General features: G+C 42.0%; 3 protein-coding genes across 4 annotated transcripts in view; all 3 read right to left on the bottom strand.

Moving 5' to 3' along the window:
• Positions 1 to 7,767, bottom strand: part of ZFX (zinc finger protein X-linked) — a 19,365-nt gene extending 11,598 nt beyond the window's left edge. The window contains exons 1-3 of one of the 2 annotated variants that reach the window (XM_063450087.1): positions 7,573 to 7,767; positions 3,982 to 4,032; positions 473 to 567 (exon numbers count right to left, since the gene is read on the bottom strand). In XM_063450087.1, coding sequence (XP_063306157.1) covers positions 473 to 539 — 67 coding nt within the window. In that variant the 5' untranslated portion in view covers positions 540 to 567; positions 3,982 to 4,032; positions 7,573 to 7,767. Of the gene's footprint in view, positions 1 to 472; positions 568 to 3,981; positions 4,449 to 7,572 lie in introns of those variants that run through there. The other variant, XM_063450088.1, reaches the window with a different exon arrangement.
• A 24,815-nt stretch (positions 7,768 to 32,582) lies between these two features.
• EIF2S3 (eukaryotic translation initiation factor 2 subunit gamma) lies at positions 32,583 to 53,548 on the bottom strand. Its single transcript, XM_063450072.1, has 12 exons — positions 53,432 to 53,548; positions 47,333 to 47,396; positions 45,180 to 45,307; positions 44,227 to 44,348; positions 41,974 to 42,068; positions 41,144 to 41,302; positions 40,174 to 40,308; positions 38,363 to 38,457; positions 37,767 to 37,911; positions 33,821 to 33,990; positions 33,449 to 33,621; positions 32,583 to 32,988 (listed from the first exon to the last, which is right to left on the bottom strand). Exons 1-12 carry the CDS (start codon positions 53,498 to 53,500, stop codon positions 32,925 to 32,927), a joined length of 1,419 nt encoding a protein of 472 aa, XP_063306142.1. The 5' UTR covers positions 53,501 to 53,548; the 3' UTR covers positions 32,583 to 32,924.
• A 2,222-nt stretch (positions 53,549 to 55,770) lies between these two features.
• Positions 55,771 to 93,529, bottom strand: ACOT9 (acyl-CoA thioesterase 9). Its single transcript, XM_063450073.1, has 16 exons — positions 93,444 to 93,529; positions 89,413 to 89,510; positions 84,807 to 84,827; positions 81,484 to 81,529; positions 74,064 to 74,234; positions 72,964 to 73,001; positions 70,111 to 70,191; positions 69,186 to 69,289; positions 67,960 to 68,033; positions 66,481 to 66,548; positions 65,008 to 65,119; positions 62,525 to 62,615; positions 60,482 to 60,567; positions 60,070 to 60,157; positions 59,766 to 59,916; positions 55,771 to 56,053 (listed from the first exon to the last, which is right to left on the bottom strand). Exons 1-16 carry the CDS (start codon positions 93,458 to 93,460, stop codon positions 55,983 to 55,985), a joined length of 1,317 nt encoding a protein of 438 aa, XP_063306143.1. The 5' UTR covers positions 93,461 to 93,529; the 3' UTR covers positions 55,771 to 55,982.
• Positions 93,530 to 144,179: the final 50,650 nt, after the last annotated feature.

Consider the following 144,179-nt stretch of genomic DNA (forward strand, 5'->3'; position numbering starts at 1 on the left):
GATTAAGAAGAGCTCATGATATAAAAGTTGCAATATTGGCATCATAACCACTGCATGTTCACATAGTGGTTATGGTGCCATTTTGCTGCAGGCACTGACCCCTGATTTTTTTATCAAACGGTTGAAGCAGTTAAACCAGAGTTCCCCAATACATCCAGGTCTGGTCCATGCACAGCTATTGCTAATGTGCAAGCTACAGTTAATAACAATTTCAGCCATATTTTAACGTAATTGATTGGCTAAGTGGGTCAGGTGACACAGCAGCCAGTGAATACAGTTACTATGTGTATAAAATGTATGTTGTAGCATGTAAGGGAAGAAATGAAGCAGGTCTGATAAAGAAGCAGTGTAAGTACCATAACCACTAAATACTGATGCAGCCTCCCCCCCAAAACAAACATTGCTGTTGAGCACAACCCCACCCCTTTACAAACATTAAAACTGGATTAATTTAGCATTAGTTTATCAATACCTGCAGCATGAAAAAATGCATGTGGTTCTGTTGTCTGTAGTTCGAGCTCTGCTACATCTTCTTCCATGGCTATGAAAAACCATTAGCTTCTCTTCCTAAGACAGTTAGCAAAAAAAAAAAAGTTAAAAAAAAAAAACAATCTGCTCAATGCACCTTACGTGCACAGGTTTCATACAACTTCACATATTTCCAAGTTTGATAAATAGTTGAAAAGATTCAGTAGTAAAAATGTTATGCATCAAGACATTCAATTGAATTTACATACGGATTACATACACAGTTGTTACAAATGTCTACAAAATTGTAAAATCACTACTTCAGAAATGTGGTTATTTCTACATCTACGCACAGTGTTATCAAAGTTCTTTATTGTGTTGTGTTGAGATACATACCATTCAAGAACACAGGTGGGATGATAGGACAAGCCCCTTGCTTATCTGCAGCATGGGAGGCTATTGCAGTGTTTACATTAAAAAGCATGCAGGGACACTCAAATGTGGCTGTACCAGAACTATTTATTCGCCCCATAATATCACCTGTTTACTTGGTTGTATCATCTTCCCTTTATGGTAATTATTACTTTAAACAAAACTGAAAATTCTAAGTAAAATAATAAAAATAAAAAACAACACAATTTTTTTTTTTTTATAAAATAAAATAGCATACAGGGACATGCTATAGACACCAGAACCACTACATTAAAGTGACACTCCAGGCACCCAGATCACTTCTGCCCATTGGAGTGGTCTGAGTGCCAACTCCCACTACCCTTAACCCTGCAAGTGTAAGTATTGCAGTTTTTTTTATAAACTGCAATAATTACCTTGCAGGGGTTAACTCCACTGTCTAGTAGACAGCCACTAGAGGGCACTTCCTGCTCTATAGCACACGCTGTGTGAGGACCTCCAGCGTCGCTCAATTCCCCATAGGAAAGCACTCAAAAGCATTTTCAATGCTTTCCTATTGGGAGCTTTAATGCGAATGCGCAGCATTGTCGCGCATTAGGTCTCCCCGGCAGGTGGGCGGGATCAGTCTCACCCACTGGCTGACGTAATGACTGGGAGGAGCGGCGGCGAGCAGAAACCAGCGCCGAGGGACATCGGCGGGGTCTCAGGTAAGTGACCTAAAGGGGTTTTCACCCCTTCAGCTACCGGGGGATGGGTGGTGGGAGGGAGAGGGGACCTGTAGTGCCAGGAAAATGGATAGTTTCCCTGGCACTGGAGTTTCCCTTTAAGCTGAGCTGCTCTGGTAACTATAGTGTCCCTTTACTTTGTTAAACAAACACAATACGCACATCAGCTTGCTCTTGTGTCTTCTTTTTTCATTTTATAAAAAGTGCACACTCAAATAATAATTGGCATAAATGAACCGTGACCACTATCTTATAGGTAAGCGAGTCACATTATCAAGAATACCACTCATAATGCTGTGAAGAGGGAGGTTAATATCATGCTAAGTCAATCTGAAACTGACCAACAGGTTTATTTACTATAAAGTGGAACTGTCAGGAATTCAAAAAGTGAATTTCAAATTTTAGACCAAAATTGCTGAGTTTTACAATTCTATTTTGACCTTAAATCAGAAATTCACTCTGAATTCCAGACAAATCTCACTTTAGCAGAAAAACAAACCTTAGAGGGACACTATAGTCACCATAACAAGTATTGCTTATTGTATTTGTTCTGCTAAGTGTAACCAGTCCCTTCAGGCTTTTTTGCAATAAACACTGTCTTTTACAGCCTAGGGAAACCTCCACTGGCCACTTCTCAGTTGGCTGCTAGAGGTACTTCCTGGGGCAGTGCAGCACTGCCATTCAGTGTCTCTACCCTCTGCATGGAGACACTGAACATTCCTCATAGAGATGCCTTGATTTTGGCGTTTGGCTTGTGCTGGCGCAGCCCCTGATCTGCCTCCTTAACAATCTCAGCCAATGGGAAAGCATTGTGATTGGCTCAGATCACCACTTCTGATGTCAACCAAGCAGGCAGATCAGGGGCACAGCCAGCAGCAGCAAACTGTAATAAAGGTAATATTTTACTATATTAAGGGGGACTAGATGGTGTTTTAACACTATAGTGTCAAGAACACGTTTGTGTTCCTGACCCTATAATTTTCCTTTAACCCCTTAAGGACCAAACTTCTGGAATAAAAGGGAATCAAGACATGTCACACATGTCGTGTCCTTAAGGGGTTAAAGGGCATGACTGCAGTGCTAAAAAAATTTGGCAACAGGGGTTATCCCCAGGTCTTTCAAACATTTTATTTGGTACCATTTGTAGGACTGTCACAAGGATTTTAAAGTGTCAATGTTTTAAGGGTAGGTTGGGAAGGAGGAGGGCACCATGAGGGATTTTTTTTTTTTTTTTTGTAGGAAAACAATAGCATTCACATAACATTAAGAAAGCATCGAAAAGTATGTGCGAAATCCCTCACACTTTTTTCTATAAGCAACCCCTAATAACCTTACGAATTGATAATACTGTTAGTGAGAGCTGCCACTGCTACAGAGGTAGGCAGATATGGCCTGTTCCCTTATAGCTTACTTATGTGGACAAGTAGGGAAACTAGTTTATTGGAGCGAAGAGTCACCGTGGCGACCTGACACCTTGACTTGTTGAGCCTAAATTATAAATATGAGATGTTATCACATATTTTATAACCGCAAGTTTGACATTGAGAATTTCCAAAGAAGGGGTTATAAAATTAGGTAACTAGCCATAGCCAAATTCTGACAATCAAATGAGTTGCTTGGATCAAACCATAAACTAAGATATTTTAGGCGCACACAGTTCTATAAAGTTGTGATTTTCTGTTAGTATACTATATTTTAATCTATAAACAAGTCCAAAGTTCTAACATTATTATAATTATTATTATTGGTATTTATATAGCGCCAACGTATTCCGCAGTGCTTTACAATATTATGAAACGGGGTAAATTTAACAATAAATAAAAGACACTTACAAAATGGTACTGGAACAATAGATGAGGACCCTGCTCAAACACGCTTACAGTCTAGAGGAGATGGGGTATAAAACACAATAGGGCTGCAAGGGGGGCAGCAACCAAACAAGGTGGCAAAAGTAGCAGAACTGAAGGTGAGAGTGTGACTCTTTTTAAGAGAGAGCAAGAGACAGATATGTGACATAGAAGTTACTCTGGTAGGCCATAGGCCTTTCTGAACAGATTGGTTTTGAGGTATATTAGAAGAATGTTTACAAAACAGAAGAGCTAGAATGTAACTTGGAGGACTTCATATAAGTGAGGGAGGAATCGCTGCTGCCAAGGAACATTTTATCATTTCTGTTCACAACCAATTTTGTAAATTATGACTTACATCTGTGACCTGACTATATTCATAGGAATTCTGCCCCAAACCTTACATGTACAGTATTCCAAAGCAGAATAAAGAAATCTTGGGACTGATATAGAACAGTAATCAGTAACCAACACATTATACATGTCATTCTGCAAAAAGATACAGTTCGAAACCACATGCTGACTCCTACCTTGTAGTATTGTGAATGGAATTCTGGACTTTAAAACCTCTTCCTGTGCTCCTGAAAATAAATAAATTATCAGGTTAAATCTAAATATATAAACATATATCTTGCTAGAGAAGCTAAGGCTGTGACAAAGTAAAATCTATGGGTACACACTATTCGAAATAATAATAACCAGTACTCCCTCAGGCTTTATTTAAAATAGAGGTCTTATGATACAAACATTTAAATATATTTCACTTAACCCCTTGACGCAGTTAGGGTATTCTATGTTGTCCTACATAAAGTGGACTTTAAACCCTATAGGGCAGCATAAATCGCCCTGCATATTTGGTACAACCAAGTTTAAATCCCTGTTCATATCAGAGAGTCCCAGATATCAATGGACACCTGGGGCTCACCTGTCAGTACGGACCGTTAGTGGTCCCAAACGTTTTGAGGAGTTGTTTGCAGTGCTGGCTGCCAGCACTGCAAACAGCTCCTTAAATATATATATATATATATATAAATGCCTATACATAGAGATGGGGTGTGTGCACACACCAGGAAACCCAGATATTAATAGATACCCAGGGCTCCCCTCTGTCAGCTGGGGCTATTTTTAGTGGCCCCAGACAGAGGTGAGCAGCATGCAGAGCTCAGAGTGAGATTGACACAAAGTGCTTTCAACAGTATCTATTTGAATTTTCTGACCATAGGATAATTGTAAATAGAATTAGATACTAGTAAATATAATAAATATGAATTGGTGCCATTTAAATGCACAGACACTCATTCATTGGATGCTCGGCTGATGCTGTCAGCCTATGAATGAGCATCAGGATCAACATCTAACTTCTGCAGCACAGCAGAAGTCAAATGTAAACCCTGCTTACCAGCAGTACCAGGTAAGAAGGAAAACCATTGGTTTGCCCCAATAACAGGGAAACTGTGGCAGGTTATGATTGTTAGAGTAACCCTTTCAGTGATTTTAAATTGTCACAGTGCCTCTAGTCTGCATTTGCAGCATTTAACTATGAAACACTGCATATACAGAGTTTAACCACTCTGCTGAACCACCAGGGCTTGATTAGCAGCTAATGTGAATTCCGTGCAAATTTGGCATCTGTCCTCAGCACACATAGAATGCTGGTGACAGACAGGCAATGGTGGCACAACGCCACCTCCATGCCATCCTTGTCCTCCCCTATATACCTTCCAGTGATATGAGCAGAGTAGGTTCGGACTCACTGATAACTTGGCCTCAGCCTAAAAGAACAGTTTTATTTGAAACATGAGTGAAACTTTTGAGCTCAACCCAAATTATACAAGCAGCACGAAGATGCTCCAGGCATAACTTAAATAAATTAGACATAGTGAGCCTGGAATTAATGTTTACAGCTGGCTGATTAATGGAACCTGGAGTTCGAACTTTCCCATAGGTGAAGACAAGCTCTCTCAAAACTGGTAGCATTCTATGCTGAAATGCAGCACAGACCAGGTTCTTGCATTTTAAAGCGGCACTGTCACACCCCCAACCACCCACAAAATTTGTATTGCACAAAACTAGAATATTTATGAAATACTCATTTTGACAGTGTTGGAAATTCACTGAAATTCTAACTCCATCAAGAGATATACTGAAACAAAGTAGAGACTTATGTCTCTGCATATTTTGTACGCCTTACACTTGTAGACACTGGGCAGAGCTACCACCTTCTAGAAGTGTCAGTGCCTCCCCCCACCAGTGACGGCTCCAGGGATTTGACTTTATCTTTGGAGGATCCCGTAGTCTTGCCGTAGTTTTGCGGGATGCTCTGTAGATCTCAATGCTGTACTCTCATTTATGCCCAAGAGTGCAGCAATGATGTCGGTGATGAAGAGGAACAATCGGAAAGATAGTGGTGTTCTAGGTACAGGTTTAGGTATGTAGAACTCAGCTTTGCCTGCAGATCCACAGTGGCGATGTCACCATCGAGGGTCTTTGCAAATTAGCTTAAAGGGTTACTCCAATCAAAAAAGTATTTTTTAGCCATGTCTGGCATTTCTATTCAACTACAAGTTTACAATACCAGCTAGGACTAGACATGTATGATTAGCTTGTTATTCAGCATGTATTTCCTGTTACTTCTCTTGTTCTTTATTTTAAAAAGAAAGAAAAAAAAAAGGACAGCTTTTCATGTTTATTCATGCATGTATCTTGCAAATGTACCCTCTGTTAGACGTCATTTTTAATGCATGTATTGCACGCTGCACTTCAAAAATAAAGAATGAAAATATATATATATTTTAGATTGTACAGTTTTGTCCTGCTGCGGCATCGAGACCCACTAATAAGAGTACCAAGGTAAACCATACAGGTAACCTTTTTTTTTTTTTTTTGCATTCTCATTAAACAAAGTAGTTTCTGCACCTATTGTAAACTAATGTACAGATAGAAAATAATCTTGCTCTTTATATAAATTTAGCCTTTTTGACTCTTGGTAATAGGTAAAGTTGAATGATATACTAGCTACAAGACTCAATTGCTTTAAAAGAAAGGTAATAAGTTATGTTTTACAGGGGGCACTAGGGCTATTAGGTAATCAAAGAATAAACTTCGTATTAACAAATGCCACATTAGAACTATAAAATGTATCAGAGTTTATGAGCATAAAGCCTAGTTTATCAATATATCCTGGAGAATATTAACCCATGCTACAATTGTAAAACAATGGATTTCTAGAGACCTCCCCCCCACACAAAAATGAGAGGAGTGCAAAAACGCCATGCTCCACCCTGCTACCCACAGGTACACCAACAATTAAAAAAAATATTTAGCACATTTACAATGACGTAACGTAAATTAAAAATGTCTGGATTTCTTTAATAGGGGATGAATGTATTTGGTATGAAATATGTGTGTATAGAGATATGTACACACACGTACGAATGTCCACTAGATAAGAGCACTCTCACGTGTTATTGAATATAGGATGGCTGTGCATTATGAGAGCTGTAGTCCATAAAAAGCTCTAATGACTAGCAGCCACCCCTCCCTCAGTAGTCTGGGTTTGTTTTGTTGCTTCAAAGCAATCCAAGATGGCGGCCATGTCCCCTCCTTCCCCTCTCCGGCAGCATGTGGGGCCGCCGCCATCTTGTCTGCCCTGCGTTCTACGTTCTAAGTTCTGGAATCCTCCATTCCTGGCCGCCATCTAACCCGGGGCTTTCCAGTGGCGGCCGTAAAGGCTCGCTTTACCGGGCCCCGAGCAGGCCGGCCGCCATGGCTCCTGTAATAAGCCTCCCCGCGGCCTAGCTGCGGCCTCCTGAGGCCTGGAAGGGCGAGCCGCCCCTGGCAGGCCTACATGCTGGGCCATGGAAGGCCGCGGCCCTCCCTCCAGCGCCCGGTCCGGCTCTCCTGTCCCAGGATCCGGCGGCTCGGTCGGGTCACAGACCGCGCAGGGACCGGGGGAGCCGCCCCGCCTCTGTCCCCCTGCAGCCGGGAGTCTAAATCAAAGCGGGGCGGTGCGAGCTGCAGCCCCCGGCCGGGCTCTCGGCCTCCCCCCCGCACCCCGGAGCCTGCGCGCCATCACCGGCCTGGGAGGCCCCCGGGGCCGCCCGCCATCGCCGCGGCCTTACCTTCAGAGGACGCTGGCGGGCTTTCCCGCGCACCCGGGGCTCGGCGTTCACCGTCCGATAGGCCCGAACCGCGATGGCTGCCTGGCAGGGAGGGAGGAGGGGGGAAGGTAATAGAGTGAGTGCGAGAGGCAGGGAGGGAGGGGCCGAGCTGGATGGCTGTGAGAGAGAGGGGGAAGGAGGGAGCGCAGCAAAAAAAGAGCGGGCAGCTCTCCTGGCCGGGGCCGCCGTCAGCAGTAAACGTCACTGCCGCAGAGCCTCAGGAAAATGCGGAAGGGGGAGGCCGCAATGCGAAGCAGACAGCTAGTAAACCCCGAGCCAAGGCCAGGCCCGGGCCTAGCACTCACTGCAGCCTGCTTACCCCGGGGGGTGGAGGGGGGAGCCGAGCCCTGCCACTACTACTACTGCCTGTCCCCGTCCCCCCCGCTGTGTGTCACATGAATACCACACACTGATACTCCATATACAGAGATTTCAAGGGGAAAATGTTTAATAAGTATTTTATATTTAGTTTGTAGGGAAGCTGCTGTGTTAGGTATCGATTTTTTACATGTTTAAAAAGAGCACATATTTTAAAATTTGGGGATTATATTTAGTTTTAAAGCAGGGGATTTATAAATAAAAAAAATTTTTTTTTTTTTTTTGGTAACAGAAAACGGTGGAATCGGTAATTATGGAATTCTAAGTAGTCTTACTGCAGTAAACACCAAGATATAAAAAAATGCAGATTAGTGAGCAGAGGAAACATGCAAAAATTAGTTTTACATTTTATAAGGCTACTTAAAAATCGCCTATTTTGGCAAACAAAATATGGGGATTTAGCTACACCATATGGCCATATTGTGATAAGACCACCAGTATGTCAGTACCCCAGTATCGGTGGATCCTACACTTATTTTAAAATGGAAATGTAAAGCTAACGGCAATATTTACTGCTTAACCCCTTAAGGACACATGACATGTCATGACTCCCTTTTATTCCAGAAGTTTGGTCCTTAAAGGACCACTCTAGGCACCCAGACCACTTCAGCTTAATGAAGTGGTCTGGGTGCCAGGTCCATCTAGGATTAACCCTTTTTTTTTTTTTATAAACATAGCAGTTTCAGAGAAACTGCTATGTTTATAATAGGGTTAATCCAGCCTCCAAATCCTCTAGTGGCTGTCTCCCTGACAGCCGCTAGAGGCGCTTGCGTGATTCTCACTGTGAAAATCATAGTGAGAGCACGCAAGCGTCCATAGGAAAGCATTGTAAATGCTTTCCTATGAGACCGGCTGAATGCGCGCGCAGCTCTTGCCGCACATGCGCATCCAGCTGAAAGGGAGGAGAGCTCCCTGCCCGGCGCTGGAATAAAGGTAAGTTTTAACCCTTTACTCTCCCCAGAGCCTGGCGGGAGGGGGACCCTGAGGGTGGGGGCACCACTATAGTGCCAGGAAAACAAGTATGTTTTCCTGGCACTATAGTGGTCCTTTAAGGGGTTAAACTGCTTCCAGAGACTCTCCTCAATTTCTGATATCCTGTGGTCACCTTTAAAGGGGCATATTATTCTCCCAAATTAAAATTAGTGCAGAACCCACCTATATTGGGGTACTGTGATGTAGTAGTGGGCTTAACACAATGTAGACATATGGTGTAACTGAATCCCCATATTTGTTTGCTAAGATAGGTAATTCTATGTTTAATGTACGCTGTTACCTAATCTGTATTTAAAAAAAATTAAAACCTTTCCCTTGCAAATCTCAAGATACAATGTTGTCATGGTAACCTGTAAATATTCTGTTGGTAATCTGTGGTATTGTGCATTTTTTGCATAAATCATCATTTGGTAGTATTTTCCTGTGATTTAGAGTAATTTATCAAACCGGTTCAGTAATCCAGTAACCTAATAAAATATTCCGCTTTTACACATCATGTATGTATAAATTTGTCATATACCAGAGTTTAATATGTAGGAAGCTGCGTATGGGTAATGTATTGTTCTGAGCACTGCCTTTTCACAAGTTTTCCATTCCGTTCTATAATTGTAGAGTTCTGCGGAATACAGCTACTCCTCACTTACCGACCGCAGCGGTGTATTTACCGCGAGGCTGACAAGGCATTTAGGCCTTGGGCGGAACTTTCGGGGGGGGGGGACAAAAAATGCCCCCCAATTGCCATGGCAAATGCCTTGCCAGCCTCTTGTCCTGGGGGGCCCAGGAGCTGGCCACCTCAGGGCCCCCGAGGCTGGCAGCGGCGGCACTTTCCGGGTGGGCGGCAAGGGAGCACTGTTCAGCTTCCTCTCATGCACCACAGTGATGCCGGAGCCGGAATACTATGTAACTCCGGCCCCAGCATCACTACACGGCGCGCGAGGGAGCTGAGCAGGAGGATCAATGCTCCCTCGCTGACTGCAGTGACCGGCTTCCCAGCAGCCCCACTGGACCCCAGGGAAAGCAAGAATCCACCCCAGCACTCCCAAAGGTAGGGAGACGGGGGGGAATTTTCATTTGAATGTGAACGTGGTAAGGTGTGTGTTTATTAGTGAGTGTATGTGTGTCAGTGTGTATGCGTATCTGTGAGTGTGTGTGTCTGTTAGCTAGTATGTGTGTGTCTGACACTGAGTGTATCTGTGTCTGTCGGTGAGTGTGTATTTAGAAGGCCTAGGGCAGCACAAAACCAGGATATACCACTGACCGACCGGGTTCCGTTCTTACGACCCGGTTGGTAAGTGAGGATGCGCTACAGAGCATGTGCACCGGTGCAGGTAGACAAGTGCAGCAGAGCAGGGAATCCCTCAAATCACACTTCCTTATCTGGTACTCTTGATAGAGAACAATACCTACTGGGATGCATATTGCCTACGATAATGTTTTGTGGAGAAGGGATAATGATCTGTGCTGACACAGTACAGGCAAGCACTGGAGCAATAGTGTTGAGGCTGGGCAGGAGAAAGCCCTACTAACAGTGTATGAACAGTTCAGCCATGCTGCAGAATGACAAGTAGGATGAAAAGGCTTAAAAAGTTATATTTATTAAACGTATTTACAAGGAAAAGATTCAGGAGTTATAGTATAAAAACACAATGGGAAATGGGAAGAGAGGCACAAGAAACTGGGGATGCAAAGAGAAGGGGGTTGGAAAATTAATACATATAACGTAAAGAACACCTTGCATTAAAAAAGAAAAGAAGGGGAGCGGTCAAGGACAGGGGTTTAGTATAACACCCTTGTCCCGTACCTAACCCACAAAAAAAGGTCACCTAGACTGGAAAAGTAGGGGATAACCCTAGGGAATACAGTAAATAGTAGAGAACCAAAGGTGTCACTTGAATAGAAAGTGACCACAAGGTTAAATTTCCAATCCACTCCAACAAGATCTTAAAGGAGAAAATAATAATAAATAACAAAATAACTTTATTAGCAATCTAAAATGTAGTAGGACAAATTAAACAGTGTAGCCTGATATGAGGGGGAACAGCCCTGAGTGAGATGCTCAATAATAGATAGTCAATAATAAAGCATACCACACTAGTTCCAAACGGGTATGGATTGGCAGTATGAATTCCTGGGATTCAGTGGTTACTACCTAGCAAAAGTGGTGCAAGGAAGGATAAGCAGTGAATCGGGGTCATGGGTGTTCAAGGCTCACTGATGCACGTAGGGAGCAAAGACTAGCCCGTCTTGTCTAATCACACAGAAGAGCTGCTGTAGCTCAAATTGCTGAAAGACAATGCTGGCCATGATACAAAAAACAAGTGTCAGAGAACATTGTGCATTGCAGTTTTCTGCGCTTGGATGTAAGTATTGGAGTAGGAAGAAAAAAAATCACAGAAACCAGAACAAAACAAAGGAGAGACTACCCGTGTACTGGTCCTTAGAGTGGCCTGGAGACAGATTCAGAGCAATAGCCACGCTCAAGGACAAGAGATAACAGGATAAACAGAATACAAGCCAATAAACTAACCAAGAGTCAGATACCAGAGAAACGGAATGTACAAGAACGTGCCATTGGGCTAACTAGGACCACAGCAGGGCACCAATGAGTGGGACAGGTGAGTGTAAAATAGGCAGGGCTTATTTCCCATTGGAAAAGTGTAATGATAGAGTTCCAGATGACTTGTAGGCTGTACAAAAAACATATCAGTCCGATGCGTGACATCATTGGAGTGTGTGTCATTTGTTCTGTGGAATGCATCATTTGGACGCGAATAAAGGAAGGCGCTTTGATAGCGTGCAGTGTCTGGGAAAACACTGGAGAAACCTGTTGAGATCACGGCAACCCTAATAATGGGGCTGTGTAGCCGCAGAGCGGTCATAGTGCTTATGATGGCCCCTGTCAATTGCCTTTGGCAATTCGGACCAATGGCATTTGATTCGGCAATTCGGACCCTAACCACTTTTCAGAGATCCGAAGCACTTCAACAATTCAGAACTTCGGACATTCATAAGCATCCGAATGTCCGAATTGCACGAAATTCACCCGGATGTACATTCAGAACAAAAACAAATTGCACATGTCTAATGAGGACATTCAATGGGGACATGAGCGGCAGAACTGGACCATGGAGCAATGGAAGAAGGTTGCCTGGTCTGATAAATCACATTTTCCTTTAGATTAGATGTATGACCGGCTACTTGTGCATCATTTACCTGGGGAAGAGATGGCAGGCTGTTTGAGGCAGTGTTCCCAGATAGCATTGGCCTCTTTCAGCAGCATAATGCACCCTGCCACAGTGCAAAAATTGCTTAGGAATGGTTTGAGGAACCTGACAAGCAGTGTAAAGGTGTTGCCTTGGCCTCCAAATTCCCAAGATCTCAATCCCTGCGACCCAGGTATGTACCCACAGGGCCAGCCTCTTCTGCTGGGGGGCCCAGGAGCCGGCCACCTCCGGGCCCCTCGAGGCTGACCCTGCTGTCACCCGGCTGGCTGGCGGGCGCGCGAGGGAGCACTGTCCCCTGGGTGCTCCCTCTTCAGCTCCCTCGCGCACCGCACTGAAACCGGAGCCAGAAGATTACGTCATCTTCCGGCTCCGGCATCAGTACGCGGCGCGCGAGGGAGCTGAAGAGGGAGCACCCAGGGGACAGTGCTCCCTCGCGCGCCCGCCAGCCAGCCGGGTGACAGCCTGGCCAGCAACACCACTGGACCCCAGGGAATCCCCCAGCTCTCCCACAGGTAAGGAGGCTGGGGGGATTAAATAAAAAAAACCGTTTGAGTGTGTTAGTGAGTGTGTGTGTTAGTGTTAGTGAGTGTGTGTGTTAGTGTTAGTGAGTGTGTTAGTGAGTGAGTGTGTTAGTGAGTGTGTTAGTGTTAGTGAGTGTGTGTGTTAGTGTTAGAGTGTGTGTGTTAGTGAGTGTGTGTGTTAGTGTTAGAGTGTGTGTGTTAGAGTGTGTTGGTGTTAGTGAGTGTGTGTGTTTGTGTGTGAGTGTGTGTGTTAGTGTGTGTGTCTCTTACTGAGTATGTTTGTGTGCGTCTGTCACTGAGTGTGTGTCTGTCAGTAAATGTGTGCGTCTGTTCATGAGAGTGTGTGTGTGTGTCTTAAGCACTTACCTTTCTCCAGCGCCGGACTCCCTTAACGCTGGGGATCTCTCCGTCCCCATCCGCCTCTCAGCTCCGAATGCACATGCGTGGCAAGAGCCACGCGCGCATTCAAACCGCCCATAAGAAAGCATTACTCAATGCTTTCCTATGGACGTTCAGCGTCTTCTCACTGTGATTTTCACAGTGAGAATCGCAGAAAATCCTCTAGCGGCTGTCAATGAGACAGCCACTAGAGGCTGGATTAACCCTCAGTGAAACATAGCAGTTTCTCTGAAACTGCTATGTTTTCAGCTGGAGGGTTAAAACTAGAGAGACCTGGCACCCAGACCACTTCATTGAGCTGATGTGATCTGGGTGTCTGTAGTGGTCCTTTAACCCCTTAAGGACACATGACATGTGTGACATGTCATGATTCCCTTTTATTCCAGAAGTTTGGTCCTTAAGGGGTTAAGTGTATGTGTTTATGCATGTACTGGCATACATACCGCGGTCACACGGGTCGCAGCCCTGCGACCAGGTGCCCGCCGCCATGTGTTGCGGCCCCAGCCTGCGCAGAGTAAGCGCTCGCGCAGGGGGAGGGGGGGTGCCCCGGATCAGTTTTCGCACCGGGGCCCCATGGGTTGTGTGTACGCCACTGCATTAAGCTATAAACATGCAATTTGTATGTTGCTTACCACTGTAGTGGGTGGAAGTTAATGTAATATTTATAAAATGATATTAGAGAAAAATAGGTTTTGGTTGGGGGCCTCCATCCTACAGGAGATACTAGAAAAATTTGAATATTGCGCAAAAGTTCATTTATTTCAGTAATGCAACATAAAAGGGGAAACTAATATATGAGATAGACGTATTACATGCAAAACCCCAAATCCACAATCTCAGTAAATTAGAATATTACATGCAATCAATAAAACAAGGAGTGTACATAGAACAATATCGGACCTCTGAAAAGTATAAGCATGCATATGGACTCAGTACTTGGTTTGGGCCCCTTTTACAGCAATTACTGCCTCAATGCGGCGTGGCATGGAAGTTATCAGCCTGTGGCACTGCTGAGGTGTTATGGAAGACCAGGATGCTTCAATAGCGGCCTTCAGCTCTTCTGCATTTTTTGGTCTCATGGCAATGCCCCATAGATTCTCTATGGGGTTCAAGTCAGGCGAGTTTGCTGGCCAATCAATCACAGTAATCCCACGGTCATTGAACCAGGCTTTGGTGCTTTTGGCAGTGTGGGTCCTGCTGGAAAATGAAGTCAGCCTCCCCATAAAGCTCGTCTGCGGAAGGAAGCATGAAGTGCTCCAAAATATCCTGGTAGACGGCTGCGTTTACCCTGAACTTAATGAAGCACAGTGGACCAACACCAGCAGATGACATGGCTCCCCAAATCAACACAGACTGTGGAAACTTCACATTGGACTTCAAGCATCTTGCAGTGTGTAAAAACCAAAGAAAAGAAAATGTTACTTGCGCTTTTTCCTTAATCCCTATGTATATTTAGACAAATGGAGGTCATTTAGTTGCTCCAATGGCCATTGGAGGGATGCCCGCCTGCCAACGTCAAGGCAGACCCCCCCTAAGCGGGTCCTAACACTGACCCTTCAGCCTGCTTCCTTGAGCTTCTGGCAAAGATATCTCTAATGAGACAGAAAGGGGTATTTTTTATATACACCCCTTTACTTATTAACCCTTAATAGGGAACACATGGGATGGGTAGCAGCATTGTAACCAGGCTGTGTGATACAAAGTAAATACAAATACAAAATGAGAAGTCCTGCGCTAAAGCAGCAAGGACTACAACACACATCAGCCCCAATATATAGTAAAAACCAAAGAAAAGAAAATGTTACTTGCGCTTTTTCCTTAATCCCTATGTATATTTAGACAAATGGAGGTCATTTAGTTGCTCCAATGGCCATTGGAGGGATGCCCGCCTGCCAACGTCAAGGCAGACCCCCCCTAAGCGGGTCCTAACACTGACCCTTCAGCCTGCTTCCTTGAGCTTCTGGCAAAGATATCTCTAATGAGACAGAAAGGGGTATTTTTTATATACACCCCTTTACTTATTAACCCTTAATAGGGAACACATGGGATGGGTAGCAGCATTGTAACCAGGCTGTGTGATACAAAGTAAATACAAATACAAAATGAGAAGTCCTGCGCTAAAGCAGCAAGGACTACAACACACATCAGCCCCAATATATAGTAAAAACCAAAGAAAAGAAAATGTTACTTGCGCTTTTTCCTTAATCCCTATGTATATTTAGACAAATGGAGGTCATTTAGTTGCTCCAATGGCCATTGGAGGGATGCCCGCCTGCCAACGTCAAGGCAGACCCCCCCTAAGCGGGTCCTAACACTGACCCTTCAGCCTGCTTCCTTGAGCTTCTGGCAAAGATATCTCTAATGAGACAGAAAGGGGTATTTTTTATATACACCCCTTTACTTATTAACCCTTAATAGGGAACACATGGGATGGGTAGCAGCATTGTAACCAGGCTGTGTGATACAAAGTAAATACAAATACAAAATGAGAAGTCCTGCGCTAAAGCAGCAAGGACTACAACACACATCAGCCCCAATATATAGTAAAAACCAAAGAAAAGAAAATGTTACTTGCGCCTTTTCCTTAATCCCTATGTATATTTAGACAAATGGAGGTCATTTAGTTGCTCCAATGGCCATTGGAGGGATGCCCGCCTGCCAACGTCAAGGCATCTTTGCCAGAAGCTCAAGGAAGCAGGCTGAAGGGTCAGTGTTAGGACCCGCTTAGGGGGGGTCTGCCTTGACGTTGGCAGGCGGGCATCCCTCCAATGGCCATTGGAGCAACTAAATGACCTCCATTTGTCTAAATATACATAGGGATTAAGGAAAAAGCGCAAGTAACATTTTCTTTTCTTTGGTTTTTACTATATATTGGGGCTGATGTGTGTTGTAGTCCTTGCTGCTTTAGCGCAGGACTTCTCATTTTGTATTTGTATTTACTTTGTATCACACAGCCTGGTTACAATGCTGCTACCCATCCCATGTGTTCCCTATTAAGGGTTAATAAGTAAAGGGGTGTATATAAAAAATACCCCTTTCTGTCTCATTAGAGATATCTTTGCCAGAAGCTCAAGGAAGCAGGCTGAAGGGTCAGTGTTAGGACCCGCTTAGGGGGGGTCTGCCTTGACGTTGGCAGGCGGGCATCCCTCCAATGGCCATTGGAGCAACTAAATGACCTCCATTTGTCTAAATATACATAGGGATTAAGGAAAAAGCGCAAGTAACATTTTCTTTTCTTTGGTTTTTACTATATATTGGGGCTGATGTGTGTTGTAGTCCTTGCTGCTTTAGCGCAGGACTTCTCATTTTGTATTTGTATTTACTTTGTATCACACAGCCTGGTTACAATGCTGCTACCCATCCCATGTGTTCCCTATTAAGGGTTAATAAGTAAAGGGGTGTATATAATAAATACCCCTTTCTGTCTCATTAGAGATATATTTGCCAGAAGCTCAAGGAAGCAGGCTGAAGGGTCAGTGTTAGGACCCGCTTAGGGGGGGTCTGCCTTGACGTTGGCAGGCGGGCATCCCTCCAATGGCCATTGGAGCAACTAAATGACCTCCATTTGTCTAAATATACATAGGGATTAAGGAAAAAGCGCAAGTAACATTTTCTTTTCTTTGGTTTTTACTATATATTGGGGCTGATGTGTGTTGTAGTCCTTGCTGCTTTAGCGCAGGACTTCTCATTTTGTATTTGTATTTACTTTGTATCACACAGCCTGGTTACAATGCTGCTACCCATCCCATGTGTTCCCTATTAAGGGTTAATAAGTAAAGGGGTGTATATAAAAAATACCCCTTTCTGTCTCATTAGAGATATCTTTGCCAGAAGCTCAAGGAAGCAGGCTGAAGGGTCAGTGTTAGGACCCGCTTAGGGGGGGTCTGCCTTGACGTTGGCAGGCGGGCATCCCTCCAATGGCCATTGGAGCAACTAAATGACCTCCATTTGTCTAAATATACATAGGGATTAAGGAAAAAGCGCAAGTAACATTTTCTTTTCTTTGGTTTTTACTATATATTGGGGCTGATGTGTGTTGTAGTCCTTGCTGCTTTAGCGCAGGACTTCTCATTTTGTATTTGTATTTACTTTGTATCACACAGCCTGGTTACAATGCTGCTACCCATCCCATGTGTTCCCTATTAAGGGTTAATAAGTAAAGGGGTGTATATAAAAAATACCCCTTTCTGTCTCATTAGAGATATCTTTGCCAGAAGCTCAAGGAAGCAGGCTGAAGGGTCAGTGTTAGGACCCGCTTAGGGGGGTCTGCCTTGACGTTGGCAGGCGGGCATCCCTCCAATGGCCATTGGAGCAACTAAATGACCTCCATTTGTCTAAATATACATAGGGATTAAGGAAAAAGCGCAAGTAACATTTTCTTTTCTTTGGTTTTTACTATATATTGGGGCTGATGTGTGTTGTAGTCCTTGCTGCTTTAGCGCAGGACTTCTCATTTTGTATTTGTATTTACTTTGTATCACACAGCCTGGTTACAATGCTGCTACCCATCCCATGTGTTCCCTATTAAGGGTTAATAAGTAAAGGGGTGTATATAAAAAATACCCCTTTCTGTCTCATTAGAGATATCTTTGCCAGAAGCTCAAGGAAGCAGGCTGAAGGGTCAGTGTTAGGACCCGCTTAGGGGGGGTCTGCCTTGACGTTGGCAGGCGGGCATCCCTCCAATGGCCATTGGAGCAACTAAATGACCTCCATTTGTCTAAATATACATAGGGATTAAGGAAAAAGCGCAAGTAACATTTTCTTTTCTTTGGTTTTTACTATATATTGGGGCTGATGTGTGTTGTAGTCCTTGCTGCTTTAGCGCAGGACTTCTCATTTTGTATTTGTATTTACTTTGTATCACACAGCCTGGTTACAATGCTGCTACCCATCCCATGTGTTCCCTATTAAGGGTTAATAAGTAAAGGGGTGTATATAAAAAATACCCCTTTCTGTCTCATTAGAGATATTTTTGCCAGAAGCTCAAGGAAGCAGGCTGAAGGGTCAGTGTTAGGACCCGCTTAGGGGGGGTCTGCCTTGACGTTGGCAGGCGGGCATCCCTCCAATGGCCATTGGAGCAACTAAATGACCTCCATTTGTCTAAATATACATAGGGATTAAGGAAAAAGCGCAAGTAACATTTTCTTTTCTTTGGTTTTTACTATATATTGGGGCTGATGTGTGTTGTAGTCCTTGCTGCTTTAGCGCAGGACTTCTCATTTTGTATTTGTATTTACTTTGTATCACACAGCCTGGTTACAATGCTGCTACCCATCCCATGTGTTCCCTATTAAGGGTTAATAAGTAAAGGGGTGTATATAAAAAATACCCCTTTCTGTCTCATTAGAGATATCTTTGCCAGAAGCTCAAGGAAGCAGGCTGAAGGGTCAGTGTTAGGACCCGCTTAGGGGGGTCTGCCTTGACGTTGGCAGGCGGGCATCCCTCCAATGGCCATTGGAGCAACTAAATGACCTCCATTTGTCTAAATATACATAGGGATTAAGGAAAAAGCGCAAGTAACATTTTCTTTTCTTTGGTTTTTACTATATATTGGGGCTGATGTGTGTTGTAGTCCTTGCTGCTTTAGCGCAGGATTTCTCATTTTGTATTTGTATTTACTTTGTATCACACAGCCTGGTTACAATGCTGCTACCCATCCCATGTGTTCCCTATTAAGGGTTAATAAGTAAAGGGGTGTATATAAAAAATACCCCTTTCTGTCTCATTAGAGATATCTTTGCCAGAAGCTCAAGGAAGCAGGCTGAAGGGTCAGTGTTAGGACCCGCTTAGGGGGGGTCTGCCTTGACGTTGGCAGGCGGGCATCCCTCCAATGGCCATTGGAGCAACTAAATGACCTCCATTTGTCTAAATATACATAGGGATTAAGGAAAAAGCGCAAGTAACATTTTCTTTTCTTTGGTTTTTACTATATATTGGGGCTGATGTGTGTTGTAGTCCTTGCTGCTTTAGCGCAGGACTTCTCATTTTGTATTTGTATTTATCTTGCAGTGTGTGCCTCTCCATTCTTCCTCTCTGGGTCCTTGGTTTCCAAATGAGATGCAAAAATTGCTCTCATCAGAAAAGAGGACTTTGGACCACTGAGCAACAGACCAGGTGTGTTTTTCTTTAGCCCAGGTAAGACGCTTCTGATGTTGTTTGTTGTTCAGGAGCAGTTTGTCAAGAGGAATACGACATCTGAAGCCCATGTCCAGGTTCCGTCTGTGTGTGGTGGCTCTTGATGCACTGACTCCAGCCTCAGTCCACTCCTTGTGAAAGTCCCCAACGCTTTTGAATGGCCTTTTCCTGACAATCCTCTCCAGACTGCGGTCATCCCTGCTGCTTGTGCACCTTTTTCTTCCACATAACTTTCTATTAATGTGCTTTGATACAGCACTTTGGGAACATCCAACTTCCTTCGCAATTACCTTTTGAGGCTTTCTCTTCTTATGGAGGGTGCCAATGATGGTTTTCTGCACAACTGTCAGGTCAGCAGTCTTCCCCATAATTGTGATTCCTACTGAACCAGACTGAGAGACCATTTAAAGGCTCAGAAACCCTTTGCAGGTGTTATGGCTTACTTAGCTGATTAGAGTGGGTTACTGTGAGCCTAGAATATTGCACCTTTTCACAATATTCTAATTTACTGAGATTGTGGATTTGGGGTTTTCATGAGCTGTAAGCCATAATCATCGCACTTATGACAAATCACGGCTTGAACTATCTTGCTTTGCATGTAATGCGTCTATCTCATATATTAGTTTCCCCTTTTACGTTGCATTACTGAAATAAATTAACTTTTGCACGATATTCTAATTTTTCGAGTATCACCTGTAATTCACAACAGATTCATATGTTAGCATGAATCAGGCAGGTCTTTACTGAGGAAAAAAATAAACAGAAGTATAACCCAAACAGGGCCTGCAATTTAATGAAATACAGAACAAAGCAATGGAAAGAGGAAGTGAAAAGTAACCATTCATTTAAGGATATATTAGTGCGCAGTCACGCTACAGTATTCAGGAGTGATGAGTATTATTTATGTAACAAGCATAGAACTCCCAGCCTGTAATCAAAATCAAATCATGCAGTCTTAATTAAAGAGGCACATGTCAGTTAAAATAAATGTTATTGCAAAAGAAATTGTAGTGCTTGTCTGGATAGGTATTTTAATATCTTACAGCATTACCTGATGAAACAATATAAGGTGATTCAAATACAGTTTGTTTAGAGAAAAGGAACACATGAACATTTCTGCTTTTACCGGTTATGTATATATTTTTATAACTTCTAAAACTTTTTACCTTTTATCTTCTACAGAAAGAAGTGTTTCTTTTATGAATTGTAAAAGTTCAATTAACAGTGTTTACAAGGTGTACAAAATGGTATTGGAATAGATATTCAGTGTAGAGATAGTAATAAGGTGATCAATGTTTGTGTGAGATGTAGAAGATGAAGGTAGACAGAATATAATACAAACAGGAAAATACATAAATCCCCCCCCACACTGGCTCATTTCGGTTTAGGGTGTACGTTCTGCTGATTATATAATAGAAATGTTAGATTTCCCAGATTTCTGAATTTCTGACAGGTCAGTTTCTGTTACAATTGAATGAGATGCTTAAAGTGTAATACATTGTCTTTGCAGGAAATAGACAGTGTATTGTAGATAATTAAAATGCTGTATTTGTAATAATAAATTTGAAAGTCATACAGTTTGTAAATTGTTGGATTTCAAATAACAAAGAAGGCAAATAAATTAAAGGGACACTGTAAGCACTAGAATAATTTCATCTCATAGAATTTATTATGGAGCCTGGAGTCCCCATGGCATTGTCCTTCCATTTAGTGTGTAAAGGACCACTATAGACACCCAGACCACTTCAGCTCAATGAAGTGGTCTGGGTGCCAGGTCCCCCTAGTTTTAACCCTGCAGCTAAAAACATAGCAGTTTCAGAGAAACTTCTATGTATCACTGAGGGTAAATCCAGCCTCTAGTGGCTGTCTCACTGACAGCCGCTAGAGGCGCTTCTGCGATTCTCACTGTGAAAATCACAGAGAGAAGACACTGGACGTCCATAGGAAAGCATTGAGTAATGCTTTCATATGGACGGATCGAATGCGCACACAGCTCTTGCCATGCATGTGCATTCGGCGCTGACGTCGGCAGGGGGTGGAGAGTTCCCCAGCACAGAGGGAGCCTGGCGCTGGAGAAAGGTAAGTGGCAGAAGTGGTTTTAACCCCTTCAGTCCAGCGGGAGGGAGGACCTGATGACCCTATAGTGCCAAAACGAGTTTGTATAGTGTATAGTTTTCTATAGTGCTCCTTTAACTAATTTTGGCATTATGGCTGTGTAAAAGCATTATGGGAGATGCTGAAGGTTGCCTACCCTTGGCCTAAAGTGTCTCTTTAATCTCATACATGCCAGTGCGTTTCAAACTACAGTGGCATGGAATTCGATATAAGGTTATTTCACACATTATGTCCTTGGGATCTAGTGCAGCTAAACATTTAAATACTGTTTTTGTTTTTACAGTGACAATAAATACAGCTTGTCTAAACTACAAAGCGCTGTGACTGGAGCTAGGGTTGCCATCAGAAATGTATTGTAAGTGTGTGAGTGTAGACTCATATTTATTCAATTTTTGGCCCTTACTTCTAGACAGTACTCATAGTAGCTTAACATGTCTTTGAAGACAAAATTATGTTTTTTTTTTGTCGTGCACAAGATAAACATACATCCTTGACACGCCACAACAGCAGTATCACGGTTCATAGCATTTTAGTATACAGTGTTAGTTGAGGCACTCATTTAAACCGGCACATTTTGTAATTATCATGCTTATTCTGACGTTTTGAGTCCTCTCATAATGTGAGTAATATGACTTAGCCTATATGCCTAGGGAAATAGGTTAGAGGAGTGACAGCAGAGGGCAGACAACTGGTATGCCCAGAACATTTGAGTTAAGTAGTGAGGTGTATGTATACTGTGCCAACATTTCGCGCGGTGGGCTAGGTGGTGTGCAAGTTGGTATAGTGGCACGTATGTTTGCACTCATTGCTGATTGTGCGATCGCTCTGCTTGTTACGTTAGGTGTCTTATGTTCTGCCATGTACCTACAGATTAGGCTAATGTTTAAACTAGACATTTCTAAGATGCACTTAAGTGTTGTACACGAGTCCAAACATTTGCATTATACATATCAAGTCATATCCTCGGGGAGGGTGTTAGGCTTAGTCGTCCGCTCAGACTTCTTCTGCGGGGGGATTAGTAGGATTCGTGTTGGGGATTGGCGTGACGGCATGGTGGTGGGGCCCCCCTCCAGCCCCGGGGTTGTGGGAGAGCTGGTACTGGTGTGCCACGAACCTGGGGTACTTTGTGGTCCAGGGTCTTCTCGTTAGGGATTGTGCGGTGAGCGGTGTTGGTTGACAGTGTGGGTCTCATGGAATGTCTCTTGTCCCTCCGCTTGTGTGGTCGGTACCTTCTGGCCGAAGCCATTCTTGCTCTCAGCCCAGGTGGGCAACGTGTTCAGGGTAGCTGGGGACATGCTGGCGCCCTTGAGAGGTTTCCCTTTCCTCCTGGTGTCGCCACTTTGCGCTCCCGTATACACCTGCGGTAGCGTTTTAGTTTGCCTTTCTCCTAGCATCTCCTAGAACAGTTCAAAGATTCTTTCTATGGTGTCTGGCGCTTTGGCTCTGGGGTCCGCTGTAGTCGATGTGAGCCGCGTGCGTGGTTGCCTCCCCCTCGCCGCCATCTTGGATCCCTCTGCTCCCGTTAAGCCTGGGAGTAGTCCAGGGTCCACTGGGGTGGTTTAGGCTGCAGCTGGTTGGACGACTAGGACCGGGATGACCCCCACCGGTCCACAGGGGGGGGGGGATAGGAGATATCTGCCCTGTTGAGTCGTTTCAGAGCAGGGGGAAAGCAGCCGTCCTTCCCCCACGCTCGGTAGTAGGCCGCCTCTCGATGTCTCGGGCGCTTTGGTCGGTGAGTTTAGTTTCAGGAAATGCGGGTGGGTTTATTCAGCTGTTGGGGCTCTATAAGTGCTGTTTCTTAGCACCTCGGCCCTGGATTTAGTCGAGTTTTTGTTGCGCTGCACCAGGAGCTCAAGCGAGGCACGTCTGGCTAGGTCGCTGGTCAGGCTCCGCCCCCCAAAATTATGTTTTTATGTGTCAAAAGCCAAATAATCAAAAATATTTGACATAAGCTCCCTCAGTGTTTTATTTGAAAGCTAATTGGAGAGACATTTCATTTCTTAATTTATCTTAAATTTTTGAAATTTCATGGCTCTGGATCCTCATTCCAGGCGCCTCCATCTTATAATTACTAGCAGTGACGCAACGTAATTCACGGTCTTCTCGTGTCCAGATTATGTGGCAGGAACGGATTCCTGTGTATGGTTGGTGGAGTCCACCTCAAAAGTGACGTGAGTTGATCTTGCGAGGCTACGGAAGAAGGACTGTATGGAAAGGTATTGTGGTAAACGTTTACGCGATAAAGAAAGTGGAGCTTGCTAAGTGCCACCCTTGTCAAAATTGTCAAGCGTAGGACAAATTCATGAGATAAAGTAGTCCCCTACTTTGTTTTATGTTTTGAAAGAGAAATAGATGAGAAATGAAGAAAAAATTCTGAAAGAGTAAGTGATGGCAAACAGGTAAGTTCAGGGTGACACTTTAACATTGAACGAGTATCTATAGCCACCCATAGTGGATTTATGGCTAAGGCAGAAATTACACTCTTCCTTCTAGCCATATCAATTCCCATGAGCAATGGTGGCTGTGATTGTATGAGAGCAATCAGCTGACACTCTGAGCCAATCACCTCCGTCCCTTGTCAAGCTTCCTCATTAGTCTGAGCAGCACAGACGGGCCAGGGAGCTAGCTTTTAGGAACTCTTGTTCAGTGTTAACCATTCAAAATCAATTTAACAATAATGTCTCTAGGCACTACAATCACTTCAATGAGATAGGTTTTTTTTTTTTTTTATAGTGATACTTTAAGTCAATATTGACTGTTTGGTGAACATATTTTAACAGCATAGGCTCCAGAAATTTGTAGCACTTGAATAGTCAATCTACCGTTAAGTAACTAAGTCATCGTTTCACCGATGCCACCAACATGAGACCAAACAACAAGTGATTTATGGATGCCTCTGGCACTATAAAATAGCATTATTTCCCTATATACACGATTCATGGGTTTGTGTGCCTATATTATAAGGATGGATCTAGGGACTGAATTCAGAAAGAGAACTGCTAATTTATTTGGCAATACAGCATAAAGAAACAATATTGGCTATAGCTGTGAGACTATGCAATGCATTCATTAACAATGGATAATACTGTGCATTTAACGGCATGGATCTCTGTGACACTTATATGCACTGCATGTTACTGTGAACCCAACAGGTCGTCTTTCACTCTGTAGCTCAATTTCTCTCCCTCTCCAGCTGGCAGGACTGGGAATAAAAAGCAGAATAGTCCACATAAATACAGACACATGTACTTACCAGCAGCTACCTGGATATTGAATTTTCCTATTGTTCTGACTGAGTTCAAGCTTGTCCCTCTTCATTCCACATACACTCTTCGTCTAGTGCACAGAGCTTAAGGACGCTGGAATGAATGTTTTTTTTTTTTTTTGGCTGTAGCCCCTTATATCTGCCTGCTTGCCTAGAAATAATCCATTGGGCCAGACAGGCCATACTTTCTTGCTCTCACTTTCCCCACCCCTTTCTCTCTCTCTCTCTGTTCTACTGTCCCATCTTTCTTGTAGTAATCTGTCTCAGACCCATGTCTTTGCTTCTGCTCCATTTAAAACATTGTCTCTCCCATGCAGACATTTCAAGGCAGACAAGAATTTCCATATGTTGTGTCCAAGATCTTCTGACGAAGCACAAAGAAACAGGCAACATTGAGGACCATAGATGCAAAGGGCATCCAAGTACATTAGTACAGCAGGTTAAGATACATTATTTTTCCTTACATATGGCGGCAGTACAACAAGTGGGTTGTGCCTCCTGTGTTGGGACGAGCAATCTTCAAAAGAAAATTAAAATTAATTAGCAAGACCCCTCCTACTCACTTAATATAGGATTCCTTTATGCCCTTTATCTCAGTTCTACATTGTCCCAGCATGGTACAGACATTTATCTCAGCATGGTGAGACACACTGGTTGTAGCCAGGATTACCTGTCCCAATTGCTCCCTGGGTGGAGAGCTGAGTGGCTTGGCTCAGGCACAAATGCTATTACAGAGCGCTTGGGGTAAGCCGCATATATGCAGAGGATTTTCCCGGCAGTCCAAAATGGTGCTTCCGGGTGTCGCACCAATGACATGGTAGGCCTTGTGCCTGTGTACTGTGGTGAAAGCATGCGCAGATGGGAATTGTAAAATTGGCTAAAAATTCCAATGGATTAAGCCTATTTAAACTGTGCAAGATCCTGTTATCAGTCTGGATGCTGTGTAGTGTGAATCTGCCGTGTCACCAGCTCCCTCCCCCCCCCCTGCATCTTCAGGCAGACCCGGACTGGCCATCGGACATATGCCCGGTGGGCCGCGATGGCCATGGGATCTTGCCTGCTGGCCCATGCAGAGCCAGTGCTATCTGAGCACCGGCCTTTCTGTGTGCCTTCATGGGACTGTGGCCCTCACCAGCCCCCAGTCAATGAAATGCAGCTGCCGGCGTGGGAGGGAGAGAGGACACAGGGAGCTCTAGTCTGCAGCAACCCCGGGTTCCTCTGGCGAGGTCGGAGCGTTGCCTTGGTTACCTTGGCAATGCTCCGATCTCGCACCCCACAGTCAAGAGTTCACACACCACTATGACCACCAGGAATTGCAACAAAGTCCCTCCTCCAAGGCAAAAGGTAAGAAGGGAGGGGGATACAACGCTTTTAAAAAAATTAAAATAAAAAAATATATTCTTACACTGCTTGAGCTCAATACCGAGAGCACCTCAGGCGGTCTCATTATAATGGCTAATTAAGGAGCTGCCTTACAAATTAGAAGGAAAGAAAAAGAAAACTATTAGAATTATAGAATTCCAGCTAATAAAGTCTAGGGAAAATAATTCTAATAATTTGTCTCATGAGAAGGAGACAGAAAGAAACAAAATTATACTAAGCAGTGGAATAGTTCGATTTTTGTTTTGAATGTTAATCGTCAAATGCTCTTTATCAGTTTGTAAGAAGCAGTCCTGCCATTTAACTGCCGTACTTTGTTGGCAAACAGCTATATATCTCAACTAAATTTTTATGGTGCAATCCTACAGCAATATTATTTAGTAGGATTTATAGAAGAGTATTACTCTAGAATGTAATGTCAACGTATTATTTTGTTTAAAATTGCATTTATTTTTGTTTGCTGCTTGAAGAGAAATACAATTACAGGTAGGGAAGAAAGAGAGGGAGAGAACGGAGGGAAAGAGAAAATAAAAAGATAAAAAGATAAAGAAGAAAAAGGAAGGAGTAGGAAGAAAGACGGAAGGGAGAGAAGAAGAAAATAATTAAAGAAAAATCTTTAAATCTAGAAACATCAAAAATATTGCCAACAAAGTTTGATAAAAAAAAAGAGAGAAAGGAAAGAGGAAGAAAGATAGTGGATTATTTTCTGGCATTCCAGCTCAATGTCTCATGGTAAGGTTTCAATAAGGGAGACCGAACATAGAGGTAGAAAACTCCCATAAAAATAGCTCTAAGTTGATTTTTGCAGTTTGCCAGAGGAAGCACGATTGTCCCTCTTCCAACTATAACTACATTTGTTGTAAATAGTGATTTTTTTTTTTTTTTAACAAACTGTAAGTGGATACGAGAACTTAGAAGAAAGTCACAAAGAATTCAGAATAATTAATTCTTTAACCCCCTTCCTTTCGAAATGAAAAAAAAAAAAAAAAAGTACAGTGGATAAAAAAAATAAATAAATAAAAATATCACAAAAAACTGAAAAGAGACTTTCAGGTTTCTTCACTCTCGCTCCCTCAAAAGACCCTCAAGAAACAGAAACACAAACTGAAGTAGAAAGCTCATTCTTTGCAGTGAGCGCAGAACCTGTGGCTGTACAGTCTTTTGATTATAATAGCTTACAAGAGCATCTAAAACAACAATTACTAGAAACACAACTACAAGGGTTTAGATGACATGCTAACTTCAAAGAGATCAAACATGATACAAAATAATATACAAGCAATTAATTTGATTGAACAGAAAATGCAAATATGTGTTGGAGAAAAACACATATTTTAACAACTAAATTAATGGGTTTTTTTTTATAATTTGTCAAGGATTATATAAAAATTTAATTGAGCCAACTACAATATGATTGATGATAATAAGATATAGTGAGGCTCAAAGAAATATCAGTTTAACAGCAGTAAATTATCGAAAGCCTAATTGGGCTTAAACCCACTTAGTGTCTGTAAAGACACAGTACAAGGCTGAATCCTCGGTATGATGAGGGAACCACCTTTGCAAAATTTAGGACCCAAATCCCTAATTGATTTTAGATTTATTTTTTTTGTCTATATGTACTATCTGCAATATTATTATTATTTATTTATTATTTTTTTTTTTTAAAGAAACAAATGTATGCCATAAAAGAGAGAGAGGAGATATATATATATGTAAATGATTAGAATGTTAACATTAAATGTCCAGGGTATTGACTCACCAACAAAAATGTCTATTATACAAATATTTAACTAAAGAACAAATTGATCTAGGTTTCCTTCAAGAAACTCACTGGAGACAATCCGAAAGACCAACTTGGGGTGGGAGGAGATTCCCAAATATTATTCATGCTTCAGATAAAACAAAAACATGTGGTTTAGCAATAATATTTGGAGAAAAATGAAATGTAAAATACTTTATAAACTGTGTGATCCAGAAGGTAGATTTTTAGTGGTTGTCTGTAGATATATATATATATATATATATATATATATATATATATATATATATATGAGACAAACTATATACTCTGTGCAATATTTACCTTCCAAATAAATCCCCCGCCCGGCTACTTATCTAAGAAAACTATTGGAAAAAGTAGAAGAAATCAAAGCAGGACAAATTATACTTGCAGGAGAATACATTTTTCTAATTCTAGATTGGATATGATTTGGACAGACCCTACCCCCTTGGACGGATCATAATAGAGTAATATGTGAAATTGGAGCAAGTAGAAAGATAAAACAAATTGAACTGAATATTAATAGATATTTTGCAGTACTGCTTAATTGCATAAATAATAGATGCCGCCCATTGTCATAGTTACAGATTTTTGTATGAAAAAAAACCAAGAAAACATCTAATAAAGATTAGAAAAAAAACAAAACTATTTGGAACACCTTTAGAAGACATCATCAGACAAATGTCTGAAACGAAAAAAAGCTCTTCAAGATAGGAAACCGGGTTACAAAAATTTTCTGTTTCATACCTGCAGAAGTTATGGGTATCAAGACCGATTCAAGAATTTCAAGAGACAAAAAAAGATACCAGATTTGATAAGCATAACACTCAACAGGATAAAAAGAGGAGATTCTGACATCAAAAGAGTTGCAGGCCGATACTCTGTACAATGTAAATTTTTGGCCACAATAAAAGAAAGAATTAAAAAAAAAAAAAAAAGTTGCAGGAAAGCTCCAATATTATGGGAAAAGACAACAAAGAAACCGGGGGTTATAAGGATTATTGCAGAGGGTTACAAAACCTCAAGTTTATAGAGAAACCAAATGCAAAGTTTCTGATTTCATAGTACCCATCAAAAATAAAGGTAGAATCTCTTCTGGCAGAAGCTATTCCATTCCTAAAAAACGATGTACTGGAAAAAGTTCCCAAGAATCAAGAATACAAAGGCTTATATACTCACCTATTTTTGGTACCAAAGCAAAAATCGGTCAGTACGTCCAGTAATGGATTTAAAAAAACAAATGAAATAAATAATTCCCTATGTGAAGTTTCGAATAGAAATTATTCTTGCAGCAACTCACATTTTGCAAAGAGGGGACATTATGGCCACATTAGACCTCAAGGACGCTTACCTTCATGTCCCAATGGCAGCAATATCCGGAAGACTTAAGATTTGCTGTAAAAGTGGGTACAAGTATTTACCATTTCCATTTCAAAGCTCTTCACAAAACTTCTCATCCCTCTTACGGCAGCTCTGAGAGAAGGAGAAATCTCGATGATCCCTTATCTGGATGACTGCTTGCTGAAAGCCAACTCAAAAAATCTCCTGTGACATGTTAAGATTTCAATACGAATTTTGGAAAAGCATGGTTGGATCATCAGTCGGGAAAAGTTGCAGCTACAACCTTCAACAAAGGTTCAGTTTCTGGGTTTCGTGATAGATTCAAACACACTCTCACTTCATCTGAAACCAGAAAGAAAAAGAGAAAAGAAAAATATCCTTCTTGCAAAAAGCTTCTATAAGAAGGGCGATGAGTGTCCTGGGAATTTTGACAGCATCCATTCCAGCAATCAAATGGTCAAAAGGAGCCATGAGACCCCTTTCAATGGGAAATCCTACTTAAGTGGTCCAAAATAAAGGAAGATTTAGATAAGGAAATTGTTCTCTCCACTCAACTCCAAAACCAACTATCATGGTGGAAAGAGCCAAACTTAATTTTCAAGAGGCCCTTTCTTCAAGCAAAACATCTTCCCTGATTCCCATAGTTATACAGAAACTCAGAACAGACAGCGCTCTTGTATTTGCTATAATTCCATACTGGCCCAACTTGAGTTGGTTTTCGGAATTGAAGACTATAGCAACCGAGTTTTGGGAACTTCCATCATTCTTTCCTCTTCTAGAAAACAAGCATTTTCCTCTAGAAGCAATTCAGTTCAGATTGACAGGTTGGCTGCTGAGAGGTTAATTCTCAAACATCATAGGATTCGGGTAAACAGAGTGAATTTACTTCTAGGCTCCACCAGATGATCAACATCCAATATATACCTAAGAATATGGGGGGGGGGGGAAATGTATTCGCTGATGTAAGGAACATGACTGCCTTCATTGGTCTCCTTTGACAGATACTATTTTACATTTCCTCCAGGATGGTTTTTCATCTTCAAAAGTGAAATTGTCAGCATCTGATTGATCAGGAGATTTTCCCTTCCTGGGATCTATCCCTGGTTCTCAACGCATTATGTTAAACTCAGTTTGACCAAATTGAAGAAATCCCAGAGAAATATATTTCACTAAAAACAGCGTTTCTAGTGACAGTTGCCTCTAGTAATAGAGCGGGAGAATTCCAAGCCCTTTCTTCTTCAGAGGACTTTATCATCTTCCATGATGACAAGGTCATTTTACATTTTAAACCTTTATTCCTGCCTATGGTTTAATCAAATAGAGTTATCAACCAGGATATTGTTCTACCTTCTTTCTGCAATTCCTCTGCATCTCCTCAGGAGCAAAGGTGGCATACCCTTGATGTCCGCAGAACATTACAGACATATCTGGATAGAAAATCTTATCTCTTTGTTTCCCAGGAAAAGCTCAAGATAATACGATCTCTAAGCATACACTGACCAGATGGCTTACAGAAACAGTCACATTATGTTATAATTCCAGAGGTCTTCAGTCTCTGGTTTCTGTTAAAGCACATTCAACAAGAGGTATGGCCATGTTCTGGGCAGAACGGGCAAACGCTTTTCCTGAAGATATCAGCAAGGCAGCCACATGGTCTAGAGATTAAACACTTTTTATCAAGCACTACAGGATAGACCTTTTCCTCCTCAGAGGTTTTTTGTGGGCACAAAGTTCTTCAACCGGTCTTGTCCTTATCTGTGTTACTGGGAACTTTCTATATCCCACTTCTATTGCCACCATATGTGAGGAAAAACAGACATTTTTTTACTTACCGTAGATTCTTTTTTTCTTCATATAGTGGCAGTACAAATTCCCTACCTACTTTTCACAATAAATCATTTTTGCATTTAATTGAAGTCTGCATTATTTCTTGGTATGAGCGGACATTTAGGTGAGAATGGAATCCTATATAAAGTGAGTAGGAGGGTCTTGCTAATTTTAAGATTGATTGTCCCAACAAAGGAGGCACAACCAACTTGTTGTACTGCCACCATATGACGGTAAATATTATTTATGGTAAGTAAAATGTTCTGTTATTTACATCATATTTCCTTTTGCAACCGGATGTCCATCCGCACCATCAGCTTGGAATTTGCAGAAACCAGCGGGATCTTGGTACCCCCATCTACTATACAGAGAAGTCTGCTCTAAAACCGTCATTATGGAAGACCTGCAGCCAGGAAGCCTTACCTCAAATGTGGAAACAAGGCATAGCAGCTTAACTATGCATGGAAAAGAAAACAAAAAAAAAACCCTACAGTCCAGAAACATTTATTCAGATGCGCTGGCCTAAGGAATAAAAATTACATATATGGCTGTAACAGAAGGCAGTTTGTCAAAGTGCTGGAGAGCAGTATAAGAAAAAGTGCCTGCAGGCAACAGTGAAGCATGGCAGACATTCCTTGCAAGTTTGGGGCTTTATTTCTGCAAATGGATTGTAGAATTTGGTCAGAATTACTGGTGGTCTCAATGCTGAGAAGGACAGGCAGATGCTGATCCATTATACAATACCATCAGGAAGGCATATTACTTATTCAGCAGCATGACAATGACCCCAAACAACCAAAGTCATAAAAAAAACCCATCTTCAGTGTAAAGGAGAACAAGGAGGCATGAAATGATGGTATGGCCCCACAGAGCACTGGTCTCAACATGGCATTTGTCTAGGATTACATAAAAAGAGAAGTAATAAAATTACAGAAAAACTGGTTAGTTCCCTAAAAGGGTTTTGGAACAACCTGCCTGCTGAGTTCCTTATAAAACTATGTGCAGATGAACCTTGACAAATTCACGCTGTTTTCAAGATAAAGCGTGGTCACACAAAATATTGATTTATATTTTAGTGCTGTTCAGACTCTCGCCTAGTCTTCAATCATTTAAGAAGTGCCTTAAAACCCATCTCTTCAGGAAAGCTTATGAACTCCCAGACTAACCTCTACCTCACATACCTGTCTCTTGCTCTCTCCTGAATGGCAGCACTCTACTCTCTCCTCGAGCTCTGCTTCACTCCCACCTTATTGGATTGCCATTTCCTGTCCTATTGTGTTTTATACCCCACCTCCTATAGACTGTAAGCTCTTAAATCCACCCTCTCATAATATTGTAAAGCGCTACGGAATCTGTTGGCTCTATATAAATGGCAATAATAATAATAATAATGACAGGTCTTCCCTATTAAAGGCATCAGACTTACCAAGTCCACCATTTGATTAAATGTGATTATTTTGCATTAGAGACAAGGACAAGTCAAGTCATAAGGCCACATTTAGTCTAACATAGCCTATCACTCCACCATATTAGTAGAACTGAAATTCAGTTTTCAAGTGAAAGCAAATGATAACTGCAAGCATAACAGAAGAAAAAACAAAGCAAACAGATTTGGTCTTTTAAAACTTTATTTTTTGACATTCATTCACTGGTGGAAGTTGTCCCAAAGGCCATGGCTACTTCAGGAAGAGTGAAGAAAATGTTTGTTTACTTTGTAAGAAAAGCATATAATTTGATGTGTAATACGCCAGAAGGTCTTTGAAGACCTAGTTGAGCAAACCTCCAGTGTTGAGGATATTGCTCAAATATAAATTAGAATTAGGCAAATGCTAAATGTCTGGTGCACACTGAATATATCCAAATTGATAGAAATTCCTTACTGGGCATGTGGCAGGTGTTTCTGTCTGGTATATCAAAAACATTGCTAGCAGCCTTCGAGTCTTTTCCTCTGTTTAGTCCTCATCCACAGTTGGCTTGATTGTCACACCTCGTCTGATTTGACCCCAGCCAATCAATCTAGAAGAATTATAAAATACAGAATTAGAACAAAATCAAATACTTAATCAAGTATTATTCACTGGAATTCTAAAAGCTGCAAACTCCCAAAAATTAAAATATTGATTAAAATACAGTTGAATCATTTCTACAACTCTATTCACCAAATATATTACTATGAAAACACATTCTGGCCATTTGTTAGTGCTAAAACCAATATCCATTCACAGACATAGGTTTAAATGCTTTTTGAGTATGTGATTACAATTAAATAAGGTTCTCAGAGGAGGAGATTATTCAACTTCTGTCTCTAAAATTACATTTACTTATGAAGCCTTTACTATCCCATTTTGTTAGCTATTGTTGCTACTGTAATTAGCTGTTCAGAGCAGGCAAACAGATGACATAGGAAATCAGCTGGTTTATTCTTTAACAAAGACTTATCCAAAGCCCTCTAATGTAACAATTACACAAATCTTACCTCCAATGTTTTTCAACTCTTCTGCTAAGAGCAATTTTCTCCCCCACTTCTGTGCATACTGGATTTGTAAGCACAATTTTTCCTAAATCAGCTTTCACTGCACTGACGCGGCCTCCGGTAGACAGGGAGCCAATGTTCACCATCAGCACCTCGTTCTTAGACAGCTTTTGTACCTAAAATGCAACAATACACAGTATGTTCGTAAGTTTCTGTAATTTAAGTCAATGAAATGGGACTAGCTTAGTATCTGTATGCATTCAAGTCTATGTATATATTCAGGAGAATACATTACCTAAAAATAGGTTACAAATCTGACACACAAAAGGTTTTAGAACTATAATAATAATAAAACACACGCATTAAAGTACACACCTTTGCTGCCTTCTTGTCTCCTTCTGTACGGACACCCAACAGCCGTCGCAGAAGGAAATAGGAGATTTCAAGCTCTGTGAAGATTTCAGGAAGAGCACCTACAGCCCCTAGAACTTGTCCAACCATACGATCAGCTCGACACAAGGTTGGGTCAATCTTGGTTCCTACACCTGATCGATAAAAGCAGACGTACAAGTGAGAGTTTTTTTTATCAGTAAAAGGCGAACTATTCTAATAGGACACACAATATTTGTATTTATACGTGGAAATATATTAGGTTGAAATGCATCTTATTTTGCCAACCGTGCATTAATTTAAGGAGACGCAAGGGGTCTTTAAATGAAGTTGTACTTGCACCTTTTAAACCCCTTAAGAACGGAAGCCATTGTCCACATTCTGAGCCAAAGCAAAGCCTTTTGACCTATACGTTTGTTCCACCATAATGTAATCTTTTCAAGTGCCCCCATACATAAAAAAAATAAATATATATATATACACACACACACACACACACGTCTTGTTCAAAGTGATGATTTATTCAATGATATTCAATGTGGTGTCCCCCATATAATCCTGACGCTGGTAGCACCGAGGCTTTAAGAAACAGAAGGGGTGAGTGCTGAGGAAAAATTATTGAGATATATATATATATATATATATCACTTTTTAAAGTGCAGAAAGGAAAGAGCTTTTACGATAAAATGTTCAATTGGGGGTGTAATTGTATAATTTTGACACATTCAGCACAACTAAATAAATGAACAATATATAGAGATTCATATATCAGTCCTGATTGTTAAATGCACAATACGTTTAGGATATAACTTAATTTTTTATAGTTACTGCCGACTCTACACCAATCCCCACACTAATGCTATACCAACCATACCTCTTACCCAATGCTTACACCAACTAGTTGTATGCCTATCCTGTTATCCTTAACTTCAACCCTAAAATAACAAAAAAAGGATTTATCTATACCCAACATTACACCTTAACCTAAGCTCAACCCCAAGGTAACACACTGCTAATATCAATTCTGATAAATACTGTAAAGCTGATTTTCTATTAACACATTAGATGTGGTAAATTACCACCATCTACTGGCAGTTTTTAGAATTACAATTACTGTAGTTATGAATGAGCCTGGTTTGTAGCCTAATATACAGAGATCGGTGCTTCGAACCTGTCGAAGCTCAGAACCATATTGGTTGGGGACAGAATGGGTGATCCTGCCAGAGTTCATTCAGACGCTAAATGGTCCCGGCAATGCTGCCAGCACCCCAGAAAAAGCGTGATTGCACTCAGCCGAGCTTTTATGAAGGAGTTAAAGGGCTGCACAGGGCCTCTAACAGATGGGCCTTACTGACTAATAGGAGTCCCAGGTAACCATGCTCACACCGCAATCATTTTAATAGTTATTTAAATGTCTTGTTAAAGAGCTGTTTGCAGATGCAAACAGCTCATGTAAAATTCTGAGACCACTAAAAATGGTTGCAGAAGATAGAGGGGAGCACCAAATATCCATCGATACCTGGGACTCCCTGGTGTGAGCAGGGAGTTAACCTGGCATACACCAAAAATGGAAAAAAGACGCGTCATTACAACCTAAAAGCATTAAGGCCCATTTTAGTTAGGACATAACAAGCCACAACATCCTTAAGAGGGTTAAAGAATGATATTTAATATTTTAATCCTGGTCCCATGTTTGCACAATTCCCCAAATGTAGCACCTCTGGCCACACAATTAAATGTGAATCCATGTAGAGTATGGAAATATTGGACTTTGCACTTCATAAAATAGTATAGATTCTATACCTCCGCAGTATATCTCTAATGCAATGCAAATGTACAATACTGCATCTAGTTTTAGTGGAAACTGTACTTAAATTTGTCATTTTAATTTTCTGGTTTTACTATTTTTATTCCACAGATTATAAACATAAGTACCCAGTGGCTACCAAACTCAAGAGTTAATCATAGTTAAGCATGTTATTTAACGCTCTCCTCTTAGACAAAGTTAATGTCAGCCTACACGAATTTCAATCACGCTTAATGCCTTACCATTCTCTGACACAACTTGTATTAACCTGTTAGTTACTTAAAAATGTGCAGTTGTCTTATATGCCACAGTATACCTTGTGAAATGCCTGTACTTGCTGTCGTGGCAAAATAAGCATGTCTGTCAAACTTTTGCACAAAAAAAAATTAAAAAAATAGTATAGATTCTTCCCTGCCACAACAAAAGGAAACTGAAATCTGGACTAACAGACTAGACTACTGCAGACTTTAGAAACAACATTAACTGTACAATGAACACCCAAAATCTAATTACAACAGCACCCCTCCCCCCGCCTCCCATGTGTTCCCTAAAAACACCAAACAAAAATTATATGTAAGCAATGCTGAGAATTGGAGGTAACACTACACCAACACAATATATATATATTTAAGCACTTACTTTAAGTCACACAATAAAAACAAAAATGCCCATGAGGGATGCATAGAAACATAGAATGTGATGGCAGATAAGAACCATTTGGTCCATCTAGTCTACCCAATTTCCTCATACTTTCATTAGTTCCTGGCCTTATCTTATAGCTAGGACAGCCTTATGCCCATTTCATGCATGCTTAAACTCCTTTACTGTGTTAACCTCTACCACTTCAGCTGGAAGGCTATCCCATGCATCCACTACCCTCTCAGTAAAGTAACACTTACTGAGATTTTTAAACCTTTGCCCCTCTAATTTAAGACTATGTCCTCTTGTTCTGGTAGTTTCTCTTCGTTTAAATATAGTTTCCCCCTTTACTGTGTTGATTCCCTTTATGTATTTAAATGTTTCTATCATATCCTCCCTGCCTAGTCTTTCCTCCAAGCTATACATGTTAAGTTCCTTTAACCTTTCCTTGTAAGTTTTATCCTGCAACCCATGAACCAGTTTAGTAGCCCTTGTCTGAACTCTCTCTAAGGTATCAATATCCTTCTGAAGATATGGTCTCCAGTACTGCGTACAATACTCCAAGTGAGGTCTCACCAGTGTTCTGTACAATGGCATGAGTACTTCCAGCTTTCTACTGCTAATACCGCTCCCTATACAACCAAGCATTCGGCTAGCATTTCCTGCTGCTCCATTACATTGTCTGCCTGCCTTTAAGTCATCAGAAATAATTACCCCTAAATCCCTTTCCTCAGATGCTGAGGTTAGGACTCTAGCAAATATTCTGTACTTTGCCTTTCGGTTTTTATGTCCAAGATGCATTATCTTGCACTTATCCACATCTCTGACAATTTTTCTAGTTTACCTACATCATTTGCTATTTGGCTTATCCCTCCTGGAACATTAACCCGGTTACATATATTAGTATCATCAGCAAATGCATATCACAGCATAGCTTCATTAGGTTTGATCAACAAAGTAGTGTGTAAACAAACGGCGCAATTTTGCTTCAAAAGCCTTTAGAACAGCAGGAAAGAATAAGAGGGCTCAAAGCATAAAGCTGTATTACAAGTTATTTATCTTCATAAAATCATATACAAAACACATGCACGTGAAGAAAAACACTACCAAACAGTGTGAATTCTTGTATAAAAGCAGATAGGGAAGATTAAACATCTAGATCCACTAACCCAAGTTTCCTTAGTATTACAAGGGTATCAGCATCCCTTCTATGTCTTAGTATTGAGGCAAAATGCCTAAAGAATACATGTTTTCTGTCCTTCATGGCAAGTGGACTTTTTCCCTCATTCCACTTTGTATGCAACATGCAATAGCCGACTATTGGTTGTAGTGCAAAACCATATATACACTGACAACCTGAATCTGATTGAAGGGTGACAATGAAGCAAACCCCTATTGATGCACTTTATTGAAAATATTAGATATCTTTTTAAATAAATCTAGCACTACCAAAATAGAAAGTATAAGAGCAGTAATCAAACTTACCAATAAGGCCTCCTGGAGCAGCATATTGCAGATCATTGTGTTCGGCAAATAAAGACACAATTTTGGAAAATATTGGCTTGCACATTAGTTTTCCTTCACTGTCCTTGGAGACAATACCAGGCCGGACCTCGATTTCTTGACCTACCTGCAGACACAAATACAACAAGCAAATTAGACTTTTAAAATATAGATCTCCTTTTATCCCCCATCGTCTTAATTTATTTTCCTTGTCTCCCTTATTAATTTGTCCATACTAATATTGCTGATATTTAAAGGTCTAGCTAGCTTTATACATTTAGCAAAATGTTGCTATATCCTGTATTGATATGAAGTAATGCTCCTATTGGCTGACTGTATTACCAGTGCTACGTTCTTGTTATTTTCAAGATGTCAAGTGTTTACAGATTTCAAATCTTTAACACCCTTAACAAAACTCAAGTCTGGTGGACAAAACCAACTGAATAGAAATGCTGCTACTCAACCTAAAATTGTTCTGTACTAAAAAAAAAAAAAGATCAAGTTTTTCTGATACGGTGAAGTAGACGTATGCTCTGTTTAGCAATTCTGCACTTTTATTACATTCAAAATACCCATACCTTTAACACTCCTTTGAGAATACTGCCTCCTGCTACACCACCTTTAAGGTCGTCAACTTCACATCCTGGCTTATTAACATCAAAAGATCTGATAACTGAGAGAAGAGAAAAGCGTTACTAAATTGTATTGTCAATACTTTAGAAGTATAGGACTCAAGTCTGCACGTTTGTATAACAGGATTAGAGACACACACACACACGTTAATTTGGTACATGCCAGGACTGTGATACACTTTTAACCACTTGTCATGAAAGTCCTAACAGGGTCAGTAAAAGGACATTTTATAAAAAATATACATATCATATAGAGACAAATTCAATTATGTGGAAACGGTTTCTTCAATCTTGATTTTTTTTTTTAATTTATTTTTTTAACACTGCTGTTCTACATTTCAGAGGAAACTGATAAATAAAAAATAAAAAGTTGACAAGGAAGAAAAAGTTTATCCTTCCCCTCCCCAAAAAAAACACACGATCAAAAATCAATCTATTGGATTCACCTACTTGGTATATTCTGCCAGACTAAAATTTAATATCTGGCTCAATGACCAAGAAATGCATGATACATGTACTTTCATAATCATTGCCCAATTTCTGCTACAAAATGCCTGTATTCTAGAGCAATTAAATACCAGCATCACTTATATTTGAATGTCTAATAGAAGGAAGGTGGGGATGCGATTTTATTTATTTATTTACAGGTACATTAAAAAAATTTTTGTAGTAAAATCTGTCAGAAAGCAGAGCTTTAATGACCTGTTTTCTGCTTTGCCATCACAGTGGCTAATTGGAGAAGGCACCCAGTCGATTGTTATCTCTTTTTTCCAGCTGCCAGGAGTTGGAGAGAGGAAGCTTCAGCTAATTATACACCCTTCATTCCCAAGTACAGCCTTACATGCAGACCTTTTACAATTACATGATGGGGAGGCATATCTCAATAACTGCAGAGACACCCACTTTAAAATTATTACAAACAAAACTATATATTTTTTTTTTTACATGTAAACTAATACCTATATAAACACAGACACACATGATCAGGTGCACTCACTCATTCCCTAAACAGCAATTTCAAAGCTCAAAGAATATAATATGTTTATTTAAAAACACCTCAGCTAGGCAAAAAATAACATAATATAAAGTTTGGCACTCCACCTGAATAGAAAAAAGTTGCTTAAATGCCTTGGTGATCTTGATAAAGACCCCAAAGAGGGTCGAAACGTCTGTTTCTTTTTACACAACTTATGTACTTTGGAAAAATACAACGAATAACATTTGACACGTTATTTAGACCTGGTGTGCTCCCTCAAACATTTTTATTTTGTGTGTGTATAATTATATAATATATATATATATACACACACATACATACATAAACATACAGACAGTCCTCACTTACCGACTGGGTTCCGTTCGTACTATCGTGAAACAAATTGGTCGGTAAGCGAGGATGCACTAAAGAGGAGGTCTACGGTCGGGGGAATTCCACCGAATGTAGACCAGTTTGCTAGCGCAGGGAATCCTGTAAATCTGTGTTTGGGGAACTTCCCCAAACACAGATTAGCTTATGAGCACAGGGAATCCCGCAAATGTATGTTCAGGGAATCTTTTCCGAACATAGATTAGCTCATTAATCAAATCACCATGCTTGAGAGCTGGTAGGAAAGGCGTGCCATCGTAAAGTGAGGACCACCTGTACAGAAAACAATTATGTCACAGATTACAGAAATATTTCTAAAATCTCCCCAATTCTATAACAGAAATAGAAGAGTCCAATCCAACCTTCCTGACAAAACCTTTTCTCTACTTACCGATAAGCCTTGGCTCAGAAATGAAGTCTCTGAGAGGCACTGGGATTTTCTTTACAATGTATTCACAAACTACTTCAATATTGTACTTAAGTTGAGCAGAGATTGGAATGATCGGGGCTCCCTCTGCGACAGTTCCTGTAAACATAAAATGTGTTTTTAAGCATTAGCTATCGGAAGGCAAACTGTAGAATTTTCCATATCCCTGTTTGGTCTCCCATCTGGTTACATTTCTAAGCCATTTAATGGCTTTGCAATAAAATGGCTGATCAAAGAAAGTTTAAATTGAATATAAAACACAATTTATGTTTTCCTAAACAGGGAAGTAAAAATTAACCCTTTCATTAAGGAGCTTCCAAAACAAACCAACTTGGCTATACTAAGCTTAACTATTGTAAAGTCCAATCCACTTGTGTGCGTGCATGCGCACACACACAAACACTTTTAATCAGCAAGTTTGCAGCCCCTACCTAGAAGCCTGAGCAATGTGTTTTATCTTCTGCCCCCTCACACAATGTGATGATCCTTCTGAAGGGAGTTGGGCTATGAACCTAGGTGATCCAGGAGGGGTCCTGAAACCCTGGTGATACAGTATGGGTAAACTCCCTAATGGTCCAATTTAGAAATATGTGGTCTGCACCTCTAATAGATGCAGTGTCGGCTGGGGAACCTATGCTGCACTCCGAGTTATTCACCAAGAGCTGGAAATGCTTAAAATAGCCTGCACCCACAGGAAGTGCAGACCACACACTCCCTGACAGTGGCACTGCAGATTAGCAGGCCACACATGCATGTAGCTGCAGCTCAGTCCCTTCACAGTTGTGTAGGTGGTGAGATGTTCCGGTCCCACTGAGTGTAGGTACAGTAAAAAATGGCAATAATGTAGAGTTGTAATGGAGCTTAGATTGACTGTTTGAACACTTTTTAAATTATTTCACATTTGCACTTTACAGTAAACTTCGTTGCAACTTACCTTGTACAAATGCAAGGATCTGTTCATACTGTTCCTTTGCTTGACTTTCTTTCACCAAATCAATCTTGTTTTGTAGTATAAGAATGTGTTTCAGTTTCATAATTTCAATGGCAGCCAAATGTTCGGAGGTCTGAGGCTGAGGACAGGATTCATTGCCAGCTACAAAACAATACATGATAAAATTATATAAATAGTAAAAGGAATAGATGTGCATGCAAACCCAGTATAAAGAGTTTACATTTACATTCAGAACCTTTTTTCAGGAAAAAAAGATTAAAGGATCACTATAGCATTAGAATACAAGCATACCTCACCTTTCTTCCCCTAGCACACTGTTTTTGCAGCGGTTCCCTCCCTACCTCTTTCAGGGAAACAACAGGAGGATATTAAGCATTTGCAGCATTCACCGAGCTGCTCCAATCAGCATCTCATCACAGAACTGCATAGAATCAGTGCATCACTATGGAAGCGTTCAGTGTATCCATGCAGATTGTGGATATGCTGAGCAACAGGATCCTTCAATCTTAGCAGGACCTTGCCAAGAATTCCATCTAGTAACTGAGTGACAGCCACTAGAGGTGATGTCAGACAGCAGCGTAAACGCTGCATTTTCTTAGAAAATGCAGCATTTAGACTGCTGAGGCTGCAGGAGCTCCAGAGCCACTATATTAAGCTACAATTGTTATGGCACCTATAGTATTCCTTTGAAATTAAGGACTAGAAGGACTACTTGCTAAAGTATTTCAAATATTTCAGAATACATCTGGGTTTTAGATAAAATAAGTTCAAAACAAAGAATCATCACATTTCATCCTTCATGTTATTCTCACCTATTAATAATAATGCTGCATCCATAACAGCTGCACCGTTCAGCATGGTAGCCATCAAGATGTCGTGACCTGGGCAGTCCACAAAGGACACATGTCTGTCAACAGAGAGAACGGGTTGTGGTGAATGTGTATTTAAAGGAGGAATATGACAAAATGTATGGTACCATACTAAAATCTGTAATCCCCTTTTCCTTCCTTTTCGATTTTTTTGTTTTGGCCATTATAAGTATGTCCGATCCCTGTTTTTCTTTATATACCCTATAAAATAAGCAAACTTAAAGGACCACTATAGTGCCAGGAAAACAAACTCGTTTTCCTGGCACTATAGGGTCTTTAGATTCCCCCCCCCCACCCTCAGGGTCCCACCCCTGCTGGGCTCAAGGGGTCTGTAGGGGTTAAACACTTACTCCTCCTCACGTCATCACTGAATGCGCATGCGCTGCAAGAGCCACACGCGCAGACAGTCCATAGGAGAGCATTTCTCAATGCTTTCCTATGAACGTCCAGCATCTTCTCACTGATTTTCAGTGAGAAACGTGGAAGCACCTTTAGTGGCTGTCTCATTAACCCTAGTGTAAACATAGTTTCTCTGAAACAGCTATGTTTACAGCTGCAGGGTTAAAACCTGGGGGACCTGGCACCCAGACCACTTCATTGAGCTGAAGGGGTCTGGGTGCCTATAGTGGTCCTTTAAAGGAACACTATAGGGTCAGGAACACAAACATGTATTCCTGACCCTATAGTGTTAAAACCACCATCTAGCCCCCCTGTGCCCCTCATGCCTCCCTAAATAAATATAGCAAAATCTTACATGTATTCAAGCCTGAAGCGGCTGGTTCTGCCCTGTCTGCCTCAGACAAGCAAGCAGTCTACTGACATCATTAGAAGTGGTAGCGTGATCCAATCACAGTGCTTCTCCATAGGATTGGCTGAGACTGACAAGGAGGCAGAGCCAACACAATTCAAACACAGCCCTGGCCAATCAGCATTTCTTCATAGAGATAAACTGAATCAATGAATCTCTAGGAGGAAAGTTCAGTGTCTGCATGCAGAGGGAGGAGACACCGAATGTTTGGATGCATTTTAGGCAGCCATGACCAAGGAAGGATCTCTAACAGCTGAGGAGTGGCCAGTGAAGTTATCACTAGGCTGCAATGTAAACACTGCATTTTCTCTGGAAATACAGTGTTTACAGCAAAAGGCCTGAAGGTAATGAGTCTACTCACCAGAACAAATTCAATAAGCTGTAGTTGTTCTGGTGACTATAGCGTCCCTTTAAAGCTGCCCTTGCTGTATGCCCTGCCTCCGTCTGACAATATTAGAACTCTCTTGTGGTCTGATCAAATGTTACTCATAGAGAATACATTTTATTGGACAGTTTCACCGCAACTTTAAGGAAAGAAAGGAGGGGAAACGCTCACTAAGTTTGGTGTCAATGCAGGTTGTGTAATTTCTGCACAGAATTTATATTAGGCAACCCAGAACAGAGTTCTAGGCTGCTTAAGTCACGTGTACCAGGGTGCAACTAACCACCAACACAAAAGGGAAAATATCTCTGAATATGCAGAATTTCAAGCAGAAAAACTGCACAAAGACTCCTACCACCATGACCACTACTAAAAGCAGAAGTGCCGATGGTGGTTGGAGTAACCCTTTAATGACACCTCAAAGCACTTAACTGTATCATGCATTAGCGCTACTAAACTGGTTCATGGATCGCAGGATAAAACTTACAAGGAAAGGTTAAAGGATCTTAACATGTATAGCTTGGAGGAAAGACGATACAGGGGATATGATAGAAACATTTAAATAAGACCACGACAAGAGGACAGTGTTAAATTAGAGGGACAAAAAGTTTAAAAATAATTTCAGGAAGTATTACTTTACTGAGAGGGTAGTGGATGCATGAAATAACCTTCCAACTGAAGTGGTAGAGGTTAAAACAGTAAGAGAGTTTAAGCATATGTGGGATAGGCTTAAGGCTATCCTAGCTATACGATAAGACCAGAGACAAATGAAAATATTTAGATAATTGGGCAGACTAGATGGGCGAATGGTTCTTATCTGTCGCCACATTCTGTCTCTATGAACATCCCCTATGCTGTATGTGAGAGTATTGATTACTTCATTGTTGCTGCTGAATGAGCCATGGCAATAAAGAGGCCTTGAAGATAGAACTGAAAGTAGAATAGGGAGTGCAGGTTATTACAAGTAAACTAAAATAGGTATCTATAGCAAACTGTTCTCAATTACCTGATCAATTTAAAATTCCCCTTTGTGTTGACTAGGTCGGTTGGAAATTCATCTGGTGTACTGCTGCCACAAGAGCGGTAGCATTCAGGCCGGGAACAGCTGGGGTCATCCAGTTTGTAGATCTGAAATGTATAAAGAAACAGGTTTTTGCACTGGTTTGAAATGGTAGTTTAAAAAACAATTACATTAGATACGGATTTGTAGATACCCATAGAAATGTAACAGACCAACAGCACTGCTGTGTACTGGCCTTCTGTTTCTTTTTTCAAGTCACAAATAAAACAGCAATACCACTGAATGCAAAGCGGTTAACGGAGACAAAAAAATAATTAAAAAAAACCCAAGCCTCGTAGCAAATTACCAATGAAGTCCAGAGACTTTAATTAAATATGGACATCACTTGATTCAAAGTACATTTTGTTAAAAAAAAAACAAAAAAAAACAGACTTTGGAAGCCCAGCATGTTAACCATTTGACAAAGTAGTCCTTTCTTTTTCTCAAGAAATGTTATGACCTTGTTGGCAGGGATCACATTTTTTATGAAATATAGGAGCACATGCCTGATTCAAAAGCGTATGTGCCACCTCTACTTTCCACCTAAGCAAACACTAACATGTTATGGCCTCATTGAATTAAACTTGTACATGTCATGTTCCACCTGCGTGAGAAGCTCAACAAATATAAAAAAAAACACCATCTTAAATTGTGGTTTGTTTAAAACACACTATTTTGATATTGTGAAGCATTTGTAGCAGACAACAGCATTTCAAGTTATTAAACATAGCATAATTACAGCATCTCCATTAAAGTGAAAGCTATAATGCACAGTGTAAAACAAAGTTTAACATTTCACAGTAGATACATCCGTTATCCACCAGCTGATGCAGGCCCCTCAATGCTGTTGCATTAACAGCAGCTGCAAAACATGATTGCAACCTGTGGCGTAAACGAACCTTAGCATTGGCATATCCCAGCTTGATGGTAATATTCCGCTCCAGTTCATTCTTAAATCTGACAGTGTGCACACCAGATATAGCTTTGACTACAGTGGACTTTCCATGGGCTACATGCCCAATGGTACCTAAAACAAAACAGAAATGTGTCACTATACTATTAGGTTAAAAAAATAAAATAAACATTTTATATTAATAGCCCAGCTTGATTACATTAAATGGAAAAGGCGGGAGATTTTTTTTTTTATGTATTATTGTTGGGTAATCTTATTGCATTGCCATCTATCAACATGCTGTTTTTGGGTTGCTTTTTTATGCCCTAAAGTATGTAGCATTGTGAGTATTTCATTTCAGTTCACAAGACACGGCTTGTTTGTAGTTGGTAAGAACCATAGCAAATACCACCACCTGCTGAGTTACACAAACATATTAACAGAATATGTATTTAGCTTTATCTCTCATGTAAACTCTCTATGCACGGTTAGTATCCCAGCACCATAACCACATCAATAAACTGAAATGGTTATGGTGCCAAGAGTGTCCTTTAATTAATGCAGCGTGCACCTGTATCCCCTTTTGTGATTCTACCAGTGTGAGAAAACACATGTGATTTTATTAGTAACTTAATTTATCGGAATGTTCTAAAAATAAGTCTTGTCTGACCCATCTAAAAGAGCGGGTGCTGACAAATATTTGATAGGTTAAGAAGCCACATTGTTGTGATGTAGGTGGCTACAGTTGTTAGAAGGCACAAAAAGTGTATCTGTAAACACTGTTTTAGATATGTATAATGCTACTTACACACACATACAGGTAAGATTCCACACTGGCATACATATTTATTTAGCATGTTCCTTACATTTGGTAGAAACATCTGGTTTGTGAATCAGCACTAAAAATGAAAGTGGTGCAGCAAGTATAGCACACTGAGTAATTACCAGGTTAAAGTGTTGTGTACAGACACACGTGATCTTTGTTTAAAATTAGACACCAAGCGATAATGAAAACTCAAGGCCAGATACCACTTAGGTCCGAGTTCGGAGGACTGTTGCCAAGAAGCCAAAAAAGAACATAAGTGCGTGCCAAAAGAACACAATACTTAGAATTAAGTGGGTATCCTTTTTCAATGAAGGTTTACTGAAATGTTAGGATAGAAACTGGAGACCCCCACCCCCTTAAAACACACAATGCAATATGTAAAGCAAAGTCCAAGGTGACACTCCATTATGTAGTGCAGAAATAACAGAATTTTTCCCAAAAATTCAATGCATGCGTCTGGAGTGACATGTTCTGTCTCCGTGCGGACAAAATATTCATTACACACTGAAGCCAGGAATGTGATTTTATGCTAAATGATACAAACCATAACAAAAATATGTGGATGGAGTGTATGCAATGTGCTAGGAGGGGTGTAAAGTGGTGAATTGATTGTGCCTGGATATAAAATCAGGGCGTATATATGAAACTGTAAAGTGACAAGTCATGTTTGTCTTGATAGCAACACTTAAAGGGATCCTATAGTGCCAGGAAAACAAACCAGTTTTCCTGGCACTATAGGCTCATGGAGTGCCCCCCTCCCTCGCCGTTGAAGGGGTTAAAACCCCTTCAGCCACTTTAATCCTGTACCGGGCTCCAAGTGGAGCCAAATGCGCGGCCCGAGGCGCGCGCATTCAAACCCGCCCATAGGAAAGCATTACTCAATGCTTTCCTATGGGGATCTTATTTGACCCTGAGGACATCCAGTGTCAAATAAGTGCGATTTACTCAGTGTAAATCGCAGAAGCGCCTCTAGTGGCTGTCAGGGAGACAGCCACTAGAGGCTGGATTAACTCTGCAGTGTAAACATAGCAGTTTCTCTGTTTTCAGCTGCAAGGTTAAAACTAGGGGGACCTGGCAAGCTGGGTCTGGGTGCCTATAGTGGTCCTTTAATGTTACAGAAGAAAACCAGTATATTGGAAGTTCCTATCCAAGTACCAAAACAACTTTAGCTTAAATGACAGAATTGGACAGTGAGACTAAACAGGCATGGTCTAAGCACCAAAATCACTTCATTAAGCTGAAGTTGTTTTGGTGCTTAGAATGTCCCTTTTTGATTAACATACATATGCAGTGTAAATGACAAGTGACTATTTTAGTCAAGTTTCACAACATACCTATATTAATTGTTGCTTGTCTGCTGATGATTTCTGGTGAAAGGGGTGTCAGTTTTGAAACATCCTGTAGATAAAAAGAGACACTAAGTAAACAAAACACAATAAACCACTTTTGAAAGTCCTTACATTATTATAATATGTTATATACAGCCAACAAATGCCACAATTTATAGAAAAAGGTTAGGTATATCATTCTGTCTTACATAAGAAAATACAAACAGTCTGTCTTACACAAGTAAATAGACACAGTAGTTCAGGGGTGTCCTATAGGTAGATCCCTAGATGTTTAAAAACTACAACATCTGGAGATGTACCTTTTGGGAACCCCTGCAGTAGCTTTTCAAAGAAAAAAAATAAAATAAATAAATATATATATATATATATATACACATATATATACACATATATATACAGAGAGAGAGAGAGAGAGAGAGAGAGAGAGAGATCACATCACACTGGAATAGGTGAATAACAACTATTTAATGAATAGGCATAAGGATGAAGAGAAATGGAAGCTGACCCATATCACTACATATCCATGATATTCTACCAGCAAATGTAGGTATTGTTATGTGGATGATCTACTTGCTGCAAAACCTCATGGTCACTACTCTAGCTTAATTCTTCTTGACCTCCTTCATAGAAACATAGAAACATAGAATGTGACGGCAGATAAGAACCATTCGGCCCATCTAGTCTGCCCAGTTTTCTAAATACTTTCATTAGTCCCTGGCCTTATCTTATAGTTAGGATAGCCTTATGCCTATCCCACGCATGCTTAAACTCCTTTACTGTGTTAACCTCTACCACTTCAGCTGGAAGGCTATTCCATGCATCCACTACCCTCTCAGTAAAGTAATACTTCCTGATATTATTTTTAAACCTTTGTCCCTCTAATTTAAGACTATGTCCTCTTGTTGTGGTAGTTTTTCTTCTTTTAAATATAGTCTCCTCCTTTACTGTGTTGATTCCCTTTATGTATTTAAATGTTTCTATCATATCCCCCCTGTCTCGTCTTTCCTCCAAGCTATACATGTTAAGATCCTTTAACCTTTCCTGGTAAGTTTTATCCTGCAATCCATGAACCAGTTTAGTAGCCCTTCTTTGAACTCTCTCTAAGGTATCAATATCCTTCTGAAGATAGGGTCTCCAGTACTGTGTACAGTACTCCAAGTGAGGTCTCACCAGTGTTCTGTACAATGGCATGAGCACTTCCCTCTTTCTACTGCTAATACCTCTCCCTATACAACCAAGCATTCTGCTAGCATTTCCTGCTGCTCTATTACATTGTCTGCCTACCTTTAAGTCATCAGAAATAATCACCCCTAAATCCCTTTCCTCAGATGTTGAGGTTAGGACTCTATCAAATATTCTGTACTCTGCCCTTGGGTTTTTACGTCCAAGATGCATTATCTTGCACTTATCCACATTAAATGTCAGTTGCCACAACTCTGACCATTTTTCTAGTCTACCTAAATCATTTTCCATTTGGCTTATCCCTCCTGGAACATCAACCCTGTTACATATCTTAGTATCATCCGCAAAAAGACACACCTTACCATCAAGACCTTCTGCAATATCACTAATAAAAATATTAAAGAGAATGGGTCCAAGTACAGATCCCTGAGGTACCCCACTGGTGACAAGCCCAAGCTTCGAATATACTCCATTGACTACAACCCTCTGTTGCCTGTCACTCAGCCACTGCCTTACCCATTCAACAATATTGGAATCCAAACTCAAAGATTGTAGTTTGTTGATAAGCCTTCTATGTGCAACAGTGTCAAAAGCCTTACTGAAATCGAGGTAACCTTCCTGCTGGTTTTGATACTGTTGATCATCAATAGCTTTTTCTCGTCCTCCGTAATCTCTGTCTACAAGATACTGCTCTCTCCTGGTGCTCCTCCTAGCTCACCCAGCGCTTTTAGTGTTTCTTTCTTTGGCTCTGCCTCTTCCTCCCAACCTCTCTCTGTTGGTGTCCCCCAAGGTTCAGTCCTTGGTCCGCTACTGTTCTCGATCTATACTGAATCCCTTGGTAAACTCATCAGCTCCTTTGACTTCCAATTAGGGATCGACCGATTATCGATCTGGCCGATATTCTGAATTTTCAGCAATATCGGTATCGGCCTATACAGATACCGATATTGCCAATAATGCAGACCAGGGCCGCCATCAGGGCGTGACAACTGAGACGGTTGTCATGGGCCTGTCGGTCGTGGAGGGCCTGCAGCATACTCTTACTTACCTTCCCAGCAGCTCCCCTGTCTAAATCGCACGAGTCGCGCGTCCGTCAGCGCGTTACCATGGCAAATCTCAACGCGACACACAGACCGTAAGAGTTAGACTGGGGAGCTGCTGGGAAGGGAAGCAAGTGTGTTGCTGGGCCCCTCTGCACAGTCCATGCCACCAGGGAAAGCCATCTCCCCCCCCCCCCCTCCCTGGCCAGGTAAGAAGCAGGGAGGAGGGACTAAAACAAAATGTTAAAAAATGTAATCTTAAATTAAAAATGCCCCCCCCCTCCCCCATAAAAATGTTCGCATTCAAGATTTCTCTAGGGCTGCATCGTTCCTGTGGAACGCTTTTCCCTTCTCCGATAGACACTCACCCAGTCTCACGCCTTAAAAAAAAAAATTAATGAAAAACTCCCCTTTTCACAAAAGCATATCGATTAAACTGTTAATGGCTCAAAAAAAAAAAAAAAAAAACACCAAGTCTTCATTGAATACTATTCTACTTCCCTAATACTTCCCTTACCTTTTTTTGTCACTTTACCCCACTCCCTCTAGCATGAAAGCTCATTGAGCAGGGCCCTCAACCCCTCTGTTTCTGTGCATCAAACTTGTCTGGTTACAATTACATGTTTGTTAGTTCACCCATTGTAAAGCGCTATGGAATTTGTTGGCGCTATATAAATATAATAATGTGGAAGCCTGAATGTGATCACTACATGAAACAATGCTTTTAAAAACATGTTGCTCACTTAATCTTTTCTCTCTGAAAAGTAATGAGCACTGGTGATTTGCCTGCTGCTGCAGTTTATTGCATGAGCAGGTTAGAATGGGCAGCAGCCAGATGAATAGTAGTCTATCCCAAAATGGCTGCTCAGCCAGAAAAAAGCAAAAAACACTTTATACATCAATAAAAGTAATAGATTTAAATGTAACAGATGCACTCTACCCCTTCTCAAATCTAATGCAAGTACCTCAACATCATTCAGTTCACGGTCTCAATCTGCCAACCATTAAAAATACTTTAATAAGTGAATGTTACGTTGGAGGAGACATAAACATGCACTGAAGCACACCCACTTCTTGAAGTGAAGTACCAACGTGCCAGCAGCTTACCCAACAGTGCTGCCAATACAAGTATGTTTTTAAAATAATACAGGCTGGAATGGAGGATCATCAAACCTCACAAGTGGTACACAGGATAAGAATAGGATACTATAGGCAACAAAACTACTTTAGCTTCAAAGTGACACTAGTCACTAGACCCACTGCAGCTTAATGTAGTGGTTCTGGTGTCTATAGCATGTCCCTGCAGTGTTAGCATTGTAAACACTGCCTTATCAGATAAGAGGCAGGGTTTACATTGTTGGCTTGTAACACTTATAGTGGCAGTCACTCAGATGGCCATTAGAGGTGCTTATCTCAGTTCTGTGCACTGGAGTTCAATGTCTCTACACTCTGGGGAGACACTGAATATTCTTGATAGAGATGCATTGAGACAATGCAACTCGAATAGTTGTTGATTGGTACAGTGCAACATTTTGCCACCCATGCGCAATATTCTCCCAATGCTTAAGCATTGGATTGGATTAGAACATCAAGAATGAAGAAGATCTCAGCCATGGAGTCAAGGTGAATAAAAGCTTGAATCTTAACAGAGAGGGAGGCCAGGGCCTAATGATTTATTCCGGCACTATAGTGTCACGAAAACATGTTTGTATTTCTAACACTCAATACAGTTTTGCTGTATAGATCATGCCCCTGCAGTTTAACTGCTTTAATATCTGCCACTTAGGAGGTAAATAACTTTGTTTATACAGCCCTAGCCAACTCCTCACCCCCCTTCATGTAACCTACACAGACTCCCTACATATATCCTTTAATGAGAAATCTAAAGTTTAAATTGCCTTATTTGCAAATTTTGTTTAACCTGTTATGTTAATAGCCTATTAGAACCTCCCATGTGTACGTTAAATGAACAGAGCAGGAGATAAAAACGTAAAGTAAAAATCCAAAAATATTTTTCACAGAGACTGTGTGAAGTCCCAGCAAGAGGAGCTGTAGCTAGGACTGCATAAAAAGAACCAAAAGTGATTTAACTCCTGAATAGCAGATAATTGAGACTGCAGTGGCATGATCTATATGCCAAATGTGCATCATTGAGCTAAAGTTGTTTTAGTACTTATTGTATCCCATTAAAAGGACACTATAGTCACGAGAACCCCTACAGCTTAATGTAGTGGTTCTGTAACTATAGCATGTTCCTGCAGGCTTTTCAATGTAAATGCTACCTTTTTCGAGGAAAGGCAGTGTTTACATTGGTGCCTAGTAACACTTCTAGTGGCAGTCACTCAGATGGCATCTAGATGTGCTCCCATCTCAGCAGCACCTACGTTTAGCGTCTCCATGCAGCTGAACATTCCCCATAGAGATGCATTGATTTGATGCATCTCTATGGGGAGATGCTGACTGGCACAGCTCTGTGTTTTGCGGTGCATGCACAATAGTCTATCAATGCTTTCCTATATTGGCTGAGATAACGAGTACTAATGAGCTCAGAGCCAGCCATGGCAAGGGAGGAAAGGTGACTAAAATCACATTTTACTAAGATTGAAGGGGAACTGGGCACCTAGACAGCCACTTCAGGACTATATATAGTGTCAGGAATACATTTGCATGTACAAAGTTGTGAAGCCCTAATGCAATGAGCCATAGCAAGATCTTGCTTGGAAGGGGCAGCCTTTTTTGAGTGTACCAATTATGGAGTATGCTCTTGATGCAGATGAAGACACAGACCCCTGGAATAATACGGTGTGTATCCAGAGAAGATTTTATAATCTCTCTCCTCAACAGGCCTGTTTGGATGAGATAATGAACCTAGATGATACAGCACCCTATTTGTATTTTAGCCTAATATACAGTCTACCAATTCTAAAACCCAGGTTTTACAAGTAATTTAAAAAAAAAATGTATTACGTTTGGCAGTTGTTTTTTTTTTTTTATATACGTTTAAACACAACTTCAATAAGAATCAGAAGTGACCTCTATTGTGGCCATTCAAACTATCTTCAGGAATGACAGACTAACAATCCAGATCATGAATCCCAACCAATACACAAAAACTCTTTGATGGTTCAACTGCTCTAGAATATTTTGCTATGGTGAACACCCAGCTGTAATTAATTATAGCGCAGAGCCATCACTGAACAAAAAAATCCAACCCATGGTAATTTCCCATATTTTGTTAAAACAAACAAAAAAACTAATAAATGCCAAGTTCAAAGTGATATTAAAATATCCCAAAATAACTGAAATAAAACAATTTTCCCCAGACCAGATACTTTGACCTAAGACTTGCTAAATCCTACTGTACTGAATGAATATTTTAGGCCCATTCACAGCAGTCTGATCTGTTGGGATTTTCATACAGCATTAATAATTACAGGTCAAAGCACTTTATCTGGAGGAATTATCGCAGCCAGCGATGTATTAAGTTCAGCTAATTCGGCCGATATGTAAAATCTCCGGCAGCTCGCCCTTTAGTAAATATCGCCCAGTACTCAATGATCCCAGGCCAGCCCTCACACACACTCATTACCCTGGGCTGGTACCCCCTCCCCGGGCAGGGCAGTACCCCGGCAGTGAGGGCCCCGGGCCGGGCAGTGTGCCGGCAGTACCCCCGCAGTGAGGGCCCCGGGCCGGGCAGTAAATAGCGGCCGGGCTCAGTGAGCACATGATAACAAGCTGTGAGCGGGCAGCCATGGGGCCGCATGGGACTCGGCTCTGCTCTAACAGGGAGCTCGCCCCGCGCTCTGCTTGCACCGGGCCACCCAGCGCACGCCCGGGGCCACGGCGAGCGGGGCAAACTTACCAAGGTAGCCAAATCCTGCTTGGATAAATGGGGCTGGCCCAGAGTCACTCCCGGCTCGTCACCCGCCATCTTGGAGAAGAGGAAGTTGCTCGCTGTGCGGGGACGATCCCAGAATGCCTCACTGCGAACAGTTTCCGCTGTACGCGCAGCGTTCCACGCCTCACTCTGAGAGCGCCGGCCCGCCCACTCACTGGTAAGAGCAGCGAGGTGATAGGACGATTCCAGGCCGACAGCCCCGCCCGTGGGCGTGGCCGAGCTCGCGTTAACTCCTTCACTGCCCTAAGTGGGTTGGCGGATGGACGGCCATTACCAGCGAGACGCAGCGCTGGTTCATTCATTCAGCGCGGAGCCTCCCTCTCCCCGGCCACTCAGTCACAGGAAGTGAGCCTGGCCGGGGGGGGATGGTCCGCCCTCCTATATAGCATGATGCAATCCGAGACCGAGCGCCTCCATAGCTTTACATAGACAGCGATATTTACTAAACTGCGAACTGAGGCGAAATGAGCCGGGATTCGAATTATTGGCCAACATGGGGGGAATCAGACCCAGTGCCCAGCACAGCGTTATACCCGGGGCCAGTGTGATGGGTTACTATGTAACATTCCCAGGGTTTAATCAGTAACATGATTCTGTATCAATATAGTGGGAGTAATGGCGAATGGACACAGGAATTACACGTTTTATAGGGCTATTCACTAAAGTGAGAATTACAAGTGAACTACAGTCAGCTATGCTTTAAGTTTGGCCTTTAATTTGAAATTCACTATGAATTCTCACTTTAGTGAATAACCCTGTTAGTATAATATACAGCACTACGGAATCTGATGGCGCCATATAAATAATAAAATAATTTTTTTAAAAATTAAACATTTTCCAGGTTGCAAATCCACAGTGGTATAAGGCATAATAAACAAAACTGAAGTTCTTGCCTACCTCTCTTAGTTACATTATTCAAGTAAACAAAAATATTATTAACAGTATACATTAGATTATACACATTGGTTCCTTTTTAGAAGTTACATAAATCCATAGATAAAATCGCAAATGTCATCCCGATTTTAGCGGACTGAATTTAATGGCACCCAGACCACCACTTCATGTCATCCTGACTTCAGGGACATGATGTATACTCTTAAACCTCTTCATTAAGCTAAAGTTATTTTGGTGACTATAGTGTCACTTTAAAGATATTCCACCATGTTTAAATGTGACAAAAGACACTAAATCTAAGGTATGCTTGTGGCTTTTTACAAGAATAAGCATGCCGAGAGGTAAAAAGTTAACAAATGTATCCACTAACAAAGCCATTTCCTTCTATGATCCAACATTTATTTTGTTCTAGCATACATTTACTTTGTCTATTCATAGATTTTAAGCCTATTTAGAATGTTGTTGCCCAGTAAAATCAATGTCTAACTATCTTAAATCAATGCCTTAATTTGCTAAACTGTGGACTTTTTTTGAATAATCCTGTATTTCTATTTTCATGAGAAGTGGAATGCCAGCAACTTCATTGGCTCAGTTTATTGATTGCTAGTATATACTGGACTGAAACATTATAGCTACCTTAGAACTTCCTAAGAAGCATTAACCAACAGTAATGTATTTCGATTCTAAATTTTTTGGATGACCAAGTTCTTTTAAACATATTTTGATTACATTCTTAAATTTCATCAGTAACCTATGAATGTTTAGAATGTAAACTAAGAAGTCGACTTTTTATTTTTGTAGAAGTTTAATTAAAAGCTACATTTTATTGACAACTTTAATCGAAGTTCTTGGAGCGCTAGCACAGAAAATACTTGCATATCTATTGCAGATTAGCACTGGGTAGAGAATTCTTACACGAGAGAGTGTGTTAGAATATATATATTTTTTCTACCGAGAACCACATATGACATTATGAAATGGCTCACAAATGTAAAGCAAGAGAGAGTTCATCTTTTTGCTGCACAATTACCCATTAGTAATTAGTACAAATGTATTGTAATAAGTCTTTTTTTGTTTTTATTATTACGAATGATATCTTGCATATTATTTCAGAGTAATGCAACACATTGTCAGATATAAGGTAATATAATTCTGTCATTGCATAAGATATGTTAAAAAGTCAAAATATATGCAGTAAAAAAACAAAACAAAAAAAAAAAAAAAAAGTGCTACAGGTCAGATTTCAAGCTTGGCAAATCAACAAGTTGAAGTTGCCAAGACGACCAGTATGTTATCTTTGCAAAAATGGATCCAGGTGAAATGTCAACATATCGTGAAAGGGTTAAATTGTGCGAAATATAATTTTACAACTCCACCTAGACATAAGGCTTCAAAATATTCATTAAAAAAAAAAAAAAAAAAAAAACAGTCACAAGGATATATCTGTTATATTGCACAGTAGAAAATGTTAGGCATTTTGTACAGGATGCTGAAATTGGCTTGGTCTTTGGTGCATGAACCAAAGAAAGGCATTTTAGTGATGTTTTGTTCAGCTGCTTGTTTTGGTTTTGTAACAGGTGCACTTTTCTTCTTTGCTTGAGTCCTTCCAACATTACACATTCTAGTTTTCGCCATTTCTGCTTTGAATAGCAGCATTAAAGTGACGTTTTCCATCTAAATAAAGCATGGACTCTGTGGACATGGAAAACAAATACATTAGTAATTGGTAATGAATAAAGGTACTCCCTAAATAGAGAACCTAATAGGGAGTACAGAGAACAATGGGTTATAGGGGTGGCAACAAGGCCCTGCATAAAGCACAAAATATATACGAAAAGACAAAAAATGAGAGAGAGACCACCTCGTATCAAGAACGGGCAGCTCTCCTTCAAAGCCACCCCAGAACAAACGTCTATAGAAAATGAATACATTTTATTAGAAATATTAGAATAAGAAATATATAAAATATATACAACCTAAGGACCCATAAATGGATCTTGCCTTGGATTGCAAGGTTTTGAGGTAAGGATAGTGTGTATCAATCACTCTTGGATGTAGCAGTTTGAGCTTTACACTAAGTCAGTGCTAAAGGTGATAATTACAATACAAATTACTATCAAATGTAGCAGTTAGACTAAGAACAAATAAATATTCAAAGTTATAACTGCAGTACCCACTAGACCTTACAAAAGGTCAAAGAATGCAAAGTTACTCGCATAAGGTGGAAATCGAAAGGATAGGTGAGATCATGTAGTTTGAGAGGAGAATACAAAGTAGGAATTAATGTGAAATAAATCCAGATGCACAAGAGTTGGATAAATCAACCTAATAGTAGCTCCATGCTACATGCTCAAAACCCCCAGCATATATAGCCAAAAAACGATTTCCCCGCGTAGCTGTAACACATTTAGGAGTCAACTAAAGGTCTAGTAAAATCAGCAATAACTTCAAGAAGAAGCCCAACGCGCGTTTCGGCGGACTAACCGCCTTTCTCAAGGGCTAAAAAAAGTGCATCGATCTAGGTCTCCCCCTCCCTCGTTTAAATACCTCCTACGAACCTCCTATCAGCTGTCACTAATCACCATGAGCCGGCATCGTCCGATCCTCTGAGTATTGCGCATGTCCTATCGTAGCGTCCGCGCATGCGCGTCAAACTTAGAGTGTAGAATCTAAAAATGTCTCCAAGCCGTTCAGGACAGAACGGTTAGCGTAAACGCCGGGATGAATACATAGAGTGGATTTGTGCCACATTACATATATAAGTGGGCTGTCTGCCCTAGAGGTCCTTGAATCTGGGCAGTAAGTAAGTGCCCTTGCACAGAGGAGCCATATTTAACACTCTTCACCAAGGCAAACGCGCGTGCGCGTCAAATGTAGATTCTGGGTATTCTTTCACAGTGTTCATGTGCCTGTCAGAACGCAATTTATCGATGCAGGCACAGGAAATGTAATTCCCATTGATTGTATACAAATTGTCAGCAATCAGCCCAGATAAAGGAGTATAGCTCTTAAATATTACAATGTTAATGGCACATTCAGGGCAATTACATAATAAAATCAGTCCGGACAAGGGTGAGGGACAAAAGGAGATGAGGAGGGAGAGAGAGAGAAAGGACCTATACCATATAAGTAGCATAGAGTGAAAAAAATAATAAAATAAACAGAGTATATAGATAATAGACAAATAGAGTGGTGAGAACTTTCAATGAAGCTGGTGGTAACAAGTTCAGATATAAGTAAGACAAATAAGAGGGAAAAAGAGATGTGTATATATATATAACTCAATATGCCATATAGAGGCCAACTCCAGTAATTATATGAAGGGGGCAAAAGAAAAACCCTCATTCAAGCCTAGAGGTTGAAGTGTTTTGAGTTTGTATATCCATCTAGATTCCCTTTGTCTGAGGGTTCTATCGAAGTCTCCGCGTCTAGAGGTCCTTTTTACCAATTCCAGACCACAGAACCTAAGGTTGTTAGAGTCCCCCTGGTGAAATTCTCTCGGATGTCTCGAGACGGTTCCTAGGGGATCTCACATGTTCCATGATCCTGTCCTTGAATGCCCTGAATGTTTTCCCCACATATTTCTGTCCACAAGTACACAAAAGCAGGTATACTAGGCCCTTTGTGTTGCAGTTAAAAAAACTTTTAACTTTAAAGGAACTTTAAAGGAACTTTATAGGAGCTACTATTAGGATGATTTATCCAGCTCTTGTGCATCTGGATTTATTTCACATTAATTCCTACTTTGTATTCTCCTCTCAAACTACATGATCTCACCTATCCTTTTGATTTCCACCTTATGCGAGTAACTTTGCATTCTTTGACCTTTTGTAAGGTCTAGTGGGTACTGCAGTTATAACTTTGAACATTTATTTGTTCTTAGTCTAACTGCTACATTTGATAGCAATTTGTATTGTAATGATCACCTTTAGCACTGACTTAGTGTAAAGCTCAAACTGCTACATCCAAGAGTGATTGATACACACTATCCTTACCTCAAAACCTTGCAATCCAAGGCAAGATCCATTTATGGGTCCTTAGGTTGTATATATTTTATATATTTCTTATTCTAATATTTCTAATAAAATGTATTCATTTTCTATAGACGTTTGTTCTGGGGTGGCTTTGAAGGAGAGCTGCCCGTTTTTGATACGAGGTGGTCTCTCTCTCATTTTTTGTCTTTTCGTACATTAGTAATTGGCTTTACACGTGCAGGTAAACTATGCAGTAAATAGTATTTTATATGGAATAGATCCTATTATAGTTATTATACGGCCTCAAACGTGCAATTCTCATGGTACTACACTCAACAGGTCTACTCTACTCACTAGGGTAGAACTTTAACTCACCAATGACTAGTGGGTAAGTAGAAGTTTTGAGCCCTATACTATTTCACTGCTTTATAAATTATCTATACTGTGCCGATTCAGCCACTGCATACTATCAGATATGTAGCAAGAAAGAGAGCTTTAGCTGAAGCTTTAACAACATTTTTTTTTTTACTAGCTCATTTCTTAGTTAGATTTACATCTTGAAAATAGCATGGCTGCATATTCCAGCTTATTATGCAACTTTAATAATACTAGAAACTCAGTAGTGTTTAAAGGATATGATCCTATTTATTGACTTTCCTTTTCATGGACATGTGCCCTCCACACATTGTTCCACTACTATAATAACCTTCCCTCCCTGCACCTTGGTAACACACCCTGCTTCCTACTGAAACTGTGTTAACTATTCCAGTAACCTACTTTTTCCCGTACATGAAATACATCCTACCCTTACTGTTCCACTTTTTTTTTTTCCCCACTCCCTCTGGAATGTAAGCTTGATTGAGCAGGGCTCTCAATATCCACTGTTCCTGTGCGTCCAGCTCATCTTGTTTCATTACATGTCTGTTAGTCCACCTATTGTACAGCACTACGGAATTTGTTGGCGCTTTATAAATAATAATTACAATAATATATCTCCTCACCTGATATTTCTCCCCATCTGCTGGATAGTGTTACTGCCTATCCTTTCTCTCTGCCTGGATGACATCACGATTTCTAAAACACAACCTCTCCAAGAGCGAAATGCTTGTCTTTCCTCCCTATAAGGCTGCACCTGACCCTGTAACCTTTAAATTACTAGTTCTTTTTCTCCCTTATTTGGATAGTTCCCTGTTTCTCAACTCTTTTCCCCATCCTTATTTTTATAATGGTTATCATACTCATTTTGTGCTATGTTCGACTATTACATTTATTGTACAAAAGCACAATTTACAGTTGTTGGAGTGGAATACATTGACAGTTGGGGAACAATTGACTAATCCCATTAACTTATAAATCACTTCTTAGAAGTTGGATTAAATAAGGTATTTGTGAGGTATGTATTTATGAGGAGTCGAGGTTCCTTTACTCACCTCCATATGTCTGGGGTACAATTCTAGGTACTTCTTCTTCGGATGAGAAAGTAAAGTGAAAGATGTTGGTTGTGTGGTGCTCTCTAGTGACTGGATCAGATACCTCACTGTGCACTCTGACCTGCATGTAGTTACCATGTGTGTAACACACCTAGGACATTAGGATGTGGGAAAGAAAACAAGAATGATACTGTAACACTACTTCCTCACCATGAACAAAGTAGAGATATGTGATAATTTTAAGCCAAGAAGCATTATACACACATACAAAGGATTATACTTTCAAGAGAAAGGATGGGTCTACCTGTGCAGACAGGAATAATAATGATCCAATTTCTACAGGTTTTTGGAACATGATGTCATCAACAGCCACAATATACGGCCTAGAACCACTGAAAGAGAAAGTGTCACAGTCACAAAATGTTTTATTTAATGAGAAAGTTATGTACTAAGCAGAGGTGTACTTAGCAGTAAATGTGGCGATCGGACTGAATGAACAATTGAATATCAGGCAATTCTACTTCGGCTACTTAATGCCTTATTTTACACACTTATGGGTATACGGCTGCAACCAGGAATTATTTGCAGACCATGTTGGCATAAACTGAAAATCAAACAGCACAGTCGATTTGGAATATTCCTGGAGACAGCTTTATTGATTTTAGTTTCAAGTAACGGTAAATGGCAAAATGTATCTATTTACTTAAAATGCTTACCCATAAGAACAAGCTGTGGCCCAGCCCAGTTCATACGCCTTCCTCATGAGATAACCTCCAAAGATTCGGTTGAATATATTTCTTTGCTGTAGACAAGTGACATTTGTACACACAGATTTAAAAAAAAAGTATCTAAACACAAGTACTATTACTTAGGCATTAATAAAAAGTTCAGAACAACAAGTAAAAGAATGTCCCTTTTTTATTCTTTTATGAGGAATCTTAAAGATGCGCCATCTCATGCATAATATGGCAGTTTTAATAAGATTACGATGGACTGCTATAAGTATATTGTACCAGTTCAACACAGAGCAAATGCATAGCTGAGCAGATAGTTTGAGGATGTTCCATTTCATTTTACAATATGTCACATAGGGTAATTCTCTAAAGTCCGAATTGTACCAGGCTAAAATCCAAATTGCTAAATTCAGGCTAAAACAGTTGATCTGAAAAAAATTCCGATTTGCATGTATATTGCTATTTGGATTTCAATGTGATATGATTTGGATTTAAGTGACCCAACCATGGTGTTTTGCTCTCCAAACAACGGATGAAAGGAGATACAGAGGACAAGTTAGATTGAATGTCTTGGGTGATGCTGAATTACAAAGGGAATGGGTGCAGAGCTATAGGAAGTGCCTGAGTGGTCTAATTCCTCCATTGTTTGTATGTTATCCACCCTTGAATGGCAATCTTTCACAGAGGGTGTGGTAGACGTATTTACATTCAGCCACTATGATGGATTTAATAGGTAGATTGTGAGATATTTTTGTACTGTAGTATTGTGGAGGTGGTGTGATAGAACACACAGGCTATATAGAAATAGATGGAGAATATGAAAGCTTGGACTTTTAATAGAGGCGTTCCAGTAGGTAATAAGGCACAAGCAGTCACATTAAAGATGAAGAAAGGAGCTCTATGTACCATGATATAGTTTGCAATTAATTAGGGGATGGAAAATAGCACTTTGTTATAATATGCACGACAGAACGCAGCTTTGCCAACTGCTAGCAAATTTCAGCTTGAGGGCAATTGTTCGCCATTAATTTAAATCTGCACTCCAATAATTCACTTTATTGTAGATTTCCCAGCAGTTATGTGACATACCCCCATATATTTTTAAGACTATTCACCAAACCAAGCATGGTCTTATTCGAACTTATTTCCCCCAGTCCAACTAAGCTCCAAAAAAAAAAATTAGCGGTGCTGAAAACATGCGGCCCCTAGTGGACAGATGCATATTCTGCCTAATGGAAACTCTATTCCTGTATAAACTATGCCTGTGAGGCCTTTAACCCCTTAAGGACACATGACATGTCATGATTCCCTTTTATTCCAGAAGTTTGGTCCTTAAGGGGTTAACTACCAGGACTGATACACAAATCTATTCTGAGTTCTTTTTCTTCAAAAACAATATAAAATATATATGCATATATATGCTCTGCATGGAGACACTGAATGCTTCCTATAGAGATGCACTGATTCAATGTACCTCTATGAGGAATGCCGATTGGCACAGTGCGGCATTTTGCCACGCATGTGTAATAGCCTCCCAATGCTTTCCTATAGGCTGAGATTGTCAAGATTGATTATCTCAACCATGGAGGCAGGGCAGCCACAGCAAGACCAGTGAGGAAATGAAGAAAAGGTAAGTAAACTAAACTCCATTCTGAGAGTGGGCCAGACACCTAAATAGATAGTCCAACACGCTAGTGTTCCTTAAACACAATAAGAGGTTATGAAATATTGATTGGAAAAAGTATATGAACACTTTTTTAAAAAATTATTTAAAAGAACTAAAGTAATTGAGATGAAGGGTATCTAGATACAGTAGTCCAGTCGTTTCAACACTAAACATTGCAGTTTTGTAGAAACAGTAATGTTTACATCGAAAGGTTAAATACACCTGTAGAACATAAAGGAAAGTTATGAGTGTCCATTCATACCAGAGAAATTACAACAAAGAAATAAAAAATGATCTTGTACAACTGCACTATGAATATTTAAGTAAACATAAAAATGTTAAAACTAACAAAAAATTACCTGGGGGTGACAGATTTCCAGGCCCTTAAGTTTTGCATCTTCCATCCATATTGAATTTGGAGGCAAGATGCGGCTACGAAAACTTACAGTCCTGCACAATTAGAAAAAGAAACAATTAAAATAATCAGACACCTCGCAGCAGCCAACACTCTAATAGCGAGGGCGTGGAAACAAACGCAAGCACCCACTAGGGAGGCCCTACTACAGCAAATAACCACGAATCTCGAGTACGAAAGGGGACTGAACAGACATAACCCAACCAACAAATATGCTATCTTAGCCCACACAAAGTGGGTAACAGCAATGGGAGTGGAGAAGGAGTAGGAGAAAGGAAAAAAAAAAAAAAGGACTAGTTCTCGGGACAAAAAATATATATATATATATATATATATATATATATATATATATATATATATACATACACATACAAAACAAATATAGCTTGGCACTCACCCTATCTCAAAAATAAAGTTGTAAATGCCTTGGTGCTATCCCACGTGTAAGGGATATATATGTAGAAATAAGGGAAGCACTCTCCGGTCTTCATAAAAAGTCCTTCAGTATTTTATTTCCAAAATTTACAAATTACGATCGACGTTTCGACCCCTCAGGGTCTTCCTCAAGATCCGATCTTGAGGAAGACCCTGAGGGGTCGAAACGTCGATCGTAATTTGTAAATTTTGGAAATAAAATACTGAAGGACTTTTTATGAAGACCGGAGAGTGATAGATATATATATATATACACACATATATATATATATATACACACATATATATATATATATACACACATATATATATATATATACACACACATATATATATATATACACACACATATATATATATATATACACACACATATATATATATATATACACACACATATATATATATATATACACACATATATATATATATATACACACATATATATATATATATACACACATATATATATATATACACACACATATATATATATATACACACACATATATATATATACACACACATATATATATATATACACACACATATATATATATATACACACACATATATATATATATACACACATATATATATATACACACATATATATATATACACACATATATATATATACATATATATATATATATATATATATATATATATATATATATATATATATATATATATATATATATATATATATATATATATACACACACACAACCCTTCCACAGGGAAAGGGCACTACACAAGTTAGAGTAAGGTGAGACAGCCGCCCGTACCGGGCTTGGTCACCCACATGTACATAGTTTTATCGTCTTTAGTTTTTAGTCTTTAGTTCAAATGACACAAACAGAGGAGCGCCTCTACGCAGGTCCACGACCAAACGGAATAGCAGGAGGGGTCACAAAAGTTAAACAATAGACCAAAAGGGAAAGGTCCCCGGAAGACCTTGGAGCAGTTAGATCCCAACAAGAACAGAAAATGAAAACAGGTCGAACAGGATGCTCTGATTATTATTACAAATGGGACATAAAATCTGTAAAAATAAACATGTCATCCCCTTCTCCCCCCTCCCCCCATTGTCGCCTAAGGTGTATCACATGAGACAGGACAGGTTGTACTAAAACAGAGTAAAGAGGGGACTGCTGATATGAAAGTATGAACCAATAATGTGACATATGTACTGATGGCATTGATGGGAAGCCTTTGATAACATCCCCACCCTTCTTTCCTTCTGTATCCCAAAAACGAATAAAAATTGTCAAATTGGAAAAAAAATAAAATAATCAGACACCCTTTTCATGATGTACTGACTTACAAAAATTACTTGGGAGTGTCATTTAGTGAACTTCCAGAGCTTAAATGAGTGGGCAAAGATGCAGTGGGAATGGTTGCAAGATGACCTCTAGGCAGGTAGGTAGAGAAAAGTATTTCTCCAATTTCCTTCCTTTACAGGCTGTCTGGGTACACAGGCTACCAGGGAGAGGGGAGTGGGCAATCCAAGGGGCAGAGGAGAAGGACAACTAAGCAGCACACTCGCTGCTGGGCAAGCCAGGTAGCAAGCAGGCAGCCAAGATCAGCACAGCATGCTGGGTTAGGGATTTAAAGTCATAACACAGCCTGACGAATCTCCTGTATGTTTATTGCTGTCCTCGCTGAGCTGCAGCGGTGGGTGCAATAGAATGGTGGGAGGTATGTGACGACAGGGTGTAGGTAGGGAGCAACACTGAAGATCTTTAGCACAGAACTCCTAAATACTTAGGGCGGTCCCTGACTGCAAGCTTTCCTGTGGTGCACATTTCAGTGCCATTTGCTTTTGTCATTGTGCTAGCTAATGTACAGCCCCAAAATCATGTAGAACACTAAAGCTAGTAACTTGTGTGTGTTTCAGGACGCATACAGTATGCATATATCCCTCCCATTATGTAATGTACATGGCAGGGCAATGACTGTCATTAAAGTGTCGTACTTTGTATATACCTTGAGTCTAGTGTGTTTAGAAACAGATCATGTACAATATTTCGTTCTTCTCCCGTTGGAGCCATTTTCAGTAAAGATGCTGTGCTGAAAGCAACTCTTCTCATTTTGTTTGCTGTAGGAGTTATAGAAAACATAATAAGCATGTCACATGAAAATTGTGCTGGCAAACACTGCTCAACTACCATTCTGATGTTCATATTTATTTTCTCTTCTTAAACTGTGAGTCATATGTTTTCTGTGAGTAGCAGACCAGTGATATCCTCTCTGCTTGCCAACTACTTTTGAAAAGTTTCCATTTAAAAGGCAAGACTGCACAAGTGAGACAAAGTGTAAATGTTAGAGCAACGTAATCTGGCAGAGCAAACTACAGAATATTTAATCTTGTGTAATTTTTTTTTTTTTTAAAAAGTGTCAAGCAGTCAACACTAAATGGTCCATAATGACCCAGATGTCCTGCTTTGTTAGTAAGGATAACTCTTTTTGGCCAGTTATACAAAGAACTCACTCCACTTAGTAAAAAAATATATAATATTTAAAAGAGGTTTTTTGGGGGGGGTGTTTGAACATAGACATTGCATTCTCCTGTTCAATAGCAATTTACAGTGTTCTTAAAATGTATAATTTTACTTAGCACACATTATTAATGAACAGGGGAGGCAATTGTGAGGATAGTTATCACTGATATATTCACAGCTGGTGGTTCTTAGGGCTGTAATAAATCAATACAAGTACAATTCTATTAATGTTGCATTGAAAATACAAGCCACAACATTCTACATGTGGAATTTTGGAAGTTATCTTTGCATGTAAATGTAACTTTACCTTTAACATTTTCAACAGGTGAGTGTCAATTGTTAGATACATCTCTCAGAACCAAAACATTTACCATAAGATCCTTGTTTACAGAACAGGTAGTATTTAGGAGCACACACCTTTTGAGATCACCCTGAGAAAGCTGTGTGCAGAGTTACAGTGTTTGGATCCCATAAGTTTAGAATTGTCCACGTTTTCCCAACATGTCTGCTCCATCTCCCACATTTCAAACTCACAAACCCAGATTTACCATTACTAAAACAATAGGTTTATCTGCAATGTGTTATACACTGAAAAGTAAATGGTCAGGAATTCAAAGTGAATTGCAGATTTCGGACCAAAGTAGGCAAACAGTAGAGCTATCTTGGACTTATTTTTTTCACTTTGGCTATTGTGGTTAAGAAATGAAATTCACTTTGGGTTTATTTTGAATTCCCAACGATTCACACTGATGGATAAACTTAAAGGAGATACAGATGGAGAGATGGGCAGTGGAGAGAGAGGGAAATACAAAGAGAAGGAAAAGATGGACTGAGGGAATATAAATGAGACTAGGCAGGTAAAGGAGACATAAAAATATCGATACAAGTGTAAGTAGAAAGAAATAATTGAGATTACAAAGCCAATAAAATAATTAGAAACAAAGTGAATAATACATACATTCTCCTTGTTGGAATAGGTTTTCTTCTTCAGGACCGTCCGGGACTAATGGGTTAACATAGGCTGGCCTAAAGGGGTGAATACAATAGATGGTATATAGATAGGGATGTGTTCATTTACTATACATCACCAGATATAGCAATGGCTATAAAGCCTACACCGACGCTCTAGGCACCTCTTGACATGGAAGTCACTGTGCTTTATATTTGGAGTGCCTGCAGTTTAGTACCTTGACTAAGCCTCCAGCCTTCCTACTGCATGAGTTAGCTTGATGAGATGGCAAACACAATATCCTGCCCTGCTGTTCAGTGGTTTTAGTCTGACTGTTTTGTTTCTGTCACTGTCTCAGCTGCAGTTCCTGTGTTCTTGCCAGGATGGTAGAGTGAGAAAGAAATGTGAATTCTGCTTAGGCTATATCTGTGTCACGGTAATATACCCCAACACGCAGGAATAGTCCAGATAGTCAAAAGACAAGAAACCAGGATACGTCTTACCGGACCTTAGAATGGCCGGACTAGACGAGTACAAGAAAAGACAGTCCAGAACAAGCCGAGGTCAAGGGAACGGAGAGACAGCGTAAAGTAGAACAAGCCGAGGACTGGTACACAGAAGACAAACCAGCGGATAAACAAGCAAGGATAAAGAGAGAGCGGAGTCAGGAACAAAGCCAAGGTCAAGCACCAAAAAACCAACTGAACGATACAAGCACTAAAGGGAACTGGACAGAAACCACGATAGGGCAAGGTGCAAAGGAAACAGGTGAGTATAAATACCCTAATGTTCACTTTGATTGGCCCCTGTCATATCCACGCCCCCAAAACGTGAGTGTATGGGGAACGTGGCATGACAGGGGCCAATGGGAGACTGATTCTAATTTTGTCTCCCACTGTCCCTTTAAGAGCGCGCCCGAGACGCGCGGCGCGCTCTTAGTGTCAGGCGGGACACGTGACCGCTTCTTGCGGTCACTGCCTGCTCGACTGATCTCGTCATTGGCTGAGCCGCGCGCGGCTCGTGCAGGAGCAGGACCGCGCGCGGCGAGAAGAGAGGACCCCGGCCGGCCCCTGGAGAGGGTAAGTACTGCTACAATCTGTCACTGGAGGCTCTGAAAGAGTAAGGGATTATTATTTGTTCATCATGATGGATTTCTTTGGTTGACAGTTATAATGTCTGACATTGGATAAGCTAGCTCAAAATTAGAAATATACTGTAAGGGAGAGGTCTCTCGCTGAAAAAACGGTGATGGGCTTTAAAGAAACACTCCAAGCACCATAACCACTACAGCTTTACAAATATCAAGATTATGGTTTCTTTACAAAATGTATTCTGTTGAAAAGTGCACTCTGTCTTACTTTGCCGTTTTTTGCTGATGTTTTGTTTTCTCCCTCAAAGTGCCATCTACACTGACATTGGGGGCCTCTAGTTCAGTATGACCTCTGGGTTATAGGAACCATCACTGTGGAGATGTGGACTCCTACTGACCTCTTGTTCTCAGGATCTCTGGCCACCATTACAAAAGTTGCATCAAGCACGGGACTGAACACATCGCCATGGAGCTGTACACAGACAGAAAGGGTTTAGAAAGTGAAAATGCACAATGCAATATATAAACTGTATTCATGATGGCTAGTTGTAGAGGAGCACTTCATACATCTAAAAGCTTTATGTGTGAAGTGTCCTTCATTTTACAAAAAGTGCTGGTACCACTGGTATAAATATAAAGAAAGATCTAGTTCCCAGAAGGGAGCTGGGGCGTGTGTATAAATAAAGAGAACGTAGCCACAGGCAAAAACCCAGGCTGCGTTAAAGGAGGATGCCCCCCCCCCCCCCCCCTTTTTTTTATAGATGTATTAGATATTTCTATATAACTTTATTTGGACAATTTAAAACAAAATAAAAAAAGAAAGATACTAGACATAGAAAATAAATAAAGTTGGATCATATTGAAAGACAAATTCTATTTGTTTAGGCGGTGTTGAAGTTGAAGGGTATCAAAACCCTTCTATTAGCAAGTCCTTTACCGCTAGATGCAGAGAGAAAGCGTCATACAAGGAGGGATGTCACCTATATAATTCTACAGCCGTACACGGACTATATATATGCAAAAGTCTTAAGGTGTTGCAGCCACAATGCCCATAGCATATTCAGTACAAATGCCTATATGAGACGTTTATATAGTGAAAGTCTGATATATTACGGAGGGAAGACAGATCTATCCCGGCATCTAAACCCCCTAGATAGCAAAAATGAGCGGCTACAATTAGTATGTTGCATTGTTATAGACCAAAATGTAGCTAGGGAGCTGCTTGAGACTGCTCGCCGTCTGTTACAACCGAGAGTGCATCACTAAACTTATGATACACTGTCTCTATTACTATGGCTGCAGAGAGGCTAACTAATATCCCTACAAGTTTGTACGCTAATCTTTCAAATCAAGGTCCAGGTTTGTGAGAATAACTTATCACGTTGTGTCCCACGGCAAAACCCCCACCATAATAAAAGTGTCTAAGTGAGCATGTGCAGTGATTTTAAAATAAAAGTAGAAAAAGCTTGACGCGCGTTTCGGCGCTTCTACAGCGCCTTCTTCGTCTGAGGCATAAGGCATACCACTGGTATAAATAGTAGCACATATTGTTAGATCTTCTCTCAAACACATTAGCAGAGTTTTCAGAGGTTTTACTATTAAAACAAATGGATGTCCTACAGACCTGTAACATGTGCATTTTGACTTCCATGGATGTTTTCCCAACCCACGAAACATGCCCAGTAAATTTGATATCACAGTCAGGAGAAATAAGATGCTTCTGTAAATCTGAAAGAGTTAGTACAATGTGGTATTATGCCAGAAGCAGCAAAAAGTGAATGCAATTTAAATCTGAGATAGCAAAAAAAAAAAAAAAAATCAAACAAGAATGTTGCTACTTCAAGTTTCTTAGTCAGAGTCACATACAATGGAGAGAAAAAAAAAAAAAGAAAAACAAAACAAAACCTTGGAGAGAAACAGGTAACGAGAATCAGCTAAACCAGGTGTGCCCAATATAAAGATCCCCAGATGTTTTAAAGCTACAGCTTACATGATGCTTTGACATTCTAAAAGCATTATAAGGAGTTGTAGTTCTACAACATCTGTGGATCTACCTTTAGGGCACCCCCAAGCTAAACAATAGGTTTCTGATGTTGAGAGGTAATGTTTTGATAAAGGAGGGCCATACTGTCAAGTTTCTTGTCAATTCCTCTAAAGCAGACATCTCAAACTTTGCCTCTCCCCCTCCCCCCAGATGTTGCTGAACTACAACTCCAATGATTCACTGGCCATTTCTTTCAAATAATTCTGTCAAACTATCTTGTGGCATTCTATTGACACGTCAGTGCTTCCTCCCCATTACAATGCATGCTGATGTTTTTGGGATACACTGGACTGATGCTAGACCTTCCTCTGTAAAAACCCTCACTTCCACTGGTACAGCGCCCATTTGTGGTTCCCTGTTATCAGCATGTTCCTATTGCTCGTGGTCATTTAGATTAGATCTGGCTTGCTTTTTATATTTCTCATTCTCTGCTACGGCTGATGCCGCAGCCACAACAGTTTAGACGGGACTTAATTCATCATAATTATGATGTGATTTCACTCACCTATTTTATCGACCAAGGCAGTGACAATTGATAAAGGAGTCTTGCCAGATTCAGCCTTTGTATGAGTATAACAAATGAGCACTAAAGAAGACAAAAGAATCAATGGAACCAGTTATAGTAAGAGTAATTTGCACAAAACCGTAATAAAAAGCTTTAACTCAAAAATCTGCAAAGATGCTCCAAGTTCAATTTCCTTTAAATGGGTTGGCACAATAATTAAAACTAATTAAGACTGAACATGTTTATATGGGCACAGAAAAACAATGTACCTCTTTAAAAAGCTATTCTGATACTATTTGTATGTCGGCAAACACTATATATACATATATGCACACATCACAACCTTTAAACACCAAGAGGATGTAGAAATTAAAATACTTGGCAAAATAAAAAGATTGGCCTCTCACAGGATTTCCCACTCCTGACACATCAAATATTACATGTACACATATAATCTTTTTTTGGCCCTTTACCCCACTCCCTCTAGCATGCAAGCTCATTTGAGCAGGGCCCCTTAAACCCTCTGTTCCTGTGTGTCCAACTCATCCTGTTACAAATATGTGTTTGTTAGTCCACCAGTTGTACAGCGCTGTGAAATGTATTGTCACTTTATAAATTATAATCAATTTTAAATCACCAGAGGATTAGAGATTTTTCTAGATTTCTGTCCCACCTAGTGGTTTGCGAGTGCAATATACAACTCCTATTGTGCTCTGTCACCTAAGCAGTGCTATGCAGTTTTGTTTGTTCTTTTATAGGTCGGCTGTATCTCAATATGTTGTACATATATATATATATAGCAGAGGACAATCTTCCTACTTGAGCACACCTAGGGAGAGGTTTGACGTAAGTAATGCCTGAACATTAGATACAAAAATAATATGCCTCTAAGTTGCTCTATGGAGCAAGTGTAGGTGAGAGGGAAAACTCTCAAATTAGGATAGGCAGTAGTGATTTCATACTACTCTACTGGATAAAACAGGCTCCCACTTAAAGCCAGAATTTGCAGAAAAAAGGAGAGTTATTAGATATCAAATATCAAAGTAAAAAACAGCAGTCTGTGTATAAAAATATGAAACATATTTGTTATACACAGACTGCCGTTTTTTTACTTTGATATTTCTTAAAGACGTATTTCACACACCATAGCTACTCCTGGTAATTTATTAGATTTTATCTAATAACTTTTTTTTTTTTTTTTTTTTTTTTTTTAAGTTGCTCTATGCCTACTGTGCAAACAGTGGGATTTACATTACAATCACCAGATTGTAGGGAACTTAAAACAAAATTGGAAAACATGTATGTTAAAAAAAAAAAGCCAAGCTGAAGAATTTTGCCAACTTACTTATTTTTGCCTGAATGTTGGAATTTGTTTTTCAAAGGGACACTATAAGCACCAAAACAACTTTTGCTCAAGTAAGCAGTTTTGGTGTATTGTATTAGATCATGCCCCTGCAGTCCAACTGCTCAATTTAGGAGTTAAATCACTTTGTTTGCTGTCATTGATGCACCAAGTCCCCGAGGAAGTCCCATCTTAGGACGAAACGCGTAGGACGCCCAGTGGTGATATGCTTATTGTTTTTAACTGATATGTAAGTTATTAAATTTATTTTTTACTTCACTCTGGAATTGCACTTTATTCTCTCCATATATTTTCTCTTTTGAGCAAATATTCTCAATTACTGATGGGAGTATGAAGATGAACATAGAAAATATTGAAGAAAAGGATTACACTCAAGGCTTTTTTACATCTTACAATTTGTGAGTGGCCAATTGTAAATCATACATCTTCATTTACTCTCACACAGTTAAACGCTATGTTTTTCCATTTGATCTGTATTTAGAAGATGATCCCCTACTCTATTTTGTATGTTAAATCACTTTGTGTAGGTCACATAAAGGGAAGGTATGACCAGGGCTGCATAAACAAAGCAATTTAACTCCTAAACAGCAGAGGCATGATATATACACCAAAACTGCTTCATTAAGTTAAAATTTGTTTTGGTGCTTAAAGTATCCCTTTAATTCAACACAAGTTTGTTTATACTGAATAATCCCAATGTATGCCTCACCTTGCTTGTTTAGATGCATGGATTATAGGGTGGATTAATGGTATAGACAAAGATGTGTGCAAAGTTCCTGTATGGTTGCACATTAGCTTTTTGCATAGATATTAAAGGGACACTATAGTCACCAGAACAACTACAGCTTTTTGTATTTTTTCTGGTGACTATAATCATTCCCTTCAGGCTTTTTGCAGTAAACACGGTCTTTTCAGGGAAAATACAGTGTTTACACTACAGCCTAGGGATACCTCTACTAGCCACTTCTCAGATGGATACTAGAGGTGCTTCCAGGGGCACTGCTGCACAGACTTTCAGTGTCTCCACTGAATTGAAACACTGAGCTATCCCCATAGAGATGCATTGATTCAATGCATCTCTATGAGGAGATGCTGATTGGCCAGGATTGTGTTTAACTTGCGCTGACTCTGCCCCAGATCTGCCTCCTTGACAGCCTCAGCCAATCCTATGGGAAAGCATTGATATTGGCTTTGATCAACACTTCTGATGATGTTAGCCAAGCAGGTATATCAGGGGCACAGCCAGCAGCAACAGACTGGAATAAAAGTAAGATTTTACTACATTTGAGAGTGTAAGGGGGGCAGGATTGCTAGATGGTGTTTATAATACATGTTTGTGTTCCTGACCCTATAGTGTTAATTTAAAAGCTGTAGAAGTCTTGTATGTTGGTAAAGGTTAGGGATAGGATGTATTTTTTAATGGAGCCTAGATAAAATTAGGTAAATGTCTTGAAAAACTATAAGGACAGCAGATAGCATAAATATTTTACCTCCCAGACTGTCCAAGTCTTCCAGGATTCTCCCAAACCTAGAAAAGTGAAACATAAAAATGATTACAATATCCACCTCTTCAACGAATACACAACAGACAAAAACCCAAAACAAAACACGTTTTTATCAAATATTTGGCACATGTGTTTGTTTCCTTGGCAATTTTAGATTTGATAAAACACCACTGCAAGACTCAAGTCTTTGAATGTAAGTTTGTTCTCTAAATAATTGGTATTCTGCATCATATTAAATGGACACTATAGTTACTAAAAAAAAAAACTTTAGCTTAATGACGCAGTTTTTGTGTATAGATCGTTCCTCTTTCACTACTTAATTCTCTGCCATTTGGGTGTTAAATCACTTTTGTTTCTAATTATTCAGTCCTAGCCACACCGTGCATGAAAACAAAATTGTTTCATTTTCAATCAGATATAACTTACTGTAAAGGTTTATATCTGCTCTGTAAATTGAACTTCAATTACATACAGGAAGCACCCACAGAGTCAAGCAAGCTATTAACAGAACAAGAAATATGAAATTTTAATAAAGGAAGTATAAACATTAGATGTCTCTTTCCAGGAAGTATTTAGGAAGGCTGTGCAAGTCACATGCAGGGAGATGTGGCTAGGCCTGCATAAACAAAGTGAGTTCACCCCTAAATGGCAGAGGATTGAGCAGTGAGATTGCAGGGGCATGATCTATACACAAAACTGCTTCATTAAGCTAAAGTTATTTTGTTGACTATAGTGTCCTTTTAATTGTACTATATAAAATATTGCAAGTGGTTAATGTTTTGGTTTTTAATTTCCCTCTACCATGTAAGTTTTTTTGTATTATATGTTTTACGCTGTATGCTTTTATTGTTTGTTACGTGTCTGGTAATTTTCTCAATAAAAGGTCATTACCCTTTTTAGAACACAATTAATGCTACCATGCTCTTTTTGCTGGTTTTTGTTCTTTGTATGTGTAGTGCGTCCCTAGAAGTAGGATCTGATATGAAAAGTTTTTCATTGCGGGAATGTACAACATGAACTAATTATTGGCATCAAAGGGGTTAACAGTTTTGTTTTGCCCCCTACTGGCAGGCATATTGCTCTACCTCACATTGTTGTACACATTCAGATACTTTTCTCTCAGTTGTGGCTGACTACCAAGTGGCAATGAGACTTCGATGTAGCTGTCTTTCATTTTCCGTGCTGGGAGGTCTTCTTGCTTCTTAGCCAGCAGGGACTGTAGAGACTTTCTTTCCTCCATGGCCTGTACATGATCACTATGAAAAGTGATGTAACATATAATAAGCAGGTTAATACATACAGCACAGTTTCTCTAGTATTTATTAAGCAAATAATTGAATTAACAGATCATTCCAGCCACATATCTACAGTATCAATGGCACTCATTCTTCCTGTAGTACAGCAAGGACAAAAGAGTTGCTGTGTTGAACTAAACATCAGAGACAAGTATCCCCCTACCCCCTCCAATTGTACAGCGCTGCAGAATTTGTTGGCACTTTATAAATCATATAAATATGTTTTAATTATATGGAAACATCTATTGTGAACCTCATTTTTGCACAATGCTATCTTTAGAATACAGAGACAAACGCCCAATCTGTTTTGTTCAGTTTTCAGAAACCCAAAACGCAAATTATTTTTATCTAACATGTTACTGAACTTTCCCACAAGCTAGCAAAACCACAGAACTGTAAAATTTGATAAAGCGGACTACAAACTAATGAAGAGAAAAGAAGATCTTACGCTAAAAATCACACACAACACCAATTTAGACTGCTCTTGAGGGAGCTAACCATTAACAGGTCTGTACAAAATGTATTTGGTCATTCATTAATACTTCTGGACAAAATATTCTACATGGTTATCAAATAGTAAATTTCTGATATGTCTACAACAATTGTGTATGTGTTAGAAGTAAAATATGGAAAATACTTTATTACTGAATGAAACTGCAGTATTCATTGGTTTCATTTAATTAGCTTGTAAAGCACATGAAATCATCTCTGAAAATTACATTTATTACTGGTAATATCTTGGGGAAGAGGCAGCTTCCAACAAAGGTTTACTTAATATCAGAAAAGATGGGGGCGGGGCCGGGCCGCCGAGCAGAGCAGTCGCAGGACAGCTCAGCTCCTGCAAATGAAGACATTACAAAGCCTATAAAATATGTCTTTTAGCACCCAACTCACCCACGACCGCGAACCTCGATGGATAAGGGCTACCGGAACCGGAGAGAGGCTTGCTCCCTGAGTTTTAGTCCCCCAGAGGGGAAATCTCAGCAGTGACAAGCGGGACCTTCCCTGGCGGTGAGTGGAGTGGACGGCCGCCGCTCCACTATCCCGCCTAACGGAGCCAGACAGCCAAACTACACCTATGTGGACCCGGTCCCAATCCCGCCCCCCCCCTCTGGGCCGGGGGGGTGATCCCGGTCCACACCCAGTGGCACTGATCGTGAAGCTGAGGGGCCCGACCGCTGCCTCCAAAATGGCAGGCGCCAATGAAGTGGTGAATCTTATACCTCCCAGTGATACCACCTAAAGCGGCTCCTACCTCTTGATTCCACCACACAGAGAAGTGCCAGCCCTCGCAGCCACTTACGCCAAAACTGAGAGGCACGGACGACCCGAACAAGCGGGACACTGCGGCTACATGGGTGAGACAGAACAGTGTGCGGCAACCATCCCCGCCAGGGGTGAATGCGCCAGTTGCGACATCTCTACGGGAGGACCAACCAGGCACTCACATACCAGCCTGCAACAAGACTGCCCGGACAACGGGCTCTCACAGATAAAACCCAGCTCCCAAATATGGTGGATACCAGCATGTGGACGAGTGACAGCGGCAAACACACCACACCAAGGCAGAAACCCGGAGGTACCCAGGGAACCATGCAGAACACCACGTAGGTGAAACATGCACGGATGCCTGCTCTGAAGGACACTTGCCCCCAACTACTCGGACACAGCAGAGCAGGCACCGGATAACAACGGGACTTCCCCTGCCTGAAAGCCCCTGGGTCCACCGGGACGCCGACTCTCTCCCACTGAGGCAGCACTGGAAACCCTGACCCACATGGGTGACAGTGGCTTTAAATTGTCCAATCTCACTAGTCTTTATTATATGCTCAACTTAGACCTAGCTCAACGATTACTCTATAATAAGTCATAATCAGTGTAACGATGCCTGTTTTCATGTAGTCTTATTAAGCCTGTATTTGCAGCTCACATATGGCTCACTAGTCAGCTTAAACGTAATTATGCATGCCATGCTCTCTGGCTCTTTTGTCACTCCTCTGCCCACTACCTCTTGAGCCCGCGGGGTGTCATTTGTTGCATGAACAAGCCATGTGTTACATGTATAAACCAGCATGATACTCAATGTTACATACAATTAACAAAGCTAACTCGTGATAAAGCCAGATCATATGCATATTAAATATAAAAAAAGTGCAAGCTCCAACATACTCCTATTTGTAAAAAAAAAAATCTGAAAAGCATGTGGATTGCCCTTGGGGTACCCCATATGCACTATAAAAATAAAGAATTTAAAAAACAAAAAATATCAGAAAAGATGCAAACTTTTTGTTATTGAAGGTTCTGTATCTCCAACTTTACATCAGTTCTAAGTACGGTATATACAGTATATAAAAGCAGATCCAAGTAGTAGGTTTATTATTTTATTTACAATTCTAATTTGGAATCTTGGCATTTAATGATGGATTTCTTCACTGTAAGGATATTACATTGCTTTGGCGAATAGGTTTCAGAGCATTTTCCTAATTTGAGCTCACACAACCTAAAAATGGAAGAATAACATTCAGCTTGTAAAATCTAGCAATGATAAGCAAATTGTAAACTCAATAAGCATGTCTACTTATAATATAAGCATTCATTAGCGACAACAGATTCCGTAGCGCTTTACAATATTATGAGAGGGAGGAATTGAACTATACATAGGACAATTACAAGAAACCTTACAGGAACGATAGGTTGTAGAGGTACCTGCTAAAACGAGCTTACAGTCTATAGGAAATGGGGTATAAAACACAAGCAGAAGTGGAGGAGAGAGTAGAGTGCTGCCCTTTAGGAGACAGCAAGAGACAGGTATGTGAGGTAGAGGTTAGTCTGGGAGGCCATTTTAAGGCACTTCTTGAATGATTGAAGACTAGGGGAGAGTCTGATGGCGGTAGGTAGGCTATTCCATAGGAAGGGAGCCGCCCGCGAGAAGTCCTGCAAGCGTGAGTTGGCCGTATGGGTGCAAGCAGCGGACAGGAGGAGGTCACGGACAGAGCGGAGAGACCGAGAAGGGGCATACCTAGGGATCTGTGAAGAGATATAACAGGGGCTAGAATTCTTCAGTGCTTTAAATGTATGGGTTGGCACTTTGAATTGACTCCTATAGGATACAGGAAGCCAATGTAAGGACTGACAGAAGGGTGAGGTGTGAGGACCGACTAGAGAGGAAAATCAGTCTGGTGGCAGCATTCATTACAGACTGTAGTGGGGTAATACGTCTTTTGGGAAGACCAATCAGGAAAGGGTTACAATAATCCATGTGGGAAATTACTAGAGCATGGACATGCTCCTTGGTAGCATCTTGTGTAAGAAAGGGACGGATGCGGGCTATGTTTTTAAGATGGAATCTACAGGATTTGGCAACATAATGGATGTGAGGCTCAAAGGTGAGGCTAGAGTCAAGTATGACGCCAAGACAGCGCGCTTGCAAGGATGGACTTATGTGGGTACCACTAACTTGAAGGGATACACTGGGCTTAAAGGTGTGAGAAATATAGTGTGCTATTAAAAACAAGTTATTTTCTATTTAATGTGTGACATATGCTTTTGGGGATGTTTAGTGTGTAATAAGCTAAGATAAGCTATCTAATTTTACATTGGAAGGTAATTTGCATATCAGAAGAGGTTGTCATCAAAGGTTACAGCATAGATGACTTTTCAGATTTTGGGAACAAGCCTTTCCAGTTTTTATACTAAATACTATATACCAACAGATATGTGAGAAAGGGTGTTGAGACTTCCCATAGACTGTCTCCTTCATAACTGGGTGATACAGGCTTGCTGGAACTCTCTGGGAAAAGGGTTTTATGGGATGTACAAGGGATTCTGGGACATCTATTAGGGACTGCAAGAATCAGTCTTGGGGAGGAGAGAGCAGCAAGCAGAAGTGCTTCGGGTTAGGAGACTCACAAGATGGTGAACTGAGAGAGGCTGTCTCAAGATGAATGCATAAGGAAAAGATTTGCCTTTAAATGTTAAAGTATTGCCCTTTTTCTGTGTATCTATCAATTATGGACTTGATGTATTTATAATGGGTAACCTTTAACAATAACCTATGTCAATATTAATAGAAGCTTGTATTTGAGTCTTATTCGTCACACATTTGCTAAAGAATAAGCTTGTAAGAGGGTCATCATTTCTTACAAAGGCCCACTATGAGCATCAGATCAACTTTTGCTTAATAGTGTAGTTTTGCTGTATAGGTCATGCCACTGCAGACTCATTTCTTAATTCTGTGCCAGGTGTCACATCACTTTATTTATAGAGCCCTAGTCACACCTCCCTGCATGTGACTTATACAGCTTTCCTAAACACTTCCTGTAAAGAGAAATCTAATGTTTAAACTTCCTTTTTTTCAACATTCAGCTTAATCAGGCACCCAGACCACTTCTGCCCATTGGAGTGGTCTGGGTGCCAACTCCCACTCCCCTTAACCCTGCAAGTGAGTCACATCCAGAAGAGGTGTGGCTAGGGCTGCATAAACAGCAGCAAAAGTGAGTTAAAGGATCCCTATAGGGTCAGGAACACAAACATGTATTCCTGACCCTATAGTGCTAAACCCACCATTTAGCCCCTTGCCCCCCCTATAATAGTTTCAAACTCACCTTATTTCCAGCGCTGCGTGGGTCTGCCGGTGTTGGCTCTGCCCCCTTTGTGACGTCATCAAAATGGTCTATTTTTTGCCTATCCAATGCTCTCCCACAGGGAAAGCATTGGATTGGCTAATATCAGCACAAGGGCGGGGCCAAATGTCATTTTGGCCAATCAGGACCTCCTCATAGAGATGCATTGAATCAACGCATCTCTATGAGGAAAATTCAGCATCTCCATGCAGAGCGTGGGGACGCTGAACGTCAGGGCTGCCTACTATGCAGCCCTGAGCCAGGAAGCACCTCCAGTGGCCATCTGAGGAGTGGCCACTTGGAGTTGTCCCTAGGGGCAATGTAAACACTGCCTTTTTTCTGATCACAGTGAACACTCCCTTGGTGATTCTCTGAAAAGGCAGTGTTTACATGACAATGCCTGAAGGGAGCTATTACACTCACCAGAACAACTACATTAAGCTGTAGTTGTTCTGGTGACTATAGTTTCCCTTTAACTCCTAAATGGCAGAGAGTTGAACAGTGTGATCTATACACTAAAAGCCAACATTGTTTTGATACATAGTGTCCCTTTAAGGCTCGTTAGACTGAGCTCAAAAATTAGATCTGACGGTAGATCGAATGGCTGATTGGACAGTGCTGCCAATAGGACATGAAGCCCTGAGGTTTCAATAGATGAGAAAAAAAGTGTTTGAACCAACACTGATTTCTTGCTTGCACAACATTTCTCAGAATTTGCCAAAAGATAAATCCAGCATGTTATTTTATCTCTGACCAAGATGCCACCTTGCCTGTTCTCCCAACAGTGCCCATGGCTGTGCCTTATTCACATCCATAACTTGATATACTGTATAGGTCACAGTTGAGTGTTAAAGAAAAAAATACAAGCACTATAAAGTCTTAATGTATTCCTAATGAATACGAAAAAGAAATTGACAAAGCGTTTGAACATTCTGTTGGACATTATACATTCATTTAAAACTGTAATTTGATTTTTATTTCCCTCCATAATAATGCTCTGTGTTCCATTAAAAACTGCTGTTAAGGGCGAGGATTTTGTTCACATGACTGGTTTTTAGCATCATACACTATCGTCATCACGGATGAATGTTATATAAAACAAAGGCAAACCAGCTACATATTTTATTTTTTTTGCAGTCAATTTGCTGTTATGGAAACATGTTAAAAAAACAGAACTCCATGTGCAATGATATATGGCGTGGTCCTAATTCTCTTACGTTACCTAACCTAATATTTTCATAAAGTAAGCACCAAAACACAGATTACATGTTAACTATCATAGCCAAAATATTTCACCAATGTTAAAAATGCCCTATGGAGCTGGACGGACATCACAGCCTTCAGTAAAGTTAAGGCATTACCCCAAAAAAATTTTTTTAAAAAATATATAGGGGAACTGGAAAAAAACACCACAAGTAAAACCTGCAGAATTTAGCGCCACCTTCAGCTTCCAACAGTAAACAAACATCTGAAGTCAGTAATAAAAACCTAGGATTTACCATGTACAGTAATACATACAGCTTTACAATGACTTGTGTCAGTGTGCATACTGAATAAGAGAGAAAATTAAGCGTCAACAATTCCACTGCGTATACAAATACAAAAAAACAAGTCCTGCGCTCAAAATCCCATCACTCTTGGGCGGCAGCAACGACCATAGTACACATTACCCCCAATACATACAGTAAAAACCAAAGAAGAGTTACCTGTGCTCTCTCCTAAATCCCTATGTATAGTTAAACACATGGATTATTTAGTTACTCCAATGGCCATTGGAGGAAATGCCCGCCTGCCACGTCAAGGGAAACCCCGTAGGTGGGTCTTACACTGACCTGTCACATTGCTTCCTTGAGCTTCTGGCAAAGATATCTCTAATGAGACAGAGAGGGGTATTTTTTTTATATACACCCCTTCATACTTATTAACCCTTAATAGGAAACACATGGGATGGGCGGCAGCATTGCAACATAGCTGTGTGATACAAAACGTGAATACAAAAAAAAAAAAAAAAAAAGTCCTGCGCTCAAACTATGGCATATGCCAATACTCACAGCCTGTACATCTCAAGTGAAGAATACACATACCCTTGTACCAAGTTTTCCCTGTCCTATTATATGTCTAATTAGAAATCCAAAGCTCAATAAGATCTGGGAGCATCAAAGAAACATTAAAAATTCCCTGCAATAACAGACACTTAACAGCATAAAGAGAAATTATACTCTACATGGTAGTGAAAAAAAACTGTAAGCTTTATGCAACAGTGACCCACCCTGTGTCCATAAGTATTGCATTCTTATCACCACTGTACAGTAATTTAAATATACAGGCACTATATAGACATAATAATTACAGTGTACAGTGTACTACTTCACATACATCACTATAATGTCAACTACTAGGAAGCATGGTTGGTTAGTATTATATAAAGAACATGTATTCATATTAACTATACATTCAGTTTCCACAGAAAGCGATCTGAAAGAATTTCACATGCACTGCTCAAGCAACTAGTGTACATGTAATTGTAAATAAAAAAAAATATCTAAATTATGGCAAATAAGGGCAGTTTGTTTGCAAATTAACTGTACCTCCAGTTTGTAGAAGCTCCCACTATAGCCCTCAATCTATCACGCACTGAAATAAAAGCAGAGCAAACAGGGTTATACGGTAAAGAGGACAGAAAATTCTTGCAACAAATAGGATAAAAGCCTATGATAATCAGAACAGAGGGAATGACAGATAGGAAAAAAAGACAGCTCCCCATCTGTCTCTATGTAGCAAACATGAAACGTATCATTACCAAGATGCCAAAATAAGCCATAGGTGCATTGTCACGGAATTTAAAAGGGACACCATAACAACTGCATGATAATTAAGTTATGGTGTGAGGAGGTAACTTACCTAAAGGGATTAACAAATGGTCTAACCCAGAAGTCTCTCCCAATTGCTCTATTCCTTTAAAAATATATTTTAAAGAAGTCTATATAATTTCTTCAGATGGGCCCAACACTGATTGATGACTTCCGAAATATAAGATAATAAAACGTTAGAATACATGATCAAGAAAGAAATCAGCTTGACTAGCAAAATCCGCAGAAGAAAAAAAAAAAAATTGTTAAAATGGGAAAGTATAATTAAACTGTACTGAAAATGCATATTTAAATATGTTTACAGTTTCTCATTTATAAATGGAAGGTATGCAAAGGTATAACATGAATAGATTGAAAGAAAAAAACAAAAACTTTCTAATGATTTCTTTCCCCCCCCCCCCCCCCCCCCATTATCCAGACCCACATGGCTAAAGATTGAAACAATACCGATTTATGAGACTTTAGGGCATTTGTCAGACGATTTTATTTTAAGCTTGCGGCAGAAATGAGCAGATTAATTTGCTGATGGAAGTGTGAAGATGTTGTCTCCTCTAGTACTCTCAGACTTGATCAATATCTCACTCGGCATCTTTATTAATGCCAGGAAAATACCAAGAACGCTGTGCAAATTATAATCGCCATACTAATTGTCCTTGTCACAATAAATTAAATAGCTACCCTTGCCTTCTCAAAAATAGCACTGTTTCAGTCATTAGCCAAGGAGTTCTTTTTCTGTAGCATAATAAAGGCACAGCCTTTATCAAAAGCCCCCATGCAAAAAAGGCTCTAGTTTAGCAGATATGCAGCTGAAATGCAGTTTTGCCGATGAGCACCGCAATCCACCATTGTCTTGGCATTTGTGCTGCGATCTAGTGCTTCTAAAGGAAGGAAATCTATCACAGGTTACATTGGGAGAAGTAAACCAAAAACAAATCAGTATAGACAAGTAATAAGGTCACAGTGACCATACTATTCTAAATGAGCACCATAAGCACTGCACTGAGCTCTTGTGTGGGCATTTCTCACTTGTTCTTGTCAAACCATTTGGCAACAATTGGAAGATATTCAGGGCTCTCCATGATGTCCAGAGATCTCCCCACCTCTGCTGCATTGTTAATGGACGGCACATGGATGATAGAGCTGGGCACTGGCTTACCCCTATAGGTTACGGTTGTCCACGCTGTCCAACATTGGTAGGCTATAATAGACCGCAAGCGGTGGAGAAAGCCGTGATTGGGTTGTCTGAGTGGTTGGTAAGGGTCTGGGCTTTGTGTGCTTATACCGGGTTTACGTCACAATCATCATACCCAGGCTGCTTGATGTTTGTGCTCCCATTACACAAGACATGGACTGCTTGACTTTGCTTTTACTGAGCACCACAATTATGGAACAACTTCCCAGACACATTTAAATCTTGCTGCACTCTAAAATAATTTAAGAGATCCCTGTCAACATCTCAGTACAGAATGCACATGTAATCATGGTTAATTATATATTTGTTTAACTTGTTCTGCATTAAATATGTATATGTATTTTAATATTACTTTGTCTTTTTAATATTATACTGTACCCTATTGTAACACTGCAAAGTTGGTGGACCCAGGACATACTTGAAAACGAGAGAAATCTCAATGTATCCTTCCTGGTAAAATATTTTATAAATAAATAAATAGTTCCGTCTTATGTCATTTGTTACATCAGCTGGCACTCATGGACCATGAGATCCCAATGACTCAACCAGCAGGTGACAGTAGCTATTGCATGATGATCCAGCAGTCTGCGCTTGGTGATCCTTTGTTTGTATGCTCCAGGGCTTGCTTCTATCTGCTTGTCCTACCAATTCCCCTACAACCTGTGTTTTTAAAGAAGGTAGAACCCCTGCTTTTGAAGAACTAGATTTCCCATGATGTTTTACAGCCCTACAATGTTGATCAATTTTGGTTTTCTGACCTGAGGTTCCAACTTACCAGTTATTCTACCTTTTCCTTTATACATATCTTAGTTGCCTGAAACAAGATACCTTTTCATGAGTTATTGTTTTTTTATTCAAAGTGTAAGGAACCTTAAATAAAAAGCATGTCTTCCAAGTGAAAAATGTAGTGTGTGTGATATCCCTTGTTCATTTGACATAGCTCCTGCTTTAATGAATAACCCCAAAAAAATATTTAATCAGTAATGCAATAATTACTTTCACATTTTGGTTTCAAGTTACTTTATCTCTTTTATGAGCACATTATACAAGTAAAGGGACAGGCTAAGCACTATGATCACTGTTTGCCGAAGTGGTTATGGTGCAGAGCGTCTTTGGGTCCATCCCCCAGTTTTTTCTGAAACCATCGTAAAACAGCTTGGCAAACAGAAAAAAAAAGTGCTTTTTTGGCAACCAAGGCCTAGTACCTACACAGACACAACAAGTTTCAACCATACCCTAGCTATCAGCCTCACTTTTTTTATTAAATCGAACTGAAGGAAGTGCTCCCAAAGAACACATGCACTAACCCAGGACATACTTGAAAAACCCAGGACATACTTGAAAACGAGAGAAATCTCAATGTATCTTTCCTGGTAAAATATTTTATAAATAAATTACCACTTCAATAAACTGTAGTGTCCCTTTAATTTGTCGGTATTTTGCTTATACATTTTTTTGAATAAATATAGAAATTTGCACAGATACTTATGAATTTAAAGGCAGAGAGAAGCACATTTGCAAAATTGCATTCTAGAATTTATACAAAATTATCGAGTTGTGAAAATGGCAAAGCTTGCTTGGTGAAGATTGCTTGAATGCTGGAGCTTGCCATGCAGACAGAGAAAGCCTGTAAAGTTATTTTGAAAGCGAAAAGCGTGTGGCCCATTAAACGGTGATAGCGCATGTTTATTGGAATTTATGTGGACCCTAGGACAAACAAAGAAACAAACAGCGCAACCTGAGTTTAACAAGCAGACTTCTTCCCCAGAATCTTGAGTAAACGCACAGGATACAATAAGGAGAGGAGCAAAGTAGATATGCTAAAACATGCTTTAAAATTACCACAAACCATTATTCACATGGATGGGCCCTGTAATGAAAACAGAATTTACACAATCACTCAACCAACTAAAAACCCATTGTAATTAAGACAAACCGAGTTCTTCACTAAACTGAGAATTCAAAGTGAATTTCAAATTTAAGGCAATAGTGGCTGAACTGGAAGCAGAGCTGACAGAGATTTTTTCAGTTTGGCTATTTTGAAATTAACTTTGAATTCTCACTTTAGTGAATAACTCTGAAAGGATCCAATTAATGCCATAGTGGATTAATAACATTATTAATCCTATAATTCTTATAATGATTTTGATAACTAGAAGCCAAAAGTTTACAATTAACAAAGCAGGCATTCGTTTACTTAAAGTCGATAGAGAAGCTGTTACAGGGTATTCTATAAGGAACACTATAGTGTTAGGAATACAAAGGTCCCTCGGTGCTGGCTCCGTCTCAGCTCCCTCATCATTGCAAAGGGGGACCGAATGTGCATGCGCAGCAAGCACTGTACACACACATTAAGCCATGCCCATAGGAAAGCATTGAATCAATGCTTTCCTATTGGGATTTTAGAAGACCAGGGATGTCCTCATGTTTTCAGCTGCAGGCTTATGGGGAAAGGGACACACAATGAGTTGAAGTGGTCCCTTTAAAAATTAGCAAGCATGAGAATATGTGTGATGTCATGCATTCTCAAATGCGCACTAATCCTCCCAATGCAATGAAATAGAGGAATCCAGGAACTGGCTGGAATGACTCAATCAGTTCCTGGAAGATGCTGAGGCAGCAAAATGCAATACAAATTACTGCAAATAAGGGAACAAAGCAAGTATTATTTATTGTATTTTTTTTTTTATTTTAGAATGCATAATTAGATATATTGTAGCTTTAACAAATGAACTCTTTATGTTAAGGCATTTTTGACAAATGTTAAGGCACTTATAACTGTCACTTTGGTAAAAATTTTGCTTTCCAATCTTCAATGCACTACAGCTCATAGTTTAGTAAATATACCCTTCGTGTCAGTATTTTCACGGAGCCCTCCTGGCTATAAATAAATTCTGCATTTCACAATAATAGAAGAATGTACAGAAGGTCATTGGTCTTAAAGGGAGACTTCAGGCACCATAAAAACTTCATTGCAATGAAGTTGTTATAGTGTGTGGTTATCCTGGATGCCATCTTACCTTAAGGGGTTAAGCCATAAAAAAACTGGTTTAACCCAAAAGTCTAGAAGATGGCGCCCGATTACTCTGCCCCTCCACTCCCTCTGAAGGTCCGAAGCTTCAATCAGGAAGCCTCTGAACAGGAGCTGCTGATGGCCTGAGAGCGTCCGCTGACACTTCCTCTCGAATTCCAAAGCTTTAATCAGGAAGTCTCTGACTAGGCACCACTGTTAGGCTAAGTATGGTATCATGAAGGTTAATGAATACGCATTGACTTGGAAGTGTTCTTTGGCAGCTGTGCTGGCTCCTTGCATGAAGCAGGACGTTCACATGTGTCATGGATTCTAACAGTTGTGACAGTCTCCCTCCAATGGTCACTTATAACTGTCACTTTATCCAGCGACTGCTGAAGTTACCATACGGTCTCTCTGGTTATCATCTGGCTGGAAATATTATAATAAACATGGAAGGCTGCCAGGGACCAGCTCAACGTTTCAGGAGTTATTTCACACTGAGAAGGTCAGCTGCCGCTGAGGCAAAGATACAGATTTCCATGTCAGAGAGCAAGTCAGCAATCTGCAACACTTTACTTTGACAAATGACAGAGGGAATTTATACTGTACAGTCCCTTGTGTAAACAGCTGCTGTCAGTGCGATGCACTACTACACCAAATCACACACTGCTAGAATGACAAGTGCGGGTTTATGGGGACAAGCTCAGCTGTATTTTCCTTTGACACAAACTCCCCTTTGGAAGTGCGACACAATAGGGTGGAGGCTAAGGTGCATATGATTTATAAAAAAAAAAAAAAAAAAAAAATCATATTTCAATAAGCAATTATTTATCATCAAGCAAGAATAAATAAATACTATATTAGCAGTATTTTCATAATTATTTTGAATAATACTCTTACATGTGCATTTTAGCAACACATGAGCTTGTTTATAGATATACAATTAAACATTCTGCTGCTATTCTGCTAATTAATGTTCATAGGAAGTTAAGCTAAATGAAAAGGTGGCTCTGTAATAGCTAGCAGTACACTTCCCTTACACACCTCCAGAAACCAGAAGGCAGGTCACTGTGCTATGTAACTTTATATATTCTAGATTAAGATCAATAAAGCATGCCATGCCACACTCCCTTCCTCTGAAAAAGGATTATTTTATAAAGAAAGCATCTTTATGGAATACTCATATTCACGGTGTTGGGATTTCACTGAAATTCCAACCCCGATCAAGGGATATAATGTGGCAAACCAGAGACTACTCTGTCTCTGTATATTTTCTACACCTGACACTTCTAGACACTGGGTGGAGCTACCGTAGTCTAGAAGTGTCAATTCCTGCCCCCACCAGTGACGGCTCCAGAGAATTGGCATTAACTATTGAGGATCCCGCACCATAGAACTCAATGCTGTACTCTTGAAAATTCTGCAAAGTCCCCAGACTTTGACAGTGCTGTTTTTTTTTTTTTTCAATTTATGTTTTTTATTAGAATTGGATGTTCATAATATAACTTTGTCATAATATGTGATTAATAACAAGAATGAGGTAACATAAGATTATAACAATAATAAGAAGTAGGTAGCACAGTATTATAGTGACGTCTCAAAGTTCGCTATGCTGTGGTGTAGCATATATTAGCCTGACTATATCTACATTCAATGTCCGGTTACATTAACAAGTCGTCTGTTGGGGCTGTAATAGGTATATTAAAGAGTAGGTGACGCTCAGGTGAGGTTTCAGGTGGTGACTGTTCTCGCGCTACTTGCGCCACAGCTGGTCAGCTCTGCGGGATCCGAGGGTATGTGTGCCGCCACTTAGTGGTGAGGTTTGTGAGTGTCTCTTGGGCATTTTCGCTATATACATGGTTTTCTTCGGACCCAGATTGCTTTTGGGTGTACTTTGCGCTGCGGTGTCGTCTTCTGTGGAGTCTGGCCCTCCGGGTTCCGGGAGGTGCAGCTGATTGATAAACTCCTTTTGGTCGTCCATAGAAGTCAGGATGAGCGTCTGGTTTCCCCGTGGTACCTCCAGGGACCCGTCTGCTCCCCAACGGTATCTGACTCCTGCTCCTCGCAGTTGTTTGGCAACTGGTACCAGTTGCCTCCGTTCCGCAAGTGCTGCGAATGGTAGATCCCCATAGAGGGCCACCGTGTTGCCTTCCATTTGCACAGTGCCCAGGTCTCTTGAGCGGGACATGATAGCGGCGCGGGTTGCCATGTCCTTTGTGACCACTATAGTGTCTCTAGTCGCATTTTCCGGTGCCGTTGCTGCTTTCCGGATTCGAAACGCTGAAATTATTGCGGCAGGGTCAGCGCCTCCTTTAAGGCCCATTGAAGACAGTAGGCGATGTATATAGGGTATTAATGCCTCTCCTTCCACGTTTTCTGGAATCCCTCTGAGGCGTATGTTCCGCCTTCTGTGTCGAGCTTCCATAGTGGTGACAGTCCGGGTTAGTTTCTGGACTTGTGAGGTGAGGTTCTGCATTGTGTCTTGGGAGTTCTGCATCTGGCGGTCTTTTGCTTTTTCTCTAGTTTCCATTGCTGTGAGCCTTTGTTGGATGTCCTCCACCTCTTTCTGTGTGTTTAAAATATCTGCCCTCCACACTTCTCTCATTTCTTGTAAAAGATCCCTGATGTCTCTTTTCGTGACAGGGGATGATTCTGCCTCTGATTCTGTGTCAGGACATGGGGGCTCAGACTCTGCTGTATGTGAGGTAAGGCTTTCCCTATCGTCCTGGGAGTCTTCCTCTGCACTGCTAATTGCGGCCGCCATCTTGGCGACTGCCTGTGGGTTAGGCCTTGTAAATGATAGCCGGATATCGGCTAATTTGGGTGTCTCTGGCTGGCGGTTTTTTTTATTTTTGCGCCCCATTAGTGTCTCTAGTCGGGGGGCGAGTGTGTGGCCGATTTTGGGAGCTGGATGTCGGGTGAGTGCTTACTTTATTTGTCTGCTGAAGCGGAGCTCCGCACACTTGCGTCTTGATCGCTCGGCAGCCGGCCACGCCCCCCCTTGACAGTGCTGTTTTAACACTACAGGCGCCGTGAGAACTAAGTAGAGCGGTGTAAATCCTCACATCAAGGCAAGGCAATTTGTCACCTTTAAAAGACACAACATTTAAAAAGTTGGCAGATAAATCCAATAGCATAATTTAAGCAAAAATTGCTAAGCAGTGATTATAGTGGATAATTTATCCAAATTAGCTATTTTTATTTTTTTTACTAGATTTTGCCATTCAGGTTTGCTTCACCAAATTTGAGGTTATTCCTTGGTTCTGTAAAAAATATGTTTCTTATCTATTGCAACAGTTACATACACATATCCAATTATTTGCTCTTTGGGCATACATGTGATACACTCAATGTAGATGAGTATGAACATGTTGCATGCAGTTCCAATAGCAAAACAGTCACATGCTGCAATACAAACGGCAGTGTTATGGCATGATATTACCTGCATTCATATCAGGCAGCTGCCCTTTAGAGTACGTCGCACCAGCCGTCATGAGCGATCTGCTGAGCAAGTGTGAAGCCGGGCATCCTGAAAGACATCTGCAAATAGAGTATGAGGACATAAGGCAACAATGAAGAGCAGCAATAACTGAAAACAAAAGCAAGTGGTTACTTATTGACCCAACGGCTCTTCATACAGAAAAGGATTAAACCCAGAAATAACTGTAACCCTCATAAAACTGTTGCTTGCCCAGCATATATTCAGTGAAGGAGTATAGTCTCAGTCTAATTAAGCATAACTTTCATTTGTATTGGAAGACGATATTGTACTTATATTGAACTGATACACCAATCAACAGTTGATTTCTTTAATGATAAACACAGAATAAAACCAATTACTGAAAATAGTGCTGTGTTTGTGCCTTGGATACTCTTGTGAGATTACTTAGATGGTTAGACGCATAGTGATAAGTAGCAATCCTTAAAATCTAATTATTTAAAATGTTCTAGATCAGTAATTGTGCATTCCTTGCAGGTCTGAGTTCATCAATAAATGTACAAAATGTAACAGTGCCCACATTTCTATGATAATGAAACTGACCATTGTAACCATCTCATTACACTGTATTTTTGTTTTTTAAAGAGATACTATAACAATTGCCTTCAAATAGGAGCCTACAGTTCTATGAAAATTACATCAAATGGATAAAACATTGAACATCACCTATAGATTTTGTTAATGTTTATTTCTCATGTTTTGCTCGATTTTCTTTTAAAAATATATATTAAAGATTTAAGAATTGACATCGCAATCCAGTTCAGTGGCACAAAAGGGAAGGGCTTATAACAATGAATAATTTAGAACCAAGTGTTTCTAGCTGACAAAAATCTAAAATATGTTGTGGCCTTAAATGAATACTATATAGTCACCAAAACAATTTTAGCTTAAAGGGACACTATAGGCACACAGACAACTTCATCTCATTGAAGTGGTCTGGGTGCACTGTCCCTGTCAATTTAACCCTGAAATTGTAATTATTGCAGTTATTGAGACACTGCAATAACTACCTTGCAGTGTTAACTCCACCTCAAGTGTCTGTCTTTCGGGTGTTTAGACGAGTTTTGGTCACCTGACGCTGGACGTTCTAACGCTATGTATGAAGATATCCAGCGTCAGCTTAAACCCAATAGGAAATATGCTTTCCTATCGGGTTGTCCTAATGTGATCGCTGCGCATGAGCATTAGGTCCCGATGTAAAGGAGTAGCGAAGGCAGAGCCTGACCCAGCGCAGAGGGACATCAACACTGGATTCTGGTAAGGGACGAAAGGGTCTTTAACCCATTAATCACTACAGGAGTGATGGGTTTTTCTTTAAAGAAGAGCAGTTTTGGTGTATAGATCATGCTCTTGCAGTTTCACTGCTCAATTATCTGCCATTTAGGAGTTAATTAACTATTCTTTATGAAGCTGTAGCCGCACCTCCCCTGGCTGTGACTCACACAGCCTGCATTAAAACAAAATGATTTCATTTTCACTCAGATGTAAATTACTTTAACAGTTTTTATCCCCTGCGCTGTAAATTGAACTAATTGCATGCAGGAGGCTCCTGCTGGGTCTAGCAAACTATTAACAGAGCAGGAGATAAGAAATTCTAATTTAAACAGAATTTGCAAGAAAGGAAGTTTAAGCATTAGATGACTCTTTACAGGAGGTTTTTAGGGAAGCTATGACAAGGACTGCATAAACAAAGTGATTTAGCGCATAAATTGTAAAGAATTGTAGCAGTCAGCATGCAGGGGCACAATCTATACACCAAAACGGCATAATTAAGCTAATGTTGTTTTGGTGACTATAGTGTCCCTTTAACCCCTTAAGGACACATGACATGTGTGACATGTCATAATTCCCTTTTATTCCAGAAGTTTGGTCCTTAAGGGGTTAACGCATGGGTGTTTAACGCGCGGTCCTGAACCGCTAGCAGTGCAGCCCAGTTGCCATCCACACTGACTGGCAGAGAGGGAGGCAGGGAACCCATTCAGTGGTGTACTAATAGAGGGGCGGCCCACCGTCTTAGTGAGAGCCGAGGCCGGGCAGCAGGAGGAGGAATGCAGCGCTGTCCACATGCTCCACCCTCACGGTGTCTTCAGAGCAGAAGCGCTCTGATACTCTGTGCGGGCGCCGCGGCGGCATGAAAGTCTAGAACTCAGATCAGCAAGGAGCAGCAAGCAGGCGGAGGGAGCAGGGTAAGTGCTTGCTAATATTGTTTTTTTTTGTGCTAGGGTCTTGTGAGGGGGCAGGGTTTTTTGTAAATGTGTTTGTAGGGGGACAGGGGTCTTTGTAGAAGGGGGCAAGAGTTTTTTGTGAATGGTGGTGCAGGTGGTTTGTAGGGGGTGGACAGGGGTTTTTGTAAAGGAGAGGGTTTTTGTGAATCAGGGGGCAGGGTTTTTTATAGAGGGGGGGACTGGGCAGGGATTTTGTGGAGGGGGTGCAGAGTTTTTGTATGAGGTAGGTGAAGGGGAGGGGAGTTTAGAAGTGGGAGGTAGTAGGTAATAAAAAAAAAAAAAAAATTAGAAAACATAAAAAAAAAAACCTAAAATTAGTGGGTGTTTTTTTACATTTGAATTAGGGCAGCGAAGTGCCAAACTCAGGATGCGCCACAGATGCCAAAAGCTCTATGTACAACCCTGAGCCCATTACATTTTGTGCTCCTCCTGCACAGCTTCCTCGCCGCCTGACAGTGAGCCGTTCGCCGGGATATGACATTATCCTGGCATCACTACTGGGTGCACGAGGGACCTGTGCATGAAGAGTACGGAGGTCCCAAGCTCCAGCCCAGCAGCAACCACTGGCCACCAGGAAGAGGATCCACTCCAGCCCTCCCAGAGCAAGTTAGGAAGGCTGGGTAGACCTCTTTGGTATTAAATGTGTGCGCATGTAATTTGTGTATGTTTAGTCAGTGATTGGCAGGGGGGAGGGTGTCTGTGATTGTGTGTGTAAGTTTGTGATGATGTGTGTAGGTCTGTGATTATGTGTAGTGTATAAGTGGGTGGATCTGTGATTATGAATGTGTATGTATATGTGTGTGATTGTGTGTATAGGTCTGTGAATGTATTTGTGTGTGTGGGTCTGATTGTGGCTGCATGTTATTGTGTGTATAGGTCTGTGATTGTTTGTGGGTATATCTGTGTATGTGTGTGTGTGGGGGGGGATTGATTGTGTATGTATGTGATTGTATATGTGACTGTGTATAGGTAAATGTGTGTGTATTTGTGATTGTATGTGTGTGTATCTGTGGTTATGTGCGCATACGTATATACATGTGTATGTGTTTAACCCTATAAACATAAGATTCAGTTAGCCATGTTACCCACTTTGTTACAAAGCATCTTACTCCAAAATTAAAAAACTAGAGATAAAGCATCCTGTTTGGTTTTGTTAAATAAATATAATTAAGTTAATTTTAGTGATTTGTTCTTAATTTAATACAACAGCATATTTTCTTCTAGTGATGGGTGGCTACATAGTGACAGCAATTGAAGGTTATTACCAGGGAGCTCAGGCATTGGCTGAAAATACTGACATTCATGTTAATAACTAAATGCCACCTATTAGTCATTCTTGGCTTAAATCATTTGAAAACCAATAGCACACACCTCCAGGCCTCACCCAATCCTACTTCCATGGCAGTGTGTGCACATTGGCATTATTACCCAGCCTTGCCCAGTCTGTCTTCCCTGCATTGTACAATGTTCTCACAAAGACACTGCTGGTGAGTAAGCACTGTCCAGACTACTTCTGGGGAACTTGAAACAGTAACAAATAAGCATATTATTATTATTAGTAGTAGTAGTATTGCCATTTATATAGCGCCAACAGATTCCATAGAAAGGTAGCTGTATACAATGCCAGGCTGAGCACTTTATAGATCAAACTAACAGCAGCACTGGGCTTCCTAGCAGCATGGGAACTAACTCTCCCTGGATTATGTATAACCTGCCGTGTATATTGCCCCAGGTTCCAGGGTGAATTACCTGACAGCGAACAGCATGGTGCTAGTGTTCCTTGAACAATTCCCCTACCCTCCTCGCTTCCGGTGAGGGGAATCAGCTGGATCCTGTGCTGCACATGCCTGCTACTCCTCCACAGCAAGGTCCTGGAAGGCAAGTAGAGCTAGTTTTACACTTTCATTATAGTTAGTGCATTCACTAAGCTTAGGCACACAGGACATTTAGGGTTAATGTGAGGGTTCAAATTAGGGTTAGGTTTAGGAACTTGTTTTTATTTAAGGATATTTCACATTAGGGGAATATCTATTAATTGTTATTTTTCACACTTCATTTTAACCCTTACCCCAAGGGTTAGGGTAAGAATAAGATGTGAGAGAGGTTAAAATAATTTACCTAACCCTAATTTAAGGGGTTAACCCCTTCAGGACGGAGTCAATAGTGCACGTTCTGATCAAAACAAAACGTAAACAAAAACTGGAATTTGCGCTATATGTCTGTTCAACCGTAATTCACCGCTGTCACATTAAGTGCACCCACACTTATTTTTTTTATTTATTTTTTAATTTGTAAGTTTTGTTGTGCATAAGAATTACAACAGTGCTTGCACAGCCACAATAGCTTCCACAAGCTCTATTTTCATTTGATGTCACATAAACATGGCTTGGAGATATCTTACACATTTTTGTATTTAGAATACTATGACATGCTAGGTTAGGTATGCATATAACTTCGAGTAACATGAATAAGTATACTTATGCTTATAATGTGATTTGCAGGTCTTGTGTTACGACTAATAGAAAAGAATAAAATTGACAAGCTTTTTACCCCCTTAAGGACCAAACTTCTGGAATAAAAGGGAATCATGACATGTCACACATGTCATGTGTCCTTAAGGGGTTACACATGTTATGGACTGAGGCTTAAGACACAATAGCAGTGTGACAAAGTGGCATATGGAGACTTGCAAGGTTATACTGATATATTGGGCCACTATGCTTAATGTACCTTGAGCCCCACAATATGTAGAGAGAACAGTAGGTAAGTCTAATGCTGAGAAAAAAACAAAAATATTATAAACCAAAAATATTATAAGAGCATAGCTTATGCTGGTCGGTGCTATATTGGGGGGGATGGCGTTTCTTCAGTGTCCCTTTGTAGCGAGTTCACTGGCCCCCTGTCAGAGTCTCTTTCACCCGATACCTTCCTTGCAAAAGTAGTGTACGTCCGGCGCTGAGATTCTGCTTCTCGCCGCTGTGCGGGTGTCTGTGGAGGTGTCCCTCCCGCCCCAGGCTGGCTTGGAGGCCTGCACTTTCTTGCCACTAACTCGGTTACCGCTAGGGTCCGCGTTTCCTCCACGTGCGGGAGTGACGGGGGAGCTGGTCTTTTCCTGTCGCTTGCGTATCTTATTCCTCCGCCAGTGTGGCTGGTGCTTTGGGGCTTTCTGCCCTTCGGCCTGCTGCCCGGGTGGGCTAGATTGCGTGTGGATAAGTAGTTGAGGCGACGTTGTGCCCGAGGGCATTCCCTCCACTCCCCGCCGTCCGCGGGTCCGCTCACCCAGCGTCGGTGGTGCAGGTGTCATGGTTCGGGCTGCTTGTTGCCGCTTCATGATTGTGTCCCAGAAGCGGTTCAGTATCACCTCTAGCTTCTGTAGGGGTGCTTTCCTTGGCATTTGTGCCGAGTGTGTGCTCGCCATGTGAGTCGCTTCGCCGGCCGCCATTTTAGTTGCACTCTGTAAGGGTCTGCAGCCTTGCAGTTCAGGGTCAAGTTTGTGCTGCTTGCTATTTGAGTTGCGTGTGGACCGGGATGACCCCCACCGGTCCAGAGGGGGGGGGGGGAAGGAGGCGAGTGTGCATAGGGGGCTGTACTCGGCTTTACCATCCAGGAGATCGGCCGCCTCTCCCTGGCACGGTCGCATGTAGGCCCCATGTGCTGTTGGTCGGGTTCCCGGGCAGTGTAAATCTTGTTTGTAGGTTCATTCGATGCCCCTTGGGTCCCTTGACTCGTTGTGTGCCCTCCGGCTCAGAATCGTGTCTGTTTTCTGGGTATTTATCCCCAGTTTTGTCGCTTTGTGCAGGAGCTGATTCGCAGCATGTCTGTCCTGCTTGGCAGTTAGGCTCCGCCACCTGTGCACCCACACTTATTATATATCATTTTACATAGAAACATAGAAACATAGAATGTGACGGCAGATAAGAACCATTCGGCCCATCTAGTCTGCCCAGTTTTCTAAATACTTTCATTAGTCCCTGGCATTATCTTATAGTTAGGATAGCCTTTAGGATACATTTTGTTCAGGAGAAACAGGGCTTTAATTTATCATTAACTATTCATATATGAAACATAATTTATTATGAATAAAATTGTAAAAAATTTGAGAAAATAAGATTTTTTTTTTAATTTGTATTTCCGTCTGACATTTTAGCTGTGAATGTCATAATACTGTACCCCCTATTAACAGGTTTTATGGCGTTTTGGAGTTACAGGGTCAAATATAGAACGTTCCATTTTCAAATTGATATATGCCAGATTAGTAATGTTACCTTTGAGACGGTGTGGTAGCCCAGGAATGAGAATTACCCCCATAATGGCATACCATTTGAAAACGTAGACAACCCAAAGTATTGAAAGTGGGGTATGTTTAGTCTTTTTTAGTAGCCACTTAGTCACAAACACTGGCCAAAGTTAGCGTTCATATTTGTTTTTCTGTGAAAAAAGCAAAAAAACTAATATTTGGCCAGTGTTTGTGACTAAGTGGCTACTAAGAAAGACTGGACATACCCCACTTGCAATACCTTGGGTTGTCAACTTTTGCAAATGGTATGCCATCATGGGAGTAACTCTCATTCCTGGGCTACCATACGCTCTCAAAGGCAACATAACCAATCTGGCAAATTTCAATGTCCAAAAAATTAAATGCAAGCCTTATATGTGACTCTCTAACTTTCCAAAACACCATAAAACCTGTACATGGGGGGTACTGTTATTCTCGGGAGACTTCACTAAACACAAATATTAGTGTTTTAAAACAGAAAAACATATTACAACAATAATATAGTCCATAAAAGTGCCGTTCGTTTGTAAAAAAATTAAAAAAACGTCAAATATAGTGCTTTCGAATTAAATTCTCTGCACTTTCTCCCTGTGTTGTCAGGCATGTCAATGAAATTTTAATTAATCAAATCACATAATTATGTTAAAAGATTACTGAAATATACATGTAGAATTTTAATATATATGCATTTATAGGTATTTAAATTCTACGTGTATACTAATGTAATCTTTTATGTAATTATATGTATTTATCTATATATATATTTGCGGTTATTTGTATTTTATATATAGATAGATATATATAGAATGTCATTCTAAGTGTATTTTGTTACCAATATATATATATTAATAACAAAATACAGTTAGAAGGAATTTACATATGAATATATAATTTATATTAAATTTTGTTTCAATATTTTATTTATTTATTTTATTATTGTATTTATTATTGTAATTATACGTGTGTATCTATATCTATATATATATATATATATATATATGTATATATATATAATATATGTGTATATATCTATTATATTTATAATACATATATATATTATATATATGTAACGTCATTCTAAGTGTATTTTAATACTAATATATGTACTTATATTAATATTAATATTCAAATGTCCCGCACTCCATTTGCCGGTCTTGTACTTGCCTCGGTGCTGCCTCAGCCGTCAATGTATACAAAGAGAAAGGAGTGCACTCAGAAGGGCTTCTTGAGAAAAATACTTGGTTTATTCACAAACGTGCAAACGATCAAGTCGACGTTTCAGTCCTTGATAAAAGTCCTATGGGGACTGAAACGTCGACTTGATCGTTTGCACGTTTGTGAATAAACCAAGTATTTTTCTCAAGAAGCCCTTCTGAGTGCACTCCTTTCTCTTTGTATATATTAATATTAAAATACACTTTGTATGACGTTACATATATATAATATGTATGTATGTATATATATATATATATATATATATAAATACATTTTTAATTTAATTTTACACATGTTTAACCCCTTCAGGACGGAGTCAATAGTACACGTTCTGATCAAAACAAAACGTAAACAAAAACTGGAATTTGCGCTATATGTCTGTTCACCCGTAGTTCCCCTCTTTCATATTATATGCACCCACACTTATTATATATCATTTTGTTCAGGAGAAACAGGGCTTTCATTTTATATCAAATATTTATATATGAAACATAATTTATTATGAATAAAATTTAAAAAACTGTGAGAATTTATTTTTATTTTTTTTAATTTGTAGTTCCGCCTCACATTTTAGCTGTACATGTCATAATACTGTTAGGTTTTACTGCAACAAAAAGCACATATTTGTAATCAGCGATGTCTCACGAGTACAACAGTACCCCCTATTAACAGGTTTTATGGTGTTTTGGAAAGTTACAGGGTCAAATATAGAACGTTCCATTTTCAAATTGAATTTTGCCAGATTAGTAATGTTACCTTTGAGACAGTGTGGTAGCCCAGGAATGAGAATTACCCCCATAATGGCATACCATTTGAAAAAGTAGACAACCCAAGGTATTGCAAGTGGGGTATGTTTAGTCTTTTTTAGTAGCCACTTAGTCACAAACACTGGCCAAAGTTAGCGTTCATATTTGTTTTTGTGTGAAAAAAGCAAAAAACTAATATTTGGCCAGTGTTTGTGACTAAGTGGCTACTAAAAATGACTGGGCATACCCCATTTGCAATACCTTGGGTTGTCTACTTTTGCAAATGGTATGCCATCATGGGGGTAATTCTTATTCCTGGGCTACCATACGATCTCAAAGGCAACATAACTAATCTGGCAAATTTCAATGTCAAAAAAATGAAATGCAAGCCTTATATGTGACTCTCTAACTTTCCAAAACACCATAAAACCTGTACATGGGGGGTACTGTTATTCTCGGGAGACTTCACTAAACACAAATATTAGTGTTTTAAAACAGTAAAACATATTACAACAATAATATAGTCCATAAAAGTGCCATTTGTTTGAAAACAATGCAAAAAACGTCACTTTTACTTAAAATATCATTGTTTTAATAAAATTTACCAGTTTTAAACACTAATATTTGAGTTCAACGAAGTCTCCCGAGTAAAACAGTACCCCCTATGTACAGGTTTTATGGTGTCTTGGAGAGTTACAGGGTCAAATATAGTGCTTGCGAATTAAATTCGCTGCACTTTCTCCCTGTGTTGTCAGGCATGTCAATCAAATTTTAATTAATCAAATGACATAATTATGTAAAAAAAATGACTTAAATATATACGTAGAATTTTAATATATATGCATTTATAGGTATTTAAATTCTACGTGCATACTAATGTAATCTTTTATGTAATTATATGTATTTATCTCTATATATATATTTGCGGTTATTTGCATTTTATATATAGATAGATATATATAGAATGTCATTCTAAGTGTATTATGTTACCAATATATATATATTAATAGCAAAATACAGTTAGAATGAAATTACATATGCATATATAATTTATTTTAAATTTTGTTTCAATATTTTATTTATTTATTTTATTATTTTATTTATTTATTATTGTAATTAGACGTATTTATATATAATATATGTGTATATATCTATTATATATATAATATATATACATATTATATATATGTAACGTCATTCTAAGTGTATTTTAATATTAATATATATACTTATATTAGTATTAAAATACACTTTGTATGACGTTACATATATATAATATGTATATATATTATATATATAATATATATACATATTATATATATATATAAATACTTTTAATTTAATTTTACACATGTTTAATAAATTTGTTTTACTCTTCCTACCAGCAGGGGGACTGTCTAATATTTTAGACAGTCCCCCTGCTGGCAGATCCATAGCCAGCTATAGGGGGCCATGTGATCGCTCTTTGAGAGCGATCACATGGCCCCCGGGGGCCTCATTTGCCGGAGGGGGGCTGCCTGGGCTGTCAGGCAGCCCCCCAGAAGAGGATCGCGGCGGAGGTAAGTAGATGCGATCTTCTGGGGGCTTAAGCCGTTACGGCGTTCTATGCCGCCGCAACGGCTTTAAAGCCCATTAAAGCCGCGACGGCATAGAACGCCGTAACGGCGTTAAGGGGTTAATATTTTTATTTTACTTTCCCACCAGCAGGGGGACTGTCTGACATTTTAGACAGTCCCCCTGCTGGCAGATCCACAGCCAGATATAGGGGGAAATATTTGCCGGGGGAGGGCTGCCTGGACCTCCAGGGGCTGCAAGCTGTTACGGCGTTTAAAGCCCTTTTAATGCGGGACGGCATAGAACGGCGTTAAGGGGTTTAGGACTGAGCCAGTTGTATACGTTGTGATCAAAACAAAATGTAAACAAAACCTGGAATTTGCGCTATATGTCTGTCCAACTGTAATTCACCTTTTTCATATTAAAGGAACACTATAGTCACCTAAATTACTTTAGCTAAATAAAGCAGTTTTAGTGGATAGATCATTCCCCTGCAATTTCACTGCTCAATTCACTGTCATTTAGGAGTTAAATCACTTTGTTTCTGTTTATGCAGCCCTAGCCACACCTCCCCTGGCTATGATTAACAGAGCCTGCATGAAAAAAAAAACTGGTTTCACTTTCAAACAGATGTAATTTACCTTAAATAATTGTATCTCACTCTCTAAATTGAACTTTAATCACATACAGGAGGCTTTTGCAGGGTCTAGCAAGCTATTAACATAGCAGGGGATAAGAAAATCTTAATTAAACAGAACTTGCAATAAAGAAAGCCTAAATAGGGCTCTCTTTACAGGAAGTGTTTATGGAAGGCTGTGCAAGTCACATGCAGGGAGGTGTGACTAGGGTTCATAAACAAAGGGATTTAACTCCTAAATGGCAGAGGATTGAGCAGTGAGGCTGCAGGGGCATGTTCTATACACCAAAACTGCTTCATTAAGCTAAAGTTGTTCAGGTGACTATAGTGTCACTTTAAGTGCACCCACACTTATTATATATCATTTTATTTGGGGGAAACAGGGCTTTCATTTCACATCAAATATTCATATATGAAACCTAATTTAATATGAACAAAATTAAAAAAAGTGTGAGAAATTAAGATTTTTAAAAACTTTTTTAGTTCTGCGTGGCATTTTAACTGTGAATGTCATAATACTGTTGGCTTTTACTACAATAAAATGCACATATTTGCATTCAGCAAAGTCTCACGAGTACAACTGTACCCCCCATGTACAGGTTTTATGGTGTTTTGGAAATTTACATTTGAAAGGAACCAAGAAGACAGCCCCAGCTCTGGAAGTTATGCCTTTGACAATGATCTGATTTGGAAGTGCCATCGATAGGGCATTCATTTCTAGACCGTGTGTTTTAAGGAGGTTGTCTTCTAATCTATTTTCGTATTTTACATGGCAAGACAGAGGCAAGCATGGTGCCTTACTTCTTACAAGAGTTTGTATTAGTTTAACCTTGCTCCTTTATAGGTTTGATTATCATGACCATAATTCCTGCGTGACACTGTGATACTCCAGGATATTTCTGATGTTTGTATGCCAGGGTGTTGCTGACCTAGCAACCTCTGGAAATAAATGTATAAAGTAACTTGTCTGGACAAATATTATGACTATACCCTATTGATTTTGTTTTGGCTTGTTTTAAGGCTTATTAGGTTTATGCAGCTTAAAGGACCACTATAGGCACCCAGACCACTTCAGCTCGGTGCCAGGCCCTCTAGTTTTAACCCTGCAGCTGAAAACAGCTATGTTTCACTGAGGGTTAATCCAGCCTCTACTGGCTGTCTCACTGACAGCCACTAGAGGCCGCTTCCGCGATTCTCACTGTGAAAATTACAGTGAGAAGACGCTGATGTCCATAGGAAAGCATTGAGTAAGCTTTCCTATGGGCGGTTTGAATGCGCATGCAGCTCTTGCCACGCATGCGCATTCGGCGCTGACGTCGGCAGGAGGAGAGTTCAGCAGCGCCGAGGGAGCCCGGCGCTGGAGAAAGGTAAGTGGCTGAAGGGGTTTTAATACCTTCAGCCCAGCGGGAGGGGGACCCTGAGCGTGGGGGGCACCTAATGACCCTATATTGCCAGGAAACCAGGCACTATAGTGGTCCTTTAATAATGTTTTTTATAACTAATAGCTGTTTTTGAACTCTGCCCCTCCCTCTATATATACTGCTTGGGTATTCCCCATGAGTAAATGCTGCCATGATTGATCAGGAATAGTGATGTACCGAACTGTCCGCCGGCGAACAGTTCCTGGCGAAATTAGTGTGTTCGCGTTCGCCGCGGCGGGCGGACACATGCGCAGTTCGATCCGCCCCCTATTCGTCATCATTGGGCAAACTTTGACCCGGTGCCTCTCGGTCAGCAGACACATTCCAGCCAATCAGCAGCACTCCCTCCCTTCCACACCCTCCAACCTCCCTCCCAGCATCCATTTTCGATTCATTCGGAAGATGCATGCTTAGTGAGAGGAGGGAAAGTTTAGCTGCTGCTGATTAGATAGGGAAATTGATAGCTAGGCTAGGGTATTCAGTGTCCACTACAATCCTGAAGGACTCATCTGATCTCTGCTGTAAGGACAGCACCCCAAAAAGCCCTTTTTAGGGCTATAACATCAGGCTGCTTTTTTTTTTTTTTTTTCCTGTGTAATGTAATTGCAGGTGCCTGCCTGCCAGCTTCTGTGTGAGGTTCACATTGGATACTGTGCCTATTTGCCCAGTGCCACCACTCATATCTGTTTTAACAATAGGTTAAGCTTTACATTTAAAATAAATATTTTTTTTTCACTGTAATAGAAGAGCAGTTGCCTGCCTGCCAGCTTCTGTGTGAGGTTCACATTGGATACTGTGCCCACTAGCCCAGTGCCACCACTCATATCTGTTTTAACAATTGGTTAAGCTTTACATTTAAAATAAATATTTTTTTTTCACTGTAATAGAAGATCAGTTAGTTGTCTGCAAGCGTCTGGGTGTCAGGCCTACTTCAGCGTGTGCTCTGCAGACCTGTGTCAGCGTGCTTTGACAGTTGCCAATCATATCTGGTGTCTCTTTAGCGTGCTTTTACAAAGAAAAAAGGTTTCCAGTGTAAGCTAATAGCAGACAGTCAGTGTCCTTCAAGCGGCTCTGTCAGGCCTTCCTTCAGCGTGTGCCCTGCACAACCCTGCCAGCGTGCTTTGACAGTTGCCACTCATATCTTGTGTCTCTATAGCGTGCTTTTACAACCAAAATTTTGTTTCCACTGTAATAGAAGAGCAGTTGCCTGCCTGCCAGCTTCTGTGTGAGGTTCACATTGGATACTGTGCCCACTAGCCCAGTGCCACCACTCATATCTGTTTTAACAATTGGTTAAGCTTTACATTTAAAATAAATATTTTTTTTTTCACTGTAATAGAAGAGCAGTTGCCTGCCTGCCAGCTTCTGTGTCAGGTTGGATGCCTTGCCCATTTGCACAGTCAGTGCCACCACTCATATCTGTTTTAACAATTGGTTAAGCTTTAGATTTTAAATAAATATTTTTTTTCACTGTAATAGAAGAGCAGTTGCCTGCCTGCCAGCTTCTGTGTGAGGTTCACATTGGATACTGTGCCCACTAGCCCAGTGCCACCACTCATATTGTGATGTAATTCCAGTAAAATACAAGTTTAGCAGGCTAAGATTGCCACAAGGCATATGTATGTATATGTGTTTGTAGTATCAGTTAGTTAATTACACGTAGCTAAGATACTGTTATCACTGTACTGACCAGGTGCAGGAATGTAAGAACTGGAATTACGCGTCCCTCTCCTTTGTATCAGATGAGCCACGTGGTTAGACCGGATGGATGAGTTTAGACTCTATTTATTAAATAGGTTAAGGGTATGTGTGGGTGTAGTTAATTGTGGGAGGAGCTACAGTGCTATATAAGGAATGTACTCTATGTATTCAGTACTCAGACTTTGCTGTATTTTGGTGACGCTAGTCCCTCTGAGTCCCGATCGGTGATCCAATAAAGAATCTCTTCCTTCCTGAAGAAACCTGTGTCCATCTCTCTGTGCTTGGCTTCCGTCAGTTTCTCCGGTATCATTTGGTGCATTGGCCGGGAAGCTCATCGTTCAACGGTAGCTGAGAGGCAGAGGCGTGAGACGGTCTATCTTTGCCCACGTTCTCTACGGCTGCACCCCTGAACTTCTGCGTGGACCTCCCTTCGTCTCGGCGCCACTGGTCTGTTGTCCAGGAGATCATCGGCCTCTACGTGAGAAGTGCTGGGGTGTCCCCGTCGATGAGTGTGAACTCAGGTTCAGGAACGAGGAGGTAAGACAACTGCTGTTTTAGACGGCAGGACCCACTAGGGGTATACCGATTGTGCGGTAGGCCCAAAGGGGTTTTGAATCTGTGTATCTGCCCCCTCTGTCGGAGGGAAGGAGCGAAGGCGCACCGCTCGATCGAACGCTCTTTAGTCAGACCGTTTGATTTGGTTAGTCAGGCGGGGTCCTGGTGTAAATAGCCCTAGCCGGACACCGGTGTCTTGTCTAGACTAGCGTTCTAGGGTGTATATTACGTTCGCTAGGTCGGAGGGACCGGGAGACTAAGCGGCGCCTGTGTAAATTCGGTTCGCTAGTTCTCATCCTATCTGGGCTAAGTGGGAAGGCGTGTAAATTTGGAACCCACTAGACTTTTGATAGTGCGACTAAGAGGCGCCTGTGTAAATTCGGTTCTCTAGCTCGCTATATATGTGGTGATTGGGCAGTGTGGCTAACCAAAACGGGTGTATATAGTTTTAGGTAGTCCATTCAAGGTACTGGCCAATAGTTTAGTTGGGAATTGTAAATGTGTTAACGATTGTTTTAGTAAAGTGTATATCTTGTTAGATAGCGCGAGCTCAGCCGTCTAGCGAGAGTGTTAATAGTGTGTTGCTGTATTATAGTGCACGGTACCATAACCCTGTATATTTACTGACATTATATAATAAGTACTAATCATTGTCGTCCATTGCATGTTTAACACCATAACCACTAATAATTGTATTGTGACCTTAACTTGTGCTTTGACCTATGCTAACCGTACTGTAACCGCTATTTGTAAAAGACGATGTTACTGGGGTGTGTTATAGACGGGTAATTCGTATATAGAGAATTATAGCGTGGGTGACTGTATAGTTACGCCAAAGGGCATAATATTGATTATATAGTGACTGGTGTAACAGCTGTGTGTGTACGGGAATTCCCTGAGTGTTTATTGTTATTGTGTACGTTTCACTTGGTAACCGTACCACGTGGTGCTGTTGCCAGAGGAAACGGGTGTGACTGTTGAATAGTACGCGTGTATAGTATTCGTTGTCGACGACGTTCCATTGTTAAGTATGGGTGCGTCGCAGTCAACGATTCCGGATCCCTTAGGATGTATGGTTAAGAATTTTAAAAAGGGATTCAAAGTTTGTGATTTTGGGGTAAAGATGTCTCCTGTACGTTTGGTCACTTTGTGTACTAGGGAGTGGCCTACTTTGGTTGCGGCATGGCCGCCACGTGGCAGTTTGGATCCAACTCTGGTACAGCGCTTACACGTGGCTGTATCGGGTAGGCCTGAACTTTACGGCCAGTTTCCTTATATTGACTGTTGGAGACAGGCCGTAAATGACTCGCCAAAATGGCTCCAGACATGCCACGAGGAGCAGTGTCGCCTCATGGTAGCTAGGACTTGCTCGTCCACTAGGACTGGTGTTAGGCCCATTTTGGACACGCCCCCTGAGTCCGAGATCCCTTTGCCGCCCCCTTACTTTCCGTTAAGAAGAAGTGACGCAAACGCAGGAAGTCCTGCACCCCTCCCCTCATTACCCTCATCCACTTCCGCTTCCTCCTCCAGTACAGGATCCACCCCCCCTCGTACTAAATCTCCCCTTCCGGAACCAGAATCCACCCCCATTAGAAACGAATATCCTGATTTGGCGCCACTTCAGACTTCCGGTCAAGCTTCATCTAGCTCGGCTCGAAGTGTTTTATTTACGACCTTTTCCCAAAACCGACCTCCCACATCCCCATACCCTATCTCTCCCCGACCGGAACCCATGACTGACGCCTCTCTACGTAGCCCCATCCAAACCCGACAGTTGACTGGTGCCCAACAATTAAAGCACTATCAGATGCCTCTTCGTCTGAATCCCGGGTCAGCTTATATCGATGCCGCAGGTCAAATGGCACACGCTGACCCAGTCTTCGTATATGTCCCATTTACCACAACCGATCTTTTAAACTGGAAGACCCATAATTCCTCGTATACTGAGAAACCACAAGCTATGACTGATCTGTTCACCTCAATAGTACAGACGCATAATCCGACATGGGCTGATTGCCAGCAGTTACTAATGACTTTATTTAACAATGAGGAAAGGACAAGAATAAATCAAGCAGCCATTAAAGCATTAGAGGATAGAGCCCGTGCTTTGAACCAAGCCAATCCAGCAGCATGGGCCGCGACACACTATCCCAACACCGATCCCGATTGGAACGTAAATGGTGCTGATATGGTTCAACTCAGAGCCTATAGAGACGCTATAATTGCTGGCATGAAAGCCGGAGGAAAGAAAGCCATTAACATGTCGAAGACAGTTGAGGTGATCCAGAAAAGCGATGAAGCGCCCAGTGTCTTTTATGACCGATTATTGGAGGCATACCGCTTGTATACCCCCTTTAATCCGGAAGACGCAGACAATTCCCGAATGGTTAACTCCGCCTTTGTCAGCCAAGCATACGGAGATATTAAGCGCAAGCTACAAAAGTTAGAAGGGTTTGCAGGTATGTCCATCACCCAACTAATGGAGGTAGCAAATAAGGTCTATATGAACAGGGATACAGAAAGTAAGAAAGAGGAAGAGCGCAAGATGCGTAAAAAGGCTGATATGCTAGCGGTAGCGATCGCAGGCGTAGATAAACGGGGCCCAGATAGAGGCAATAATAGATGGAGTAGGGAGCCTTTGAGTAGGGATCAATGCGCGTATTGCAAGGAAGAAGGGCATTGGAGGAACGAATGTCCGCAAAGAGAGCAGTACGAGAGAGACCAACCCAGGGCAGGCTACGGAAACTTTAGAGGTAGAGCGAGAGGTAGAGGAGGCCCCGGAGGGAGTAATGGTTATAGAGGGAGTAATGGGAACAGAGGAAGTGTTAGGGAAGACAGGTATATTCCAGCAGCGCAAAGGTCCCGCGATAGAGAAGGTAGGGACTTTGTAGGATTGGCTGACACTGTCATGGAGGACTATTGATACCGACCGGGCTCCATCCCCCTTGGTCGAGCGGAGCCTATGGTCGATGTATCAATAGGGGGGAAAAGGAGTGCGTTCATGATCGACACTGGTGCTGAACATTCAGTGGTGACTAATCTAGTTGCTCCTCCATCTGGAAGGACTATTACTGTGATAGGAGCAACTGGAAGAAGTGCTGAAAAACCGGTTCTTAAAAGTCGACTCTGTACATTGGGAGGCCACGTAGTAAAACACCAATTCCTTTATATGCCTGAATGTCCAGTCCAATTGCTGGGACGTGATATGCTATCAAAATTACAAGCGCAGATTACGTTCCTACCAAATGGAACAACATCCTTAAAGTTTAATGGACCTTCAGGTATTATGACTTTATCCGTACCAAAGGAAGAAGAGTGGCGACTTTATACAGTGTTGACTAGCCAAAACCCTAGGAGTGATGAGACATTGTTTAACATACCAGGAGTTTGGGCAGAGAACAACCCACCAGGACTGGCCCGCAATATTCCACCAATAAAAATTGAACTGAAACATGGGGTTTATCCAGTGAGCCTAAGACAATATCACATTCCGCAGAAGGCTAAGAAGAACATCCAATCCTATCTGGATAAGTTCATACGGTATGGTATCCTAAAATTCTGTACTTCCCCCTGGAACACCCCATTGCTGCCTGTTCAAAAGCCCGGTACAGATGAGTATCGACCTGTACAGGACTTAAGAGCAGTCAATGATGCGGTTGTTAGCATACATCCAGTTGTACCCAATCCATATAACCTGCTTGCTTTAATTCCGGGCGGGGCTACTTACTTCACAGTCTTAGATCTCAAAGATGCCTTCTTTTGCCTCCGAATTGCCGCAGAAAGCCAATGTATTTTCGCTTTCCAATGGGAGAACGCTGTAACGGGCTCAAAACGCCAAATGACTTGGACAAGACTGCCCCAAGGGTTTAAAAATTCACCTACCCTATTTGGTTCAGCTCTAAGTCAAGATCTACTGGATTTCGAGTCTATCCCAGGAGAATGTGTATTGTTACAATATGTAGATGACTTGTTGATAGCAGCAGTTACAAAAGAAAAATGTCAGCAAGCAACGCACGATCTACTACATATTCTCTGGAAGGCAGGATACAAGGTGTCCAGGAAGAAGGCTCAGTTGTGTTTGCCAACTGTCAAGTATCTGGGATTCCATATCTCTGAAGGTCAAAGGATTATGGGGCCAGAGAGAAAAGAAGCTGTCTGCCAAATACCAATACCCAAGAATAGAAGACAAGTGCGAGAATTCTTGGGGGCAGCAGGCTTCTGTAGGATATGGATTCCCAGCTATGCGATACTGGCAAAACCTCTGTACGCAGCCATCAAAGGTACAGAGCACGACCCCTTCTTATGGACCCAAGAACAGCAAACGGCATTTGAAGATGTGAAGAAGGCTTTGATGAGTGCCCCAGCATTAGGTCTACCTGATCACACACGACCATTCTACTTATATGTACACGAGCAAAGAAGAATGGCTGTGGGAGTATTGACACAGTACTTGGGATCATGGCAAAGACCTGTTGCCTACATGTCTAAGCAACTGGATGCAGTGGCCAGCGGACTTCCACCTTGTCTAAGAGCCGTAGCTGCAGCCGCCCTGCTAGTAGCTGAAGCCGATAAACTCACTCTGGGTCAAGAACTTTATGTACGAGTCCCACATGCAGTACAGACGTTGTTGGATTACAAAGGAAATCATTGGTTTAGTAACAGCCGTATGACCAAGTATCAAGCAATGTTGTGTGAAAACCCAAGAGTGCATTTAGAGACTGTAAACACCTTAAATCCAGCTACCCTTTTGCCGCAACCTACTGAAAGTCAACATGATTGTTTGGAAGTAATGGATGAAGTATTTTCAAGTAGACCAGATCTTCGTGATTTTCCCATCCAGAACCCCGATGTTCAATATTACACCGACGGCAGTAGTTATGTGAAAGAAGGGATCCGCTATGCAGGATATGCAGTGACAACAATAGACAAGGTGATAGAAGCTCGGCCACTGGCGAAAGGAACATCAGCACAAAAGGCAGAATTAATAGCACTAACACGAGCGTTACAATTGGCTGAAGGTTTAAGAGTAAATATCTATACGGACTCTAAGTATGCGTTTTTAACCACTCATGCCCACGGAGCTTTGTATAAAGAAAGAGGACTACTGAATTCAGAAGGCAAAGAAATCAAGTACGCAGCTGAAATCCTACAACTATTGGAAGCAGTGTGGGAGCCGAAAGAAGTCGGTATCATACATTGTCGAGCGCATCTGAGAGGAGATGGTGATGTAACCAAGGGAAATCGGATGGCAGATAGTGCAGCTAAGCGTGCTGCTGAATCAGGAAGACAGGAGTATGTGGGGCATATAGCTGCTCTTATACCAACTCCACTGTCCCAATGGACTCCAGTTTATACAGCTCAAGAAGAGGAGTGGTTAAAGACTGAACCGGGAAAGTATTTGGAGAACAAGTGGTATCAGCTAGAAGATGGAAGAATAGTCATACCAGCATCACTAGCGGTAGAAATTGTCCAAAATTATCACAACGGGACACATTCTGGGAGAGACAGTACTGAAGAATCTCTCAGGAAACATTTCTACATACCAAGATTGTCCAACTTGACTCAGGCCATTGTACGCAGATGTGTAACGTGTGCTAAGAATAATGCAAGACAAGGACCAGTAAAGCCACCAGGAGTCCAGTTTATGGGGGGACTCCCCATGTCCGATCTACAAATAGACTTTACAGTAATGCCTAAATCGGGTGGACATCGTTACCTGTTGGTAATTGTGTGCACCTATTCAGGCTGGGTAGAAGCATGTCCTACTCGTACAGAGAAAGCAGGAGAAGTTGTAAGATTCCTGCTACGAGAAATAATACCCCGATATGGACTACCCTGTTCTATAGGATCGGACAATGGTCCAGCTTTTGTTCATCAGTGCCTACAACAACTGACTCATATGCTTGGTATAAAGTGGAGGCTTCATACTGCATATAGACCCCAGAGTTCTGGTAAGGTAGAGAGAATGAATAGAACTATAAAGAACCAGTTGGCTAAAATGTGTCAGGAAACCCAACTTAAGTGGAACGTTCTCTTACCCATAGCTTTATTGCGAATCCGCAGTACCCCTACCAGAAGGATGGGCCTCTCTCCTTTTGAAATCATGTATGGGCGACCACCTCCCGTACTTGGTAACTTAAGGGGGGACTTGAGTCAGTTGGGAGAAGGAATTACCCGGCAGCAGGTTGTAGAGTTGGGTAAGACTATGGAGGAGGTACAGAAATGGGTACAAGATAGATTACCTGTGAATATTTATCCCCCTGTTCATAGTTATCATCCAGGAGACCAAGTGTGGATTAAAGAGTGGAATAATGTACCGTTAGGGCCCAAGTGGAGAGGTCCTTATGTTGTTCTTTTGTCTACCCCTACAGCGATAAAAGTAGCCGAAGTAACTCCGTGGATACATCACTCCAGGGTTAAACCAGCAGCAGTCGATTCTTGGCAAATTACAGCAGATCCAGAGAATCCCTGCAAGATCCGGTTGAAACGCACTACTCAGTCGGAGTAACGAGGAATTATTGTGGATTACAAATTTTATTGTTACAGGTGTGAGTGAGAAGGCCATAATAAAGCCTGTCCGCTTACCAACACATAGTGTATAAGCCAGGAAAGTCTCGAAGGGACACCTGTGAAGACGAGCAGAACTCCATTCCCTGCAGCCCTCACATCCTGGAAGCTGAGGTTCCATCGCACGGACGAAGACTGAGGATGACGGCGAAAGATGTGCTTTTGATTGTGTTTATTTATATGTGTTTTTATATTCAGGAAGGTAGAGGTACCGACACTCCTAGCTGTGAGGTATGCATTAAGACTACGAGAACAGGTAACCATATTTCCCAAACCCTAATTTGGCATTCACAATACGAATGTAAAGGAGAGGTATCAAGATGTAGATACCTAAATATAGACTATAGTGTGTGCCATTTAGGAGTAGGAGAACCTAAGTGCTTCAGTCCAGAGTATCAACCTCGTACAATTTGGTTGACTCTCAGGAATGGAGATCCTCAGGGGACCCTAATTAATAAGACGGTGTTAGAATCCGTACATTCTTCGGGTGTTCTGCTATTTGATGCATGTAAGGCGATATCAAGTGGTAGAAAACCGTGGAATGTATGTGGGGATCTTAGATGGGAGAGGACGTATGGGTCTAATGATAAATATATTTGTCCCAGTAGTAAAAATAAATATGTGAGTCCTAGATGCCCAAATAAAGACTATAACTTTTGTCCATATTGGTCTTGTGTGGGGTGGGCGACTTGGGGACAGACAGTAGATAAAGACATGATAGTGACTAAGTTGCCGACTAGCCCTTATTGTAAGTCTATGGAATGCAACCCAGTCCATATACTTATTAATAACCCCGACAAGTTCCTAGATAAGTATGGAAATTTATTTGGGTTTCAGATATACGGGACGGGTTTAGATCCTGGGACATTATTGTTTATAGGAATAGAGACTGATACGGTATCCTCCCAGACTCATCAAGTATACCATTCCTTTTATGAAGAGATGAGTATAGATAATAAGATCCCCCATAACGCTAAAAACCTGTTCATTGACCTAGCTGAAAGTATTGCCGGTAGTCTTAATGTTACCAACTGCTATGTGTGTGGAGGTACTAACATGGGAGACCAATGGCCTTGGGAAGCAAAGGAGGTAATGTCCGGTTCTGAGGCAGTTGACCAACTAATATCTACACAAGCCGATTATCATTTGAGTGTTAGAGGTAAATCTGAGTGGAGATTAAAGACCTCCATCATAGGTTATGTTTGCATAGCAAGGAAAGGAATAATGTATAATACTTCTGTAGGAGAATTAACTTGTCTAGGGCAAAAAGCTTATGATGATGATACTAAAAATACAACTTGGTGGTCGGCTTCAAATGTCTCAGAACCATCTAACCCGTTTGCTAGATATGCCAGTTTAAAGGATGTGTGGTTTGATTTATCCATCACATCTACCTGGAGAGCCCCAGCAAATTTGTACTGGATCTGTGGTAAGAAAGCCTATTCGGAGTTGCCACAGGACTGGGAAGGGGCATGTGTGTTGGGTATGCTCAAACCATCCTTCTTCTTGTTACCGATTGAAACAGGTGAGACTTTAGGTGTTAAAGTGTATGATGTGAATCATAGGAAGAAAAGGGGACCCTTAGAGATAGGCACCTGGGAAGATAATGAATGGCCTCCCCAGCGTATCATAGATTATTATGGGCCAGCCACGTGGGCAGAAGATGGTACCTTTGGTTATAGAACCCCAATTTATATGCTCAACCGTATTATAAGATTACCGGCGGTGGTTGAGATTATTACTAATGAGACCTCACAAGCACTCAATCTTCTAGCGAAGCATAATACCAGGATGAGGACAGCAGTGTACCAAAATAGATTAGCCTTGGATTACCTTTTGGCAGTAGAGGGAGGTGTATGTGGGAAGTTTAACCTGAGCAATTGCTGTCTTCAAATAGATGACGAAGGGCAAGCAATAGCTGAGCTTACTAGCCATATGGTTAAACTAGTGCATGTGCCTACTCAGGTATGGAAAGGGTACAATCCAAGTAGTTGGTTTGGTAGCTGGTATGAGTGGTTTGGAGGGCTTAAGGCAGTGGTAGGTGGAGTCCTACTGATTTTACTGTTGTGTCTACTCCTACCGTGTCTTATACCCTTAGTAGTTAGGTCTGTGCAAAGCCTGATAGGAAGTATAGCAGAGAGGAAGGCTGCTGCACAGATAATGGCGATATATAAGTATAAGGCTCTAGATCAAGGAGAACCAATGCAGGAAGATGAGTGTTAAAAGATTCACATCATAAGATAAGTCTGGTCTGGTTCATGGTAACCTGAGGTATATGCAAACCAAGGTTAAGTGATGCCTCAAGTAATTGTGAAATATCAGAGGCATCAAAGGGGGGAATGTGATGTAATTCCAGTAAAATACAAGTTTAGCAGGCTAAGATTGCCACAAGGCATATGTATGTATATGTGTTTGTAGTATCAGTTAGTTAATTACACGTAGCTAAGATACTGTTATCACTGTACTGACCAGGTGCAGGAATGTAAGAACTGGAATTACGCGTCCCTCTCCTTTGTATCAGATGAGCCACGTGGTTAGACCGGATGGATGAGTTTAGACTCTATTTATTAAATAGGTTAAGGGTATGTGTGGGTGTAGTTAATTGTGGGAGGAGCTACAGTGCTATATAAGGAATGTACTCTATGTATTCAGTACTCAGACTTTGCTGTATTTTGGTGACGCTAGTCCCTCTGAGTCCCGATCGGTGATCCAATAAAGAATCTCTTCCTTCCTGAAGAAACCTGTGTCCATCTCTCTGTGCTTGGCTTCCGTCAGTTTCTCCGGTATCAATATCTGTTTTAACAATTGGTTAAGCTTTAGATTTAAAATAAATAATTTTTTTTCACTGTAATAGAAGAGCAGTTGCCTGCCTGCCAGCTTCTGTGTCAGGTTGGATGCATTGCCCATTTGCACAGTCAGTGCCACCACTCATATCTGTTTTAACAATAGCTTAAGCTTTAGATTTTAAAGAAATCATTTTTTTTCACTGTAATAGAAGATCAGTTAGTTGTCTGCAAGCGTCTGGGTGTCAGGCCTACTTCAGCGTGTGCTCTGCAGACCTGTGTCAGCGTGCTTTGACAGTTGCCAATCATATCTGGTGTCTCTTTAGCGTGCTTTCACAAAGAAAAAAGGTTTCCGGTGTAAGCTAATAGCAGACAGTCAGTGTCCTTCAAGCGGCTCTGTCAGGCCTTCCTTCAGCGTGTGCCCTGCACAACCCTGCCAGCGTGCTTTGACAGTTGCCACTCATATCTTGTGTCTCTATAGCGTGCTTTTACAACCAAAATTTTGTTTCCACTGTAATAGAAGAGCAGTTGCCTGCCTGCCAGCTTCTGTGTGAGGTTCACATTGGATACTGTGCCCACTAGCCCAGTGCCACCACTCATATCTGTTTTAACAATTGGTTAAGCTTTAGATTTAAAATAAAAAATTTTTTTCACTGTAATAGAAGAGCAGTTGCCTGCCTGCCAGCTTCTGTGTCAGGTTGGATGCCTTGCCCATTTGCACAGTCAGTGCCACCACTCATATCTGTTTTAACAATTGGTTAAGCTTTAGATTTTAAATAAATATTTTTTTTCACTGTAATAGAAGAGCAGTTGCCTGCCTGCCAGCTTCTGTGTGAGGTTCACATTGGATACTGTGCCCACTAGCCCAGTGCCACCACTCATATCTGTTTTAACAATTGGTTAAGCTTTAGATTTAAAATAAATAATTTTTTTTCACTGTAATAGAAGAGCAGTTGCCTGCCTGCCAGCTTCTGTGTCAGGTTGGATGCCTTGCCCATTTGCACAGTCAGTGCCACCACTCATATCTGTTTTAACAATAGCTTAAGCTTTAGATTTTAAAGAAATCATTTTTTTTCACTGTAATAGAAGATCAGTTAGTTGTCTGCAAGCGTCTGGGTGTCAGGCCTACTTCAGCGTGTGCTCTGCAGACCTGTGTCAGCGTGCTTTGACAGTTGCCAATCATATCTGGTGTCTCTTTAGCGTGCTTTTACAAAGAAAAAAGGTTTCCAGTGTAAGCTAATAGCAGACAGTCAGTGTCCTTCAAGCGGCTCTGTCAGGTCTTCCTTCAGCGTGTGCCCTGCACAACCCTGCCAGCGTGCTTTGACAGTTGCCAATCATATCTTGTGTCTCTATAGCGTGCTTTTACAACCAAAATTTTGTTTCCACTGTAATAGAAGAGCAGTTGCCTGCCTGCCAGCTTCTGTGTGAGGTTCACATTGGATACTGTGCCCACTAGCCCAGTGCCACCACTCATATCTGTTTTAACAATTGGTTAAGCTTTAGATTTAAAATAAATAATTTTTTTTCACTGTAATAGAAGAGCAGTTGCCTGCCTGCCAGCTTCTGTGTCAGGTTGGATGCCTTGCCCATTTGCACAGTCAGTGCCACCACTCATATCTGTTTTAACAATTGGTTAAGCTTTAGATTTTAAATAAATATTTTTTTTCACTGTAATAGAAGAGCAGTTGCCTGCCTGCCAGCTTCTGTGTGAGGTTCACATTGGATACTGTGCCCACTAGCCCAGTGCCACCACTCATATCTGTTTTAACAATTGGTTAAGCTTTAGATTTAAAATAAATAATTTTTTTTCACTGTAATAGAAGAGCAGTTGCCTGCCTGCCAGCTTCTGTGTCAGGTTGGATGCCTTGCCCATTTGCATAGTCAGTGCCACCACTCATATCTGTTTTAACAATAGCTTAAGCTTTAGATTTTAAAGAAATCATTTTTTTTCACTGTAATAGAAGATCAGTTAGTTGTCTGCAAGCGTCTGGGTGTCAGGCCTACTTCAGCGTGTGCTCTGCAGACCTGTGCCAGCGTGCTTTGACAGTTGCCACTCATATCTTGTGTCTCTATAGCGTGCTTTTACAACCAAAATTTTGTTTCCACTGTAATAGAAGAGCAGTTGCCTGCCTGCCAGCTTCTGTGTGAGGTTCACATTGGATACTGTGCCTACTTGCCCAGTGCCACCACTCATATCTGTTTTAACAATTGGTTAAGCTTTACATTTAAAATAAATAATTTTTTTTCACTGTAATAGAAGAGCAGTTGCCTGCCTGCCAGCTTCTGTGTCAGGTTGGATGCCTTGCCCATTTGCATAGTCAGTGCCACCACTCATATCTGTTTTAACAATAGCTTAAGCTTTAGATTTTAAAGAAATCATTTTTTTTCACTGTAATAGAAGATCAGTTAGTTGTCTGCAAGCGTCTGGGTGTCAGGCCTACTTCAGCGTGTGCTCTGCAGACCTGTGCCAGCGTGCTTTGACAGTTGCCACTCATATCTTGTGTCTCTATAGCGTGCTTTTACAACCAAAATTTTGTTTCCACTGTAATAGAAGAGCAGTTGCCTGCCTGCCAGCTTCTGTGTGAGGTTCACATTGGATACTGTGCCTACTTGCCCAGTGCCACCACTCATATCTGTTTTAACAATTGGTTAAGCTTTACATTTAAAATAAATAATTTGTTTTCACTGTAATAGAAGAGCAGTTGCCTGCCTGCCAGCTTCTGTGTCAGGTTGGATGCCTTGCCCATTTGCACAGTCAGTGCCACCACTCATATCTGTTTTAACAATAGCTTAAGCTTTAGATTTTAAAGAAATCATTTTTTTTCACTGTAATAGAAGATCAGTTAGTTGTCTGCAAGCGTCTGGGTGTCAGGCCTACTTCAGCGTGTGCTCTGCAGACCTGTTCCAGCGTGCTTTGACAGTTGCCAATCATATTTGGTGTCTCTATAGCGTGCTTTTAAAACCAAAATTTGTTTTTCACTGTTATAGATTGAATAGCAGTTACTTGTCTTCAAGCGGGTGTCTCAGGCCTACAGTGTGTGCTCTGCAGAACTGTTCCAGTGCACATTGCTAATCATATCTGGTCTCACAGTAGCTTGCACGCATAGTACCACTAATCCCCAAAAAAATGACAGGCAGAGGCAGGCCACCCCGCAGGGGCCGTCGTGGTCGTGGTGCTGTGATTCCCTTTTGCCCTAGAATAATGCCCAGTTTTCAGAAGCCATGTACCCTGAACTTGAAAAGTTCTGAGGACTTAGTTGACTGGCTAACACAGGACACCCAATCTTGTACAGCCTCCGCTCGGATCCTTGACGCACCATCCTCCTCCAGCTTAGCTTCAGGCACCTCTCAAGATAGCACTCACCCGCCTGCCGCCACCACCAAAACTAGCACCACAGCCGCTTTACTTGGTATGTCAGAGGAGTTATTCACACACCCGTTTGAAGAAATGAGTGATCGTGGCATGGCCCTGCATATTGAGGACTTGGACAACAGGGGGCGCCGCAATAACCTAAGGCTGCGCGGCCTCCCTGAGACTGAGGACTCCCCCCAGCAGTTGCAGGACTGGCTCCTGGAAATATTTAATGAGATCCTAGGCCGTGACCACCAGGCACCTATAGAATTTGTAAGGGCTCATAGAGCCCTCCGCCCTAAGGGCCCGCCGGATAGCCCACCCAGGGATGTAATTTGCTGCCTGGCGAATTTTGCCTTAAAGGAGACTATCCTTAAACACGCACGAGGCCAGCAAACGCTCACCTACCGGAATCAAGACCTGCAACTCTTTCCAGATTTATCGCCGGCTACTCTGACCTACCGACGCGCTCTGAAACCACTCACGAGAGTATTGGTGGCACAACAGATCCGGTACAGATGGCAGATGCCCACAGGACTACTTGTCCACACGCCAAGAGGCCCATTCCTGGTCCGCACACACAGCGACTACATAGCACTGGGCACGGAGCTCCAACTGCCCGCCATCAACATGAGATGGCCTGACCCATTGGACATCTATACCACAGCAAGAAACCCCTATCCGAGACCGGCGCTGCCGCAACGCACTCGAGGGGGACGCCAGGAGGCCACTAGGCCTACAGGTACCGCCCGTTAGAGGGCATGACTTTTCCCCCTTTCCCCCCCACGCTGCACCCGCCTGGCCGCCTTGCACCGGTTTGGCCCTCTATAAAGCACAAATAGCCCCGCTACAGGACTTGGACACTATCCCAAATTACAAACTTGGCCAACCCACGGATTGGACACTCCATAATGGCACTCTGCCCCTACACCCCTCAGCGCAGCACCCCCTGCCGGGCTGCATGAGCAGAGGCCGGGCCACACTCCACCTACAGCCCACACTTACAAAAGTGTCACCATGGACATGAGGGCCCCGGCTACCCCGTTGGGAAGGGGTGGGTTGGGGGACGTGACCCAAGGGACTGTGGTACCTGGAAGTGCTCACAAAGGTTGGCACTGGCCCACTGGGAGCGCCTACTGCGCTGTGTCTCGTATGGCACCCACGCATGCACATGCTGAAACTGTCCGCTGCATTGTATTTACCCTCATATGTGCTAGCGCATGCTATAGTTATTGGCGGCATGGTACATCCCACACATACCCGCACGCACAGGTTACAATCACCCTCTACGCTGCAAACCACTGCACATACGCCCGCACACACTACAACCGCCCACTGCAGGGCACGTAGCATGGCATAGGCGCCCACACATGCCAAAACTGTCTACTGCATTGTACCGGCCGCTGTATACACGCCTGCGCACGCTCCAGATGCTCCTAGGTGGGTGTATAACCCTGCTCACACGCCCGCGCACGCTAACATTGTCAATTGCATGGTATATCTTGTTTAGGAGCTAAGAGCTGGTCCCCCTATTTATAGGGTTTCTTTTGACTCGCTTCTGTACTATCTCTAATTGCTTTACTTCTATATCATTCGGTGCATACGCCTGCTTATGCTAGAATGGCTTACTACGTTGCACGGACCACAGGGTATATGTGCCTACACATGCTACCAGTACCCCCTGGTCCGTAAATCACCCTACATACACTCCTGTGCATGTTACAATTGTCCACGGTACTGTGTATAACATGGTCTATGCCCCTGCACATGCTAAACTTGTCCACTATCTACACCACAGATTAGGCACGTACGCAAGTCCAAAATGTCTATTGGCTAGTTTGCAACACAGGTGTCAGAATATACTACTCTAGGGTACAGATGTATATTTACCATTGTATTAACAACTGCACACGCTGACCCCAGGACGATACAACCCACCTCCAAAAAGATGGGGGAACCCAGAAGGGGATACAGTGACCGGGCTACCCTCAGGGGGGACACAAGCTTTCCATACCGCTTTTGGGGATGGAGGGATGATGCCACGGGGCTACACTGGTGCACATGGGGGAGCGGGTTGGGGGGAGGGGGGGGGGGGTTTGTCAACATCCTAGGCATATGAGCTGTCGAAGGGGGGTCCGGCCCTGGGTCGGCTCATACACCTTCCCTTCAGCCTAGACAATGTCGGGACCCGGGGGTGAGTTCCCGCAGACACACAAAAGTACCAACGAGAGGTCACAGTTCCGTCTGGAACCTGACCATACTCTGGGGGACTCACACCGGGGACACGACAGAAGTCCTCTGTTGGCTGGTCGATAAGGCGCCTTCCAATCCCCGTGAGGTCGGTGTCATCTGTATAGGGAGGCTGTCCCCCGCTCCGGTCCCCGGGCCAGGGATTTCTACCCCCCTGACACCGGTGCCTCTGCTCCATTATTAGGGCGGCCCCCTCTGTGCCCCACCACACAGGGGTACCCACCACCCCGCTCTGCTCTGCCTGCCCCGGACCGAGCTCTACCTACCTGGGCCCTCACCTGCCCCCACAGACCGGGGCGTATCAGACACTCGTGGGACTTGACAATATGGCTACACCCGCACCCAAATACGCACCGGCCCCACTTAACTTCCTATCCCTGAATGCAAAGGGCCTAAACTCCCCCGAAAAAAGGTCACACGCACTACGCCTCTGCCAAAAAACCAGAGCCCATGTGGTCTATTTCCAAGAAACCCACTTTAAAACTGACTCTGCTCCGAAACTCTGTAACCACATATACACCCAAGGCTTCTACAGCAATAACCCAGACGGGAAATCTAAGGGCACAGCAATACTCCTACACAAATCCATACCCTTCATAACCGACGCGACCATGACGGATAACTCGGGCAGATACGTATTTGTTAGGGGTAAAATCCTGGACGAAACCTATACGTTTGCCAACATCTATGCCCCAAACACGCGACAGGACAAATTCCTTCGGGTCACACTCCGGGCCCTCCACGACTTTGCGACAGGCTGTCTGGTCCTGGGAGGGGACTTCAACATCGCCTTACACCCGACGATGGACGCATCCAGGGGCCACTCATCGACACCCCCCCACACACTGCTCAAAATTCGTACACTTCTCCACCATTACAGACTTACAGATTGCTGGAGGGCGACACACCCGACGGCTAGGGACTACACTTTCTACTCGACCCCGAATGACTGTTACACACGCATCGACTACTTCTTCCTTCCATATTACTATCTACCCAGATTGCGGGACTCCGCCATAGGGGGGACAATGTGGTCCGACCACGCACCACTCACGATTCAACTCACATCGCCACTACACAAACCCAAAACCACGACATGGCGGCTCCACGAAAATCTTCTATCCAACCCGCAGGTGGCCCAAGACGTACAACAAGCCCTGACGAATTACTTCGCCGAGAACCTACCACAAGACACGTCCCCCCTCTTGACATGGGAGGCCCACAAGTGTGTGATTAGAGGGATCCTTATCTCACACTCCTCTGCCCTGAAAAAGGCACGGGAACATACGATCCGAGAACTAACCGCCAAGATAGGGACCCTAACACAGGCCCATAAACGGACACTAGACAACACACTTCTCCAGGAACTCACAGCAGCCCGTGAAGAACTAGCACGGGTCCTGCGGCAATCGTACACTAGGGCCCTCCAGCGCACTAAATCTCTTTTCCACATGGAAGGAGACAAGTGCGGCAGGTTGCTAGCCAGAATGATGAATAAAAAACGGTCCATGACATATATTGCACGAATGCGCGACGCCACAGGCCAATTGCACCACATGCCAGACCAAATCACGACAGCTGTAACCCGCTTCTACACGGACCTTTACGCGATCCCTCCCCACGCCCCTCGAGCAGACCCGAAACTGGGAATGACCCGCATGAACGCATACCTCACTAAATACACTAAGACAAAACTCTCCCCAGACGCAGCGGAGGCCCTGGAGGCGCCCCTGACGGAGGGGGAACTGGCCATGGCCATCAAAACCTCAAAGATAGGAAAAAGCCCGGGCCCAGATGGCCTCCCCCTCAAATACTATAAAACCTTCCTGGACACACTGTCCCCCCAATATGTCTCGGCCTTCAACTCCATAACAGAGGGAAATGCCATCCCCCAGCAAACACTGGCGGCCAACATTGTCCTATTGCCAAAGGAGGGGGGGGATACCGAACGGTGTACGGGCTACCGACCGATATCGCTACTTAACTGCGACCTACGCCTGTTCGCTAAAATACTAGCTAGGAGGTTGACCCCACACATACCAGACTTAATCTCTCCCGACCAAGTAGGATTCGTCCCCCACAGGGAAGCCAGGGATAATACGGTCCGGGCCCTTTCTCTGATCCACCACGCGCAGCGCACTCCGGAGAGCCTTCTCCTCCTCTCTACGGATGCGGAGAAGGCCTTCGACAGGGTGGCGTGGGACTACCTATTCTCGGTACTGAAACATGTCGGCCTGGGGACCCATATGCGCCAGTGGATAGAATCTCTTTACTCTTCCCCCACGGCCAGGGTGTGCATAAACGGGGTCTATACAGATGCATTCCCGGTTAGGAACGGAACTAGGCAGGGCTGCCCCCTATCGCCACTCTTATTCATCCTGGCCCTGGAGCCGTTCCTACAAGCAGTAAGGGACAACCCAGATATCTCGGGGGTGACGGTGGGGGCAGACCACCACAAAATCGCAGCATACGCGGATGATATGCTATTCTTCATCACTAACCCAGAAATCTCCCTCCCAAACCTCATGGCAGAGTTTAAGACATACGGCCAAATCGCCAACCTCAAGATTAATTATGCTAAATCCTCTATCCTCAACATTGGCTCCCCCAGGGGGAGGGCAGACCAAATCCGACGAAACTTCCCCTTCCAATGGCAAGACACCGCTATTAAATACCTGGGCGTGAGGCTCACGGCCGACCTCTCCAAACTTTACCATACTAACTTCACCCCACTGCTGGGAACCATACGGAAGAATCTGACAGAATGGGCCACACCTCACTTTTCCTGGCTTGGCAGGGTTGCCATCGCCAAAATGAACATTCTCCCACGGGTACTTTACCTATTTCAGACAATACCAATCTCACTTCCTACCACCTTCTTCTCAGCACTCCGAACCCTCCTCATTAAATTTATCTGGAAAGGCACTAAACCCAGACTCAAGTACACACAACTCACACTCCCCAAAACAGCAGGTGGCCTGGCAGTTCCTGACCTCAAACTGTATTACCAAGCATGCCACATGCAACGGGCCCTGGAATGGCCAGGTAAAAGGAGGAAAAAGGCTGCGCCAAAAATGACCTAAAAATACAGTGAGATAAGTCCCATAAAAAGTGAAAAAATAATAAAATAAAAAGTAAAAAGTGCTTTTTTTAAAACAAATTGTCAATGTTTGTTGCACTGGTTGTACTGGTAGAGTGTTCTACTGGTAGAGTGTTCTCTCTTCTTATGATGCTTTGGATCCTCCCGTGATATGTAAAATATAAAAGGGAAAAGGACCAATTGTGCAGGTTGTGGGGTACGTAGTAGATAAAAAATAAAATGTAAAGAACTCACATTTGCATGAGCTATAACCAGCTCAGGGGGAATAGACGTTCTGCAGTATAATCCCTGCTAGTAGGATATCACGGAATTCTGGTCCACTTTGGGTCTGGTGCTGTCCAATTCTCAGGAGAAGGGAGAGAAATATATAGACAAACGATAGTGCTCTCCGAAGATAAAATGTGGTATAGATGCAAAACAAAGTAAGTATACTCACAGTATAAAGTGCAGATGACACTGCACTTGAGATATGGCGTGGGTGGTATAATCCCCACCTTAGGATATATAAAATAGCCAGGAAAGGAAAAAATATAAAATAGAAGTGATAAAAATATATAATAAAAAATATGAATGGCACAAATATAAAGCCAAACGTAATTTATTATTAAAAGTATATAATAAAATCCATTAACGCGTTTCACCACTTGGGTTTTATCAAAATGGAATAACTTTAAAACCTGGCAAGAATAAAATATATATAGGTGCACTGTTACTTTAAAAACGGCGCCAAACATAACATCAATTAACATAAGCCAATCACAGTTAGGCATAAGACATATGAAAGATAAAACTTAAAATACTGTTAAGAATAGGTATATTTTTAAGTGGAGTGAGGTCTAGCATGTGCCCTGGAATGGGCAAAGGAGGGAATCAGCAAACCCTGGAAGGCCATCGAAACACATCACGCAGGCAGGCCCCTCGCGGCCCTTCTGTGGTTGGACCCCTCGATTGGTAGGCGGTCAGTGCACCAACAACCCTTCATCGCCGCCACTCTAACCTTATGGCACTCACAAGCGAGGAAACTACGCCTCTCCTCCTTCCCATCCCCACTGCTACCTTTGGTATACAACCCGGACTTTGAACCGGGGGCAAGACCAGGAAACCTCCGCTGCGTCCTCCCACAAAACTTACCCAGACTCCGAGACATGACGGCCAATGGGAAAATCTTGCCCCTACAGACGCTAACGGGCACACCCACCCACCCCTTCATGACGACATTCAGATACACCCAAATTAAGAACTACATCACCGCCCTACCACAACACCCCGACGTATATAGGGACCTTACACCATTCGAACAGTTGTGCCAGGACCCGGAGCCCTTGCCCCATAGCGTATCCTTCCTTTACTCTATGCTACAACGACAACAGGGACACCCCCCACCCCCTTTCATGTCCAAATGGGAGACCGCCATAGGAGAAATACTCACCGAGACCCAGTGGCACAAGATCTGTGACCTAGTACACCACTGCGCAATAGCTAGCAAAACACAGGAAACGGCCTACAAGGTCCTCACACAATGGTACCTGACACCAGAACGTTTACAGAGAATGCACTTAGACACGGACGGCCTATGTTGGAGGTGCAGGAGAGGGGTTGGATCCTTCCTCCACATATGGTGGGAATGCTCACTCATAGTACGTTCTGGGAGAAAATAGCTGCCATAGTGGCCCTGTTCACGGACATCGCCCCACCCTTCCAGCCCGCCCCGTATCTCCTACACCACACGACAACCCCCACGCCACGATACAAACGCTCCCTGACCATCCGAATTCTTAATGTCGCAAAGCACCTAATTCCTTTACACTGGAAAAAAGACACAACCCCACCGCTCTCCCTGTGGTTTACTAGAATGGAGGAGTTAAGAGTGACAGAGGAAAGCTGGTATTCAGCCCAAGACCGAATGCAGACATACTTAGACACATGGGCACCCTGGTTGACACGGGTGGGTACAGAGGCATTTCGGACTGTTCATTTACAAATGGGGGGAGGAGCTGACGATCCCCAGGAGGAGACACTAGGAGACTAACGGGATAATCCACAGTCGGCTCAAAACTCAGTACCTCCCTCCCACACCCTATTCCACCCACCCCACCCCCTGTCAGGTCCAGGCGGAGCGAGGGATCGGGGGCCCGGGGGGCGGGGTGGGGACCAGCCCCACGGGGGCGTAAGTGGGGCTACGAAGCCTGATGGGGTGCGGCCTTATGCGGTACCCAAAACAGCCTACGGCCTCACGGGGGTAGGGGGTGGAAGTGCGCCAGTATCCGTGTACTTTTGAACTAGCTATAAATGGTATCTTAGAATGCTAAATGCTAGTTGCTCGTACTTTCTGCAACTTGTTTGCTTTATCAGAACATTTATAGAATGCACCATTTTTAGGTACTGTGGCCGAAAACAAGTGCCTGTGACTCAGACAGGGTACAGGCCAGTAGAAGTTCTGAACGGTTCTTGTTTCGTTGTATTGGGGGTTTGTTTATCCACTCATTCGGCTCCCCACTCGGTATCCAGACTAATGGATGACTATGCTGCCCCTTCCCCCGAAAATCCATTCATACAAATACAAATACTTTAGTCTAGTATTAAACAATAGTATCCGTAATCCTGCCTCCCAGGTATTTAAGCCTTCGTTCCATATACAAACGGAACGGCACTAGGCCTACAATCTAGAGTGCACTGCGTAGACCTAGAACTTGTACGTTTAACCCTCGATTCATTCACTCTCTCTTAGTAATTACGATGGGGATATAAATATGCCGAATTAGACTTTTGTTCAAAGCCATATGGCTGGTTTCAAGTTCAACTGTTTATCTGCTTATATGTAAACCGACAGCTGGACCTGCGCGTCCATGCAATTTCAGGTGATTCGAGAGACCTGCGAGTCTCACATTGTTCATTGTGGAAAATACCTAAAATGATGATATGCTTTCAATAAAAACATATTTACAAAAAAAAAAAGAAATGAGTGATGCGCAACCATTATTGCTAGAGGATGTAGATAACAGGGATATGTCTCAGGCAGGCAGCATTAAACACATGGAGGTACGGTGTGATGATGATAATGTTGTACCCGCTGCTGCTTCCTTTTCTGAGTTGTCAGATACAAGCGAAGCGGTTGATGATGACGATGCGTCCATGGATGTCACGTGGGTGCCCGCTCGGCAAGAAGAAGAACAGGGCGAAAGTTCAGATGGGGAGACAGAGAGGAGGAGGAGGAGACGAGTTGGAAGCAGGGGGGGGTCGTCGCAAGGAGCTAGTGGCACAGTCAGACAGCATGCATCGGCACCCGGGGTCAGCCCGACAGCACGCCAATCAACGCATGCTGTGTCCACCACCAGAATGCCGTCATTGCAGAGCTCAGCAGTGTGGCATTTTTTGTGTGTGTCTGCCTCTGACAACAGCGATGCCATTTGCAACCTGTGCCAAAGGAAACTGAGTCGTGGGAGGTCCAACACCCACCTAGGTACAACTGCTTTGCGTAGGTACATGATCTCACATCACAAACGCCTATGGGATCAACACATGAGTACAAGCAGCACGCCTACTCTAAGCCGCCATCCTCCTCCTGGTCCAGCATCTTCAGCCACGTCAACCACTGCTGTCCTTCTTGCCCCCTCTCAACCATCCGCCACTCCGTCTCCCGCCTTGAGCAGATCCCGCTCATCTGCCCACAGTCATGTGTTTCTGTCAAGGACATGTTTGAGCGTAAGAAGCCAATGTCATCAAGTCACCCCCTTGCCCAGCGTCTGACAGCTGGCTTGTCCGAACTATTAGCCCGCCAGCTTTTACCATACAATCTGGTTGAGTCTGAGGCGTTCAAAAAATTTGTAGCTATTGGGACACCGCAGTGGAAGGTACCCGGCCGGAATTTCTTTTCACAAAAGGCAATCCCCAACTTGTACTCGATTGTGCAAAAGGAAGTCATGGCATGTCTGGCACACAGTGTTGGGGCAAGGGTCCATCTGACCACTGATACCTGGTCTGCAAAGCATGGTCAGGGCAGGTATATCACCTACACTGCGCATTGGGTAAACCTGCTGACGGCTGACAAGCAAGGAATGCGTGGCATTGCAGAGGAGTTGGTGACACCGCCACGAATTGCAGGCAGTCCTGCTGCCACCTCCTCTACTCCTCCTACTCCATCCTCTTCCATAACCTCCTCGGCTGAGTCCTCTTGTGCCGCTGCTTCTTGCTCCACATCAACGGCACCCCCCCAGCTCCTCAGGTACTATTCCACATCCCGGATACGGCAGTGTCACGCCGTCTTGGGTTTGACTTGCTTGAAAGCAGAGAGTCACACCGGACAAGCACTCCTGTCCGCCCTGAACGCACAGGTGGAAAAGTGGCTGACTCCGCAGCAACTGGATATCGGCAAAGTGGTGTGTGACAACGGAAAAAAATTTGATAGCGGCATTGAAGTTGGGCAAGTTGACACATGTGCCGTGCATGGCACATGTGTGTAATCTGATCGTACAACGCTTTGTGCATAAGTACACAGGCTTACAGGACGTCCTGAAGCAGGCCAGGAAGGTGTGTGGCCATTTCAGGCGTTCCTACACGGCCATGGCTCACTTTGCCGATATCCAGCGGCGAAACAACATGCCAGTGAGGCGCTTGATTTGCGACAGCCCTACACGTTGGAATTCAACACTCCTAATGTTCGACCGCCTGCTCCAACAAGAAAAAGCTGTTAATGAATATTTGTATGACCAGGGTGCTAGGACAGCCTCTGGGGAGCTGGGAATTTTTTTGCCACGTTACTGGACGCTCATGCGCAATGCCTGTAGGCTCATGCGTCCTTTTGAGGAGGTGACAAACCTAGTCAGTCGCAGTTGTGTGTGTGCGTGTGTATGGCTGTCTGTGTGTGTGTGTGTGACAGGGTGAAGATTTCTTGCACATGGGTGTGACAGGGTGAAGATTTCTTGCACATGGGTGTGACAGGGTGAAGATTTCTTGCACAGGGCGCCCAAAGGCCTAAGGCTGGCCCTGCGCATGGGTCAGTGGCTCTGCACCAGACTTCCCTCCAATTGATCAAAGTTAAAGGATTTCAAGTGGACTGATTACAATTACAGGGCCTCTAAAGAGTCCTGTATTGTTATTTGTCGTCACTACCTTCCCGCGTCGGGAGTGGGTCATTTGCGCCCCTGCTGCCTTCCTTGCATGTGGTAGCTGTTTGTCAGGGATTTGTCAATCCATATCTGCCAAGTGACCCTATGTAGGGGTAACAGTCCCTATTCTGCTCTGTGTCAGTGTGTATCATGGTCTCTGTGGACAGGGAACAGTCTCTATTCTGCTCTGTGTCAGTGTGTATCAGGGGTTTTGAGGACAGGTGTCAATCCATATCTGCCAAGTGACCCTATGTATATCTGCTGTCAGTACACAGGAAAAGTTTAAATATTTCTTGTTCTACGTTCTCTGCAACTCCACGCACCGACTCATCCAATACGTGAAGATCTGGGGTTTCTCTGACTCTCCTCAGTAGTGTATCAAACAGAGTCTGCACTGTGGTAACACGGACATCTTCAGGACATAACTCAACTATTTGCAGATAGGCAGTCTGCAGCTTCTCTTTTTCACCTGTTCTCTTCTTTCTCTTATGCGTATTCTTGTCTATATGCAGGTGGTCTCTTGCCTTTCTTTTAACCAATTCGTTCCTTCCATATGGTTTCAAAAGATCTCTGGCATCATTACTTTCAACACAAATAACGTCATCATAGTTAGTCTCCTCATTATTCACCGGGAAGAGAGTGTTTGCACTGACTACCCACAGCATGCTCTTGCCATTGCCTACTCCACCTTCAACGACAGGGTGCAAGTCCCAAGGAGAAGGATCATTCACTTTATTATCTGTCTTTATTTCACAAGTAGTGCCTGGAACATCCTCATGGGTCACAAGATGTAAATCTGGACTAATGTCAACCCCAGGGTCTGGAAAATCATCAATTTGAAATTTTTCGAATAATCCCAGTGGGCTGCCACATTCTTCCTCCTCTGATGGTATTAAAGTTTGCATTCACTATGGGGTGGTGTCAAGCATTTTGGAGAACAATTAAGCATCTCCATCCCAATACGTTTCAGATGTCCTATCAGCTCTTCCACCCTATGCGATACTATGGGCAGGCTACCCGTGACGTCATTACTCACGGCCCTATTTCACGCGGACACTCTGTGTCAGTGTGTATCATGGTGTCTGTGGACAGGGAACAGTCTCTATTCTGCTCTGTGTCAGTGTGTATCATGGTCTCTGTGGACGGTGAACAGTCTCTATTATGCTTTGTGTCAGTGTGTATCATGGTCTCTGTGGACGGTGAACAGTCCCTATTCTGCTCTGTGTCAGTGTGTATCATGGTCTCTGTGGACGGTGAACAGTCTCTATTCTGCTCTGTGTCAGTGTGTATCATGGTCTCTGTGGACAGGGAACAGTCTCTATTCTGCTCTGTGTCAGTGTGTATCAGGGGTTTTGAGGACAGGTGTCAATCCATATCTGCCAAGTGACCCTATGTAGGGGGAACAGTCTCTATTCTGCTCTGTGTCAGTGTGTATCAGGGGTTTTGAGGACAGGTGTCAATCCATATCTGCCAAGTGACCCTATGTAGGGGGAACAGTCTCTATTCTGCTCTGTGTCAGTGTGTATCAGGGATCATTAGGATAGGTGTCAATCCATATCTGCCAAGTGACCCTATGTAGGGGGAACAGTCCCTATTCTGCTCTGTGTCAGTGTGTATCAGGGGTTTTGAGGACAGGTGTCAATCCATATCTGCCAAGTGACCCTATGTAGGGGGAACAGTCTCTATTCTGCTCTGTGTCAGTGTGTATCAGGGGTTTTGAGGACAGGTGTCAATCCATATCTGCCAAGTGACCCTATGTAGGGGGAACAGTCTCTATTCTGTTCTGTGTCAGTGTGTATCAGGGGTTTTGAGGACAGGTGTCAATCCATATCTGCCAAGTGACCCTATGTAGGGGGAACAGTCTCTATTCTGCTCTGTGTCAGTGTGTATCAGGGGTTTTGAGGACAGGTGTCAATCCATATCTGCCAAGTGACCCCATGTAGGGGGAACAGTCCCTATTCTGCTCGGTGTCAGTGTGTATCAGGGGTTTTGAGGACAGGTGTCAATCCATATCTGCCAAGTGACCCTATGTAGGGGGAACAGTCCCTATTCTGCTCTGTGTCAGTGTGTATCAGGGGTTTTGAGGACAGGTGTCAATCCATATCTGCCAAGTGACCCTATGTAGGAGGAACAGTCCCTATTCTGCTCTGTGTCAGTGTGTATCAGGGGTTTTGAGGACAGGTGTCAATCCATATCTGCCAAGTGACCCTATGTAGGGGTAACAGTCCCTATTCTGCTCTGTGTCAGTGTGTATCATGGTCTCTGTGGACAGGGAACAGTCTCTATTCTGCTCTGTGTCAGTGTGTATCAGGGCTGGGCTTTGAGGACAGGTGTCAATGTTAGGTGATTTCTGCCCTTTATGGATTAAAAGCAGACTCTGCATCAACTGTGCAATTTTCCATGGGAGTTTTGCCATGGATCCCCCTCTGGCATGCCACAGTCCAGGTGTTAGTCCCCTTGAAACAACTTTTCCATCACTATTGTGGCCAGAAAGAGTCCCTGTTGTTTTTAAAATTCGCCTGCCCATTGAAGTCAATGGCGGTTCGCGCGGTTCGCCGGTTCGCGAACATTTGCGGAAGTTCGCGTTCGCCGTTCGCGAACCGAAAATTTCGGGTTCGTGACAACACTAATCAGGAATAAGGAAAACTGTTTCATACTTAGCGTAATTTTCTTTTCCTGATCATTATTTATGGCAGCATTACGTTCCCTCCCGTATATTATAAGCGTTGTGAAGCTAGTTACAAAGACTGCCTGATGGGAAGGGGGAGGATCTATTTATACCAGTTTCAGATTTCTATTTCCTGTCCTTTCTGCCGTGAGGGGAAGAGCTAACCTATGAGTAAATGCTGCCATGAATAATGATCAGGAAAAGAAAATGACGGTAAGTATGAAACAATTTTCCATAATCTTCACACATTTAGAGGTTTACATTAGTAAACGCATTCAGTGCGCACATACTGTGTAACGGGAAAACTTTGGGGCGGAGCTTGACTGCCATGCGGATCGGACGTGCTCAGCAAGAGCTCCCGCGTTTGGTCCCGAATTAGGGGGACTAATTCCGGTTCACCCATTCAAATTGCCTGCTGCGAGCAACCCTCTTGCTCACGGGTCGATGCTGCATCCGGGGGTACCCGTCATGTGCACCTCCTTAACCGGCTTTCCCGACCTGAGGATTGCGGCCTACTCGTGCTGAAGCCGTGGGGAGACGGCCGCTCTCCTGGCTCAGAGGACGCTACCTCCCCTCTGAACCGGCAGGAGTTATCCCGGTCCCCGTCGACCTGCTCCCCGTACACAGCCTGGAATCAAGTGGCTCACTCAACACAGGCCCCAACCGCTACACAGGCCCTCAAAATGGCGAACAGACTCACTGGGCATAAACTTGAGCAGTGGGCCCCCGCTTACCTGCCAACTATCGATGACATCCAGCTACACATTGCTGCAGCATTTGACCGCTTCTGGGCCCAACTAGAGGCTCACCTTCCGGCGGAGACACCCCGAAGCGGGAGAACTGTACACAGCTCGATGCAGAGTGGAGAAGAACAGGAAGGGAACAGGAGGTGCGAAGCCCGCTCATCGCATCGTCACCACCATCAACATGGGAAAGCACAGCATCAGAGCACCCCCCAACTGACTGCTATCTGAAGAAGCACAGCCGGACAAAAAAAGCGCACACGCACCGGCGTCAGGAAACACGGGGGAGGAATCCCCGATAATCAGCCTCAACACTGCAGGCTGGATACCACCACGCACTTGGGCTGAGAGCCCTAGGGAGAAGAGCTCAGGTACCAACCACACCTCATCAAAGGGGCCACCATACCATCACCTATCGGGGCACAGCCGGCGGCAACAGGGAGAACAATAGCAGCGCGCAACACACTCTGACTCTGTGGGAGACCTGGACCCAGCGGAGTGGTCATCAGCACAAAGCTGAACCTCGGCCTGGCAGTGGGACTATCGTGGTGAGGGTTGGGGTAGGGTGATCCACATATGCGGGACTCTGACTAATGCCATCCTTATCCCTCACCATCCCTCACAACACGGCTTGAATTTTCCTTTCTTTTATTATCTCCTCCTGTGATGCAAGATTTTGTTTTATTTAGCGGATATAAGAATGTGCCTTTTATGATATTTAAAGTGCTCCCCACTCCCCCACTCGGGTAGCCAAGAAAGCGGTCTACTCCTTACTTTAACCAATTTAAGAAGAGCTTAATTACTAGCACTCAGAATCTAAGTAATAGCAGTCATCAACTACTAGAATAGCAATGTTATACATAGGTCTATTTACTGCAACCACTATTGTGATATTAGCTCACACAGTCAGTGAACTTATTAATGACGCAACGAATATTTACTCATGTATGTATAGCTTAATCAATCTATGTCAATGCTATTAAGGTACTTTAAGCGTGTCACCTTATAAACTACTTCCCTGCCTAAATAGTAAAGCGATGTTACTCTATGTTATGTTATGTTATGGAAATACCTAAGCAATGTATAACAGTGTAAATTTGCTGTCCCCTTAAAATAACTCAACACACAGCCATTAATGTCTAAACTGTTGGCAACAAAGTGGAAATGTTCAAATTGGGACCAATTAGCCATTTTCTGTTGGCGGTGTCGTGTGACTCGTTAGTGTTACGAGGTCTCAGGTGTGAATGGGGCGCAGGTGTTAAATTTGGTGTTATCGCTCTCACACTCTCTCATACTGGTCACTGGAAGTTCAACATGGCACCTCATGGCAAAGAACTCTCTGAGGATCGGAAAAAAACTATTGTTGCTCTACATAAAGATGGCCTCGGCCAGGCATAGGCAACCTTCGGCACTCCAGATGTTTTGGACACCTCCCATGATGCTTTGTCAGCATTATGGGTGTAAGAGCATTATGCGGGATGTAGTTCACAACATCTGGAGTGCTTAAGGTTGCCTATCCCTGGCCTAGGCTATAAGAAGATTGCCAAGACCTTGAAACTGAGCTTTTAATCAATAGGCCCATTGATTAGAAACCCCCCCCCCCCCTTTTCTTTTTTTTACACACTACTCTTAGGGTTGACAGGTATTTCTTATGGTTGCCAGGTATTTCTTAGAAGTATTTCTCAGGTATTTGAGGCTGCCTAGCTGGTGCCGGTATTGTAGTAATACCGACAATACAAATGTCTGTCTCCATATAAACAGAGATTATTCTGCAATACCAGCGCCAGCCAGTAGGGGTCGCTGTTTGTGTGGAGAGAGGCAGGGATAAGAAGTTACAGCATCTCCCTTCCTGCCTCTCTCTACTCACTGATCCACGGGGGAGCAACTCTGCACAGAGAGTCCAGACAGCAGTTTCGAGCCTGCAAGACATGTGGACGGTGAGAGACTTGGGGACGCTGAGACATTGGGAGACATAGGGACACTGGGAGACATAGGGACACTGAGACACTAGGGACACAGTGGCCCCATGTCTCCCAGTGGCCCCTAGTCTCTCAGTGTCCCCAGTCTCCCAGCCAGTGTCCCGTGTCTCCCAGTATGCCTGGTGTCTCTTAGTGTCCCTAGTGTCTGTGTCCCTAGTCTCCGAGAGTGCCCTAGTCAGTCTCCCAGAGTGCCCTAGTCTCTCAGTGTCCCCATGTCTCTCCCAGTGTCTGTGTCCCCAAGTCTTACAGTGTCCCAATGTCTCTAAGTGTCCTAGTGACATCGGGACACTGGGAGACATGGGGACCCAGACTCTAATGGACACTGGGATACATTGAGATACAAACACTAGGGGACACTGGGTGACATGGGGACACTGAGACACTAGGGGACACTGAGCAACATGGAGACACTGGGGGACACAGGGAGACATGGGGACACTGGGCGACTTTGAGACTTGGGAGATATGGGGCACCCCCAGTGTCCCTATGTCTCCCAGCCAGTGTCCCTAGTATCTCAATATCCCCATGTCTCCCAGTGTCCCTGGTGTCTCTCAGTGTCCATAGTGTGCCACTGTCCCTAGTGTCTAAGTGTGTCCTAGTCTCCCAGTGTCTCGGTGTCCCAATGTCTCCCAGTGTGTCACGTATTATAAAAATGTGGTTAATGGCATTTACTGTCCACACAGGAAAAGTTGGGCCGAGCAGCAACCAAATCCACAGATGGGTTAATGCTGAGCAGCAATTATGCAAATAGTAACCTGGTAACTGCCTTTGGGGTCAAAGGCCGGTTACAGCCTATCAAATCTAGAGGAGGGGTATTTAGGCCCAGTTCTCATCCTGCTCAGTGCTCTGTCGTGGTTTCCCTTGTGGTTGTCCGAGAGCGCGTTATTGATTCTGGTAATTCTGGTTATTTGACTTTGGCATTGTTTTTGACTTCCCTGTTTTCTGGCATCCCTGACTCCTGGCTTTTCCTTATCGTTGTGTCTCTTTCTGTTTCCCTTGATCTTGGCTATTCCTGACTATTCTTTGGTACTTTAGTCCGGCCATTCTAAGGTCCGGTATACGTTACCTATCAGTTCTCTGTGTTACACAATTCTGCGTGCTGGATCATACTGTAATCCTGACACAGTATCCCCATGTCTCCTACTGTCTCAGTGTCCCCTAGTATAAAAGAAAAAAATCAGGCACTCACTGTGATAGATTTAAGCAGGTTTATTGGACACCGCAACTTTTCGACCTGTACCCAGGTCTTTATCAAGTCTCCAGTGTATCCTATGTATCACAGTGTCCCCTATGTATCAGAGTGTCTCAGTGCCCCATGTCTCCCAGTGTCTCTCAGTGTCCGTAGTGTCTCAGTGTCCCCTAGTCTCTCAGAATCTCCCAGTGTCCCCATGTCTCACAGTGCCCCCAAGTGTCTCAGTGTCCCCTAGTATAAAAAAAAAATCTCAGGCACTCACTGTGATAGATTTAAGCAGATTTAATGGACACTGCAATGTTTTAACCTGTACCCAGGTTATTATCAAGTCTCCAGTGTCCATTATATATCACAGTGTCCACTATGTATTACATTGTCTCACTGCCCCATGTCCCCCAGTGTCCCCTCATGTATCAAAGTCTCCCAGTGTCCCCATGACTCCCAGTGTCCCCCAAGAGATTACATTTAAGGTTATTGCATCCCCTTCCTGTTCGATCATATTAGGCGTTCCATGGGTTAACAAGCATAACCCTCATATTGACTGGGCTAATGGGGAAATATTAGAATGGGGTAAGGATTGTTATGAAAGGTGTATATTGAATGTTGCCAAAAGAGTGGGCGCTATTGGATTACCCACTAGTACACCTCAAAACCCGGAAATCCCTATACAGTACCAAGACATTAAAGAAGTATTCAGCAAAACTCAGTCGAATCTCAGTGTCCCAATGTCCCCTAGTGACATGGGGACACTGGGAGACATGGGGACACAGACACTAAGGGACTGGGAGACACGGGGTCACAGACATGCCCCCTTTTTGTGTATGTTAGACCCTTTCGGCAGTTCTGGTTATGTGATTTGTGTCAGTGGCCCACCCTTTTACCCCATCCATAGACTTCCTGCTTTACTGGACACTGCTGTTAGGGGGTATGGGTTTACTTGAAAGATAAAAGTGTGAGATTAGCATAGGGTATGTGTTTTCTTATAGCTGCATGCTATGAGTTTCCCTCCAGCACTGTCTCCATCAGATACATGACGCTTAGGAGGTAGGACTGTTTTAGTGTTTTTGATCAATAATATTTTTTTAATAAGGCCCATCATAATTGTCAGCACCAGGCCCACTGGGCTCTTAATCTGGCCCTGGGCAAGACCATACAGCGGTTTCACAGGACAGCCCAGGAGCCGGCCACCTCAGGGCCCCCCGAGGCTGGCCCTGCTGTCACCCCACAGCCGGTCACTATGCGGGCGGGCAGGCAGGCTGGCCGGCGCGCGAGGGAGCACTCTCCCCTGTGCGCTTCTTCTTCAGCTCCCTCACACACCGCACTGATACGACGTCATCTTCCGGCGCCGGCATCCCTACGCGGCGTGTGAGGGAGCTGAAGAAGAAGCGCACAGGGGAGAGTGCTCCCTCGCGCGCCGACCAGCCTGCCCGCCCGCATAGTGACCGGCCGTCCAGGAGCTCAGCAGCACCACTGGAACCCAGGGAGTCCCCTCAGCACTCCAAAAGGTAAGGAGGCTGGGGGGATTAAATAAAAAAAAAAAACGTGTTAGTTTGTGTGTTAGTGTTACTGTGAGTGTTAGTGTGTGTGAGAGTGTGTGTGTTAGTGTGTGTGTGTAAGTGTGTTAGTGAGTGTTAGTGAGTGTGTTAGTGTGCTAGTGAGTGTCAGTGAGTGTGTTACTGTGTGTGTCTGTTACTGAGTGTGTTTGTGTGAGTGTTAGTGAGTCTGTTTGATGTCTGTTAGTGAGTGTGTGTTTGTCAGTGAGAGTGTATGTTTTGTAAGTGAGTGTGTATGTATGTCTGTCGCTGAGTGTGTTTCTGTCAGTAAATGTGTGTGTCTGTTAGCTAGTGTGTATGCGTCTGTTCGTGAGAGTGTGTGTGTCTTCAGCACTTACCTTTCTCCAGCGCCGGACTCCCTTGGTGCTGGGGATCCCTCTGCCTCTCAGCTCCGAATGTGCATGCACGGCAAGAGCCGTGCGTGCATTCAAACCGCCCATAGGAAAGCATTACTCAATGCTTTCCTATGGACGTTCTGTGTCTTGGAATCGAGAAAGTTCCTCTAGCGGCTGTCAGTGAGACAGCCACTAGAGGCTGGATTAACCCTCAGTGAAACATAGCAGCAGCGGTTAAAACTAGAGGGACCTGACACCCAGACCACTTCATTGAGCTGATGTGATCTGGGTGTCTGTAGTGGTCCTTTAACCCCTTAAGGACACATGACATGTGTGACATGTCATGATTCCCTTTTATTCCAGAAGTTTGGTCCTTAAGGGGTTAAGTGTGTGTGTATCAGCATGCACTGGCGTACATGCAGGGGTCGCAGCCCTGCAACGCCTGCGACCAGGTGCCCGCCGCCATGTGTTGCGGCCCCCCCGCGCAGAGTAAGCGCGGGGGGGCACGGATCAATTTTCGCACCGGGGCCCCATGGGTCATGTGTACGCCACTGCCTGGGTGGCTGTTGTTTGCAAACTACCAAACACACGTGTTTTAGCAAATGGCAGCCATCTTGACGCATGAATGAGGGCAGCGGGACATGGTCGTCGAGCGCCTGGAACTATTTTCGGATACAAAAGCTTGCGAACCCCGGTAAACTTCTTCCACTGCCTGGTTCTCACTGTTAAATGTGAGAACAATGCCATTCGGTAGATAGAATCTACCGAATGAGGGAAACGTTCTACACTAAACAGCCAGGGGAAGCATTCGTCGGTATTCTAATGGGAGTCCCTGGAAATTGACCGGCCAAAGCTCATTTTCTCCTGGAACTATTTTGGGCTAACACCTCGTGGCCAGTCGGTCAGAACTTTACCCCGGTGGCTTTTCAAAACTACTACTACTAGATGATATTTGGTGAACTTGGGCACTCAGATCCAAGGGATGTAAAACATATGGGGTTCCTAACTAGTTTTAACCCCTTCAGGACGGAGTCAATAGTGCACGTTCTGATCAAAACAAAACGTAAACAAAAACTAGAATTTGCGCTATATGTCTGTTCACCCGTAGTTCCCCTCTTTCAAATTATATGCACCCACACTTATTATATATCATTTTGTTCAGGAGAAACAGGGCTTTAATCTATCATTAACTATTCATATATGGAACATAATTTATTATGAATAAAATTAAAAAAATGTGAGAAAATAAGATTTTTTTTTAAATTTGCATTTCCGTCTGACATTTTAACTGTGAATGTCATAACACTGTTGTGCAAAAAAATGCACATATTTGTAATCAGCGATGTCTCACGAGTACAACAGTACCCCCCATTAACAGGTTTTATGTTGTTTTGGAAAGTTACAGGGTCAAATATAGAACATTCCATTTTCAAATTGAAATTTTCCAGATTAGTAATGTTACCTTTGAGACGGTGTGGTAGCCCAGGAATGAGCATTACCCCCATAATGGCATAGCATTTGAAAAAGTAGACAAGCCAAGGTATTGAAAGTGGGGTATGTTTAGTCTTTTTTAGTAGCCACTTAGTCACAAACACTGGCCAAAGTTAGCGTTCATATTTGTTTTTGTGTGAAAAAAGCAAAAAACAAATATTTGGCCAGTGTTTGTGACTAAGTGGCTACTAAGAAAGACTGGACATACCCCACTTGCAATACCTCGGGTTGTCTACTTTTGCAAATGGTATGCCATCTTGGGGGTAATTCTCATTCCTGGGCTACCATATGCTCTCAAAGGCAACATAACCAATCTGGCAAATTTCAATGTGAAAAAAATGAAATGCAAGCCTTATATGTGACTCTCTAACTTTCCAAAACACCATAAAACCTGTACATGGGGGGTACTGTTATTCTCGGGAGACTTCACTAAACACAAATATTAGTGTTTTAAAACAGTAAAACATATTACAACAATAATATAGACCATAAAAGTGCAGTTCGCTTGTAAAAAATGCGAAAAACGTAACTTTTACTTAAAATATCATCGTTGTAATACAATTTACCAGTTTGAAACACTAATATTTGAGTTCAGCGAAGTCTCCCGAGTAAAACAGTACCCCCTATGTACAGGTTTTATGGTGTCTTGGAGAGTTACAGGGTCAAATATAGTGCTTGCGAATTAAATTCTTTGCACTTTCTCCCTGTGTTGTCAGGCATGTCAATCAAATTTTAATTAATCAAATCACATAATTACGTTAAAAGATTATTTAAATATACACGTAGAATTTTATTATATATGCATTTATAGGTATGTAAATTCTACGCGTATACTAATGTTATATTTTATGTAATTATATGTATTTATCTATATATATATATTTGCGGTTATTTGTATTTTATATATAGATAGATATATATAGAATGTCATTCTAAGTGTATTTTGTTACCAATATATATATATTAATAACAAAATACAGTTAGAATGAAATTATATATGCATATATAATTTATATTAAATTTTGTTTCAATATTTTATTTATTTATTTTATTATTTTATTTATTTATTATTTTAATTATACGTATTTATATATAATATATATATGTACATCTATTATATATGTGGAAGGCAAAATGCCTGAATTTGTGGGAGGGGTTATTTTACTATTTAAGTCCCCAGTAATCCCAGCCTACCTATCGTCGCCGTTTTGATGTTCGTTTTGATGTTCCTCTGTTCTGCTTCCGGTTCACAAAACCCTGACGTCATTTCCGCCCGCCGGCTGTCCGTAAGAACACAGCCCTCCAAATGTCTTTTCATACAAATCGTGAGTATTAACAAAAACAAACGCAGCCGTCGCACGAGCAGGCTTACTGACAAATTCTACTAACTGTAAGTAGTTCGTCTTCACGGACACCTTGGATGTCGTATGTGGTTTTCATGCAAATCATTTCGTGGGTTTCCCCGTTCCGTTACAGGTCCAGGCACTATCACCGGACAATTCGAATTAATTTCAGTTTTATTTGGTTAAATTAAATACTTGTTCAGGCTCATTCATTCATCGACATTCAGACGGCACTCCGGGTATTAATTCGTGCCGTTTCCTAAGGCTTTTCAATACTGTTCGCGCCAAAAATGTACTTTTGCATTAATTGCATTTTCAGCAGGTATATATTATGCGTATGATGTATTCTCTAATACTGAAAGGGTTGCTGTAATTTCGTTTATTGTAGGAGGTTAGTAAACATACAATATTGCCAAAAAATGCCCAGTGAACATCTGCAATCTATTAAACACCTCTAGGCTCTGCTCATTCCAATGGCTACTATACAGTATGCTGATGCAGTCCAAATCTCTGGACATAAATAGAGACCCAGAAATTATAGAAACACATACAAACCATAATCCTTCTCTAAATCTGAAATCACTGTTGACTTCTCTTCCAATATGCTTAAAAAAAACAAAAAAAAAAAAACTCTTATGCATTCCAACTTGATGAGCTATGAACGCCAGTCCGTAACTAACGTGTGTTACTTCCGCATAGCAACCAACAAACATCCGCGTGGCAACGGCTACACTCCCGCGCACCTTTCCCAGCGTACGGATGGGTGGTATCTTCCGCCCTCGCCTGGCACAGTGGTACAATCCCCGGGTCCAGTTGACATGGCAGCAAAGCCAGGAGCTGCCCAGCGTCGGCCCGCAGCATGGCCCAGGTATCTCTAGGCACTGACACAGTGGGCAACCTCCTGGTGCAGGTAACACAGACTGGGCAACCAGGGTATTCGTTGTATATCCAGTGAAGAAGAATTATTTCTTAATTAAATATATATACGCTGTTACGGTTGTTTAATACTGCTTACTTAGTTGCCTGATTGTCGCACTATATATTACTATGCCTTACTTAGTCGCATACACTCTTCTGTTATCCATAATGCCTACACACTGCATTTCCAAGCGTATTTACCCTCATGAATATTTTACCTGGCTAAATCCATGCACACTTAATGGATTGATAACCCGGACGTATACACCCCTGCGCAGGCAACCATAACTAGCCATAACTAGCATGAGAATAGGAGATCGCAGTCAATGGGAGGATTATCTACATTTTTGTCTAATCTAATGCAAAGCAAACGTGTTGTATAGGAAAACTATTAGTGCTCCCGTGATAGCCTGGCTGCAGCATTATATATTACTCCTCAGGAAACGCAGAGGCTCTGACTGTTAGGCACATCTTACTTTCATCAGCAGATGCTTTGAATAAACACAGTTGTATTTACTTGACAATTACGCCTGCACATTAATTTTCTAAACCTAGCCTGATCAACTTGACCTGTACGCTGCGCAGACTAGCACATATGTTTCTAAACAAGCGCATTAAGCTCACACTCACGTTATCTGCAGTTCTGATAAACAAGCCTTGGTAAAGGCGAGTACGCGTCTTAACAGAACAATGAACAAGTTCCGCATCCATAAAAAAAAAAAAAAAAAAAAAAAAAAAAAAAAATAATTAAATAAATAAATAAATAATAAAAAAAAAAAAAAAATTGAGCCACGGTCTGGCACCACGAGCCCCGAGGGCCATACGCTCATACCTACATACACGCATTCTATTTCGTACGCACCGACCATCTGGACCCCACGTGCTCACAGGGCACTCCAGTTTCGGTCTGCCTTACGATCCTAACTTATTATCACCTACGTTTCGTTCCATGATATGTCCTCTCTCTCACTAACTAACCTTCCCTCTTAGTTAGCAGTGGCTGGCTGTCAGGTTCCTAGGTGTCCACTAGTTGTTATTCCCCCTGGCTTCTTCGCCTTAGGTTAGTGGTCCCGCAAGGCCAACACCCATCCTCATACTCGGAGGTACTACGTCCCTCGGCCCAAATCATAGTTAGTCGCCTTGCATTGTGGCATAGAGAGGGCCTCACCTGTCACTCCCATTCTATCTTATGTTTAACGGTCACCGAGAGGCCGACACCCCGCCACAACGTTCAGTGGCCACATCATCCCCTCGCGCCAACGCATAGATAGAGCCTCTCAAGCCGCTTGGCAAATAGCAGGGCCTCACCTGTCACCAATCTAGAGTAATCGTTTCGCCGCATTGCGGCACTAGCTAGTCAGCCAGCGCACACACAGTAAGTTGGGGGACAGCATCCTACAGACCCAGTCACGCATAACCACTATGTTTCAGATCCGGTCCTAGTGGATTACTTCCCGCCTCGTTACAGCTGTAGTTTCGATTGTGAGTTCGTACACCCTTACACTAATACAAACAGTAAGTCAGAACTGTCAGGCAAGGCTAAGCCACGCTTTCAATACGGCATACACTTACGGGCTAAGGGTCTACTAGATAATTAGTTATCACAGTACAAGGATACCCAAAGATATAAATATATATATATATTTCCCCAACTTATCACTCACTTGTGATCCCATTATGCCACATACATTAGGTGACATATCATTCTAGTAGAAACCAAGTTCAGCGGTTTCCTCTAACAATTTGCTTTCAGGCATTCTTCTTACATATATTTTTCAGTTAAATACGTATATTAGGACTGCGCTGCCCTTACGTTACACGTTGTACAGGTTTAGGCCTTGCATTGGACCATCGTCAGGTCCTCAAGACTCTTACGTACATATAGTGACTGCTTACGGTTTAAGGCATTACAGATATACTATTTATTACTTGCAACCCATTAGGGGCTTTTCTGTACATTGAGTTCTAAATTACATACGTTGACTCATTCCATCGCTTAATTATCACGTCTACGTCAATTTTACAAGCTATGCAGGTTAATACATTAGCATTCTAATCGATACAGGGTAAACAAGAATTCCACTCGTTTCATATCAAGTATCGAGGCATCATTTGGCCGTCATTATGAACAAACGAATACCATTCAAATCCTTACCAGATAGAGACTTGTCTCCGCACGCCTGATATTCGCAAGGTTCTCCAGACGCATTCAGTTCATTATTTCACGTTATTTAATGTCGCATACATTTCACTATGTTATTTAAGTTCAAGAGGTCCATCGGGATTAACTTCGGTCATGCTATCGGTTCTGTCTAAGAAGTTACACCATAGGCATTGTATAATACAGACGTTTATGGTCCCAAGCCTGTCAAGTAAAAGATTATAGGATATACGAACACGTATCTTTAAACCCCTTAAGGACACATGACATGCGTGACATGTCATGATTCCCTTTTATTCCAGAAGTTTGGCCCTTAAGGGGTTAAGCTTATACCACAATCAAAGCTCCTTTTCAGGTTCCTATCTTAAGTGCACATTTCCCTACTGTGAATCACGGCATTTCATTCTATTCTTCGGTTCGCGTCACAACAAATAGTTTTGTCAGGCGCCTTTTACAGTCCTTTTCGCAGTGGTGCTATCCAGTTACCCACACGTGGAAGGTTAACGCTCGTCCACCAGAAACAAGCCAGCCAAGGGTTAGAAGTCCGAGGCCGTCTACTCACCTCAACACAGAGGTTCCACCCGGAGATCCATTTCTGAGTTAGTTCCTCAAGGTCTTGGGTAGGCCTCACATATCAAGGCCACAAGTATAGTCTCTTTTTTACCGCCACCAACAGTTTAACAACCCGCTGCGTGTAGTAGATACAAGTCCACATGGGCATAATCAAAGGTAGGGCCTCTCCCAGACACGGGGCAATGGTAGGGCCTTTCCCAGACACGGGGCAATGGTAGGGTCTCACCTCTCACGGAATACTCCTTGTTTTCACCTATCCGTTTTCATTCGCAAAATACGGGATATTCAATCAGTATCAAAGTTTGCATAGAAAAAAAAAAAAAATTATATATTTTCTTCCCTCCTAACAGCATGCTACGAGAAATGGCTCCACATAACGTACTATCTTTCCTCAAGTCCCCCCGCCCTAGCCGCTCCTATAGTCCTGAAGTCGGACCTTGCTTCAACGTAAAGGTTGAGCTAAGAAAACATACAGTCCAAGAGATCCTCTGCAGGTCTAAAAGGTCTAAACATGCCTTAAATTAGAGTTTGTACGCAGGTAAGTTTTTGTCTACGAGTACTATTCAAACGTACTCTACAGCTTTCGATATGTGTAAGTATGATATATGATATGTGATTCAAGATAATAAATGCGTTTCAGTTACAAATGGTTGGTTGCACAATTTTGCCACTTTTACTCAGCAGCTTACTTGGCGTTCTACGATTTCTTGAGTCCAAAAGAAGAGTTTTGCTGTCGGGAACATTTGACCTTTATCCATGCATCAAGAATTCAGAAATCAGCAATCGTTACATATCTACTTCTCATACCAAAACTCATCAGTCGGGCAATTTAAATTGTGCCCGGTTCAAAATTTATACTAGCAATCAAAGTCCAGGTTAGCCAGGTACCTAACTATCCCTTACTATCTTTAATAACTATGATATTTATTACTTTAAATACTCCACCCAGGCCTTAATCCTCCTACTCGGGCCACTCATTCCAGGGCAATACAACAGCAGCCCTAATGAGCGGGTTACGACACACATATGTAAATGTGGGAAGTTAGTATACAATAGGAACATTCCTAACCCAGGATAATGTCAAAAGGTCTTTCGATAATGTGACTACATGGTTACTAATCGTGGAATTAATCTTGTCTTATATTTTGCCCTCTTTTGCAGGCCTGACCTCTCGTCGGTTTCGGCACACCTCAACCGACTTTGGTCCATATCGAACTATGTAATTTTAATTGTACGTCCTTGATTACCCCGTACACAAGTGGAAGGCAAAATGCCTGAATTTGTGGGAGGGGTTATTTTACTATTTAAGTCCCCAGTAATCCCAGCCTACCTATCGTCGCCGTTTTGATGTTCCCCTCCCACCTCACCCTTTATTATTTTCATCAATATATCAGGTGGGCCCTCTTTTGCAGGCCTGACCTCTCGTCGGTTTCGGCACACCTCAACCGACTTTGGTCCATATCGAACTATGTAATTTTAATTGTACGTCCTTGATTACCCCGTACACAAATAATATATATACATATTATATATATGTAACGTCATTCGAAGTGTATTTTAATATTAATATATGTACTTATATTAATATTAAAATACACTTTGTATGACGTTACATATATAATATGTATATATATTATATATATAATATATATATATATATATATATTTATTTTATTTTTACACATGTCTAATTTTTTTTTTTTACACCTCCTACCAGCAGGGGGACTGTCTGATATTTCAAACAGTCCCCCTGCTGGCAGATCCACAGCCAGCTATAGGGGGCCATGTGATCGCTCTTTGAGAGCGATCACATGGCCCCCGGGGGCCTCATTTGCCGGAAGGGGGCTGCCTGAGACCCCAGGCAGCCCCCCAGAAGAGGATTGTGGCGGAAGTAAGTACACCTCTCTTCTTGGGGGCTTAAGCCGTTACGGCGTACCATGCCGTCGCAACGGCTTTAAAGCCCATTTAATGCGTGACGGCATGGTACACCGTAACGGCGTTAAGGGGTTAAGGATGGTTTATGATTTTGTATATGTTTTTTCTGTATCTGAGAGATAATAAATTAAGGTCCTTTAGACTGAATTATCTCTCAGCTACAGGAATTAAAGAGAGGGGTTTATAAATAGGCCTGAAGGGGGACTGAGGTATTCATTTGATAACATTATACAAATATATTCGGGGCCAATACAAACCATTGTGTGTAAATCCATTCAAAAACTGGACTTTACATAGGACACGAGGTCATGCGTTTAGACTGGAAGAAATAA

Source organism: Pelobates fuscus, chromosome 1 (genome assembly GCF_036172605.1).
Source record: "Pelobates fuscus isolate aPelFus1 chromosome 1, aPelFus1.pri, whole genome shotgun sequence".
In the NCBI taxonomy this organism is placed as follows: domain Eukaryota; kingdom Metazoa; phylum Chordata; class Amphibia; order Anura; family Pelobatidae; genus Pelobates; species Pelobates fuscus.

Bases quoted from the DNA above. Each gene is read 5' to 3' on its own strand.
- EIF2S3 (XM_063450072.1), bottom strand. From the start codon at position 53,500: ATGGCGGGTGACGAGCCGGGAGTGACTCTGGGCCAGCCCCATTTATCC. The intron at 41,303-41,973 runs GTGAGAATAACA...ATTGTTTTGTAG, and splicing joins TGCAGCATTATTATTAATAG to CTGGCAATGAATCCTGTCCT. The intron at 33,991-37,766 runs GTAAGTTTGATT...TTTATCGATCAG, and splicing joins TGCTCCAGGAGGCCTTATTG to GTGTAGGAACCAAGATTGAC.
- ACOT9 (XM_063450073.1), bottom strand. The intron at 66,549-67,959 runs GTCAGTAGGAGT...TCACCCCTTTAG, and splicing joins AGAGATCCTGAGAACAAGAG to GCCAGCCTATGTTAACCCAT. The intron at 56,054-59,765 runs GTGAGTAAAGGA...CCATGTCCACAG, and splicing joins TGTACCCCAGACATATGGAG to AGTCCATGCTTTATTTAGAT.